The sequence below is a fragment of the Mytilus edulis genome, chromosome 9 (assembly GCF_963676685.1).
Source record: "Mytilus edulis chromosome 9, xbMytEdul2.2, whole genome shotgun sequence".
NCBI classification, from domain to species: Eukaryota; Metazoa; Mollusca; class Bivalvia; order Mytilida; family Mytilidae; genus Mytilus; species Mytilus edulis.
In genome coordinates this window covers 55,032,737-55,138,384 of record NC_092352.1, presented here as the reverse complement: position 1 = coordinate 55,138,384, position 105,648 = coordinate 55,032,737, and the positions used below count along the sequence as shown (strand labels likewise).

Genomic DNA, 105,648 nt, shown 5'->3' with positions numbered 1-105,648 from the left:
TGTCCGGACAATAACTTTAGTTTAAGTGAATGGATCTCTATGAAATTTAATAAAAAGGTTCAATACCCCAAAAGGAAAGTTGGGATTGATTTTGGGGATGATAGTCCCTACCGTTTTGGAATTAGGGGCCCCGAAAGGGCCCAAAACAAGCATTTTTCTACTTCCAGGATATCAACTTGTGTATAAACATTTCAATTGCTCTGAAATTGTACCACGATGTTTAATTCCACAGGTAGAAGGTTTGGATTGATTTTGGGGTTATGGTCCCAAATGTGTAGGAATTTGGGGCCAAAAGTTTTTTTTAGTTTTCAGTCAATAACTTGTGTTTAAGTGTATAAATCTCTCTGAAATTATACCACAAGTTTCCATACTACAAAGGGATGGTTATTGGTTGGGGGGAGGGGGTGTTATGGTTCAAATCATCAAGCAATTGGAGATTTAAAAGGAAGAAAACAAGGGTTTTTATGGTTAAAGAACAATTTAGAAACTTTAAAAGCAGTGAAGGGGATGTAATCCAATTAAAACTCAAAGAACACTGTTATATATATGTTTGATTACTTGATTACCTCCCTTACACTGCTTGAAAATTATGCATTAAGAAATGATATTTGTCTTGAGATGTGTAGCTGTAAATTTATTTTTAGATGTTACTGTTTATTTTTATTAATCTTAACCATGACTGTATGTCGTTTTATATTTTAATGTTTTATGATGTATTTAAATGAGTAGTTATTGTTGCCAACTCCACTCGAAATTTGAATTGAGATTATTTTTTAAATAAGGAAACGGGGGAGGTGAAAAAAAAATGTGGATGGGCATTGGTGGATCCAGGGGGGGAGGGTCCGGGGGTTGGAACCCCCCTTTTTTTTGGCCGATCAATGCATTTGAATGGGGACATATAGTTGGAACACCCCTTTTTAAAATGGCTGGATCCGCCACTGATGGGGGGTGGGGGTAGGGATGTAAATTTTTTCTTATTTCAGATTTCAGAAATTAAAAAGAATTTTTCTACAAATATTTTTTTAGAGGGGATCAATATTCAACAGCAAAGTGTATTGCTCAATAGCAAAAGAAATATTTTTAAGTTCATTAGACCACATTCATTCTGTGTCAGAAACCTATGATGTGTCAACTACTTTATCATAATCGAAATTCAGAGCTGTATCAAGCTTGAATGTTGTGTCCATACTTGGCCCAACTGTTCAGGGTTCCGACCACTGGGGTCGTATAAAGCTGCGCCCTGTGGAGCACCTGGTTCTTAAACTATAAGCAATATGTCAACTACAAAATGTACATTTATTGTATGGAAGAATTGTAATCTGCATTTGTCTGTCTGGCAAGTATCATCTGACCTTGACCTAGTTTTGGTGGTCCCTTGGTCAATGTTAGTTTTCTTGGTTTAGTCTATTTCATAGAAACTAAGCAATATTGAATCTCAGTATTGAATACATGTAGGTCAATCATATTTAGTGTATTGAATAATTGTAAGGTGTACATGTATTTCTTTTTTGTTTATCTGACCTTGACCTCATCCTCTTGGACCATGTTCAGTTTATGGGATAGTTGTAGCATGAAAGCTTTATACTTAGGACTATCAGCACAATATCAATGGTTAGTAAAGCAGGCGAGATATTTCAGTGTGTGCAGGTGCGGATCCAGGGGTTTGGGGTTTGGGGGTTGGGTTGGACCCCCCCTTTTTTTTTTACGATCAATGCATTTGAATGGGGACATGTAGTTGGACCCCCCCCCCCTTTTTTTAAAATGGCTGGATCCGCCCCTGGTGTGCACTCTAGTTTTTGTATATAGATGCTGAAATTTTGTTACGTCAAGTGACCTCATTTTCATGGTTTTAATATTGATCAATGTTAAGTTTTTGTGTTATGGTCTGTTTGATTTTCAGATACTGATTTTAACGTTAGTCACACAAGAAACTCCTGATTCAACAACATCACTGATTTATATTTCAGTTCATATACAAAATGAACTACACGTGTAAATTCAGATACAACCGATTTAGAGTTGTCTCGCTTTGTTCCTTTTGATACTCTGGATTTGGCAAAACTTTCAGGAATTTTGGTCCTCAATGCTCTTCAACTTCGTACTTTATTTGGCCTTTTTAACTTTTTTGGATTCGAGCGTCACTGATGAGTCTTTAAATTTGTAGACCAAACGCTCGTCTGGCGTATATAAAAAAGTTTAGTACTAGTATCTTATCTAAGTAGTTTATTGGATCGCAATACAGTATACCTACAAAAGTTTGCACTCAGTGGCGGATCCAAAAGGGGGGGTCCATGTGTTGGAACCCCCCTTTTTTGACGATCAATGCATTTGAATGGGGACATGTAGTTGTGCCCCCTCTTTTTAAATGGCTGGATCCGCCCCTGGCACTATAATGTTATGTGCAACGATGCCTTTTATATTCTATGTTTCACTCGCCGTAAAGCTGTTGAAACCTGGTGGAAATTGATATGAAAAATGTATATATAATATTTTTAACGAAATATTTCAGTAAAATAAAAATATTTTGTCTAAGCATTACTATTGGAAACAATGTTTTGCTCATGTCGCAAATCAGAAGCCTCGGGCTTTTCTTGGTCTTCGATTTGTATGTTGTTTTTTTGTAGTTCATTGTCGAGCCTGCAACTTTTGTTGCAGAAAGCTCGACATAGGGATAGTGATCCGGCGGCGGCGGCGGCGTTAGCTCACTTCTTAAAAGCTTTATATTTTAGAAGGTGGAAGACCTGGATGCTTCATACTTTGTATATAGATGCTTCATGTTACGAAGTTTCTGTCAGTCACATGTCCAATGTCCTTGACCTCATTTTCATGGTTCAGTGACCACTTGAAAAAAAAGTTCATTTTTTTTGTTATGTTGAATTCTCACTTATTATAAGTAATAGGAAAACTATATTTGATATGTGCGTACCTTGCAAGGTCCTCGTGTCTGTCAGACAGTTTTCACTTGACCTCGACCTCATTTCATGGATCAGTGAACAAGGTTAAGTTTTGGTGGTCAAGTCCATATCTCAGATACTATAAGCAATAGGGCTAGTATATTCGGTGTATGGAAGGACTGTAAGGTGTACATGTCCAACTGGCAGGTGTCAACTGACCTTGACCTCATTTTCATGGTTCAGTGGTTATAGTTAAATTTTTGTGTTTTGGTCTGTTTTTCTCATATTATATGCAATAGGTCTACTATATTTGTTGTATGGAATGATTGTTAAGTGTACATGTCTAGCGGGCAGATGTCATGTGACCTTGACCTCATTTTCATGGTTCAGTGGTCAAAGTTAAGTTTTTGAGTTTTGGTCTTTTTATCTAATGCTATATGCCATAGGTCAACTATATTTGGTGTATGGAAATATTTTATGATCTTTATGTCAGTCGCGCAGGTTTTATTTAACCGTGACCTCATTTTCACGGTTCGTTGCACAGTGTTAAGTTTTTGTGTTTTGGTCTATTTTTCTTAAACTATAAGTAATGTGTCAACTATATATGTTGTATAGAAGCATTGTTAGCTGTACCTGTCTGCCTGGCATGGTTCATCTGACCTGGACCTCTTTTTCAAGGTTCATTGGTCTTTGTTTAGTTATCTTGGTTAATGTTAAGTTTATGTGACAGTTGTAATAAAGCTTAGCTTTATACTTAGGACTATAAACATAATATCAATGATTAGTATAGAAGGCGAGACATTTCAGTGTGTGCACTCTTGTTTATATGTTTCTGAGTTTAGTGTACTACCATTTTCGATGAACTAGTACACACTTTTGATAGTGGCCAGCTGAAGCCCGCTTCCGGGTGCGGGATTTCTTTGCTCTGTTGAAGACAAATTGGTGGCCTTGGACGGTTTTCTGCTCTTTGTTAGGGTTGTCGTCTCTTTCACATAGTCCCCATGTTCACTGTCAATGTTCGTAATTGAGGATAATGAAATCAGATATCTATATTTTAATTAGATTGCTTAAAAACCCAAAACGTTCAAAACTTAGCCTGTGAAAACTTTTGATTGTGCAAAATTACTATCTTTTTTATGCATATACAGAATTATACTTTGTACATTAAGAACTTTTGCAGCAAGTATTTGTTGGGAAGGAGGTAGGTGTCCTGATGAAAGGTAAAATGTTTACCCTGTCAAACGCCTTTTCTAATGGCGGGTTTAACCCCGAAAGATCAGCGTTTTAGATCTTACTCTTTTATATCTATTGTTCATCTGTTCCACTCTTGAATAGTGTTGACATTATCAATCAGTTAAGTGTGACGACCTGCTTTTATAAACTTGCTTTGAATGCCAATTTCTCGATATTCTTGGAGAATGGTAAACTCGCAACTAGAAGCTGTAATGACCCTGGCTACTATACGTGTGCTGGAAACCCCTCCACGGATATGTTCAAGACCAGATGTTCAAAAACAAACAATTCAATTTATCACAATAACATAATTTGACGAATTGGAAGTTTAGAGTAAGTGACAAAACGTATCATTGATATATAATTGCAATGTTAAGACACTCGCTACCAGACAGGTAGAGACTGACAATCCACTAGCAGCAGCCTTGTGTACAACACAATCTACTAAGTAAGCTTAAAAATAAAAGATTGGAAAGCAAGAAAACAAATTAAATGTTGGAGAGAACAAAACAACCAGTGTCTGAACAGAAAAGCAAAAACGTTAAGCGGTCAGGGCAAACCAAAGATTTGAAAAGCTCCTCAACATTCCGGAATCAGAATAATGTGTTATGGCTGAGGCTTGTCAGTACAAAGCAGGGTTCATATTCATATCACATTTACGTTTTCTCGTCCTAAATATGCATTTAATTTGCCACTGGACATCTACCATTCATCCATCACCATCATTAAATGAAAAACCCAGTTTTGTGACCTGATTGTATCAATTTTATTAAGTCTTGTTTATAATACCGTATATTGTTTGTGTATTAGCAATTTGAATTCACATGGAACATATGGAAAGTTTATATTAGAGATTTACAGCACCACGTTAGTTATAGTGCAACTATACGCAGATGTACTGATCTTAGTCTGGTGAATATGACTTGTTATGCACTCGCTGTGAGAACAGAAGTAGGGACCCGGGTACTCACCTTATCCGTCCTCCTGTCACATATTTGCATTCGAATCGTATCTGCTCCTAAACCGATTCTCCGCATTTTATACTAGGTGACGTTCTTTTACTTCTTTTGGATTATTTTGGGGGTTATATAACTCACAGGCACTTGTCTCAGAAATATTCCCTCCCCTCTATATACCTTAATATAACACTTGAGGTATATAGGAACTTTTTTCTGAGACAAGTGCCTACTGTGGGTTAACTTTACTTAGGCATTACAGATCATTATAATGACTTTCCTACACAAACACTATATATAGTATATGTGACATTTGTATTTGCTTTCCCTTATAAACCCCTATTACGGTCTTAACCATGTATTTTTCTGTCTTCGTTTTATTTTTGAGGTTTTCAAATCACAGTGTAACTGTTTATCATTCCTGTATGTTGTTTATATAGTATCTCCAATATATAAGTTGTAATTGGGCTATGAACTATAGCCATTAGGAACTGCGAGTAACCCTTGATTGGCAAGTTGTATCTTTTGTCTGTTTGTTAATTGTTTTCAATCTATGACCAATCGAATGGTCTTCTCCGTTTCAAATATATGTACAATTTTCTTGCGTTTTGTTGTTACACCGCTGTCCCATGTAGGTTAATGGTATGGATGAGCGCTCACAACCCCGTTACGTTCTACATATTCCACAACTTCACAATCAAGGAGTTTGTAATCCATTGGTTGTTGTTGGTTGCTGTCCGCCATCTTTGTTTAATTTTTGTTGTAATCTTAATCAGGCCGTTTTTTGTGTTGTTTTTTTCACATTATCTATTCATAGCTTACTATGTGGTATGGGTTTTGTCACTGTTCGATTATTCGGCTACATTGATTTGTCTTTTGTTTTTTATGCTGTTTTTCTTTTCTTTTCTTTTTTCTAAAATATTGTTGATTTAAATATATGGCTTGCTATGCGGTATGGGCTTTGTCCCTGTTGACGGTCATTCGGTCAAATAGAAAAGAAAAATTGTTCACAACTTTTTTCTTTCGTCTTTATTGTTTGTTAAGTCTTTGGCAGTACGACCAAATCTCTTTGTTCTTATAAAGGTCAACGAACCGCAACTGTTCATTGAACTGTCAGTTGATAACAATTACTTGTGTAGACAAATTATAATTAAAAACAGTCAATATAACCTAATAATTGCCCAATTTGCATTTTATTTTTCACATTAAAATCTATCAAGCTGTTTGCTGGTTATACAGGATTTGTGAACTCTAAACATTAAGTATGGAATTCGTTTACATTTGTCTTTTCGGGGCTTTTTATAGCTGACTAATTTGGTTTTGGTTTTACTCATTGTTGAGGGCCGTACGGTGTCCTCATAGTCTGGTCTCTTGTGGAAAGTTGTCTCATCCGCAATCATACTAAATCTTCTTATTCTTATGCATGATTTATACTGGGAAGAGAACGATTTCATCGAGCCGCAACTCCTCTGAAACCATGCAAAGTCGGAAATATTTGAAAGAAGACGTATAAATGATAGTAGTGAGAGGTTTGTACTTCTTAAATTGTCTTTGAAACAATCTTTTTTTCTCACAGAAAACGCCATTTTTTTTTAGAAAATATCTAAATTCGGAGATACCGTTTTCGATCCGTGCTCAGTCTACGTACTGCCCGCAAAATTTTAAAAACTCTTTGTTTCAACACTTGCAGTGTATCGCGATTTAGCGGGCATCTTCTTGTAATATTCAATATGAAACAGCTGGTTAGTTATGAACAGTAAAAAAGCACTATCAATTTTAGATGTGAGAAATATGTCAGAGAGATAGCAACCAAAGCAGACGACATAAATAACCAAAAATACATGAAAAGTCTGTGCGTTTTATATAGGTCACTATCACTAGTATTTGTTCAGGTATAGGACATAAACCTCTATTACGACATCTTTTAAGTTTTATAACTATAAAATATCACTTAGATTGAGGCTACGCAGATTGACTGATTGGTGTTTGCTTAATTTTCAGTGGCGAATATTTCATGCATTTTCAAGACTAGCACATATTCTTAATACAGTAGTTAGGTTCTTGGGAATAGGGTTATACCAGGATAAAAGGCACAAATTGTGCATTGCAAAAGGACGTTTAATAAACCCCTCAGAGATATATTTTCAGGGTTCTTTATCATACCGTGTGGCATTCACCCTTTATCAGGCATCGTTTTTAACGTTCCCTTTTTGACAGAGCGTTGGTATGTACTTATACATCCCTCATAGCACAATGGACGCACAACTTATGCAATATATCATGTGTTTTTTCTGCTAACGGGAGTGGTCCAGGGATGACCGTATATCTATATCCTAGTAATTTACACTGAAATGTTAATACTTATTCATCAGAAAACATTCTATCATAACAGAGTATTATGTTACCATTATACGGAAATGAATCAATCGTAAATTGGCAATAAATTGATACTGCTTTTTTGACTAACTTTTAAGCCACTGTATTGTTATTTAAGAATGTCCATATGTTACATGTGAAATTACTAATTCACACAATGTATATATGATATACATAAACTTTATTTCATCGGTTCACAACAATAATTCGTCATAATTGATTCACTGTTATTGAATAGCATATGTGTTTACATCTGAGTCACTTACTTCTTACTTACTTGATTTAATTTCTAGCGAATTTGTAGGGAGCGAAGTATTCGAAGGAAGTATTATAAAAGATATGCGAAAGATACCAGAGGGACATTCAAACTCAGAAGTCGAAAATAAACTGTCAACGACATGGCTACAAAAGAAAAAAAGGTCAACAGATAAGCAATAGTACACAAAACACAACATAGAAAATTTAAAGACTGAGCAACACGAACCCGGACCACCAAAAGCTGAGGCTGATCTCAGGTGCTCCGGATGGGGAAGCAAATCATGCTCCGACCATATGTGACACCCGTAGTGTTCTGAAAATGAATATTTCGTCCGAAACAAACCCCCTGCTCCTTCAAGAATTCAAAATGGTCGTCCCCGTACAGAAAGTAGATTTTCTTAACAGTAAGAACTAAAGTCTCGTTTTGTTTTAAAGAAAAGAAGAAATAATGTTATTCAAGGTTGATTTACCAGTGTAGCTTTTTTTTCTATTTTATTTTATTTTTTCATTTTCTAATTGTTTCTATAAACCTATTTCAAGTGTGGTTTTCTACTGGATGATTGTGTGTGATTGCTTTGCTATCAGAAAGGGGGCAATACCTTTTTGTGTTAACCTGTTATGGCCCTTAAGTTTTCAAGGTGTTGTTAACTGTTATCTGAGATCAATTTAAGCTGTTAACTGTTTTCAACCCTGTTTGTTAACTGTTATCAGCATTTAAGAAATTTTTGTTAACTGTTTTTGCCAAAGTCAAGGTGTTGTTAACATGTTAACGGACCCCCTATTGCCCCCCTCATCAGAGATCTATACTAATACGACGGTTGCCACATGTGGTGCGGGATCTGCTTACTCTTCCGAAGCACCTGAGATCACTAGTGTTTTTGATGGTGTTCGTGTTGCTTAGTCTTTAGTTTTCTATGTTGTGTCTTGTGTTCTATAATTTGTCTGTTTTTCATTGTCTTTTATAGTCATGCATTGGCATTGTCAGTTTATTTTCGATCTATGAGTTTGAATGTTCCTCTGGGCATCTTTCGCCCCTCTCCTGCATTAACCAGTGGTATAACACCAAGTCCTCATTCAGAATATGTATGGTACATTTGCCACTTGTTGTTGAGCAACATTAGTTCGTATGTAAAACATGTTATTACTTAGATGATGAATTCCATTTTTTCTTTAACTGCAAAATTAAGAAAAATAAAAAAGAAATCTTTCTGAAATCATATCGAAAAATAGGTCAATTTTTATACACTTAACTTAGCTGATAAACTCGTGATTATACTAAACCCATCAACACCAAATGATATAAAAACAGTTTTATGCCCCATTTATGGGCATTATGTTTTCTGGTCTGTGCTTCCGTCCGTTCGTACGTCCGTCTGTCCCGCTTCAGGTTAAAGCTTTTGGTCGAGGTAGTTTTTAATGAAGTTGAAGTCCAATCAACTTGAAACTTAGTACGCATGTTCCTTGTGATATAATCTTTCTAATTTTAATGCCAAATTAGAGATTTTCCCCATTTCACGGTCCACTGAACATAGAAATTGATAGTGCGGATGAGGCATCCGTGTACTGGGGACACATTCTTGTTTCTTTTATTAAAGAGTCATTAGAACCAAGGAAGGGAGACCAATATCTGTTTTAACATGTATTTTACTATTGTCGAGGTTTTCTTATGTTTGTTTTGTTTATGTATTTGCTGTAACCAAAATTGTTTTCTGTTTGTTTCGCAAACAAAGTACAACTAGTATTTCGTAAAATCATTTCAAGGACTTGCCCTACATATACCAATTTAGAATAAACTTACGAATTCCATGGGCAGTGACAATTCAAAGGGTTATAGGATCTTAAAGACTATCGAACACCTTCCGAAGTATCATTTGTGTAGCTTATATTGTTCTCCGCTAAGGAGCATTAATATTTTAATGTCATAATTTTACAATTTTGAGAATTACAAGCCAAAAACTAAATAGCTACCAAAAATTGTACCCAATAGATGATTTTCAAATACAAATTATTTTGTTTAGTTCTAGATGTCCTTTTGGCAAAGCAAACATCAATCAATCATCCTCTATACTTACTGTTGAAAATTTCTTGTTACTATGTGTGGGAATAGGAATATCTTTGTAAGATATAGCTCTTTGTATTGCGTTTGACTGCTGTTCGACTTCCGAGTTTCGTTTTAAATTGTGATGCGTAAATAAAATTACGTATACGTGCCCTGCATACAATATATACGTGTTGTCATTGATCTCTTTATTGGAGGTGTCAAAGAATTCAACATCGACACAGATTATGACGACCCTTTCAAAAAGCAACCGTCTATTTTGCTACTAACAGTACACAATTTTCTAACGGCTGACGTTAACCTCGTCATCTTTCATTCAGATTGATAACTAAAATTAACGAGCTTCAAGTTGATCTCAGACGGGATTGACTGCTCTGACAAGTAGCATCTTTGCGGTTTTGGATGCTACAACTTATGTCATGATTTAATGGCTTCTCAAAATTTTGGTCTAGATTGTCGTAACTTGCAGTTTTGGTTATGATTCTTTTTATTTTGACGACATTTCTGCTGATGGTCTACTGAGTCATCATTTATGGGGCCCTTCATGGGGGGGTCCTAGTAATCACATAATCAACATTTTTTTGTCAATATAATCACATAATCATTAAATATTTGCTTATCTTTAGTAATCAAATAATCATAAACTAAATACAGTCCTAGGTAATCAAATAATCATGAAATATTTGGCTTAATAATCAAATAATCATTAAAAAAACGGCCAAGTAATCACATAATCAAAAACCCCATGAGGGCCCTCATTTATAAAACCTCCGCTGTAGTCCGTATTTCGGTCAGCGCATGTTAACTATGAATAGTCGGCTTAGTACATACAGTATTACGTGTAATTAGTCTAAATCTATTGTTGCGATTCCAGCCAACCAAGCAAAGATGATGGAGAGTTTTGCAAATATATCTTGATTTTTTTCGTTAACATGTACAATTTCACTCACGGTAACATATATATTTTTTTGGTAATAGACAGATCGGGAATTTTTCAAACAATGCTGGAATGGTTTATATGCGTTCTTTTCTGAATGGATGGTCAATGAGAAATCGTGTTCAATATAACAACCAAAGTAAAATCATAACAAAATCTTTAAAATGATAGTTGTTAAAAGTATTCTAAAATCTATCTTTTATGAGTGTAATGATGTCAATGTGTCCTCAAAAATATCATGCTTTAAAAAGGTACTAAATTTTACACTTGAAGATAAAAGTTTATTTGCATTTTTCAAGTAATGAATATATAGAAATATTTCAACTTCAAAATATATATTAGGAAAAGGCTTTTGTTTAAGTGTCATGGAAGTACCCTCAAGAGGTGTACTGCTACGAGCTGTCTTTTCTTTATCTTCATGTGAGTTACTTTCAAAATAATACTTTCCGGAGGTTATTATGGTATATTTGTAGCAAATTAGTTGAAATAGTCCCTACTATGGTCTTGAATGTGTAAAAGTACAAATGAAAAAGAAATTATAAACTGCAAATATATTCGCACGGTCCACTTTAGGCGAAATAACAATCTTTACATTTTTTATAATTAATCTTTTTCACCTTATAATAATGCAATATAACGAATTGTATATGACAAAATCAGATTGGATTATACTTTGTCAACCAATTACTTTTTAATTTAGACTCAATAAATATATCATTTTCTCATAATATTTATATATATCAGGACCGCAATGCCACAAAGCTTTACTAGAACGAGGTTTTTCCAGCAGGGGATATCTGCTAGAACAAAAGTGAGGCGTCAACATGCATATTAAACCCGTGAGACCTCCCGCCATGACCGTCGTACAATGTATGAAGTAAATTAATTGATGAACATTTATACATGTTGCAATTTAAATTAAAATTGTTTGCATTTAAACTTAATAACAATAGTATTTGTGATATAGTAAATGATCTGGATTTACCACACGTAACTGTTCTCGATGACTTGGGTATTTTCCTATTGTTACTTCAGTTTATTATGATATTAGAAATATAATCAACTGAAAGTAAAGGACGAAGGGGAGCGATAAAAATCCAATCACACTACTTACCGTCCGTTCATTTTGGGTCTGAAATCAAAACTTCATTTAGCCTGGGGTCCTGGCTAATCTTGTCAGCTAGATGTCGGGCCGGGATACCAGGCTAAACTTCATTCGACATTCGGCAATCCTCGGTAGAATCCGCTACTATAGATGAGGGTACGGAATCGGCCGAGTTGAGATGAATGCCCAATCTATAGAAAATTGCTCTCCCTTCACACAATAATTTCAAAATGAAATGTTCTATATTTCTCAAAAATTAAATTAAAAAAAAATGATATTAGATGCATTTACTCTTTTGAAATCATTACAGAAATAATGTTTTATTCCTGGAAAACAATCTTATACAAAAACAATGAAATTGATTTTAAAACACAATTTTAACGCGTTGTAATTATTGACACTTTGAACAAAATAACCTTATTTAAATTGGTTTAAATATACCACCCCACCGGCCGCAATAATATCCATATCGTAACAGCTCGACAAACATTGTAATAATACAAAAAGATTTATTTGGAGTGTTTATGTTTAAATATTCGTATAGGAAATATATCTTTTTTGTTGAAATTATTTATTGAATGTTGATCTTTAAAAAAACATGTTTATGTTATGTTCTTTTTACGACATTACAATGTTTTGGTCAGCATATACAAAAGACATGATAAATACCGGTAGTATTACGTTTACATGTGCGTGACATCAAAACAATATGTATGGTATAAACGTCGGCCGTCGCGTGACAAACTCAAAACGTCCCCCAAACGGCTAACATTGATACTATAGTAGTAATATTTTTGCGATGAGTAGACCAAGGCTTCAAAGAAATACGAGAAACAAAAGTTAAATAATTAACTTGCTGAACTCTGACAATTAAAGATAGGAACGGAAAATGTATCAATGCGAAACATTATACAGTAATCTGTAGAACAGGTTGAGCAACACGGGCCACACTACATTTGTGACCTCGCTTGACCCGGAAGCAGAAGTACACAGGGACAAAACGGTATGAGTAAAATAATCATAAGGTACTCTACTTTAAAATTCGTATCCAAGAATATCTCAACCAGACTTCAAACTACGATGGTCGCCGTCTTCTTTTTTTTATTACAATTAATTATGAGAAGAAAAGCCGTTTTGACAAATATTTCAGTGATAACGTTTTAGATGTATGGTCATGAACTTGTCACTGGTGTATCACCATCACAGTAGCATGTACCTCAATATGAAAATAAGGATGTTGGTTCATGGAAATCACGATGTAGACGTATAGTAGACTTGTTTATGTTATAACCTTTTGGAAATCAATTAAAATTTAGGAATGTATCTTCCTCATGCAAATCAATTATTTGTTGTCCTGGTTTGGCTATGCGATTGGTCATTTTAGTTTGGACTCTGGCATCACCGAAGAGACAAGCACATCTGTTGCGCAGTAACATGCGTACATGCAATGTTATGTACCAGTCTTTCACTGCATATGGTGCTTATTTTAAGTGAATTCAAGTCACGGTGCAAATCTACATGCAAATAAATTTGAATTCATATTTGAAATATCATAAATTCTTCAAACAATTTTTAAATGCCATATGTTATGTTTAAGTTATTTATTATGAAAAGATAGGTGGAGATGAGTTCAGTTAATAAGAGCAAATATTCTAAAAAGAATCCTTTTAACACATTAATTTAATTCATCTATAAAAGGACCAGATTTTGATAGTAAATATTAGAATGTTTGATATTCTTACCTATGTTTGTATGTAATTTTAACTTTTGATCGGTGTAAACAAACAGTGTTAATAGTTGTGTAACCACCATCAAATGAAATACGATCAAAACCATCATGATTATTATTAAATCAATTAAATTTAATTCCGACCCCTCCCGAAACTTTCAAAGGCGACCGAATTGACAACAACGCGTTCCTGGTATGCATACATTTGAAAAAGCCGCCCTAATTTTATTCCCAAAACTGTTATCAAATTAGGTATTATAAAGAAATACTCGGACTTTGTACGGAGCTACTTTCTTATAATTAAATACTATTTAATTAACAAGAAAGACACAAAGGATTAGCACGTACTTTCATAATGTGCGTAAAGTATAGTACAAAGACGTATTGTATGTATTTAATTGACTTCAAATTAGGCTGATTTTCCGTAGTGACTTACAAATTTATGTTGCTGAACAACCGACATCTCTTCATGTCGTGAAACAGTGACATAGATCAACGTGAAGTACCAACAACTTACAAGATAAATTCATCTATTAAACAAACTTTAAAATGCATCTAAGTGCAAATATATTTATTTTTCTTTTAGTGTGTCCAATCTACAAACTACTAAAGAATAAACATTTAAACGAGCGCTACATGTTTTCAGACGCCACTTTCCTTTGACTTAGAAGCCTCAGGTGCACATTGTGCATTTTCAGAAAGGAGTATGTAATTTTATTCGAATTAATAAGATTGTTATAAGAGAGTTATAGAAAATGTGTTGTTATTGTTATTAATGTCTACAAAAAACTCCACAGAGCTTATGTTTATAATGTCTCCCCCCCTTTTTTATAAAGTAATTTACACCGTTTGGAATTGTATAAACTATATATGATCGATCGACTTGATAGGCTGCTGTATGCGGTAAATATAACATGCATAAACAAGGATGATATAAACTACAAAATGTATATGTAAAGGTTTTCATACCATTTTAATCGGCGGTTTTGTAAGGTTTTTTTTTTATCTACAACACCAGTCGGCATTTAATCATCAAATTAAGCTACAGTCACATTTTTAAACTTCAAGGTCATACATTATTAGGTTGATGTTTAGACGAGTTGTATATACATAATGTACACAGCCATGTATCACCATCATTGCTGGTGATCCGATGGATAAATCTGTTGTAGAGTTGTCACTGACTCCGACGTACTTATTAATATAATTATTTTCTGTGACTGTATCTTACATTAATTTGTAGGATCCTTTACTATAGATAATTTAGCTGATCTGTAACAATAACATCTCCATGCCTTATATATCATGTACTGTAGTACGCCGCTAGATTAAAACTGACGAGGAAAGGTAACACACGGCCGCCGAAAGCTTTATTATATTGTGAAACCCAGGTGGTAGTGTCGTCTAACGGGACGGCTTCAGTGCAGCCGATTTGGTGTCACGATATCTCAGTAGCATGGGTTCGAATCCCGGCGAGGGAAGAACAAAAAATTTGCGAAAGCAAATTTACAGATCTAACATTGTTGAGTTAATGTTTAGACGAGTTGTATATACATAACGTACACAGCCATGTATCACCATCATTGCTGGTGATCCGATGGATGAATCTGTTGTAGAGTTGTCACTGACTCAGACGTACTTTTTAATATAATTATTTTCTGTGACTGTATCTTGCATTAATTTGTAGGATCCTTTACTATAGATAATTTAGCTGATCTGTAACAATAACATCTCCATGCCTTATATATCATGAACTGCAGTACGCCGCTAGATTAAAACTGACGAGGAAAGGTAACACACGGCCACCGAAAGCTTTATTATATTGTGAAGCCCAGGTGGTCGTGTGGTCTAGCGGGACGGCTACAGTGCAGGCGATTTGGTGTCACGATATCTCAGTAGCATGGGTTCGAATCCCGGCGAGGGAAGATAATAAATTTGCGAAAGCAAATTTACAGATCTAACATTGTTAGGTTGATGTTTAGACGAGTTGTATATAAACAAGTCTAAATTGAAAACTACAATGTACGTTCAAACCTATGATTGCGTTGGATAAAAACCGCAATTTTTTATAGGTGTGCATGTAAAAGACATTTCGTCGTAGAAGGGTCTAAATACAGAACAAGCAACTTTTTTCCAAAAGACCAAAAAAGTGAGAAAGTATATTTAAACAAAACGCAGTTGACTAACAGGTCAAACAACTGATGTTCTTTAACCCTGCTGACTGCCATTGGCGATATTTATATCAATTGGAACCAGGTACTTGATAAGACCTGTTCTGCCTCTATATTTTTAATCGAACATATTCGCTTCAGCTATCTATGTTGTCCTATGCTTCAATGATTGCTTTTATTTCACCAACGATAAAAAGTCAACATTATATGACGTCAAACGGCAAATGGTTCATAGTAATCTCTAGTTTCGAAAATTCAACATTATACACTAAAATTAAATGAATTAAGTATGTGTCTTGGTCATACTAAAGGCCGGAATTCGACTGCAACTACATGCATAAAGAAGCAGACACGTTTGGGGAGAAAAAAAACTAATTGACATTGCAAGAGACTACTTAAAAACCCTTCGGATATACATTTAACGGAGTGGATTTCCGGACGAATAGTGCTAGGACTATTTATCCGGTCATTGAACTGCGCATGTCATTTATATGCTGACGGACGTAAATGTAACGTATTATCTTCAGCAGCAGCAGGGGGTCGCGTGTAATCCGATCACTGATGCGATCATGACTGAAAACTCATTAATATTTTTGATAAATTTGCCAGTTTTCATAATTTGAAACGTTGATACGATAGAATGAACTTCTCACTTCTGAGAAAGATCTAATTTTATGAGTGAGACTTAAAAATTATTAAAATCTCAAGAAAAAGGGAAACTTAAAAGTAATTAAGCGGAGAACTAAACTTTTACCAAATTCGACAAGCAGTATAACTGTATAATTGGAGGACAATATTATCGAAGCAGGAGTAGTGTAGAAGGACTTTACAAAAGCATGTCTTACTGATTATATTCTGAAAATTAATCTTTTGAAGTGGCCGGATATAGGGGTTACAAAAAGAGGAGATATGGGATATATAGTTTGTAAAAAATGGGGATATGACATATAGGGGACAACAAAAGTTGGATCTGAGGAGAAAAAGAAGGATTTGGGAAGAGCACCCCGTTGTCACCCATACCCCTCACCTAATGAATTTTTTTAGAACAATAAATGCATTAAAGAAACTCCACTTTGTATTTCGTAATAATATTTTTATAGTGTTGTTTATTTTTTTGGAGACAAATTATAGAAAAATCTACCACCTCTCACTAAACATGTGTATAATTCTATGTTAAGGAGGTCTATAATTCTGTTTGACAGCTTCAGACATATCAATGTTGTACCTTTCCACAAGAGACCACAATGACACAGAAATAGACTTAGTTACTTTTTTTGAAATCCTATTAAAAATCATTGAAAAATCAATAAATTTGTTAAAACAGCCGTACGTAAACTTCTACGTAAAGTTTGTAACAAAGTCGAATTTCAACTATGCAAGGAGAGAACCGATTTTGCTTAGGTGTGAAACGGTTAGTACCACATGACCGTTACATAATCTAAAAACACTTTCATCAACAGGACCACGTGATTCCAAAGCCTTTTCCAGTAGCAAATGGCTATGAACAGATAAAAAAACAGGTAAAGAGTTGCCGAGGTTACCGAAGAAAAAAAATCGGAAACGATCTGACAATTCCATGGCAAAAATCAAAAGACAACTAAAAGACAAACAAAGTCTACAAAACATAACATAGAAAACTAAAGATTTCGCAAAATATGAATATAAAAAAGAAGATGTGGTATGATTGCCAAGGAACCACACCAAAACATGAGGGTTATATCTGTTGATCCTAAGAAACCAGACCCTACTCTACGTGAGCCACCTTTCCTGTTGCTTAGGAAAGCACAACATCAGTGGTTAGTCATAATCGGTATGCCAAATTATTTGAAATGATGACGTGATTGTGGTTACGACATTGGAACATTTTGTCGTCACAAATATTCCATAACGGTCAACCAACTCGTGAGGACGTCCGTCAATTTTTCGAATTTCCTTGGAGTTCTGTATTTTTGCTATTTTACTTTTTGGAACTCTTGGTCCGAAAGCTTACTTGTAAGCATCAACCCTCCATGACAGAAAATTAAAGCTCCTGAAAATCGTATTGTCTGGAAGATGCATACGTCATATCCAGGTGCTGCATAGAAATGTACAGTTCACCACTTATCTCTTTTATCGTAAAATACTTTGGAATATTTATTTTACAAAAAATATGTAGTTATAAAATTTCAAGAAATGCTCGTTTCGATGAAACAATTTTTGCGGCGAATTTTTTTATAAAGACTGCTTTTAATTGACTGTTCTCAGCTCTGTTTATATTATATATATAAACCATTGCATTCACACCACTTAGTTTGTATACCATTTTTATGTATTCTATTTTTCTCTCTCCCATTATTCATTATATTTCAACATCTTACTATTCTATATTCTTATTTTTGGCTTTATATTCTCTTTTCTGTATACCCTATCCAAACCCTTATTTAGGCTTGACAATAAAATGTGATGGGAATGTTTGCTACATAAGAATAACATCAACAATACTATCATTTTGCTTTGCAGCGAACTGGTAGTGCTTCAACCTTACGTCAGCTTTCCGTTTTTTAAATGATCATCGGAAAAAAATGTAAATGAGCAATTTCACACTTAGAAAACAATATCTCCAGTATTATTAACTTCTTGCACCGAAATGTCATGCAATTGCAATAAATTTTCCAAACTGAATTTGAAATTAATTCAAACAAGCACAGACTATACACAAATTGGCTGTGATTAAGTCAGACTTACTGAAGTATACAAAGGGATTCCAAGATAAATGTCTGAATGAGTCACACATTTATGTTATATACGACCATATCAACCTTAAAGTACGTTCAAATTATTCAAAATATCATAAATTTATGTTTTTTACCAATATGGATTGATATATAGTGTTAGACTAATAAGATATTTTCTAGAAGCTCGTTATTTAAGAATGTACATGCATGGTTACTCATCGCAATAAGTTTTCCTATTGTGTCTAGAAAGGCGAAGAAACTTGTTCAAACGAAGAAATAAACTTGATTGAATTAGAGATTTTTAGTCCTTGAGCTCAGCAATCAAAAGCCAATAGTTAAACAAGCAAAAGATGCATAAATAAACAAAGAAACCGCAATAGGTTAGCATATGTCGCATCGGACGGAGCAACCTTAGTTTTGGAAAAATATAAAATTTGTTAAGTCAAATACAAAGGTAAACTTCAGGCCCCAAAAGAAAAAAAGAAGATAAAACAATGAAAAGATTAATAACAGTCCACCTAAAACTACTACATATATAGAAAAAATACGTTGATAAAAAATATGAGATGATATAAAATTAAGAATATGTCAACAAAAGCGACAACAACTCGATCAAAGAGCAGACAACAGCCGATGACCACCAATGGGTTTTCAACGCAGCGAGAAAATCCCTTATCAAAATTGCGTACTAGTTCAGTGAAAATGGACGTCACACTGAACTCCAAAACATATAAATGAACTGAAATTAAAAAAACATACAAGACTAACAAAGGCCAGAGACTCGTGACTTGGGACAGGCGCACAAATGAGACAGAGTTAAACATGTTATTCATATTTTATTGGGTTTGAACTACTAGTAGCTGTTAGAAACTGTGAGTACTCTAGTTGTTGTCTTTTTTGTTGTTGTGGGGATGTATAAGTTCGGTCTGATTTTTAGATATACTTCTGATTTGGTTCGATCTGATGAGTTTAACCCCTTTTCTACTGTTTTTTTCTATGTTGTACTGTCATATCATTGTCCCAGGTTAAGGGAAAGGTTGCCGCCTAGTTTAATCCAGTCACATTCTGTATGTGCCAGTCCAAAGTCAGGAGCCTGTAAATGAATGGTCGTTGTAGTTTGTTGCTGTTAAATTTTTGTTTTACGTTTATTGTTTTGTATAAGGGGTTCTTCGTGTGTCGTATGCCACTGTCCCAGGTTAGTAGAGGGATTTGCTTCATAAAACTAGTTCAACACCGTAACAGTCTGTATGCAGCCATTTTTTCCTGTTTTCATATCATACAGCACATTACATTTGCTGTTAACGTTCTTCAATTTATTATAGAAATTGAAGAACATCAACTATTATTGTAAGAGACAAAGTTAAAGAAATATGTTTACGGTATTATTGTTTGATAGAACTTTTGCCTAGCTTGAAATATTTCAATCGCATTCAAGACATCAACAACATTCTTTAAGTTGGTTCTATAAAAAAAAAGTCTGATGGGAAGTTTGGATTGTAATTTTAACTGCCACTGTAAACACTAGTATTTTAATAAGGGCTAGGTAGAGTTGTAGCTTTTTAAAGTAGTGGCATTATCAATTTAAATTGCGGCCACATGCTTATGTACGTTCATGTACACTTTAAATAAAACATTTATGGATAGATTTAACTACTGGTCAAAGAAGGGCAGATGATCATATTGCTATAACAAAGTCAAGTTTTGGGGTAGATGATAAATGGGTCAAACGAAATATGCAGAAATATTGGCTAGCTATGGACCACATATCATAATATCAAGATTATTTGATGTATACAATTGATATAAATCAAAACATCGTGTTATTCCTGATTAATTTTTCGAATTACTTTATTAAGGTGTTGAGGACCTTTGGTGACCCCATAGTTTAAGTGTCTTTAAAAAGTACATAGTGATCAGTGGTCGTTACATACAAACGTTCACGTAAATTGTCCCAGTCAATGGATGAATTTAATGTGTCAATCAATGGCCACAGCCACACTGTTTTGAATTTCATTCTATTCAACTATAAAAAGTCACAACAGACACACACGGTAAAAAACTTGGAATTATTAGATAACCAACACTTGCATATTTGTCGAAAGAGTAATATTATTTCTTTTTCAGTGCAATGTAAATTCTTTCTTTGATATGGATTAGGGTGGTTGATTTATTTTTTCATAAGGATTTGTCCTCTTTAGATATCTTTTAATATAACATTAGGTACTGATCGAAATTTTGATAAAATTCTTAATTTATAATTTTTTATAAATTCATAATAGTGAAAATATTTTTACAAAACCCTTTTTGTATTTTCACGGCTTTATTAGTCTCGAGTAACATGCTCTTTTGTCGCTTTTGTTGGTTGATATATATCTTCATATTTTGTTAAGTTGAAAAATTGTCTTTGAAATCTAATCTTCAAAATATGTAATGACTAAATTTGAAATGTTTAAGATTTATTTCTTTATTATACATTTTCACAATAAAAGTTTAATTATTAATCGTCATGTTTTGAGACATAAACACTTTCTGCAGAATTATCAAAAACGCATTCATCCTATATTAATCCGATATCCATGCACAAAAAGAGAATTGAGGTTTGATTAATTTGCATAAAAGTTACATTACGAAGTTCAACATACGCTGAATATTTAAACGAAATTTGAAAAAAAAAATCAAGATATGTAAATCGTGCTTAGCAAATACCGGAAAACAGAAAACCAAAAGTACATAACACAAATAACCAAGGAAACAAGAAATATTGTTCCAGCAACAGACACGAATATTATATAACATTTTATCTGATGTTATAATTATATCAGTTATCAGTAATGTACCATTTAGATAATATATAATTTGAATGAAAGTTGACACTTTAAAAACTATTTATTTATGTTATAAAAAAAATAAGACAAAATTAAAGACTGAAACAATTTTATCTATTCAGGTCAGGCTTTTATACATGGTGTTTTGTTTTAGTATTTTGTTTTTAAAAGACTTCCGAACGTTGTGTATATTCTGGTCTCGAACGAACTTAGCACGCACATATTAGATGCTTCCAGAATGCATGTTGTGACCACTTTGCAATGCTGTCCGTAAAGTTATTTTTAGACAATAAATATTGGTTCTTCTGCAGTTTAGGACCGTTTGTCAGACATTCATATTGAAATTGGTGGCATACGTTCACACTAAAATCGGTGTCATACTTTTACACTGAAATCGGTATCATACGTTCACCCTGAAATCGCATCCTGGAACGTTCACACTTAAAAACCGGTTTCATACGTTCATTTGAATTTGGTGTCACTCATACGTTCACAATGAAATTGGTGTCATACGTTCACACTAAAAAAATGTATCATACGTTCACACTACTATCGGTGTCATACGTTCGCACTGAAATCGGCGGTGTCATACGTTCACACTGAAATCAGCGGTGTCATTCATTCACAATGAAATCGTTGTCATGCGTTCACACTGAAATCGGTATCGAACATTCACACTGAAATCGGTATCATACTTTCTTGTACACAAAGTAACAATCCGCTGGAAGACATGTTAGACTATCTGGACACATTGTTCTGCATCCCATTCGATCCGTCTTTGCATTTACTATTTATTGTTGAATGCTTGGCGAATAACCAGCAAATACCCATTTTGTAATCTTCAGTTTGACCCGAATCCGTTCATTGAGGTGCAACCAGAATCCAAGGTGAACTTTGCATGATGCACAAGTACTTATGACACATTTAATATTTTCGATAGTCTTAAATTATAAACCTGACTTTGATTGAAAATAAATGTGTACAATATGCCGAATACAATCTAAATAATTTCATTTAACCATTTTTATCCAAGATTGAGCAGGTTTTACACTAACTGTTGTTTTGCATGTTGACTACTAGATTTCTTATTTTTTATACGAATATTATCTAAATGTATAATAATGTTACATATAATCAACATTTAAATTTATAATAATGTTACATATCATCAACATATATGTTACGTCAGATTAAAAATACCACAAAAGACCTTGGCATTGTATTTTTTTGGGGTGATAATCTAAACATGTAGATGTAACCATAAAGAGATGCGTTTTGATTGCCAACGAGACAACTTTCCACCAGAGAACGAATGACGTAGATTTAAGCAATTATAGGTCACCGTATGGCCTTAACCAAAGAGGAAAACCCATACTGCAAGGTCATTTTGGGATATAATTTGTCATTGACATTTACATCTCCAATTAGAAGTCATTCGTAGTCAACATATATGGTGTTTGTATTGCTTACATTCTATTTAATTATGACGAAGTACGACTGTAGACCGAATATCTGTAATTTAATACTTGATTCGTTAGCATCTTCAACAAAAAATGAAAATAAATTATAAAAAACGAATCTTGGTTTTTCCTTGAAGTACGGTTTTCTTACCATGTGCTTGATAAATTTAAAAACAAAACGTAGATCTTCTGTAAATATGACATTCAGTGTCAAATAGATCATACTTAATTAAAGTAGTTTAAAAATTTTAACGAAAACAAAAAACTGATAAATTTTTAAAATACTTAAAATTTGATTGATTGTGTAATAAAATTGTCGTAAATCACTTATCTGTGATCGTAAAAATTGCGTAAATTGTTAACAATACGTCTCATAAAGTATTGTTTTGTTAGAAAACTATACAGTAATGTAATATGCTTGCACGTGTCGGACTAGTACAGATATAACAAAAAAATATAAAGATTTTTTTTTAGAAAAAGAAAAATAACACATAATTAAAAACAATTCTTCAGAGAACAATTGAAGGTCTTTCCACCTCGATTATTAGAATGAAATTTAAAAAACGATGTTAGAAAATGTCACTCCGTGTTGATGTAATGTGGTAAATCAAACTGATATAAAAAAAATAAGATTAATAGGTTTATGCAGAAGACTTTAATTGTTTAATAATGAACCATAAAGAATTTTTAGCAAAGGTCTAAATCCAGAACGTCCAATTGATCTTTGTCCTTGACCTCAATTTTGAGGTCATTTGTCAGTGATCTCAAATCAAAAGATCCCAGGTCAATCAATCATATGGTTGTGGAGAAATACTGATTTCAAATACATAAGGGGAGAAAACTCCTATGAAAGTTAATAAAAACTTTTCGTCTTAAATAGTTTGAAGTTGCGCCTTATTGTAAACAGTTATTTGGCAAAGACATTATATCATTTACTGTCATAGTTTCTTTGGAACATCGATAACAAGCAAAATTTCAAATTTATTACATGACCTTGACCTTTGACCTTGGTCTCAATTTCAAGGTCATAGTTCAGTGAACTCAAATCAAAAGACCCCAGGTCAATCACGTGTATGGTTGTGGATAAATACTGATTTCAAATACAAAAGGGGAGAAAACTCCTATAAGGGTAACTCTTCAACTGAAATAAGTTGAAGTTGCGCCTTTTTGTAAACAGTTATTTGGCAAAGACATTATATCATTTACTGTCACAGTTTCTTTGGAACAACGATAACAAGCAAAATTCCAAATGTATTACATGACCTTGACCTTTGACCTTCGTAAATTTTCAAAGGGAAATAACTCCCATAAGATGTCTTCTGATCACTCAAGTCAAAATTAATTTTTTCACCAAATCATTCTTAAGAGTAGACGAACAATTTGGTGAAAAAATAATCAGAAGAAAAACAAAAGGTCTTTCCCCGAAAAGTAGAAAAACCTAATAATTCGTTATTTGAATGAGCTTTTCATGAATTATTTACACTAGAGGCGCTCAAATTCTAAATCTGATGGCCAAGCACATCTCCTTATTTCTATCTACCGACTTTAAACAGGGACGAAAGATACCAGAGGGACAGTCAAACTCATAAATCGAAAATAAACTAACAACGCCTGGCTTGATGTGAAAGAAGACAAACAGACAAACAAAAGAACACATGACACAGCATAGAAAACTAAAGAATAAGCAACACGAACCCCACCAAAAACTAGGTATTGGCGTAACTTGCATGTATGCACAGATGCTCAAGCATCCACATCATTTTGATAAAAAAAAAAAAAAAAATATCAGCAGTTCAACTCGGAAGTATCCAAATGTAACAAGGCTAAGGATATGAGGATAAAGTCCAGTCATTTTCGAAGCAGTTTGCCTGGTCCTTCATTTAGGATCATTAAGTTTATGTAAACAAGATAGTTCAATCGCAGAATAGTGTTTCAAGTTGATTTTTGTTTAAAAAAAAAAAAAAAAGTATACATCATCGGCTAAGGCAAGCGGAGAGGATGATGATGAGCAGACCCGTGAATCTGTTTCATCTGAAATAGAACCTAGTGGAGTGATGACTTCTCGTCTGACTATAGCAACACCATATCCTGATATCGTTTCTTGTGACATCGTAAACGACGTGATAAAAAAATCAACGTGATAATTCCTAGGCTTATGAATTCCCGTTTCTATCTAGATTCAAATACTAATCTTATTTTCAATTAAAGAATAAATTTCCAATGTTCCCTGCCATGCACATTACATGTCATATTTTATCTATCAAAGGGCAAGGAACAAGGGAATAACTAAAAAAGCACTTGTTTATTTTTTATCTTTTTTATTTTCAATATCTTCACAGCAAATGAAATGGGATTTCCATTACAATTTATATTTTAAAGGGTCATAACTGGTTAAACATATTTGATTGCGACTTATTTTCGAAAGTGCCAAAGACATTGCTGATGATATAAGTTTCACTTAATCTGGCAAGAAGTGTACACATGAAAATGCTAACAAGACCGTACGGTCGGACGCCCGGTATTTGTATGTCTCCTTCAACGCGTTTAGCTAGCTAAGTAATCAAAAATCAAAAACCAAAGGTTGCAGACTCAAATTCCTGGAAAAAAGGAGTCACTTCAGTTCCTATATTCCGAAGTTCCTTAATTATACAGAAGTGCCGCTGTTATGGGGTCCGTTTTTGATATGTCAAATATAAGATTGGGTCGGAAACTTTTACATCAAATATTTATGAATTGAATGATGGTAGTTTCGATGAAACAATAAAATTCGGTTGAAAATATAAATATATGAATTGGTGGGTATTTTGAATTTAAACAAAAATTTAACTAGTGTCGGATTCTGGGATTCTGGGGAAGTACATGTGCTAATATAAAAAATAATTTTCTGCATAAAAAGGTCCAAAAAAAAATTCGCCTCGCTCCGCTCCGCTCGGCGAAACATCCACATCATTTCAACCCTAGCTACGCCTCTGCTAGGGGTGATCTCAGGTGCTCCAGAAGGGTAAGCAGATCCTGCTCCACATGTGGCATCCGACGTGTTGCTTATGGTATAACAAATCCAGTGAATAGTCTAATTCGGTGGTCACATTTATGAAACGGAAGGGGAGTGTAGTTACGACGTAAGGAACATATCCGACGATATTCTTTGTGAAACGGTTATTCTTTGTTAAACGGTTAAAGTATTATGCAACACTTTTCATCTCATGTAAAGAAAAGGACAGATACAAGCAAAAAAACAAATTCCACAATGTGTGGTACCCGAATTGCGTTTTTGTATATCACAAATACAGAATGCAAGAAGTTTGTGCCATAAAGTTAAGTTTATTTGAAACTTAGACAATTGTTTATTTACTTTAAAGTAAATGCAATGATTTCATAGATTGAGTATAAACTTTCTGTGACTGTAGAATTTGTACATATAACATTTGATTTAGAAGACATGCAACCTCACGGATTTGAATTTTTGTTAGTGTTGGTTTTTTTTTTTGGTTTTTTTTTAGTTTAGTGTGACGTCCATTTTCACTGAACAAGTACACAATTTTATTTAGGGGCCAGCTGAGGACCATCTACGGGTGCAGGAATTTCTCGCTGCGTTGAGGACCTATATGTGGCATTCAGCTGTTGTCTACTCTTTGGTAAAGTTGTTGTCTCTTTGACATATTCCCTATTCCCATTCTCAATTTTAATCTCACAGATTTGGGATTTTGTTTTTCTCATAAAAAAAATGTTTTATTGCATTTTTCTTTGCTCTTACGACAAATTATTCGAACTAAAGTATTATTTCTAAAGTTATTTAAGGGCGTTTTGTGGTTGTTGGTTTTTTTTTAGACAAACATTCGGATTTTACATGGGTACTAAGTGTGCTTCACGTCTCTTGTATTTGTATGAAACATGCTTTATATAAATAAACTCGCCATAGATATCAGGATTGAAATTCGTAATTATACGCCAGACGTGCGTTTCGTCTACAAAAGACTCATCAGTGATTCTCGAATCCAAAATTTTTTTAAAAGACTAGATGAACAAAAAGATACCAATCCAATCCATTTAATTTAAAAATATGCAAACATCATAATCATTCATTGAAATGAAATGTCAAGAATATTTATATCACATCTATACTACTAAATAAATAATACCACAAATAGCATGTAAATTTTGTACCTTTGCTTACAACTCGAATGTAAGCATGGATGTGAACTGATTGATTTTTTAGTCTTAAATGCATGATTGTTGTATAAGTTGTTAATGGCTCTGAACTTGTTGCCAGTACTTGAGAGTACTGCATTTAGTCTTTTTTGTTGTGGGGATGTATAAATACCCTGCCACTTCTGTTCTGTGTGTCCTTTTCGTCTGATTTTTATAATTTGTTTCTTTGTTGAACTGTAATAATTTTGATTTAATACTAAGTATTCTTGTATTTATGTTGAAAAATTTAATATGAAAATGTTAATTGGCTAGCTTTGGTGACTACATCTTCCGTGGATTTTTTATTAACAGAAAGTGCAACTTTACTGATAGCACCTTGGAACTGAATAGTAAGCATGACGTAAAGATCAAATCGCCAGTCTGTTTATAATTTGAAGGGTTAAGAATACCATTAAAAACCAACCAACCAACCAACAAACGAAACAACCAACAAACGAAACAACCAACCAACCAACCAAACAAACAAACAAACAAAAAAACAACAGACGAACATTTTTTTTGGAAAGTCACAATTTCTACAGAGTAGAATGGATTGGCAAGGCCCCAAATTATTGTAAATATACCTAATAACATTGTTCAGATGTGCCTATTGGATATTTGTATTCATATTTTTGAATAATCGTACAGTCTTTAATACACATTTGCATTATGGCTTCTGATCTCTTACATTTATTTTTAACAGCACAAACTGTCAAAATAGGCTCATTTTGCGATTCTGTGATATGTACGACCAAGAATTAATGGTGCAATTGTCATTTAGTATTGATTTTTGTTATCAGTAAATTAAAAGCAATCTAAATAGTATTGGCATGTAAGTATGCACATGCATGGGACAACAAACTGCCGATACCTGTATTTTGGCATTGCACAAGGTCATGATTTTCTCTGTTTATGACGTCTTTACACTAAAACCATTAAATATTGGATGTGTACTGATTGATATTTTAAATGCATGATCTTTTTTATAAGTTGTTATTGGCTTTGAACTCTCAGATCTGTACTTGGTGTCTTTTCGTTGCTGGGATGTACAACTTGAGTACCCAGCCACGTCCACTCTGTTCTTTTGTTTACAAAACCTATTAAAGGAGCTGGTATTTAGTAAAACCTTCTATATAACTGTTAAAACATTAGGTAATTTACTTTGAAATAAATAATTAGGGATATGGAAGTCAGTAACTGCATCGTTATAAATTGCGTTAAATTTGCGATAAATGAGAAGATATGAAATGCACTGTATATGTTTTGAAAAAAGGCGATACAAAACATATAATGGTAAATCATTAGGGGGATAAACTATTACTGTCACGAACTTTGGATTTATATTTGTAAAATTATCAATATATAAGGTATGTAACTTATAGATCTACTAAAGTGAATTTGCTCCGAATGACCCTAAATCTGTCTCAGAATAACCTTTAAGTGTCAGGCAACGATCACTTTTCGATTATGACGTCAAATGATTTAAATAATGACGCAAAATTTTATTCGAAACTTGTTTGACTTCAAGCTGGGACTATTATACTAACATAGTAATTCATGTCCCAGCTTTAAGTAAATTAAATGTAAACAAATTTGCATACACGTGAAAATATGTCAATCAAATATCGTAAAATGATTTTGTTGTATTCAGAGGCTAAGTGTCTTACTGAACACAAATACCAATTATCCATACAAGAAATCAAATAAAATGTAATGCCTTTATTTAAAGAAATGCAAGTTCAGTTAGAAATGCCATCAGCTGTAGAACCAAATATAATAATTTATCGATGTAAAATTCATCTGAAGTGCACAAATATGTTTTGGTTCAATTTAAAAGTCTGTAGATAGGGTCTAAAACAATGAATGTCTTTGTAATTAAATACTAAATAGTTTTGTCTCTTGTTGCATATTTTAAAACTGATTGATTGATCTGTATTTGTGGTCGTTACTAACTGTTGAATGACATGCATTTTTTGTTAATTAATTTGAAGTTGTCAATTTGCAAATATTTTGTGAATTCCATTTATATCATCACACAAGTACAGACTTCTCCATAAAAAAGCAAAATTATTAAACCAGACAGTATTTATTATTAGAATACGTCAACCTTTGAGAACTAATACTAATTTTAAGTTTTACGTGGTTTTTAGACGGACTCCTTGACATGTTTTAAAAGTATGTGGTTTGTCTGTTCATAGCATATATTAATTTTTTTCAGAGTAGAAACATAAATTCGTATTTAAATATTAAATAAACGAATTTGTAACCCGGGCCTCGCAAAAACTTTTTTTGTAAATCTGTCTGTTGGTTACATCCATCAGACTATCTTTTCCAAATAGCAGTAAACATTTCTCGCGCATTATCTCAAACATTATCAATGCAATAGTTAAGAAATAATTAATGCAAGCTATACTTTATTGTAGTTTTAACATGGGTAGGCATTATATTCGTGATTATTTTTGCCCGAGTGACAGTGAAGGCTAAAATAACACGAATATAATGCCTACCCATGTTAAAACTACAATAAATTATAGCTTGCATCAACTATTTCGATTCTGATTAGGACAATTAAGGTAATTTCTATGTCTGATGTGTATAAGTAAGCTCTTCCATGAACCTCCCTTTTTTGTTTGTATACAAGCAAACGACTGGCAATCTGGTTTTTCAAAGGAGTTTTGAACAGCCAGCACGAAAGGGTGTCGTATCTAGGTCAAATATGTCAATTTCGAGTCAATATACGCATGTACAAACAAATTTTATTGGATTTAGAGCATGGGTTTTTTCACTTTAGCGAAAGAAGCACGTCATATTAGAATTGCTCTAATTGTCACCGACAGTGCCAAATTTCTGACGCTGTTAGTTTGATTTAAAATCTGTATATACATAACAGGTAAATTAGCTATATCCCACATTGTTGACCTTTTCAGACAAATTGTGATCCAAATATCTTTACGATTGGTCGTTGTTTGGTTAACGACTAGTGGCAAATATTTCATACATAATCATAAGTACAAATTGATAGAGATACAAAAAAAAGTTCAGCTGCCACGAATAATGAAAAGCAAGAACAAATTATATTTAGAGTAGAGAACGAATTTTTGCCTTGCAACAGTTCAACTGACGAGCCCTCACAGTGTTGTTACGAGGGTATTTTCTAGAATAGAGAGCACTGTATCCTCCCGTTACGTCGCATCGGATTCAACTCCACCTTCGGACTGAACGTTCCTGCGTGTGTCTACTTATTATCAAGCTCAGCCAAATAGACTTCCCTCCTAGCACGGGGGAGTTTATCTAAACACCATAGAAAATCACTTTATTTTTTATGAAACGAAAGTGATAGCCTCTAAATGTTGTCTACAATATAGTAACATTTTAATGACACAATGATGCAAATACACAGGCTCTTGTCTCAGAAAAAAAATTTCCTATATTAAGGTATATAGGAAATTTTTTTCTGAGACAAGTGCCTGTGTGCAAATATGTAAAAAAAAAACACGCGTAAATATATCCCTTTTATACAATTGCAATTGATACGAACTAAATGCACAAATAAATTAAAAACAAAATATGCTGCCGTGACAAAATAAAAACAAAATATGCTGCCGTGACAAATTAAAATAAATTGCAATTTTAAATATATCTTAAAAATAATTTGTACAATCACCTTTCCCACTATATTATGAATTGAATATAAAATACCTAAAAAAATGAAGATCTTCAAATCTCGGGCATTAAGTTGCTACGAGTAATTTTTTAATATTAATACTCTACTTTTGTTGTCTAGTTTTAAATCCGAAATCCAAACATATGAACTTGCAGGCGGATCATATCGCATTAGCTATATTACAATTTTGTTTTATTTACTTTTCTATTGTAAATGTATCTAGACTTTAAACATCAAGTTGTTATAATATTTATCTATCTATTAAACGGCTCGAATATACTTTGATTTTGAAGATTGGTGTATTGGGTCTGTGAAATCATATGTTTACAAATATTTATTTTACAATCACGTTATTTATATCTTGTAAAAAAAATTTAAAAATTTGGAAAATTGTATATGTACATGATATAGGTATTTCTTAAGTGGAAGACCATTTTCATAGCCGTATATTAAAATGTTTAACTGTTTACAAAGTTGACGATGGAATTTGGAGAATCCTTGACGGTGTTCTTTATAATATTTGCATTAGTACTATAGTTTTTGAACTCACAGTTACATAATCGATGTATATGGAATACTTTGAATTTTTTAACGATAAAAAAAAAATTCGTGCCAGTTTTATATCGGTTTAAGTGGAATATACTTGGGATTCATGATTATATTACAAGTGCAATGGCTTATAGGTCTAAAATATTGACACTGGAACTTTGGGTGATCATTGATAGCTGATTGAAACAAAGCAATGACTATTTGGAAGACTTAGTACTGTGAGTAAAACACACCATTATATATTGCGTATTTTTGTCAAAAGTTAGTCCTTATGTGTTGCTAGTATTAAAATGTATGATTAACCAGGAAATCCCATTGGATTACAGGTTTTATATACTTTGATGATTTACTGAAAAATGATAATTTATTATCAGTTTAGTTTAAGTAATGGCAATAAAAATAGAATCGTTACCATCCCCAAGAACTCTCAAACCAAACATATGAAAGTATAGAATATTTCCCATTCATTTGTTTCCATTGCAAGCCAATTTTGTTAATGCTCCTTGACCTTCAAATTTTCTATTTAAAATGGAACCTAAAGATACAGATGGTATATGTTTTTCTAAAATATTTTTTTATCTCATATACGAGTACCAGAAACTTTTTTAACAGCCAAATACTGAGAACAAGTATTGTCATTGGCGAGTTTAAAATTTGACAAAATGTGGGATATGTTGCCTACTTTAGACTTTCATGTGGTATTTGTCAATTTTTGAGGATTCCGATTTAACTGAATCGATCTCTTTTTAGTTATTTACCGGATGCGATAGTGTATTTCTAATAATATATTTCCGAAGTCCCGTTCCTGTTTTAAAAATCATGGAAAAGGAGCGATATGGTCTGTTTCTCATTTCAACTTATCCGTTGTCAGCCCAACAGTATAATTTGTTTATTTTTTAATGTAATGTCAGTCAAGAAATATCGTACGATTACTTCACAAGTAATTTGAAACCCCTAAAAAATCAAAATAAAACGCTAGTACTTAAAACAGTGTATGCGTACCATTCCGTCTTGCATTGTGTGGGATTGGGTGGAGTTCGAATATTTTACTATATTGACTCAAAATAGACTTTCAATTTAGTATAAGAGAGATGGTGAAAGGTCAAGTTTCATTTGCTTTGAATTTAGAGAAAAGTAATCCTTCAGCACATATACAATAAATTTAACTGCAATCCGTATCACGAAGAAAAATTTAAACTATGTGCATAGCTGATATTTTATTCAACTTGCAGATTTTATTTCATAATAAAAAATAAACTTATACAATTTCGTTTAGTTTTTAAAGGCATTAATATGAAAAGAGTAAAATGGTATGTTCTAAAGTTACTAAAGAAAGTTTGTGTTTACAATAAATACATGTCAGTTGTCAATCGTTATTAAGTATATTGATGTCGAAGTCATACATGTATTTATATTTTCACCAACTCACTCATGCAAAGTGAGCCGTAGATGAAGCTAGCTATTCTTTTTAGTTCCGTATTGGTCTTATGGCCCTAACATTCTACGTGTTGATATATCCCTGACATTAATAAAATCTGGTTCAAGGTTCCTGATGAGGTTTAATCCCAAAAATACTTTCGAACGCACGAAATTTATAAATTTAATTTCGGGTCCACAATTAACAATGATGAACAGCTTCGGTTGTTTGAGCAGCTACAGATTCGGCCATGTAATAAGCGACGGCAACAAAACATTCATTTACGAGCTGGTATATCTCTTACTTTTACTTATCAAAAGACTTTATCAAATTGTTTAAACAATTGATAACTTTTTTAATGTAAAAGTTAAGCATATTACCAAATATGAACACTGGAAATATGAAAAATAAAAAGTATTTTTTAAGACATATAATAGACAGAAAGACCATAACCGATCATAGAAAACAATATTTATCATAAACCAAAAACCAAAATCAAGCAAAATTAACACTAACGGTCAAAAACAATCGACGAAGCGAAGGCGAGACAAATCAAACGAACAATAATATAAATAGGAAAACTGCTAACAACGAAATGTTTGAATATATATTTATACACTATAAAACTGAGACAATCCAAGACAAACGAAATTCATCGTAGACTCACAAACAGTCAAAAATGAAGACAAACGAAATAATATATAAACCATAACTTTAATTTAACATGATACTTTTTGATTGCCGGAATCTTGTGACGTCATGTTGATGTGATATTAGATTCAGTTTCCATTTTTATGGATTTTTGGATAATTTTCTCAACATTTGGTTTGTTTCTTTTGTAGTCAACTTCTCTTTATTTAATTAAGTGTTTTCTTTTTTTTTTCCTTTTTTCTTTTTTTTTTTACGTTGTCACCGGCTTGTTGAAGTCCGAAAGTTCTAAAACCGTTTGATTTCTGGTATGGTTATCGATTTGACAAGGAAACAAATTGTAAAAAAAACTAAACTGGCTTTCTAGCTTCAGTTTAGAAAAGGTGTCTTACAAAACCTTAATTTTTAAGTTGAAACTTATTTTTCTCAGTTCAGCATTATTTCACCTTTATCTAGTACATCCAGAAGTCATATAAAAGTATGCAAAAGTTGCAATAGAGTTTCCAAAAAAATAAAAGCAATTTTTTCAACCTATGTTCCGACTTCCATGCACTTGTAAACCCTCCCCAGTGGTCTTCAGTTTGGAGGTAAATACAGTTATGACAAGCATTTATGATTTATTAAAGTACATACTCCATCCATTCTGTGTATCGTAAAATATAAAGATTTGAATCTTTCTTGTATATATTTTCAAAAGAACATACCTCGGCCCTAAAGTGTTGAAAACTATCTTAAAGGTATTTTTATTTGGGTATTATATAATATGAACTTCTATGTAAGCGTGTGATAGAATACAATTAATCATGACTCGACATTTCTGTTTATCCCTAATAAAAACATTAAACAGTAGTTATTTTAATCTTGATTTAAAGTGCTTATCAAATTAAAACAAACATTCCTATAACCCTGATTATACAACGGAATGATAAAGGAAAAATGATATGTATGTACTATGTACACATATATTATAATTCAACGTGAAAATGATCTTATGTAGAGTCTATTAGATGTTCAATCTGTCAATCACTCGTATATATATAAATAGATTCAAGGTGAAATAAATAATAGCCTCAATTGAGGATACTTCTAAAAAAAGAGAGGGATATTGTATGTTTTCAAACCTCAGCAGAAAGCTCATAAAGAGCAGCAATATTTCTTAGTTCAGAACCCGTCTGTAGTTACTTAGAAATGAATGTATTTTTTACTATCTTAGCGAGCAAATGGGGTAGAGCTTATTACACGTGAATAATATTTGTGTAATTTGAAAACGATTTATATGACAAAAAGATGGATAAAAATGCATTATCTATAGTTATGCATGTTATTGCAAAACTAACTAAATTTTATTTAACTGGGTGACCTTTTGTGTAATATTTTACCAAATAATTATAATTAAGACTATTGTATTAAAATTTCGCAACGATATATAGCAATGCGTACAGCTATAAATTCCAGTTTGGTATATACCAATTTAAGGTGCTAACTTCCCGTCAGATATATATAGCAATATGTCCAGCGTTAAATTCCAGTTTAATATATAGCAATGTGTAGCGCAAAATACCAGTTCCACTTATAGGAGTTTGAAGAGTTAATTTCCAGTTGGATATTTAGCAATGTCAAGCGCTTAATTCCAGTTTGATTACTGCAAAATTGTTTCAAAATTTCAGCTGAAGTCTATACCTCCTCTCGCTGTGTTGAAGACCCGTTGATGATCTTCGGTTGTTTTCTGTTCTTTAATCGGGTTGTTGTCTCTTTGCCATATTCCCCATTGTCATTCTCAATATATAGTATATTATTTAGACTCTTTAATATTAATAGTTTAAGTAATTTCAACCCTTTTCTGACTTCCTCCTTTTGAAAATAGAACAAGTACTTATATCCAATGAAAACACTCTAATGTGAAACAAAACAGGACAGAGGTAACACATAATATAAGAGGGTTATTAAAATCATCATCTATCTATCTATAGTGCGTAAATGTTTTTATTTCCTATTTCAGTTTACATCATGATTACTTCTCTCTCTATATATATATATCTATACTTATAAATATAATTATTTTCTGTGACTGTATATTACATTAATTTGTAGGATCCTTTACTATAGATAATTTAGCTGATCTGTAACAATAACATCTTCATGCCTATATATCATGTACTGTAGTACGCCGCTAGATTAAAACTGACGAAGAAAGGTAACACACGGCCAGCGAAAGCTCTTTTTAAGAGAGCCGAGGTGGTCGTGTGGTCTAGCGGGACGGCTGCAGTGCAGGCGATTTGGTGTCACGATATCACAGTAGCATGGGTTCGAATCCCGGCGAGGGAAGAACCAAAAATTTGCGAAAGCAAATTTACAGATCTAACATTGTTGGGTTGATGTTTAGACGAGTTGTATATACATTATGTACACAGCCATGTATCACCATCATTGATGGCGATCCGATGGATACATCTGTTGTAGAGTTGTCACTGACTCAGACGTACTTATAAATATAATTATTTTCTGTGACTGTATATTACATAAATTTGTAGGATCCTTTACTATAGATAATTTAGCTGATCTGTAACAATAACATCTTCATGCCTTATATATCATGTACTGTAGTACGCCGCTAGATTAAAACTGACGAAGAAAGGTAACACACGGCCAGCGAAAGCTCTTTTTAAGAGAGCCCAGGTGGTCGTGTGGTCTAGCGGGACGGCTGCAGTGCAGGCGATTTGGTGTCACGATATCACAGTAGCATGGGTTCGAATCCCGGCGAGTTATATATATATATGCCCCATATTATGTTCTATTTGCAAGAACATTTGGTGCAAGTAATATCTGATTTTATTTTACGACAATTAATTACCTCACAGACAGCAGACGTTCATCAGATATTATAATTGCACTCATTCTTATTAATATCTAAAAAAAATAAAATTTATTGCAGCAATTTCTATCAGAAATTACAAAATTAGTCTAATGAATAACATTTGAAGTTATGAATAAGAGTTTGAATAAAAGACAGATCGAATGCAGCGGAAATAAAATAAAATATATGTAAATCTGTTCTTATAAATGTAAAACAGTCATGAAAATTGATTTGTAAAATATACGTGGGAGGTATTTGATTAAGGGTGTTTCTTTTAGTTCTAAATTGAAACAGGTATCTTCATTTGTATGTTAAAAATCATTACACTGTCGCTTTATTAGTATTATTTAATATTTGCTGTTGTATTTTAGTTTTTCGTATCCATACAAAAGTCAATCTTTATTTCAATGCAACTTGTAACTCGGAAAATTCAATCCATTTCCGGTTCCGACTTCCGCACACGCGAAGCATAATTTTGCAGCTATCGTAGAGTTGCGGAATATTACCCTAAAAAATATAACAGTCAATTTTACATAGGAACCGAAACAGTTGAAGACCTAAATGACCTAAAATAATAGCCAAATCGGTTTAAGGTCACGCTTGCTTGAGAATTGAAACTTATCTATAAACGGACAAATTTTAAATAAATAGCATAGACAAGTAAATGTTGGTGTGAGAAGCCCCGGGATGCATATGGTAATAACAACTGCTCCATTAATGACAGTGGTCGTGTTACTCGCGACATGTAAACTTCGATGATATAGTAAGACGATGACAATTAGAACATCTCAATGGTCAACAAACTACAACAGTATTACACAACGGTCAATCACTAACAGGTTACTCTTCTCATCATTTTAACACAAATATAAAATAATACTTAAAAATTTAGTTTTACAGCATTATTCCAGTAATTTTATATTTTGATGTCAACGACCATAACTGCATAGACCCTATTATGATAACATGGAGACAATTAATATATAAATAATACATAAAAAAATCACATAAATGATCAAAAACATTGAACAGCACATCTAACCCTCGAGATCTGACCACACCCAACCATCAAAAGCCAGACTCCTCCGAAAAATAATAAACTCAAACAAAATAGACCAACAATTGAATTTCAACAAACTTCAAATCCGTAACCAAGAACAAAATGTATAAAGTAGTATGTCGAAATTATATAAAAAATTTAATGTAAGATGATGTTTTATGTGAATTAAATGCAGTTTCTGTATAAATCAATGTATATGTGAGATTTCCTGTTCGCGATAAATTTGTCTGATTTAAGAGGGGGTGTTCAATGTTACTGTTTTCAATCCTTTTAACATGATTTATTCGACCTCTAACCTTTTATGCGTTATTTCGTGCATATGTATGTCTCACAGCATTAGTAACCACCGCAAAACATTTAGTATGCTAATCTCGTTGTTATTTGCCTCCCCGTATAAACTAAACCCTCTGCCATGACCCTAACAATCTTACCGTCCGCCTTCTCATTTTAAAATAATTTCAATGAAAGTGCTATGTCACGTGGTAATGGTGTCTTCCGGTGCATATGTTTGTGCATCAATATTGTGTTGACCAGATGTAGGTTCATATAAGTAAACACTATTTATTTATATGAGCATGTTATAAGAGAAAAGAATGTTTTAAGTATAAACTGTTCCTTTTTTTAATTATTTTATCGTGTGCAATCAAAACATGAATGACAATTCACAATTTTCGGCTTCATTAATTTTCATCACATAGTGCCTAAAGCTTGCACAGAAAACTTTGATATTAAATTATCTCTACCGATTTATCTAAAAGATGACGCCTGGTAACATTTGTTTTGCAACTTGCATTTTATACTTATACACTTTCTGTAAATAATCACATCGTAATTACCCTAAAGACTAACATATCGTGATTGAAGGCGTTTAAAAATTTCAAGAGTTTTAAAAATTTGGCGGCATAAATGGGTAGTAAAAATACGAAAACAACCACATATACATAATACCTTTAATTTCTGGGAAAGTTTGTGGGAAAGTATAATATGTCCGTTTTAACATATTCAAAAAAGATTGCAGTTTATACATAATTGTGAATCGGTAATAGTCTTCAGTCTATACTTATGGAAATATATGATATCAAACATACAGCAGACGACACTCCAACACTACAACACTATGTTAGGTAAGTGTGACCTAATTTCTTGATATACAATAAATCATATAGAATTTAAGCTAAGAAAATGACTGAAAATAGAGTCGAGGGAAAGTCCTTTAAAATTCAAAATAATGATAACTGTTTGAGTGTTTAACATCAAGTGGCAAATAATCAATGCATATTTAGAACGAGATCAAACAATTAACAAAATAGGTTCTGTTAAAAGTTGCGAACGGCATAGAAGAAGGGGAATCCGGAAAGTCAACGGGCGAGAAGGGAATGTTGCATAGTGACAGAAAAGTTGCCTACAGAAATAGCTAGATTACCTTCGTGTCCGTCAAAGCATTGGCGCATCTATTCCCAACTTACAAAGCCAATAACAGTGTACCAGTACAAGGCATTTGATTGATTGTTCCTTCTGCAGTTTTCTGCTCTTTGGTCGGGTTGTTGTCTCTTTGACACATTCCCCATTTCCATTTTCAATTTTATTCCAATTGATTTTGGATATATGCATGACTGCGTCTTTATACATCATGCACAGCCAAACGAGCTACTGTAACATCTTAGCACGCGTCTTATATCGGTCGGAGATAGTGTGAGTTACTGTATTTGTGTGTCCAGTCACTTTTAACAACACAAAGCAATTTAACGTTAAACCACAAAATTCTTTACGACCACACTATTCCTAAAAAAGATTTCAACACAATGCTTCATTTACTTCTTGCTATTCTACCAGATTACAACTGCCAGCTGTTCCGCATACCCCACATTTGTAAGTTTGAATCTGAAAAATGATAAGCATGAACGATTAGCAGATTATGAGTCTTCTTTTTAGAGAACACTTTGCCGCAAAAGTATCTTCGAGTGGTTTCAATGTAAAACATACATCTGTATATGCCAACAATGTTCCAGTTACTGTTATTTTGTTCATTTGTTAAATTAAACCAGTTTTGCATTGTACTTCATGTATATATTGAAAAGATACGTATGCTCTTTTTTGACCGGGCCGGATTAAGTGGTGTTACATATTACAAAGTCTATCCAAATTATTTATGCGAATAATCCTGCTCAAGTTGGTGCTAGTAATCGTCTTGAGGTGAAGAGTATTTTTGCTCCGTGTCGAAGGCCTCACTGTGACTTTTAGATGAAGAAAGCGCTGTTCCTTTGCTTTTACTGTTACTGTTGCTACTATTTGTAGCTTCAAATGAGTAGGAATTTATACGTGTAACGCCATGAAACGGGTTATACTAGAGATTTTTGGAATCATATATTTAGAAAATTTAAAAAAATAAGCATTAATGCCGTTTTAACAAACAATCTGTTCATGGAGTGAGAAAAAACAGTTTAAAAATTAATAGCATATAAAGATATGTTTAATTATCACAAGTTTCTTCTGCCTTTTTATACTAGAATTCGAACTCCCAAAGGTTAATTGCAATTGGATTATAGAAAAACAGCAGCCTTAATTTCTACCATTCGACAGTAAAGTCGTTACTGCAGGAGCAACATATTGGTTGTGTGTGATGTTAAATTCACAGCCACTTCCGATAATAATCGCAATCTGAGACGAGATGTACTGTCGTCTTAAATGAGCTAAAGAAACTTTCATCAAACATAACTCACGAGCGAATTTCGGGGTTGATAGGGGGTATATACAGTTACCTCAACTTAGTAGTGAGAATAGTGATTAGGGGGACCTTTGGCTTTGAGCAATGGAATTATGTAGCCATGTACGGTAGAATTGGAATGTTTAAACCAATGACTCGTGTAGGGAAAATATCTTGCTCCCCGTACGTTTGAGAAACAACTCTACTAGACTAGGGGTGTGTTACATTATGTCCCCCAATCGTTTTCCAGGAACAGTTTAATTTTCTCGACCTCGAGTCATCGTGGACCACACTTAAAAAAAACTTACTTATGGACTGCATTATAAATTTGATTCCGTCCTTAAGATTCATAAAATATTTGAAATTGGACTTTTAGCAAACGGCACATACATCTTTAATGTACAGCCTCAACTGGCTCGGTGCCGTTGTAAGTGGACTATCGCACCTTTTTGCTGCCATCCAGCAAATGCTACGCTTATGTAATACAGTGAAGAATGTTAATTTCGACTGTTCTATCAAATCCTTGTTGATTTCGTTTACCCTTGTATTTGGATTTTCAAACTCCTTGTCTCGAGAGTTTACCTGAAGAAAATAATTCTAGAAATAGTGCATTGGTATAGTTATAGTAGGTTTTATTACAATTAATACAACTGCTGCCAAGCAATGCATACACATTAACCCTCTTATTTCAAGATGGGGATATATGCTATCTATTATATGTCGACAATAGTGATAAAAGGAGTAATGAAAACAAATAATTTGAAATGAAAGTCAGGAACGTAATATCAAAACAAAGATTAACGTAAAACATAAATAGAAGTTTGAAGTATGACTTTAATATCCTTTTCAAATATAAATATGATTTTAGAAGCTCTGATAACATTTTGAATTAATGGAATGACAAAGATGATTTGGGTGAAATTGCGTCAATTTTCAATTAAATTCCAATAAAACTTTAAAAAGTTAAAACCCAATAAATCTTCCAAAATTTCAAGAATGTCTTATTTAATCCCGTGTAGGAAGGTACAACAAAACTTTCGCCTTGATTGAAGTTCGCTAAAGTCTAATATAGCTACCCCATAGGAAGGATTTACTAACAATTTGTACTCGAGAACTGTGAACTTTACGTATCTCTTATTTTAACAATTGTTGATTTCGCTGACTTCTTTAGAGAACGTCTCGTTTTGTAATAAATCACCTTTGCCGGATAGTTCAACGTTCGGGCCTAATCCAAAAATACACAAGTTATTACATAGGCTTCCTACTTTTAAGTAGTTTAACTCGACATACACAGAGCAACCCAGCATGTCCGAATGAAGATGGGACTTACCTGGCTTATCGGATGACCCCCTGGAAGGATTCTTTGTCTACCAAATTACCGACAGTCCTAAGTGATTTGTTTGAAATTATATGGTAAACATACTTTTATGTCAAATAACTGCAATAAAACTTTGTTATATTAACACAGATTATTAGTAAATACTCTTGTTATCATCGCACAAAGTTACACCAAGTTGTAAATTATACGGGAAAACTATTTCATATTTTTATTTTCTCTCTTGAATTCCTTTTAACAAGTTTACCTACATGTATTAAACGAGGAAATATCTTAACTCGTCATAAAAGATAAGTCAATGTATTTGACACTTGTGTCATTATGACTAGTGATTTTTCCAATTTCAGATATCATTTCTTCAAATATTTTGCACTTAACATATTTGAGATAGTCCCGCTGTGATATATCATTTATCGTAGGTATTTCATGTTCCCATTTCCATTTACATACATGATAAATGCAATTTCAATAACATTTTACAGTTTTACATTTAACTTTATATATGAAGCAATTGTAGCTTAATCCAATATATTCCGTTTGAAATTGAAGAATCAAGGGCCTCGGTGTCCGAATGATCTCTTAGTAGTTCACGTACTGTATTACATCACTCGAGCCCAGTACGTGGTAAGCACGCTCATATCCAATCTTTATTGACTGATTGTCAGTTTTCCTGTCGGAGGTTCGTCGTTATCTTTGGGTCCTCCACCAATAAAAAATGACCGCTATGAAATAGCAAATAGTGCTGTAAAAGTGGCGTTAAAACACAGAAATTCAACTAATCGGAGGCTGAAAACAATGCCGTGCTTTCTAGGTGTCAAATAAACTTAAATCTTAATCATGGCATGATAGTTCCTTCATATAAACAACAATCCTCTATATTTTAATCCTTATTTGGCAAACGTACACATATAATGCTGATTTACCTGTTGATCTGTAATGCAACACTTGATATGTTATTGGTACATGTCAAAAGAAGACTGTTTACATATTGATGTCTTTTTGGTTGAGTATGTTGATGAATTGCTTCTCCTCTGACATACTCCATATCTCTTTCTTTTGATTATAGGACGTTGATTATGGGCATCAATCTGTAAAGCTGTCGTTCATATTTGCTTAATTTCTTTAAATTTGAAGTAACAGGAGTTTGCCCATTTCCTATTCCCGTGAATTTTTTGAAACATACAAGTCAAATCAAACAATAATAACCGGATGGGATCGCATGAACTCCTAGCGAAGCTAGACAGAGTACGAAAACGTTTTCCAGTTTTCTATGCGTACATCTCCCGCTATGAAAACACCCTCATTAAAATATATTGCAATAGTGACATCTCTGGTAAAGATCTATGACCATCAAAATAGAGTCATTTTCATAACTGCGTGGACAACCGCAATACTTATGTTGGTAATAATACTGAATCATTTACCTTTAACTTGTTTGTCATCGGCTATCGATAACAGTGTTTTTACGCTCACCTAGTCTGTTTGTCGGAGTGGGGATTTAAATAGAATAAAAGAGTAAACTACATGCAGGTGCACGAGAAGAATAAGAAGATAGTTTATGTATTCAACATTTTAATCAACACACAAGGTTTAGTCCTCTGCTATTTATTCGTATTATTTGATTTAGGCGTTTAGAAACTTTGGCGACCCACATTTAAAATGTCTATAACACGTACGATATGACAATGGGTGTTACAGACACACGTTCACTAATTCTGAACCAGTCAATTGATAACCTGAGCGCGTAAAGAAATAGTCTTGTCCACGCTGTTATGAAAATGATTCTGTAACGATTTTGAGATGAGACATCATTGAAATTTATTCGAATAACCATGACTATTCAACGATTATTTTGTTTTAAGACAATTTTATAATTTTGTCAGATTTATTCTTAAAACTTCAAGATGTGCTGTTAAATTGCACCAGGTATGCACTTTATGTTAGAAATGTTTATTTCAAAACAGGTGGACACGATGCTAGTTTTAACAGCTTTAATTAATATTGTGTTAAACATGCATCTCCCTTATTGAAAAGTTGCTAAATTTAGATCGAATCAGGGCTGCTGCACGCATGAATAACAAGAGGTGATCTAATTGTGCAAGTGTTGTTTTAATATTCGTGCTGCAAATGCCAAACACAACATAACGGTTTCTGTATAGTACATGAGCATACATGCAAGTTTTAACACTTTTGTGAGAATTTGAAAATGCTTTAGAAAAACCAACATTCATTATTCAGAAGTTGGATTAAAATAATGTATTGTCATTTCAACCGAAAGTACAAATAAAAAATGGTTTGAATCCATGTGCTCAGAAGAAACTAGGTCGTATTTGAGAAAAAGTAAAGCATGCTTTTGTCGCGTACACATTAATTGCTTTTTCAAACCTGTTTGTTTATTTCTATAACCTATCAATAATTAATAGATGTTAAGAAACGCCATTGTCAACAAGAAGAATAAGACAAAAAGACAACAATACCCAAACACTACACAGGAAACTAAAGATTGTGCAACACGAATCTTACCAAAATTGAGTATAAGTTAAAAGATCAAAATGTTTGGCAAATGCTATGCTTTCTTTGTTAAAAGGTAAAAAACACCTTCTCAAATGTATCAGTGTGTTAACCTTTTTCATTTATATTCAACTTAATGTCCAATAGTCTAATTTTCTGACTTCGCCAGAAACAGTAACTTATCTAAAAAAATAATCCTTTCGGTTCTCAATGCTATTCAAATTCGTAATAGAGTTGGACTTAACACTTTTTTTCATTCGAGCATCATTGATGAGTATTTTATTTGTAGACGAAAATGTCTGGCGCACAAAATTATAAGCCTGGTAACTTTGATGATTTTTTTTAACTCTAATGTTGAATATGCATTATTATTTGCCAACCAATGTTACAACCAAATCTAAAGTTACCTATTCCGTTCCGAAGAAATGTGCTTGTCTGACGCAGTTTTAAGCATCATTGGCTTCCAAATATGCGGCTTTGCGTGTTCCTGATGAAGGTAAATCAAGAACGCTTCGAACGCATGAAATACTATAACGTGTTGTTTTCATATTTTAACGGATTTTGATTCTTCTTCTTTAATTTTATGACAATTAACTAGTATATATCTAATTTACTGCAGTTTTATATTACTGTAAGATATATGAACCTATCCGACGATTTTGAAGTCAAATTTCAGATAAATCCCTATTCGAGATGATACCAAATTCAATAGTCTAGCATAGAATCAAATTTAAATTGACGTGAAAACGGAAATAACTACATTTATTGAATGTCAATTCTTTCGTTTCAAACGCCAACTCCTGCCATAAAAGTACATTACAATTTGACCGTAAAAAAAAAGTTAAACAATATGTTTTGAACTGTTGTGCAACATTTAAAAAAACATCATTTACAAATCTTACGTCACATTCACAAATGACAAAAAATCATACTTAAAAATTGAATGAACGAGCATTATTTGAAATCCAAAATACGCCACGCATTAACATATAAAATGCAGTTCCAGTCTCGAAAATGCTCCCCAATTTGGTTGTTGATTATTAAACTCATCCGTAGTTTTGATTAGTGAAAACCTTTATTCAAATTTGAAGATCTGATGAAAAATGTAAGTGCTGTCCGTGCTACAAGAATGTATTGTGCAGAAAAAAACTGGTCCCCAATTTCACTTATTTTTTATTCATTATCAAACGATCTCATAATTGGTTTTATCGAGTAGAAAGCGCCATTCTAAAAGGGACGGGAAAAAAGTGCCACACACATTGCGACACGAAATAATATCGGTTATCTTTACAAGTACCTCTCCATAATAAAAATGGCCCCTAGTTATGATTTTGTTTTATCATCGAACTCATCTGCTATTAAATTAGTCGAAACCTTCGTCCAAATTAACAGAAATAACACCATTTAATCAATTAAAAAATGAAGGCACAAGGATTTCTAAAAAAATATGTGACGACGAGCTAACAGGTCAAAATGCGCAACATGGTTGCTAGGGGCAATATAGATGATCTAAATTTAAATTAAAAACCATGCACCAGTTAACAAGAAACGGCACAAGTTGCCATGAAAAAGTAAAATACCAAAAATACTGAACTCCGAGGAAAATTCAAAACGGAAAGTCTCGAATTAATCAAATGACAAAATCAAAAGCTCAAACACATCAAACGAATGGACAACAAATGTGTCATATTCCTAACTTGGTACAGGCATTTTCTTATGAAGGTAATGGTGGATTAAAACTGGTTTTATAGCTAGAAAAACCTCTAACTTGTTTGACAGTCGCATCAAGTTCCATTAAATTGACAATGATGTGTGAACAAAACAAACAGATATAATAGCTAAAAATGTCAAAAATAGGGGTTCAGCAGTCAATACCTTAAATACAGTGTTTCCACTGCTCAGCTGGTTCCATCATCAGGTGGATCCCCTCTCCTCGACTGTTTCGGCGCTGTTCACGACAATCTCCAGGGGTGCGCCGACTGAGTTGATCAGACTCCGCCAGGAACCAGCTAGCTCTTCCACTGCTCTTCTCTCTTCCTCCATACCAAACCAGAAGCTTCCTCCGCCTGTCTCCCAACTTTTCCAACCAAGCTTCTTCTTACTGGCCATATGAACCTCAAGGCTCTCCAAAATGTTTGAGAAACAAAGCCTCTACAGCCTACCTTCACTGGAAAATACCATGTCCTCCAATTCTTCTCGTTGATGTGTGTTACCAATTTCACAATGTCTGGTCGGAGGGTTGTCGTTGAAATCTCTCTTAGGAAGGTGGTCTTTCCCCCAACGTCAGCTTGTATCTTCCAGTCTGATGTTGCTAGAATACCACAGGCTTTGCTGGATGTTTTTCTTGATGACTCTGCACCTCCTTTGATGAAGTTATGAACTTTGGCCCCTTCTCAGTCTTAATCTCCTTACTCCTCTGTGTGTCCAAGACTGCTGCTATTTCCCGAATGACTTGGTCATGGTGCCATTTGTATCTACCATCCTTCAGAGCTGTCCTGCAAGACGACAAAACATGTTCTAGGTTTGCTGGCTTACCGCACAACTTACAACTAGAGTCTTCAATCAGTTTCCACATCGTAAGGTTTGTGGGTGTATGTATCACGTTGTATACTGATCTTAGTAAGAAGCGTATCTTCTGGCCGTCCATTCTCCACATCTCATGCCAACAGATCTTTCTTGGTCTTGCCATTTCATAAATTGTGTTATAATCTTAATCATAAAAAAACCAAACATATATGAAAAAAGAAGCAAAAAAAAGGCATATAGACAAAGCACATTAGCAAACATGAAAGAAAAAAAAAGAATACCAAACTTTTTAAATAGCACAGTAACATAATGACGGGATGTGTAAGTACAGAGCCACGTCATATGTATCAAAGAAACACAATAAGGCAAATAGACGAAGCACATCACCAAAATAAACCAGACTAAAAAGTAAAAGTAATATGCCTAAAGACAAATAAAAGAATAATATGATAAGCTTAATCCCACTATCTGCATTAACGAACTTGATTTTCACGCTCATTGGGTTTAATAAAAGATCGAAGAATCAACAAACAGGATGTAACTGTCAGTCAAATATGAAAATCGGTAATTCGGTAAAACTCATTATTATGTGTACAGTTCCAGTACAAAAATCAATTCATTTCTTGGAAAAAACGCTGGTACTATCCCTATAAGAGAATTCGGATTTAACACGTAGCGCCGTGATTGGTTTTAACTGACGAATTCCTGAGATTATATTTATATATTTATATACCTTAGTCTACTTTTTGAGAAAACGTGCAGGTAAAAATAATAAAAGCAAACACAGAAGATTTAGTATCACGATTCCCAAATAATTATCCATCTTTGTTGTAACTAGACATTGTTAACAAAGTCATTGAACAATCATAATTATAAGAACGAAAACTCCCGAAGACCAACTATTAAATAAAATAACATTGGAAACCGTATTCGAATTAAATCTAGCCAACAGTCATAATAAAATGCAATTGGACGTAACGGTTTTAGATTTGGAATAATTACAACAATTAAAAAATCTTAATCCTGATTCCATTTAGTTTTCAAGCAGTGTGAAAAGGAATATTTAAAGCAAATTTCAGATGATGTCTTATTTCCCGATAAAATGCAACATCTATGGAGATTTTATTTCTTCCCAGACAGGCGTGACATCGCCACCAAATAATTGATTGTTGGTATTTAGCGCCAATTTCAATACTCATGGCTATATATATATATATGCGGCTAGAACTCATTGGTTGTCCTTCCATGTGAAAACTGGCAATTCTAACCAATTAAGACAAACCACGGGTTCCAACTTATGACCACAGTGTTGACAGGATAGTGATACTGCAGGTGTAATACTAAAAGAACTAAATGAGGCAATCAATATTAAATGAAATCATTACACCAAAAGAAAAGAAAAATCTTCAATAAATATGTAATAACAACACTTCTTCTGCTCAGGCAGTTGAAAACTTCCTAATGTTGGGCATCCATTTGGTTTTGTGGGATGTAGAAATACGCAGTCACGTCCAGTCCGAATTGCATGTTAAATCTGATGCACTGCTATCTGCAAGTTAGAGAACTTTAACAATTTGAATTGGTCTCGGGATAAATTTTACACCCAAGATCCGTTTCTCAAACATTTATACAGGTTTCATAGTTGGTCTGTTACAAAGCATATTTGCTGTCCTTACCAAAATAATGGCAACAGTAGTACTATACCGCTGTTCAAAAGTCATAAATCGATTGAAAGAAACCCAATCCGGGTTACAACACACCCTTTTTTTTCAGTGGACGTCAACATTTTCTGCGCTTCCTTTCAGTCTGCCACTAACTTGCAGATACCAGAACCCAAGATGTTTCAACAAATGTAACATGAAATAGTTGCCACTGGATGTAGAGCAAATAGCAATCAATCCAGCTTTTCGCGCGTTTTATAGAAAATGCGCATTTAAACAGAGTAGCTAATCGGTAAAACTTAATCAAAACTAAAAGTAAGTCGATAAATGTTTTTTTTTTCAATTTTTCCAGTGATGGACATAATTCGAAAGTGGTCTGCTACTTATAGGGGAAAACATTACAGTCCCTTTATTTCTTGATATAGAACAATTACCATTACTGACCTATTTCTTCTAATGAAAAGTAATATCCAAGAATATTTCTTTCCATTCGGAAATGATATTATAAGGGAACTTGCATTGCGGGAAAAACACCTTGTCCGTATCCGTTTGCAGTTCATACGCTTCCCGAACTTTTTTTCTCTTGTTTTGTATAACAAACTTTGAACATCGATAACCTATATATAGCTATTATTACCTCTTATTTACCGATGCACTTTTTTCTAAAGTTGTTACATTGATGAATACTTCAGAGATCAAAGTTGACGGATAATTACCCACTATCATAGAATAATTCCGAGAGAAAAAATAGGCGACAAATGTCTGCGTCTTTTAAGTTTTTGTTATTTTAAACTCGATTAAGAAGACTTTGTCATTAAGGAGAAATGTTCTTTTTTCAGAAGTGTTTTAAGTCTTTTGATGTTGATTTGCTAAATCATTTTGATACCATTTATAGCATCTGATGTGTTACGTAAATTCTAATAATGTTTAAATTGTTGGAAATCGGGTAGGATAGGTTTGACTTCCGGGTGACTTCAATCTTTACTTTGAAGGTTTGTCCAATTGCTATTAAATTCACGTTTTCTTCATTGTCTCATTACAATGTGGAATGTATCCATATAAATCGCATTGAATTATTAGATTATTAATTAGTTTTAATTTGATTTTTGTATACATAAACATTAAGTCAATATCGGAGATTCTTTCATTTAACATTATTCCATTCATTCATTAAACAGGGTCGAATTCATTGATGAAAGCATTAGTGTTGACGTCATTTCGGTCACGAACATTTTGTCGGCTCCTTGATGGTTGTATTGCTAAAAATATTATTTTAATGCATTTGTAAATTAATTGATTGGCGTTTCTTCTTACAGAGCCAATGTTTTGATTTTTTTTTAACTATTCATGTATCATCCGCTTTCATTTTTAAACATTCCGTCATCCCATTCCTCAGTTTTCATCGGATATACGAGTACGCGAGGGAGTAAAACTAACAATGACGCAAAAAAATTGGAAACGTCATCTAATGAATTCCATGAATGGCAGTGTTTGAATTGTGTAATGTTTGGCTTTGCTGTTGTCGTTGCTAATATCCATAACAGAGTAAACAACATGATAATCGGATTAAAATAGATATTATGTCCATTATGAGAAAACATGCAATATTGACTAACTTTAGGGCTAGTCTAGTATTTAATTGTGCATTAAGAACCATTATATTAGGTTTAATCAGTACCGTCGCCCAATTCCAAGAAAATTCTGTATGACAAATTGTTTATTCCGTTTAATATTATTACTTGACCTTTAAGCAGAAACAGCAAATACACCTAAAGCAGTTAATATCATATGGTATTATCACAAAAGTGGGCTGTGAAAGTAACATGATCGCGATGGTTCGATACAAAATGGTTCTATCTGAAGCAAAATGGCGTCTTTTCGTTATTGTTTAATTCATTAGAAAAGATAACGACACCAATTTACACCAGGCAGTTTATACTGATGAAGGATATTTGTTATCGGAAATGTCTATTGAATTTTGTATTTGATATTTGATTTTTACTTAATTTTGGTGATGTTCTGCACTTTTGAGACGAATATATGAAATTGAGAATGGAAATGGGTCATATGTCAAATCGACAACAGAAGAAAACAGCCCAGTGGGTCTTCAACACAGGAATAAAATCCCGCACTCGAGTCAGGCGTCAGCTGGTCCCTAAACAAACATATGTACTAGTTAAGTGAAGTCCAATCAATTTGGAACTTAGTACACATGTTCCCTATGATATGATCTTTCTAATTGTAATGTCAAATTAGAGTTTATACCCCTATTTCACGGTCCAGTGAACATAAAAAAATTATAGTGCGAGTGTAGCATCCGTGTACTATGGACACCTCTTGTTTATCATAAATTACATTGTCACCATGTCTTGGGGTTGAAACCTTTTTTTTTTCTTTACAATCAATGCATTTGAATGGGAGCATATATTTGGAACCCCCTTTTTTAAATGGCTGGATCCGCCCCTGGAATCTGTCCCGTTCTTCCTATTGTGCATTATTTTATTGAAAGTTCTGTTCAATCACCGGAACTGTTTTTTAGTTTAGTCATTGAGGTTGTGGTCTGCCTGTCTGAAGTGTTGATCCGCTCAGATGTATAAAAACAGAGGCAAAGTCTCCTTTGCGATATGACTCTTAAATATTCATTTAGAAATTTTTGGGAAACTGGTTTGACCTCAGATAGATTTGCCTTTTATTTTATGCCTTTCCTGTTCATATAGTGTACTTCAAATGTTTTTGGTTCTTTTACATCATTGGCTGTCAAATATTCGCTCTAACCCCACATAGTAGTAATAGGTCACTAGCACACTATAGTCGACGTTGGCCTAAATTGTTAGTTACACATTCGCTGTATAAGTTTGTACTGACAGTCCATTTTCAATATCAGAAGTAAAGAACTGTATAAAAAATGAAATCAGGGAAAAGCGCTGGACCTGACTAATATCTAATGAAATTATAAAATGTAGTAGCATTGTAACAGTTACAGCCATAGTTAAACTTTTTAATCTTATTTTATCATCTGGTGTTTACCCTACCAGCTGGAGGAAAGCTTTTATTGTTTTAATCCATAAGTCAGGAGATAAAGAAGACATATGTAACTATAGAGGTATTTCTATTTTAAACTGTCTAGCAAAATTATATAGCTCTATTTTAAATAAAAGACTAATAAAACATTATGAAAATAAGTTCTCCAGTCATCAATTTGGATTCCGTTCAAACCATAGAACGTCTGATAGCATATTTATTTTAAAAACTCTTGTCACCAAATACTTGAAAAAAAAATAAGACAAAGCTGTTTGCTTGTTTTGTAGATTTGCGTGGTGCTTTTGACTCTGTTTGGCAAAATGACCTGTTGTATAAATTGACAAATGATGGTGTTGGTGTAAAATTTTATACTACTTTGAAAAAATATGTATAGCTTATCCCAGTCTGCACTGAAGATTGGTAATGAACACTCTTTGTTTTTTCCAATTATTAGAGGTGTAAGACAAGGGGACAGTTTAAGTCCTACTTTGTTTAATTACTATATTAATGATTTACATTCAAATTTTGATGAAACTTGTAACCCTTCAGTTCTTGACACTTCAAGCATCCAAACTCTCAGTTACGCAGATGATTTAGTGTTACTGTCGGAGACACAGCAGGGCCTTCAAAATGCGTTAGACAAACTAAATAAATATTGTATTAAATGGCAGTTGAGTGTAAATACAAACGAGACTAAAATTCTAGTTTTTCAGAATATTTATAAACAAGAAAATATATGTCCAATTTCAATTTTGTCCCCACTAATTTTTCATGTAAAATATTTGATACTCTTGTAAGACCTATTTTGACATACAACTCTGAAATTTGGTTTATGGATAATTTTCAGTCAACTTTTAGGGCATCTAATAGAGCTGCTGTAAATAATACTTTTTTTGTGACACTCTTGCATTAGCAGAAAAATATCCTTTTTAGAAGGTTCATTCCAAATTTTGTAAAGCAGTATTAGGATTGAAAAAGACAGCCACTAACATAGGTGCTTAGATCAGAGCTAGGTAGATTTACTTTAGACTCTTATAGAAAAACTCAAACAAAACAAAAAACAAAATGTATTTTTATAGAATAAATTGTAATGAAATCCCCTGGTTAAAGAATCTCTACAAACAAACATAAATTTACATTCCGCAGGAATTTATTCTTGGTACTCACTTGCAGATAAAAAAATTAAAGATATGAAAATAAACCAGAAAATTACTCTAAAATTAATGTACCTTTTAAACAATCAAAAAATGTGTTAAAATGTAATATTAAAAAATGTGTTTCAGAGGAATATGAAAAAAATACTTTAAATAAACTTTCAAAATTGGATTCCTCATCCAAACTTTGTCTTTATGGGAAATTAAAAACTAATTGTCGGTCTGAGGAATATTTAAATTGCAATAATTTTATACATAGGCAGTTACTCTCAAAATTTAGACTAAGTGATCATTCACTAGGCATTGAATTGGGAAGGTACAGAAACATTCCAAGAGCACAAAGATTATGTAAAAAATGTGGAGTCCTAGATGACGAATTTCATTTCTTGTTGTATTGTGACATTAACATATCATTGCGTTCTAATTTTTTTGCTTATCTAAAAGACTATGTACCATTATTTCAACATCTTGATGCATTTAATAAACTAAAACACATTTCAAACCCCATCCCTGAACTTGTTTGTCATATTGAAGTCTTCATTAAGCATTCTTTAGAACTGAGGGGGTCAGACCCATGTCAGACAAGCTCATGATTGTGTTTTATACATCAATTTATAATTTGAACTCTTAAAATATGTTCTATTGTATTATATTGTATTTCATTGTATTGTATTGCATTGTATTTAAAATGTATAATTGTTTGTTTGTATTGCTTGACCCTTATATGGGTGTAATTTTGCAATAAAGATGTGAATGGGGAATAAACCAAAGAGACAACAACCCGACCAGATGTATGGACCAAAACGTGTTTTTATATAGGAAAGAAATCAAATGGGGTTTTCCATTTGTATAAACTAACTTTGTTTAGTTGAAGAAGTACAGTATGTGTATTATCTATGTGTATTGTTCATCGTCATCTTTGATCTTTTGTTTTCCTTTGATGTATATGTACACAGAGAATTCCAAGACTAGCGCTGGTTCCGGGATTTCGTGTTAACTTATGGTATTTAATTGTTCCAAATATGACACGATTACAAATAAATACAATTGATTGTAATTTAATGTTCTTAAAAGATAGCCAATATTGTCTAAGTATTAAAGCGATATTTATTTGACCGACAAACTAATTAATCTCTATTATAAAAGTCTCACTCAAGAGACTGTGTCTGATAAAATGCACTTAAATGAGGTCAAATGAAAGTCCAACTAGTTCGCAACACAATATTGAGTATTAAGACCAGACAAAAACAAATAGTGTAAAAGTAAAGTAAAGAATGCCGTAAAATTTCATCCGGAATGTTATCATATTAGGAAATTAGAAATATTGATTTTCTACGAACTGTTGTCACTGATTCCGTTTTATCTGTACCAAAACACCCGTTTTCAAAACGACAAAATGGTAATGTACAACCTCAACCTCTCTATAACATCTTTTTTTGTTAGATAAGTTCTTTACAACAACATGTAAAAAAGCCATGTCATTGTATAGTTGCATATCCAGTCCAGTCCAAATTGCCAGTTCTGCGCCAACTTTACAGAACTTTAAGATTCGTTATAATAATAATTTTTAAAATATTTGTCATCCTCAACATTAGGCAGACCATCTCTTTAATAAAGTGTTTGAGCCATATTTGTGTTGCAGTCTCAATGAATAAGAAATGACGAACCTTTGGGTAACAATTAGTACTGCTTTTTAACGTGTTACATCATAGGCGGATCCAGCCCACCCCCATCTTTTGAGGTGATCTGTTTCGGTTCCTATCCAACCTTCTCTTAGTTTGTATTTTAACGGTCTATCCAATTTGTAAAGCTTCAATCAACTGTATTTTTAATTTGATTTAGACCTGAAAATGGATGAAATATGTATCACTGGACCTGAAGCATATCATAATCAATTTAACTTTACCTGAGAAATTTAAATTAGAAGAACAGGTTTCAGAAAATTCGTATGATTTTCTTATATAAAATTTCTAATTATTTCGCTCATAGTTAAACTAATTGTGCAGCTTACATGTATGGTTTATATGTTTTGGCTTTTTTTATATTTCTCCTGGTTATTTGGCTCATCATACACTTTATACACTTTGTCCGGAATCTATCCTTACATTGTTAAATCTGAAAAACAATTATTACCCTAACGCCAACTGCGCTCTATGCATTTGAGTTACCCTGCAACAAGGTTATCTTTATAATTATATTTTTAAAATATATGTGTTATAACAGTCTCAGTTAAAAATCTTATAAAGATATTCTCTTTTCTCCCTCTGGATAAAAAGGGGGAAATCCTCCAACTTCAAAATATCCGGGTGAGAGATCCCAAAAGAACTGTCATGTAATTGTGTATAGCCTTAGTAGTATTCCGATCTACGGAAATCATTACAATTGCATATTCATACAAGATACAATGATATGCATTACAAATTGGCAAATCATTGTTTATTATTTGTACTACAGGTTTAATTGACCTAAAACAAGGGCATAGTATTAGCACTGTTCATATTTTTCACAAGTACAAATTTTAGATTATACCAGGGCTGCTATTTTAAAACATTTAAAAAAAACTGTGACCGGCTTCAAAATGAGGGCACAGTTTCATCGCAGTTATAATTTTGTCTAGTACACTTTAATAGTATTAGAAAACAAAAGAAATTATGATTTTGTTGGACCATATTTTGAAGGATATTGTTTTTAAATGGGACATAGTATACAAATATAAATACACGTGGTTCAAACGAAAATATGGATATATATACAATGTACACTATATAAATAAGTGTTGGTATTTCATGTATTATTTTATTGGTAATATAATACATTCAATCATACGATAAAATGAGTTTCATCTGTTTTGATTTTAAATCGAAGCTGTGACAGACAGCTATAAAATACGTTGTATGTTATTTGATTACTAATAATAAATCTTTTGTCATAATAATTGACTAATTGTTATATCTGTAAACAAGGTTAAAAGGCAAAAATCATTTGTCGAACGGCGAACCGGCGCTTATATTACAGAGATAACATAACGCCTCTTTATAGTAACAGCTATTTATAGAGACTTGGGAATATACCTAATAATCTATTTTGTCGTAGTAGTTGAACATACTGTGTGAGTGGGTCTGGAGTGAGAAGCCACACCTGACCTCCCTCGTAGTAGGAAGCTCTTGTTAACATATGACTGGATTAATTAAACTTAATTATGTGGTTAGATCAGTTTAAACTTCGGTTTAATATAAGTATTAAATCAGTGATGGATTACACCGTAGGATTTATAGATGCCCGTCTAATCAGCTGATGTGTAAGTCGCTATTTTAAAATATTTTCTCATATACACGATCTTTTTTAATATTGTTTTTTTAATTTCATATCTATTGTGTTTCCGGAATGCATATTTACGTCTGATTTATTGAGCAATAATAGTTCATTTAAATATTTCATTTTGATACTTTTATTTTTCACATTTCGTAGTAAGTAAAAAATTCAAAACAAATAATTTCAGATATTTTTATAGATTTTTCGCTTATCAGTTACTTTCACTTGTTTTCATTATTATCAAAAGTTCAATCATTTGTTTTATCTATTTATGTTTTGATGTTTATATTCATGCGGTGATAGTAAATTAGATAGTTTTATTGAAACTAATAAAATAACATTGTTTGACAATGATAAGTGGTATATTTCGTAATATGATTGAAGTACAATAATACTAAATTTTGGAATATGATTATGATTTCAATTCGAGCACGAATCGTGTTCCTGGTATGATCCAGTGCGACAAGCTCTAGACAAAATACTGAGGATAAATAAATAATGAATGAATGTATACGGACGGAATGCTTTGCTTTATATTGAAGTGATATGCAAGTTTGTCGTGCTCAGCACTACCCCTCTCGTCATTCAAAGTATCAGATGATAGGAAGTAAGTCTCTGACAGATCTGAAAAGAGCTCAAATGTTTTAACTCAACCCTGTCAATATTCTGGTCAAATATAAAGTCATTCTGGCCAGTAGTATCTGAGAAAAGTGTGATGGACATATTAGTTTTATAACTGACGAAAGGAAAACACAATAGCAGGAGTAAAACTAAAGACTTCTCTACAGAATTGGTGCCTGTGACATGGATTTTATCCCTTCTTTTACTTACTAACTGAAACGTATACATCATTATTAATGAACCATTGGTATTTAATTATAATGGGGTTCGTGTATTCAATGTCTTTGATTGTACGTATTTATAGAGATCTAGTGCAATAAGAGTAATACTGTCGAACGAGAAGGTAACGAGACCACTTAAGTGACAAATATATGTCTTTTCCCTAAACTTTGCTACATTTGTGGTTTGCTGCAATCGTGCAGTAGTTTAGTAGTTTGTCGGTGTTTACATATCCAAAAAGACACGATCCCTATAACTGTAATAGCAATCAATATAATAACCAAAAATACTATAAGTTACCCTTGATAAATGATTAAATGGTTGATTTAAAAAAAAATCTTATTTATTCAGACTTTGTTTTTGTAATTATCATATAATATTTGTTTTTTTTAGTTAAAGTTGATTCGTTTTGTCTTTTTGTTGTTAAGTACAGGGAATTCGTTATGAATGATACTACAATCTTAAAAAATCCCACATTTTACATATTTTGAAGGAGGATATTTGGGGGGGGGGTTAATCATTGGAATAAAATGATACAAATGTTCCTGTTATCTAGGTATTGAAATGTATCATTAAATGAGCAATGTCATCAACTTATATTCTTTTAATAGAAAAAATTCGTGACTTTGATATACAAATACTATTTGGCACTGAAATTTCTAGTTATCCATCATTCAGTACACACATATCCAATAACTTGTAGACAGGAGTTCAGAAACAAGATTCGTTCGTCCCTGTCAAAGGAACCACGGACTAGTTCCTAACTGAGGACATGTATTATAAAATTTTGCGAATATTGCAGTGGTCCATGGGTTTGCGCTAAAGGATTGTACTATCAAATTTTAGGACGTCCCTGCGTTGATTTTTAGAGAAATCAACGAAAAGGAGATTAAAAACGTGTATCCAATTCCAGTAAAAGTTGTCTTTACCTAACAGGCATAAAGATGTTTAATCACAGTTGATGTAATTGAGCACTCATATTCAAGTATACACTCTCGAGACGTGTCGGTCTCTGGTAATATGAAATTAAATGCATATAGAATTGCATGCATATAAAATATGCACGATATGCACTTTTTTTTACTGACGTTACACGTATAGAACATGCTTTTCCTTATTTGTTAATGTTCATAAAAAACTTTGTTAAAGAGGGGAATCCGAGAAAATTCACGTTTTCACAAGTATATCGAAAAGTTGAATTTGAAACAAACAAAATAATTTAATCTATTATTCTGCTTACATTCAAATACCAATTAGTATTTTAACTACTTGTTCAGTAATACGAGGAATCCTTAAGACGGAAACATTCTTCATACAACAATACAAATAAGGCATGCAGAATATTTAATCAAAAATGCTATAGAATGACATAGTGTAATGTTATCCAAACTCCATTAAATCGTGGGTTTCTCCGTTCAAAATTGAAAGCAATTAGCTAAACTTTACTACGTATATACCTCGATGAAAAAGGAAACCAAAAATGAAATATTGTATTTCGTACCTAAAAGTATTGCTCGGAGTACTATTTCATAGTTAAGTAAGGGCTAAAACAAGAAATACTACCCTTATGAAATTTTACCTTTCATATCTTAATAGTTTGTATAGGGATATATACAGTGACACCACTCCGATTGGATTACATCTCGGCATTTAACAGAGGTATGCACCTCTGGTATAAAATTCGGGTAGGAATTTAAGTAATTTATCGATTATGTGAAAAGTAAATATTATATGACACAAGAATATGCACTTTGAAGTAATAAATTTAAAAACAATATCATGCAAGAGTTTTTAAATATTTTGCCACAATGCAATCTAGTCGAGTATGACTTATCTTAAACGTAACATGTTGTCCAATTGCATTGATTAATTAAGATCAAGATTAGATTATCTTGTTGTGCAGACGTCTAAAAAAATGTGCAGTTGGATCGTTTAATGAAAAAAATCGATGATTACGAAGATAACTGGTTTATGTACATTGAAATAGCAAATTTGATTTGATGATCGTATATTGTATACTTGCTATCAACATAGACATGCATCAAATGTAATGGAATCTTGAATTAAAAAAAAACCAATAAATTGTAAAATACGAAAACATAGCCGGGAGGGGAATGTAGAGTATGGTCTGTTTTTAATGTAAACTGGACTCCTGCTTTGTTCACTTATCGCTACACTAGCGAAGCTTTAGGTGGAATGGTGGACTAATTAATTTTTAATGAAGCATTTCTTAACAACAGAAGAACAATAAATTTGACAATTCATATTTAAGAAACAAAAGTCTTAATCAATAGTTGACGATATTTTATAAGATTGCCTATCACCAGGTTATGTTAGTTGATGCTTGTGCTCTATATATTTTAAATTTTATATTATAAGTTAAAAGGACAATAAACTTATAGTGTTTATACTTACTATAAAATCATAATCTTTCTTCAACCTTATTAAAAAAAAAACGTTTTTACATTTTAACTTCGAAGAGCTACCAAGAAGTATAAAATGTTGGCATGGCAAGATATTGTTAGCTTTTCATCATAATATTTGTTTGAAAGTAACTCATTTACTAAGACAGATTTAAAATTTAAGTTTGGGAAACTCTTTAAAAATAACGGTTTTTATCAATAATATGATCTTGTTGAAATCAGGAGTCGAATCACGTGGCAGAATGTCTTATCACGCTTGCGCGCTTACAAGTATGGTGATGCTTGTTTCATCTCTCGCAATACAAAGAGTTTTAGTGACAAGGACCGATTATTAATTTATTTTCAAAAATGTGTTTAATAATGGAATTTATCAAAATTTCAAAGGCAGATAGCGCTGGATGAAAATCTCAAGTAAGTTATTTTTCATACCCGATTGAAATTATATATATTAACTTTAAAGTCAGTTTATTTTAACGTATTAAATACATGCTTAAACGATTCAAACAATTCTTTTCTTATCTTAATAAAGTTTGTAAGAAGCTGTACAGGATTCCTTCAGTTACCACCACGCTGGTAAACATTATACTTCGTACCTGGTTTCTGAATTTAAGTTTGTAAATTGAAAAGCACCATTAGAAGAGAATGTCAGATCCTAGCTAAAATTTGAAGATAATAGCAGATTAAGATTGTTTTAGTTGGGTAAATTCGGTAAGATCGCAGCGTGGGGATATGAAATGTCTGCCAAAATGATTTGTAGTTTACATAAAGTATAAACTTGCTAAGACATTGTTTTTCTTGGATGTAGAAAGAACTGAGAGAATTAACTATATTATAAATGTTGTTATTCTGTTTATTTATGTGTATTTTGTATGCAATCCGACTAGACAGAGTACAATGTATATTGCGGTCTTCGATCTGTTTGATATTAACGTCGGGTTTGGAATTCAAATTGTTTATTTATTACAAATAAAACTATATATTTTGGTTTCTGCAAAAAAATCATGGAGAGACATTTATTGTCGAAATGCACATCTGGTGTAGAAAATTTATAATAATTTTGACGTGTGCAAAAGTATTAACTTTTTTTTAAATTTAATTTTCTGATGCTATATGGTGATGCAAATCTATATCTCATGTGTTTCATTACGACAAATATAGTAGAAAAAGAAGCTTAGCTAATGCCACAAAAATTGAAAGTCGAAGAATCAACAGGTACAATAATGGTCTCAAGAAAAGGACAAAACTTTAGCCCGTTAAAGTGAGATGTAATTTTTGTGACTTTTACATTTAATGAGCGCTAATATCGTTATTGAACAGTAGTCTACGGAAGCCTTTACAGGTGTAACACTTCATAATTATCTATTTAAATCAACGATTATGTAACGCATTTTTGTGGTTAAAAATTTAAAGAACCCGTTTGATTTTCTATTAGTAGTCTTGTATTTACATTAACTCCACTATTTTGTTTATTTTTGAACCTCTCATTTTGAATGCATTCCGTCGTCGAAGTTAAATATATTCCTTGTACGCTCTTTCTATTGATTTTATAAAAAAAAAAAAGTTTATATAGAAAAGATTATAAACATTAACATTGAAAAGATGTACTCATCTTGATAACAAATATATGCACATCTTCATATCTTTTCATTGCTGTGAAAGCTCTAAAGGGGTACATAACCTGTCATAACCAGTCCCGTGAAGGATGTTTTAGAGGTGTACAGATTTTAGGCAGTAGCGGAAAATTCTCAAACTCAGATTTATGAATGTATTACAGAAACGAATACAATAAATTGTGCATTTTACCAACTAGGTATAAAACAATTTATTTTATTTAAACAAAAACTGTGCTTGTACGAAATTATTTCCATATTAGTATCTTTTTTAAGCCTTGGTTCCAAAATGAGTTGGTTAGTCACCGGGATAAGGTTTATCAAAATCTGTAATTTGCTGATGATAGAGAATCGAGATCACCACCTGAAATCATTATCTTAGTGGGTAACAAATGCACATTCTTAACAAAACATAAGAAGCAGCAGTTTTAAAATACTGATAAGTGCTATAATCTGGTTTAATTAAACTCTTTTCAAAGAGATAACAAAGATAATTACAAAATATTCGGCTTGGGAAAAAAAACGCCAACGATATGTGTCTGGATTATCGCAAAAAATCTACTGCAATGCATTCTATTCAGACATCTAAATGAGACTCAAATGAATATCCTACAAGTAGATACTTTCATACATGTATAACTTAATTACTTACCATCAATATTGATTAATTTTTTTTAATTTGGAACCGTGTGGTAGCCTGACTTCTGAGTTGTCAATTTCATTAGATCCATGCATTCTAAGTTGAATTCTAGAAATCTATTTCAGCATTGCAGTTAGAGATCGATAATTTATTGCTGTGGACTCTCTTTATGACTCTATAGACTTAGAACTGTCGTGAATCATGAACCAAAAATGCGCATTTGAAATTTGTATCAAGGAATCGTTGAAAGATGGCATCCAGCATTTCATAAATGGTCGGGCGAGAAGGACAGATAAATTTAAGAACCTGTTTCAGTCATATTCTAAGCCTAAATATACCAAGACAAGATGTATAAATGTATTGTTTATTTTGTTTCATGTTTTCTTGTTCCAGTGAGAGCAGCTAGCTCTGTTCTATTTTTCGTCTTTTCATATCAATATTAGCTTATAAAATACACATATGCATAAATAGACGGTATTTAAATGGTAATTAAGAAAGGATTAAATTGAACGTTCCATTTTCTCTTCCTTTTTTCCAAAATGCAATGGGTGGTCGACATATTGATAACTATGCAACGGAATTATTTCGAGGCCATTTCGGTTCAAAAATATCGAACTACTGTCCCAGACACTCAAATAATTATGTACGTTTATAATATAAGTACACCGTGTTATTTTCTGCTAACATGTGTAAAACAGATCATTTCTAGTGCCTACCCAGATAATACAGAAACACATACAGAGATTAATCACCCCGATTTGTTTCCGGGTCAACGTTAAATATTTCCGGGTCATTTGAACTGTCATTATGTATCTGCAATTATGATAATTGCTTTTACACCTATGTAAAGAAAACCACTGAAGGGTTCCTAAATATCATATGTTTGTAAATAGCTTTCAATCATGGCGATATGTTCTAAAACAATATTAAATTTAATCGATTTAATACAAAAAATATGTGGATATATTTAAGTATGCATAATATTATTGAAATATCAATATCACTGATGAATTTGATAAAAAAAAAATTAAGTTCAATCAAGATAAAATTCAGCATTGATGCATAGCCACTCAGTGCAACTTCCAATCAAATTTATCCTTAGTATGTCGTGAAAGCTCGTCTGATTTGCTTTGTTTTTGTTTTATTTACTGCGTTGCTGAGTGGGTGTTCATTATGAAATGCGGTAGTTGTGTGTAGTAATGTGGCTTTTTGCATTGCAAATGAACATGTCACTGTCGATTAACCATACAGAAAATGAACATTTACGATATGGATAGATTACATCTTAAACATATAATAGTTTAGCTATAATGAAAATGATTTATAAAAATTGAAATTTTACAGATTAAAAATGGACAATCATTTTCATATTTTATCTTACAACTATAATTCAAAGTACTATAATTTTTTACAATTTTGATTTAAATTTAAATATTCTTAGATCGATGCTTTCTATCTGTTGTATTTCTTGTCATTTGTTGTGTGCCAAGGTCCGTTCAGATGTGTCAATTCTTTTTTTAACTGCTTTGTCAGTTTGTTCTTATGCTTTTGTTGCGACACCAATGTTTCTAGTTAGAGGAGAATTGAGCGCTTACAAATCACAAGACCTGAAGCACCACATTCTTTGCGCATGTTCCAATTCTGGAACCTGTAATCCATTGGTTGTCGTTGTTTGCTCTCTGTCATATATATTGTCTGTTCATTTTTAATAATCAGGCCTGGGTCAAATTGATTCGCATTTTACCATATTGGTTGAGATTTATTATGGTTAAAGGCCGTACCTGTAATTGTTCACATCATATCACATCTCCTTATTTTAATATTTTTTTTAGATCCTTAATCTTAGAAAGTGTGAGCTACGCTATCAAATTCTCAATCATCGTGAAGATATACAAGTAAACTTTTTCATACTTTTTGGCAACTACAATATACTGTCTACTGTCATTGCCAAGACGTCTGAAACAGTTTCTTTTTCTAAGATTCTTCACGAAGTGTTGTCAAACTCGAGGCTTTTGAGGTCAAGTGGTAGAAACCTTTCCTTTCCTGTCACTCTAAGTGTTCTTGGCTTCACTATTTTATGCGTACTAGTATATCGAATTTATATTGCGTCAGAAAAATAAATTACAATCATGACTATTTGCACTTTCTGTTTATCCTATGACCTCATTCAGTTAACCCCTATTAGTACTTAATTTATTATATACACTTTTTTAACAAATGACGTATATTCATTTTGGTGTATTCGATATATGATACATACACTTGCGTGACTTGTACCAGTTTGGCAAGATCAGGTCCCTTAACATTCTTTTAACGAGCTCTAAATAAGTTATGAACGTGTATAAATCATAAATGAAATATAAAACAGAGGTTTTTTTATTCGCTTTATATTTGTTACATTAAATTACTCATGTTTGGAGGTTTCTATATGGCAAAAATATATCTTAATTGAACGTTTGTTTTATTTACGAGATGACTATGTCTGATTCAGAATGATATACTTATAATTTATTTTCAAAATATCGGGTACAAAATTGTTGTTTTAAAATACAGACTGTAGAATATATTATGGACAGTTACTAGGTAGGACATTCCGGACTTTAAAATCCCAATTTAGGATAGTCCATACATGTATTTCCAACTTTTAGACAGATAAGATCAGATCTAGTTACCTAATACTCATATAAGATTGTCATAAAAGAGGTAAGTCCTGCTTTTATGGCTTTAAAAAAATGAAATAAACACACTAAAACTTAACTGCTATATTAATCGAAGTATCTTTATATTTTGTTGTTACAAACGTATACAAATTAAACACAATTAAGCCTGGTGATGATTTGTAATGATCGTAATTGAATAGTTGCTGTAAATAAGTGGTGAAAGTGAACACATATATCCTGCTCTATACATGCTCAAATAACATCTTCATTTTGTGGACTAATTGTTTAACATACATTGACATTTTGTATAAGATTCCCCAAAGTGCTTCCTATCCTTTAACGGATTCTGGTACGTGCCAATTTTATTTCATTTTCAAATTTTACTACTTAGTGATAAGACGAGACTGTTTGATACCTTGGCAATCCATTTCTTCCATTCTTGTGCAATTGATTGCAATTTCGTATTTTTTAACCACATAACACTGCAAACAATGCTACATACATTTCAAGCTGCCAGGTCAACCTAAATGTTTAATTTTCAAAAAAGAACATATTTTCTATTCATATCTTCCATCCCTCAACCAAGTAAACTTTTCTATTTTTTTTTTCTTTAAAAAAATATGTTGACTAAAATTAGCAAGAAATGATGAAAGATAAATTCTATCTTATCGTATACTTTAAACTCCTCCATACTTTTGTTTTATTTCTTCCTTTGAAAAAAGGTTACTAAGATAAAAATAAAGGTGTATAGTTAAATTTGTGATAATTCTATCCTATAATTTAAACTTCAACTCCCCCATATTTTTCTCATTTCTTCCTTTTGAAAAAAGGTGACTGAAAATTAAAACGAAGGAGTACTGGTATACTTAAATTTATTGTATTTCTAATCTGGCATATAATTAGACTCCCCCTTTAACCACTGGTTCAGGTGCGTCTTTCTTTTATCACAAGGTTAAGTATTAACAATAGTAACCCCTGCGTTGTGTTAAGTATTGACCGTTAGTCTCGTGAAGAGTTTTATCACGATATTTGTATTGTTATTTGCCTTTGTGACAATCGACAAACGACCTCGGCCAATCAGAAGACGTGTTACATCTAAAATTAAATTATTTGCCTTTGTGACAATTGCAATGATCATATCATATAGTCAGATAACTGTATGTTGAGTGTTTTATTAAGTACGATCGTCTATAAAAGAAAATTACAAGTCGTTAGGAGTAATGGTAGTGTTGATATAAAACCGCTAGCACCAATTAAGCATTAGCAAATTTATTGCTTCATCAATGTATAATTCTTATTATATATGTATAAGTTCGGTCGGTAGGGGGTGTTTAACGTCCAAACGCAGCAACTTAATGCGCTAAGTCAGACGGATATGTAAAAGGATTTTCCCGTTGTCCTCATAAACTTTAATGGCTAGTCGTTTGTCTGCAATTCTAAACTGATGTAGTAATGTGCTTCTATACTCAATTATATTTAGTATTTTGAAAGATTGCAATGTTATATATTTGTCTAGGTTAAAATGACCTTGACCTCATTTTTATAGTTCATAGGTTAATGATTAGTTTTCCTGATTGAGTTTGTTTTGCATGTATCATTTGACCTTGACCTCATTTGCATGGTTCATTGACAACTGTTAAGTTTTCCTGGTTAAATCAGTTTCTAAAATAATATATATATATATTTGATGCACAGAATGATTCTTATATAGACATGTCCGTTGGTTTTTACCATCTGGCCTTGACCTCATTTTCATGATTCATTGATTAATGATAACTTTCCATGATTTGGTTTATTTCCTTTATCTTATAAGACAAAGGTCTACTATATATTGCATATAAAGGAATGGTTGTCAGGTGTACATGTCATCCCTGACCCTATTGTCATGGATCATCGATACTGTTAAGCTTATATGATAATTCTAGTAAACATTTATCTTTAATATTTTCAACATTAAATCAATCATAGTCCATAAAACAGGTGAGGCATTTCAGCTTGCGCACTCTTGTTTTATCATAATGAGAAGTTTTGGAAATGTTTAGTTTTAATATCAAATCAGTTTTTACGTCGTTGGCATTCACATGCTGGTTTTGTAATCATAACTGAAAAAATACTCGAAATGTTCAAAAAACAAACAACTTGCAGGTTTGCGTTTTAGGTATTTATAATATGGTCTAAAATATAGTGAACTGGTTAGTGTGCCACATAAGATCTTAAGCTTTAACTGACCACTAACAATGTAGTAAGCAACACAATAGTAATGAAGGATGGTTTTTAAAGAAGATTCAATATTTCCCGTGTCATATTAAAACAGTAACTGCATTAAACTTCAACTCTCATGTATATTTTTTCTCCACATTTAACTTTGAAGAATGCATTAATACTAAACCGCATCAGGTCCGAATGGGGCCGTTAAATCTAGCGTCCAATGTTGAGATATCGCGAGATATACATAACTTTTTTCGAAATTCCTTTTGATTTATCATAGTAAAAGTTTTCGTCGACCTGCAAACAAATGAGATGTTTTTTTCCCATCTTCTTATAATTGATCATATAATTAGCATTTTTGTTTGCTGATTCATAAGTAATTTGATTATATAATATAAAAATTGATTATTTTCCACTTTGATCTGTTCCTTTTATTGTTTCATATGATTTTATTATAGCTTTACATACAACCTGACAATAATTGAACACATATTTGACATGCCTACTAACGGTAATTAATTCATCTATGTTATTACCTTCATATTACGTACCGTCTTTACAGTTTATTGTATTTTTTAAGTGTACAAGTCTGTATGACGACGGCGGATTAGACCAAAGACTTGGATGTCTCCACAAAAACGATGTATTGTGTACTTTTGCAATGCTATTCACTGGATAATATAGCTTATTATGTGGTATGGCTTTCGCTAATTGTTGAAGGCCATACGATGACCTATAGTTGTTAAATTTGTATCATTTGGTATCTGGTGGAGAGTTGTCTCATTTGCAATCATACCAATTATTCCTATTTCTAAATAAACATCCAATGGCGAATATTTCGAGTATTCTAAACAGCTTACGGTATTTGCAATAATGACCATATCAATGATAAATAAAACTGGACTTGTAATACCCTCGTTGAGGAAAATTCTAGAAGCATTGACACCAAGCAGGTGATTGTAAAAAAATACTCATTATAGATACATCATTTTTGGGGCCTTTTATAGCTTGCTGTTTTGTGTGAGACAAGGCTCCGTGTTGAATGCCGTACATTTTGACCTATTCTGGTTTACTTTTTACAAATTATGAACCAGTTGGGGAATTGCCTCATTGGCACTCTCATACCACATCTTCTTAATATCTATTAAAATAGTATACGCCAGACATATAACTGTTGTGGTATTGAAGTATATTAGTATATGATCATCTTTGTTAGTTTTCTCAATTTTCTATTTCTTTTGATCTCCTATGATGTCTTTACTTATAATGCTACAATGTAATTTGAATGTCTGTAAATTCGTCATGTTGAGTAACCTTGGTATACTGCACTAGTTTCGAACTTAACCTTGCTAAACCATTTTTGCTGACTAATAGGTCATACCATCTGTCTTGATAATTGCGGAAAGTTCTGTTTTTGAGCTAATCCCGATTCCACTGATGCGAGAAATAAATATCTATATTTTTCAAGTGATGTGTATCTTATTAAAGACCATGTATTGTACTGGATCTTGTATACATTAAAAGTAAAGTAACAAAAGGTTCCCATTGGTATATTTCGCCCCTTTCTTACATTTCGGACTACAGTATCAATACAGACTCCGTATATGCTTTCTCCAAAAATAGGACCGTCATTGAAAACAAAGCAACAAATAGAAAATGCTTGTACCAAGTCAGGAATGGCAGTTGTCTTTCCATCCGTTTGATGTGTTTGAGTTTTTTTTTTTTTTTTTTTGCCATTTGACAGAGGACTTTAAGATTTAAATTTAACATGGAGTTCTGTATTTTTGCTGGGGTCCGCTTGACAATCCGACAAGTCGAATGAAACTGACAACTTCATAGCAAAAAACACCCGAAAGACGACAGAAAGATCAAACAAATTTACAAAACACAACATTAACCGGAGCAACTCGAAACCCACCAAAATTTGGATATGACCTCTGTTTTTGCAGAAGTGTCTTACTTACGTTTGGTGAACACATTTTATAAACAGCATTTGTTTTATGATATTATTTTTAATGAATACATTGTTTTCATTATTTTAATGTACATGTATTTTAAATCTCAATATATAGTCATTGAAGGCAGTTGTTAAGGAATCGTTGAAGTAATTAAACAATGAAGGCGATCCGCCGACAATTACAAATGAATGACTAAAGATGTTATACTTTCCCGGTATAAAAATAATCCCGCCAAACCCTAGTACTGGAAGGGAGGGCTTAAACTCTTTATTTGGGAACGTCTAGGCTAACAAGCAGCTGTGCCGATCCAGTTGTAAAATATAGGATACCGAATTATGTTGCGTAAGACACTTATATAAATAATCTTTCAACTAATAAATTAAAATCTACAGTCAATGTGGTAGAATATGATAATACACAAAAAAGTTTGGGTTAAACCAGAAATTAAGAAAGTGGAGTTTCCAAAAGCTAGACATATCAATTAAATTCTGACATTCATGTTAATAAAACAGGTTGCGCAAAATGCAGGTTTCAATAGCTTCGATTAGATTGATACAAGATGCATTTGATATTTTTTTCTTTTTAACTGAGATCCTTATTCACATGTGTCTGCGAACGCGATGCCAATAAGATAGCACTTCTAAGCACTTTCATGAAAGAAAACTTATCGCACATTCATAAAATAAGTTTTTAGTTCATGTTGAGAATTATTACGATAGAATAGTATGTATGTAGTATACTGCGGCCAAATGATATTTCCTTCATGAAACATTGTGATTAAGTAGTAAACAGGAACTACGTGAACCTGTGCAAAACAATTGACCTTTTGTGTAAATGTAGAGCACTAGGGTAAAATTTTACAATTGACTGCTCTGCTCTTCATTAGATAACCTACGTATGCTGTATGACGTAATATCAACCACGATTGCGCATTTCCTATAGTAGCAGGGAACAAATTTATAACTGAACTATAAAAAAATATTACACGATATATTGTTTTCACGCAATCGAACTGGTCAATATTGATGACATTGATGTTTAATAAATAACTGCGCATAGTTCAATGATTTTAACTTCACTGGGGATGAATTGGTGGTTAAAAATATTGATAATATTATTTCTCAAATACAAGAACCTATGATGGGATGGGGTATATATTTATCCAGGGGATGTTGGTTGGGTTCGTGTTGTTCAGTTTTAGTTTTATATGTCTTGTTTTGTAAACTTGTTCGTCTTCGTTTCATTTTATAGTTTATTGCCAATGTGTTGTCAGCTTTTCGACGAGTTTAAATGCCACTTTTTGAGTCGTCTGCCTGCGCCTTTAATGTAATAGCTTAAATCAAAGTCGGGATTCCGGAAAATATTTTGATTCACAAGACAGCATATTGCAATAAATCATAGACATATTGCAGCTTCTGCAATGTAATGCATCTTCCTACAAAAGGGATCATCCCTTACAAATTTAGTTTATCCATTCATAAAATGCAACATGGTGATGCATATTTATATTAACTGTCAAATTGTTCGATTGTTTAATTATGCATGTATGATTGAAATAGTTTGCAAAACATGTGTACAAATTGCTTAGTAAGCAGTGACATGAATAAAACAATTGTAATTATAAACCACAGGTGTTGATAACGCAAAAAACGAAAAGGATCAAATCTTTTGTCATCTATAGCAGACGACATCAAGTTTGAGTAACCTCGCAAATATGTGATATCCATCTGTTGACAGCCATAATTAAGATATACAATTTCTTGTATTTGTATGTATGCATACAGTCTATTGATAAATCAATACTTAATAATCGAAAAAAGCACTTTAAAAATGTTAAGTCAAAATAAGTCAAATTTCAAATTTTTAAAAGAAGTATTTTGTCATTTTTAAGGTGTGTGAAAATCGAAAATTGGATGAACAACGCAATAAGACTAATAGTTAAAAAAATGTTTTATTTTATGAATGTAATGGATGCAATACTAGTTCAAATTGCCAAAAGCCGAATGAACATTGTCAAATGCAATTTATCAGTCGCGGATCCAGAGGGGGAGCCCGGTCCGGGGGTTCGAATCTCCATTTTTGGAGACGATCAATGCATTTGAATGGGGAATTTTGGTTGAAACCACCACTTTCCCTTTTTGAAAATGGCTGGATCCGCCGCTTCTTACACTTATTAAAAAAAACCTAAATATTGAGCGATTGTCTGTCTTAATCGTCAAATGATATGTTCAAATTTATAAAAAAAAAAAAGGTATTCAATAGTTACTCATGGTTAGGAAAAGTATTTTTAGCCTTACAAAAAAATAACTTTATATGATTTTATTTTACACTGCATACGAATCGATTCGTTCTTGAAGGAAAACGATATTGTCTGGAAACAAATCTTTCCAGGTCTCCTTATATATGTATAGGTTGTATGACCTTGATCTTTGACTTAATGACCCGAAAACCGTTGAGGTCTTTGGCGACAAATTATGAATCTTTTATTAGAGCTTGGATCCCTGGTATACTGTATCGTATGCTTTTGTATTCTGAACGTATCATACATTACCATGAAATATAGTAAAATTGTTAACAGACCCCCACCTTTTTTTTTTATCATGGTGTAAAATGTGAGTGCATCAAATATGCATTCGGTATATGCAAATGATTCCACTTTGGTCAATGTTCGGTTGATTGTTTTCAATATATACCTCATTTCAATCAGCAGGATAAATATCTTTAATCTTTAAAGTGTTGATTTTTTCAAGGACAGTTTATCGCCATAATAGCAGATGACTGTATCAGCGTTTTATCAATAACATTAATGGTACATTTTTTTCTGGAACAGATGCGCAATTCTGTGCAGTTCACGGCAAAACTGTTTGAAAATCCAAAACCTAATATCAACGATGAAAAGCTGATAAAACCAGAAAAGACCTGAAGTATAGCCAAACCCGAACACTTAGTTTGCAAGAAGGAGATAATTTCCTCAACTTCAAATTATTTCCAAAATGCAAATGTCAAACAATATTCGCATGTTTATGCCAGTGCCGAAGTAGTGGCTACTGTGCTAAAAACTCGATTAAAAATACCCTCGGGGACTTGCAGTCTACCAACAAACTTTAAGGTTTCGAACACTTGCATTCCAACATTGATAACATGTAAAATATATACATCCTTCGAAATTACTAAGTAAGACGGGAGATATTCCGAATTAGTAAGGTCGTTCATAATTATATATAAACAGTAATATCAACAACATCAAATTGTTAACGAAGTTAGCACTGCAGACACTATATATCAACTATCTGTCATCAACACCAAATAGGTTTGTTTCTAAATTAGGTATTTTTACTACGATAGAATATCTGATTCGACATCAGCACAAAATTCAGTGGAAAATGTATGCGTTTTCTCAATTATATTATACGACGTCTAGAACAATAACCAATTAGCTGATTAGCGACCTTGAGTTTCAATGGTGAAAGAAAAACTATTACCAAAGCCAATAACGGAGAAAATCCGTTGTTAAATTATTCACAATTATCGTTGTGGGGTGTATTTCCCTACCTTTTGATGCCCATTATTGGTCATCAATTAGAGTTCGGATATTTTTTTCGTCAAGTTTATTCCCACCAACACAGAAAGAAAATTCGAGTGATTATGACCCATTTGGAGTTAAATGATACTGTTCATTAAGTTGTCAAATTCGGCACGCAATCAGACTAGCAGTAATTGATTTTATCCCTTTATTTTTGATGTTTTCTTACCGTGAAAAAATCGTCATAAATCAAATCTTTGACATTAATTTAAGAGAAATATATTAAATATTTCGATACATTATGTTATCTGATACCTTCTTGTTAAAAGAATGAATACTGAGGAACGTTTTAATTATTTATGTTTTTGAACCTCACACTGTTAATATCAAGCGTGTTCTACTCATGATGATTAAGGCAATAATTAATATAATTTATAAGTTTGTTTCCTTTATTAACTCATGTCGGATGATGTTTCATAAAGTACCGTTTTACATATTTCAACACAAGTTTTCTTGTTCTTGGTTTCTTGTTTGGGTTTCCTACCGTGGTAACCCCCCCTTTTTTCAGTTTCTGAAACATCAACAAAATTTGGTTATACTTAGCTCTTTTCTCCGATTTTATATACATATAGAGATGGATTAAACTTGATCAAATTAGAGAATTGACCCTTATTTACGGAAGTTACATGCCCCAGTTACTCGTCCACTTAATTTTGATATATTGCTACATTTTGTACATGTTATGCCCTATTTAAAATAATCACTTGTACTAATTGATAAAGCCTTAAATCTGAGCACTACGCCGCCAGCTAAATGCTATAGCTAACTACAAAGGTATATATTGATTATTGTGTGTCCTATATTTGCGGGGGTTACTGTACAAGGTTACTACGATACTATATATTGGCACTATCGTCTTGTGGTTTGTCCAACATAAATAATCTTTAATTGCTAATAGTAATGATGAAGGTCAAAAAGCCAATGTGGTTATGGTTTGACAGCGATTCCGTTATCACTTTTGTGTTGTTATCTTGTGTCTTAGCATATGTAATTGCAGTATCAGACTTCAAACTTCCGTACTCTAACATTTAGTAATTGTAGCAATGCATTTACCAATACATTTTACTAGAAATCTTTTTGTCTTTAGAAAAACGTCAATGTTTTTTGTTTTAAATATAATGATATAACTAGACGTCAATAAGCTTCTGTAACAGTATAGAAACCAAAAGAGTTCTACATTTCTGTCAGATAGCGCATATAACTTTGCAGCTTTCCAAATTTGGACGATCATCAATGAAATTTAAAGCACTGAACTTGTTCAACTTGGTTTTCCAATACTTGAAACAATGTATGACATTTCCGTAGAGCTTTATTTCAAAGGCTTTATCTTTAGCATTCATGTAATTTTGTTTCTGATTTCTCTCGCAATCAAAGACAGTAACCGAGAAATTGAATGATTTTCCAAAAATATAATAGAATTAAAAAAAACTTTAAAATGACGATCAAATGTATACGTTTCTTTTATAGATATCAACAGAAATCCTCGTACTAGTATACTAGTCGGTTAGACATCAAAGCATACGTTTTTATTGCACATGAAGAAAATATTTACTTTTCATATAAATAAATTTGCCGCAAAATGACGTTATTGCTTTAATTGAATCAGTATTATGCACTAAATAACAGTATTCTGGTGACCTTGTTTTTATGTACTTATATTAAACTACTTTTACTACTTCTTGCACCCATTTTTTTTTCGGATTTGCCATGTGTGTTTCTTTACTCCAAAGTTTATCAATAATTAAACAATCTGTACTTTTCTTTTCTTTCGTCTCGAAGTTTGTATATGTTATCATGAAGTGCTACTGTCTTGTCGTGAAGATCTTCAGGCCGGTCTGAAGTTCACTTTTGTTATTGTTTACAATCGTTCAGTACCCATGGCGTCGTAGCCATATGAAATATTGTAAAAGAGGCTGGATAGATTCCAATATGTAGTATTTCACTACATTTGTTTACTGATAAACTCGACCCAGACATATCTAGTCTTTATAGCCTCTTGTGTGAGATCGTTCCTCGTTTAATGTTGATTGGCGTTTGATATTTTATTCCTGATTTCAATAATTGCGTTTTATATTCAACCCAGTTTTTTGTAAAAAAATGTGACCTTCACTAGTCTAGGCAGTCTGTTATTACCGATTGATCTAACTTTGATTGGTAATCAGGGAAAGCAAATCAGGTGTACACTGAAATCTTTATCAAAATGATTGTGTTTCTGATAACAAAATAGTATATCGTTATTATATCTCAACAACAACGAATGATTTTCTATATCCTGCTTTCATGTTGGGCAAGCTGTAATGCTTTTCGCGCAACAGTTTATTTGGGGTCCACTTTGCGGTCCGCGCTGAAACTATGTCGATTTTTTTGAAAAAGTAGAGACAATAATTTTGGTTTTAACAACTAAAATTTCCAGTGTCGGGTGTAAATTGCAGGATATTAATGCATTTAAAGGACTCATATTGATGAATTTAACTAGTTTGAGTAACTGGTGGTGGGGACCTATTTTGCATCTGCACATTTCAGATTTTTACCAAACGTATCAACAGGCTGGCCTGGTCCACTGAATAAAATAATTTCGATAGCAATACGAGCAAAATCCAGATAACTATTGTTTATATGTAAATATAACTCTACGCTTTGATTTATATCGAAAGCTTTTCTCCATAGTTTGCTGGCTGTATTGTCAAACGTTCATTTGCGCTACAGGGTCAAAGTTGCTTTGAAACCCACATGAAAACCGGTTAAAATGAATTAACATCAACGAATCTGTTCTTTCATATCCGAAACATTCATAAAGTATTATGACTTACTTTTTTTACACCGTTTTAATATAAAGAATGATACGGCATCGTTTAGAATGTTTACTCTTGACCAATCACATCAAGCTATTTTGAAGTCACGGGATGTAACTCAATATATGAATACATGTTTGGTATTCCCTTTAATTTCCGGACTGACGAGTTCTGGTTTACTGATTCAATTCTACTGTTTAGCTCTACTGTATACGCGAATTGCATAACTTGACTTAGTTTATTTTTTCAAATTTGGTGTTTTGATTTCATAATTCATGAACAGCTCCAGGTGTTTTGCGCAATACCATGATTTAGGTGCTTTTATTGTTGCACACAACCTCTGTCAAACAAACTTTAAAATACACTGTCTACGGTTAGAAAAACCTAATTAATACACAAAGACAATTGGTTATAAATCGTTAACAAATGAAAGAAACAAGTTAAATGTTAATTTATGTTATAAAGATGTCAATATTAAGCTCATCGAATGTCCAATAAAATGTTGATTTAGAAGTGAAATTATTTCATTGGTGAAACTGACAGTTTGTTAATAAGATTTTGTAAAGGTTATAATTCACAGGTGTTATGTTATAAGTCATCTTATTGGGGCTTGTGTACTTATATTTTAGGGAAGATAATTATACGTTTTGAGCTGGGAATAATGTGCTTCGTCAAAATATTTAATATAAGGTATAGCTCAGAAAATGAATATTAAATGGAGACAAAAATTTAAGTAAGCTACTAAATGGTATAATTATGTGTATAATTTTCGTGTTATTATCATATATCTTCAAACGAAGGAAATGTATTACGTATATCATCTGTCTTTTAAAGTTAGAATTGTGAGTGTGTTTAAATGATATATGCAGTCGTTACGTCCCCAGCTAAGATGGTGTTATTAATTTTTATCTTTTCGGCTGAACATCTTATATGATCGTATATTATTGATCTGACTATAGATCCCAAGTGTATTGGATCTATTGTTATAGTAATTAGCAAAATTACTGAGCTGCGGTCCTGACTTCACCTGTGACATTAATATTGGAGGTTCTCCTGATTACGGCAGACGATAGATGAGATCGATAGCAGACTGCAGTTAATACTTTCGGAGATTTATCTCTGAAAAAAATATCATATATACTTACAATATATATATCATGCGATTTACATACGCTAACTTTAAACAGCGTTTAAATAGCACAAGATGCACTGTGGGAGTACGTATTCGATATTTGAAGTAACTTCGCAATGGAAAGTGCTTTTGACAAAACTTTTAATATTGGATTTATTTTTATAGATGATCAGCAATGTGAAGGACAAGATGCACGAAGCATTGCTTCATTGAAGGTATGCATATTTTTGTTTATTCTATATTTTGTTCGAAGCATTTATTTCTTAATTTTTTGAGTAATTGAAAAATGCAAGCCCTTGATACTATATAATTTCGTGTTTTTGCGAAATAAGTTATGCAGTCTGATCGCATTTTTATGTTTAGTGTATTTAGTTTAAAAGCATTTAAACTTCATGTATTGATGACACCTTACCATTTTGAGTAATTGAGACATGCATGTTGTAATCGTTTACTTTTACAAAATTATGACTTGGATGGAGAGCTGTCTCATTGGCACTCATACCACATCTTCTTATATCTGTATATGCCACTGCAACTTTAGTTTCATATTTTCACGAAATACAACATGTACCACTTCATCCATAACATGAGACAAGTAAAGATTCAGTTTTTCATATCTAGCTCTATACCTATTATAGTGAAAGCTTATTTGAAAAGTTTCTCTCACCTATTTTTTTTTTTTTTTTATATAATTTTGCTAGATATATTGTCATGGTTGTAATGCGAGTAAAACATCATTTAGATATATCAAGTTTCGAACAAAAATTTCGTGTTTTAATAACTTTTCACAAAAAGATAAAAAAGATAGAATGATTCAGTGAAGTCGGAGAGTACAAATGTATATGCTGTTGACCTCAACCTATTCATAAGCAAAACGAAGAAAATTAGTAATTTGTAAAACGATAAACTTACTTATTCGTCTTTCGTTAAAATCCTATTAAATTAAATGGTCATCGCGTTATATAATTTTTGTCTGGGAGTTGTTTCGCATTTCATTTTATATAATTAATATTTTTTTTTATTATTTAAAAAGGCAGATGTGTGATTAATTGAATGTTTCGTTTATCATTTTGGCTATGTCTCAAGTGTTAGATTAGTTAATTTATACATGTAAAAAAAATTGTTTCAATTTGATTGTAATCTCAAGTAACCATATGCCCTACTTTATTTTATGACTACAAATTTCATATGAAAAATAAATTAAGTATAAAACTTTAACACCTTTGCGAAAGGACCAGATACAAGCATGCACATTAAACCGTACATTAAAAACGAACACTTCAAATTCTAATAGTACCAATTAGTTAAATTATATGTTTTGCTGCAGAGTTTACCTACCGTAATGCAACTCTTCTTGTTAGTGGACCGAGTAGATCAATGAACTCGTCTCCCTTTGGACTTTCGTTCTATTTTGGGAACATTTCCGGAGTGGAAATCCGCATGGCAAATTGAATTTTGGAAATACTTGAGGCATAACTAAGACATTAATTTTTTTTTATTTAAAAGATAGAGATAACAAACTTTTTTCAGTTACACCAGAAACAAATGAACATCGTAAAGAGATAACAAGGATCTGACACAGTGACATACTAATGAAAATGAAACCTCATGGTAATTGACACGTGTTATCAATGTTCTGCTTCCGACATTCTTTTTCAAATGAAAAGTTATCACAGAATCGCAGCTTATTTCTAAATTCAGCATTTAATTTACTATTTCGATCAGTGTGGATGACAGACTACAGCAATGTGCGTTTGATAGATATTGAAAATGTTTACTCTGTGGGCTAAACAAAGTCTCAAAATCCCACGATGTTCTACAGATTGTTTCTGTTAACCGCTATTTTAGCAAAAAAAAACACGATGGTCTGTGACTTTCTGATTTCTTGCACGTTGCGCTTACCATTTTGCATACAAAAGTTTTTTTCGAACATATTTATTAGAGTCATGGTCATTAGAATGCAGCAACATGGTACTGAACATGCATGAAATATTTGTCACTGGCATAAATCGTGCAGCAGTCGGTCAATCTTTTTAAAACATTTTCATAGTTAAATTTGAATGGTGAAATGGTTTCATATACATCTTTTGTGTTTGGGGGCGAACTACAAGTCATCTTCTAATTTAGTCATAGCTAGATAAATATATTTTTATGTAACCATCTGACATGTTTATACTCTAATCATTTTCTTGTTTATTATGTTTTACTGTTATTCCACAATTCGATGAACTACAACAATAAAAGATAAGACATTGACTGAAATTAAAATCTTTCACTTTTGAGCCCCAACGTGATCCCTCAGTCCATTCGTTTGTCGACTCGTTACTTATTCTGATTTAGGAATGATTTGATATTTGACCTAAAACTAATGTTTAGGTGTACTAGAGCAAGCTATTTCTTATGTACAGGACAGTCTCTATCTATTTGTCGATTCCTTAAATATGAATTATTGATTTTTTTCGGTACACATTATTAGTGTCTTGTTGATATTTTGAAAGGTTCCTAATTATACCGACTTTTCATTAACCAAAAATCTCATTTCTCAGTGGTTACAATTATCATTCAAAGTATCATCAAACAGCTGCTCTGAAAATCGCTGACTTAACATTATGAAGTTCAAGGCCAAAAGTCAAACCATTTCTTAATACATAAGCTGTGATACCAGTAACGAACAATTTAATGAAAAGTCGATTTAACCTGATTTTATAGTTAGAATAACCTCTCACTTACGTTAAATATTCCAAACTACATGTGTACCAAGTCAGGAATATGACAGTTCAGTTGTTATCCATTCGTTTGATGTGTTTGATATTTTGATATAGGACAAGGTTACTGATTTTCCAAAAAAATACTTTGATAATGATTGATATAATAACCTCTATTGTCATATAAACAAATTAAAAAACAATTTTGTGAAAAAAACAAAAAGTAAAAATCACAAAAATACTGCACTCCGAAGAAAATTCAAAAAGGAAAGTTCCTTATCAAATGGTTATATCAAAATATCAAACACATCAAACGAATGGATAACAACTGAACTGTCATATTCCTGACTTGGTACAGGCCTTTTCTTATGTAGAAAAGTGGATTTAACCTGATTTTATAGTTAGAATAACCTCTCACTTACGTTAAATATTCCAAACTACATGTATATAATATTATTTTTTTCAGGTTCACAATGATACGAGATTTTAATTGTAAAAAGTACATAATAACCGTTGTGAAACTTGTCATTTTAATTGGTATGTCAGATCGAATTGCTGCACGAAACCTCCCTTCAAAACAAGCACAGACCGGCCAAGAATTCTACACTGATATAAACACTGTTGATTTTACTTATGACACCAACAAAGTACTTCCGGAGGGATCGGAGGTAAAAGCCTATCTTCTAGTCAACGAAACGATCAAGTGAGTTCAAATTGTGGGTTAATTGTAGTATTAATCTTATGATTTATGTGTATTTAAACAAAATATTGAGGTTGTATCTTTTTATTCTTCAAAAATTGCGGGAAATTAAATGTCTTTGGTCTTTCAGTATATATCCCCCCTGCATGCCGTAATTGTATTTAATTGTTTCAATGAACTTTACAAGGTGAATTTTCCGAATAGTTGTATTTTGATACTATTCATGTTTTCTGTTTTCTAAATATCTGCTGTCGGTGCAAAGAATGAAATGTTTTAAATTTGTCAATTCGAAGATGACCTTATAGACAGCGTCCTTTATATTTTCATTCTAAAACGATATATGATATATATTATTAAAAAATAAAAAAAAAAACATTTTTACGATGTACTGTAAGCACTAGCATTGTATACATTGAAAACTCTCCTTCATAATATTTAGGGGAAAATCTGCCTATCTTGTGCAGCATATATATATATATACTATATCCATTCTGTCAATTGCGGTTGCCGTTACTTGCTGTCTGCCTTATTTGATTTTCGGTTGTTGTTTGGATGCCGATGGATTTTTTCAAAATTGGCTTTTTGTTTCGTATTTAAAACTGTAACTTCGGTCGTCCATAAATGTAAATTTTATTGAAGCAAGTGCCTCTCGAAAAAAAACTAGATAGCATTCTGTATTTGAGCTTTTCTACAACTTGAAATTTAAAAAAAAAATGGGATATTGACAAACCTTATGATAGTTTAAAAATGGAACTTCTGTTGCACTCATTGACTGGTTGATGTTTCTTCAATCTGGTTTCCTTTATGAACAAAGGTGTAAAGGAATGTCATTGAATGACATTCTGAATTCGAGCACGTGACATAACAAGGGTAACAATTCACCTTAAAGAGGTCTTGGATTGAATCGTAATTTCAGAAATAGATTCATGTAAATAAACATCTAAGCACTTATGTATGTGCTGTTAAATTATGATCAGCGAGTACAGAGCGATTCAAAGATGCATGAAATAAGACGTGCAATCCAACTGAATAATTAGTCTTTATACGTTACGTAATTAGTTCTTACGTTACGTAATTGACCCAAAATTAATGAAATAAAAAAACGAATATAAACACATGTATAATCTTGCTTTAATGTGGTGGAGTTGTACATAGCAGGTTGATGGCTTTAATGTGGTGGAGTTGTACATAGCAGGTTGATGGCTTTAATGTGATGGAGTTGTACATAGCAGGTTGATGGCTTTAATGTGGCGGAGTTGTACATAGCACATTGATTCAGTTATACCTTCCATATCATTGAAAATGATAGTTTGTTTCATGAATTTGTAATTAACAAAACCTGGTAGCCCGACATACGGGAAATAGTATGATCTTTTAACATTAGAAGATTTGTTGCTTAACGTCCAGTGGCAAATATTTAGAATCAACAATACGAGGTAGCTCGACATTCGGGAAATGATATGACCTTGAAACGTTTGGAGAAAAATGATTGATTGATTTGAAGATTTGTTGCGTAACGTCCAGTGGCAAATATGTCATGTGTGTTCAGGAGGATGGGACATAGAAAGGAATATTGGAAGTAAAAGTTATATTTTGATGTGGTCCTGTAAATTCAGTTTGTTTTTGAAATCTTATTTTGTCTTATCTGGCCAAGAAGTACAAATCTTATTTTTTCTTATCTGGCCAAGAAGTACAAATCTTATTTTGTCTTATCTGGCCAAGAAGTACAAATCTTATTTTGTCTTATCTGGCCAAGAAGTATACAAATCTTATTTTGTCTTATCTGGCCAAGAAGTACAAATCTTATTTTGTCTTATCTGGCCAAGAAGTACAAATCTTATTTTGTCTTATCTGGCCAAGAAGTACAAATCTTATTTTGTCTTATCTGGCCTGGAAGTACAAAATGTAGCTACCAATTAGTTTCATTTGATCTTTACTTTTAAATAAAAAATGTATATCCAATGTACATGATAATATTCAATACATTATGCTGTTAAAGAGACATACAAATAAATTAAGACAAAAACGTGTAAGCATTATTGTAAAATGTTTCATCGAATGCCATCTCTTATCAAAATTGAAAACAAACATTTTTTATGAACTTCTTGGAGTAGATTAAGCTTTTAGTAAATGCATTTCTTATATATCATTACTCAAAATTAATATATAACCCCTATGAAAATTCTGTGGTATGCAGTACTTATTACTGTTGAAGAGACATAAACTTCTAGGAACACAATTGTATGTATTATCGTAAAATGCATCGAATGCCATCTTTTTAAATAAATTGAAAACAATTTATGAATTTCTTAGAATAGATTTTGGTTTTAGTTAAGAATGTATGTCTTTGATATTTTTGGATAAACACTCTAAATGTGCTAAAATCTATCAAAATTCCGGTTTTAAGGTGTCTTTAGGTATTTATGTTTAGAAATAAGCAGTAGTAAACGATTTAAATCTGTTTGAAACCCGCTGTGAAGCAATATAAGAAAAATGGCCGTAACAATTTTTAAATGGGGATGGCTGGTTTTCAGCATTAAATGGTGCATAGTGCACAATTTTCACTTTAATTTTTATGTACAATGCGTGTTATAAAATTAGAAGATGTGGTATGATTGCCAATGAAACAATTATCTAACAGAAAAAACAACTGGATCGGATTTAAGCAAGTGATAGAAAACCATACAATCTATGCTGTTTTGTACCATAGTTCAATAAAGGCTTAACTTGTCGAATCAGACTATGAGAAAATTGTGAATGGACTTATCCACTTAAGTAAATTTACTCTAGTGTATATAGTTGATATACTGGTATTGTTGTGCTTTTTAAAAATAAATAAACACTCATTTATTCCATAAAAGGATTAAAACATTAAAATCATTCATTTCGTGTCTTTTTAAATAAGATTGACCAACACCGAGATATTTGTTTTTATTTGGAATTGTTTGTTTTATATTGAGAAATGTGTTATATTTTATAGTATTGTAGATTTAAAATGTAATTAGCCCAGGGAGACATGATATTGCAGATTCGTTATTATTGCTGTTCACAATTGTCACCTCCTGTATATCAAAATGTTGTTTATGAAATAATTATTTTATACAAATTAGCCAATTGGAATTTGTATTAAGTCATCATATATTTAGGGCACATCTCAAAGGTCTAAAATTATTTTTTACATTTACCAGAGAACCTGCAGAAAAAACGGTAACAACTGACGTTTTAATAGTTTCGTTTTCATTAAAATAAGCCTTATAAAGTTTATAAATATTGTTCTTTGCTTCTATTAAGGTTGATATACATGCGAATATTGCATCTTCGCTGAATAAGTTGTATGTAGGGACCAGCTCGCCGACGCCGAGTGCGTGATTTTCTCGCTACTTTGAATAGCCATATGTGGCCTTTGGCTGTATTCTGCACTTTGGTCGGGTTGTTGGTGTCTTTGACATATTCTCCGTTTTCAATTTCAATTTTAGTAAATGCTATGATAGTGTTTAAGGAAGAAGACTCATATGAATGGCGAAACGAAATGAATTACGACTTCCATCGTTTGTTTTTATTACATATAATAAATCTTATACTAACAACATATATCATTACAAAGCAAAAAATCCAAATGGATTTATTCATTTAATCAGATTTCGTTGATTTTTTTTTTTTACGACATTGGACCCTTGTTATGCAATATTTGTCAGCCGCAGAAATGCTACACTGCGTTTTCATCAAAACAATATATTATAACCTTGCAGTAATTTGTCATAACTGCCATAACAACTATTGATTTCTTGTTTAATCTGCCACTGTTTAGGTCTAGAGCAATGATTCTGAGGATTTATCATAGTCAATTTCAGACAGTAACATACATCAAATTTCTGCCGCTGAAATGAATTGTTATCTCTTGCTTTTGATCTCAAATCGTTAACATTTCTACTGTACAAGGTCATTTTAACCAGCAAAGTACATTTATTTGGCGTTAGACTTAAGCTAGACTTACAGGACGAGACTGAATAGTATTTTATTTTAATCTGATAGAAAAATGAAAATGTAAACGAACTATTTAACAAACCAGTGGATGTTATCATATGAGAGAATGGTCAATAATGGCCGTCATATCGAATATGCATGCATGAACTATTTGCCACTGGACGTTAAGCAACCATATGCAATCAAGCAACAATAAGTGTCAACACAACTTATACATAAAGTTTGAGGAAGTTGAAAAAAGATTATCTACATAAAGATAGATTCCATACAATATTGGAACATGAAAAATAAAAAGGACGATATCAAATAGAACAAAAAAAAACAAAGACAAGCCTGAACGGATTTGATTGCCATCGAGAACAATTACATGTACTTAAATTGCAACGACAAAGCTGCTATTGCAAGAAAGGTAAAACTCACATTGCAAGTACCACATGTAACATATAAATTTGCAAATTTTAAAGATTTCATACAAGATGTTGTCAGCGATATAGCGAATCGTCTGGTCGGAATGAGGACGATTCTGGAAAAGTTCCTAATCTGTAACTATTGCCCTTATCGATATATAGACATTATCTGAGTTTCACTGAGTTTCAAAATCGCACGTCTAATTTTCGAGTTTGACATTTTGCAAATAGGCTAAATAAATGTCTTTACTTGTTCTCGTCATAAATATTTACTGATTACCAATTATTTGATGTTTAACAGCATTTAATCAATCAGTCATAGACCTAAGATTAAGGTAAAACTTCATATAGAGGTGCTCCTAATTAAAGGAGACTCATACTAAGAAGTAGAAGGTTATACGCTGATACCCATTCACTGACTTTTCGTCATCGGACGGTTTTTTTTAGAGTTGGTGGAACAAGTTCAATATTACGTGAGCTGAAACCGCAATTATTGTTTATAGACATCACTTTGTTTACTTAATTGGCTTCACAGGTGAATCGAGTTTCATCTCTCTGCAAATCCTTTCATCATTTTTATTGCAGTTAATTACCAAATCTCTTTGCATTTAATTATTCGTCCATTAAGCTGATCATTGCTCACAGCAGTAAGTCCAAACTTCAAAAGTGCTGTTATAACGGCTTTCATTTATCACTCTTTTTAAACGTTTGTAAGATTTCGGTTTCCTTGCTACAAACTATCAGCCTTGACCTAAGTTTTCATAGGATTTGGTGAAAAAATATGTGTTGCTTGAAACATTTATTAGTGCTGTTTTGTCATGTATAATTGACGTTTTTTTGTTCCTAATTTTTATAATGGTCTGGGTTTTGTTATTTTATATTTTGTTTTACCTATTGCGTATCTGTATCAAAATGAATTTAACATTTAATCCAAAATCTCAACTTACAATAAATAAGATCCATGAATCGCCTATCATACGCCGCTTGTATCCCGGGTATTAATAGTTTGATCTACGTCAAGTGGCAAATATTTCTTGAATACACAAAATGAGAAAAAGAAATCAAGTAGGTGAATTTTGAAAAGTGGTTTAACCGGAATGAAGGGCGGAATTAGAAACTCAAACGTCGGGTGATGTGATCTAGGAGGTAATCTGATTTATTTCAATCACAATTCTGAAATAGACATCTCAGCTGCTAAGCTGCCACTCATATTTGTCATGAAGCCTACGAGGTCGAATTCTATATGGGCGAAGATGGAACAAAGATTACTCAAAAATGAAAAATAAAACATATTATATGTTTTGTAGTTATCATAATTAATTGTAAAAACAAAATTAAGAATGGAAATGTGTCAAAAAGACAACAACCCGACCAAAAAGCAGAAAACAGCCGAAGGCCACCAATGGGTCAATACAACAAGAAAATCCCGCACCCGGAGGTATGCTTAAGCCGATCCCTAAACAGAAATGTGTAAAAATTGCATTTAAAAACAAATAATTTAGTTAATATGGCCTCGTTTTAGGGCACACGACCGATTCTTTACACACTGTTTAATTATCTGTTCAAATTACTCTAGCTGCCGTAAAACTATCACTTTTAATAACACGTCGTACATTTTCTTACCGTTTTGTCTGCGCACCTAAGACAGGTAAAGCGAATAAAAACGATAATTAGATATGGTAATGATTATTAGATACATCTCGCTTCGGATTTATAACACGTTAGATAAGAAGGACTCAAGATTTATACTCCTTTCAGGTGCATATTGAGGTATCATATTTTTCATAATGCTTTTTCACTACTATTTGATGATAGCATAGAAAAAAGTATATACTTTACAAGGTTGTAAGGATGTGGTTTAATTGATTTACATGGTTGTTATAATTTGTAAACACAAGTTTATATTAATAAAGAATATGTATTGAAGAGGAAGTAAAATATAGTATTTTGAAAAAGATCTTTCTTAGGGGATTGATAAACACTCACAAATTTAACGCCACCACATATACATGTGTTTTGTTTTCCTTTACAATTGAAGTCGTTTATATATGACTGAAATATTTTATAAAGTACAGTCACTAACATTAGAAGTTAGGACTGCATGACATCAAAAAGCCTGTCATATGTTAAGTGAAAAGAAAATGTCGGTTGATGAGAACAAAAGCGTCTACTTCCAAATAACACTTCGAAATTTGTTTTCCTGGTTTAGCTTCTATCTCGCGAGATAACGGTCCCTGTGATTTGTCATGATTTAGTTATTTGAATCAAGTGTAAAAGAGAAAATGTTAATTGAATAATTTAATTAATTTCCTCAAGATTGGCACTTACGAGGAAAACTAAAAAATGTTTCCTAAGAATAAAGTTTATTAACTTTTAGCTAATTTACATATGAGAATCAAGGAAGTTATTCTAAAAGGTCACGATTAAAAGGTCACGATATTGAAACATGAGGTATGCAGTGGTATAATGATAAATAGGTATTTAATGTTTTACATAAGACGTCAAAACAAGAGGTTTAGTAATAAACGAGTATTAATGATCTACGATTTAGAAATAAATATTGAAAAGTAAATTTTTATTTATTAAAGCTCATATTTTGTTCGTTTTTTTAAAAAATAGTCTAGATATTTTTTTTTGCTTTTTACCATATCAAAGCTAGTTTACAATAAAGCTCCTGTATTTATCAAACATGAGGAATGTTACTTATAACCGATGTCATATTTTGATTATGACTATACCTTTGTGTCTAATATAGCTCTGAGTCTTCCGGACTGACACTTTTCATAAGTTTTTATTTAAAGAGCTAGGTTATTTCCCCCTGAAATTATTTCACTCTAATGTCATTAAAATTTAAAACGTCTTCCTTTATTTATTTCAAGGTTCTAAAAACTTTATGACGCAATTTTTAATCGGTGACTAGATTATAATCATTTAAGGAATGACTGTAATATTTTTTCTGTCTATGAAGAAATAACATAAAACATTTGATGCACACTGAATAACGCGCGTAGCGGGTTATTTAACAGTGTGCACCACATTTTTTATGTTATTTCGAATAGACAGAAAAAATATTACAGTCATTTCCTATAATTTAATTCTAAATTCCATTTTAAACCGTAGAAAACCATGAAAAAACGTTGATGACGTCACGGTCACATGACTAAATAATGTCTATGGGCTCATAACAAAATAACGTCAGCCAATCAGAAGACGCGTTACATCCAAAATAAAATTATTTAAAGATGACTCAAGACAATGATAAAAAGATAGGTAGAATGGCAAATAAATGTAAAGGTGTGAAAGATACAAGAGGGACAATCAAACTCAGTCATAGATTGAAAATAAACTGACAACGCCATGTCTAAAATGAAAGAGACAAACAGACAAATAATAGTACACATGACACAACATAGAAAACTAAAGACTAAGCAACACGAACCCCAATAAAAACTTGGTGTGATCTCAGGTGCTCCGGAAGGGTAAGCAGATCCTGCTCCACATGTTTTAAAATTGTTTAATACAACATTTTAAACTCCCTCGTCAGTTGTTACCTTACTCTGATTATGATGTGTTCTGCAAGTGCTTCATCACAGATAAAGGTGGCCTTTTTGGGGGCTTGTTGTGGATAACGCTATATCTGTTCACTGGTTTAGATAAATAGTTAACATAACAAATTGTTTTGCACAATAATAAGCATAAGGGGCCAAGCAATTACAAAACAAATACATACATACACTATTAAGACAACCGTATGTTGAACAATTTCAGGGGTGGGGCGTAGAATGCGTACCAATTTATACGATGGATCAAGGCCGTCTTGAAATGATGGCACGTAAATGTGGTTTTTATATAATAACTATATAATAACTATATAACTATAACTATGATAAATTACTAAAATTGGGCGGAATTTTGTTCGCCCTTTTTTACAACATGATGCGAATCCAGCTTCCTATCTTGCTATCTATTGGTTTTGGTCAACATATTTTCTTGTACTACAGCTACCGAACAGGCTACATCGCTGATATTATCCAGATCTATTATTTCATTAATTTCTTTTACGGTTATTGAAAGGTTGCGAGATTACGCACTTTCCAATTTTCTCTTGCACTCAAAGTTCAAGCACACCGTAAATAAGAATACGTATGTATAGTATTACATCAAAATTGTAAAAGTGCGGAATTTATTATACCTCGGCCATTCATCCGCACACCTTTTGTCTCAAAATAAATTTTCAAAAGGTTAATTTTAAGGACTGATTTATTTTATTTTATAGTAATGAAAGTGTGCATGAACTTTATGTTACAGTCGCGGGACACATTTCCGTGTTAAAAAATCAAGTGTTCTGTGGTGAAACAAGCACCATTGTGGTTACCATGGTTAAGATGTAAAATTAAAAAAAGCATAATATCCCAAAAAGAGAACAGTTTAAGGCGTTATTTGCCTCCTGGAATTGCAACACAAGATATTAATGAATATTTGCAAAGTTTAGACATCTTAATTTAACGTTGCTTTCGATTTAGCGACTATTGGCATCTTCTTTTTCTAATTTTTGTCAGATGTTGCCGTAAGAATTTTTTTTCTAATGTGAAATGTGATAGAGTTTAAATTAAACACATCGATGTTGACCTTGACATTATGTGACATTGATATTGAAAATCTGTGTTCTTGACCTTGAAATTATGTGAGGACAAGTATTCTTTTTATAGTATATTTACGCAATTAGTAAGAACTCAAGATTTGATGGAATGCATTTCTTAAGTAATTTACACATTCCAAGGATAGATTTAGAGTTTAAAAAAAGAATCTTTGCATATGCATTTGTGAAATCATTGCACCTTTCAACAACTCTATAATTCTCTTATAATAAACGTTTATTTCACATTGATTGAAAAGATGTTAAGAAAATGAAAAAGGCTATCAAAGAATCAACAGACTTTGCATTAGACATAACAAAGTTAATCGCTGGATTAAATACAACCCTGAAATAGAAACGTTCTGGTATTGTCTAAGACAAACTGACAGAAAGTGAATTTAGATGAAATGCTGCAACGACTCTGAATAATTCAGCGCACATCTTATAAACCATGTGTAAAATGGTTTAAACTTCGATTACAGACATAACACTGACACAAAAAGGGGCAAAAATAAAATGACATGTCGATTTTTCTTTAATAACGCATAGAACCTGAATTACCGAAAATATAAGACATTAAAACAGACCCTACCAACCACGAAAATATTCGACTAACCACGAAAACACCCGACTCCTCTGAGAAAATAAACAAGCAAACAAAGTCAAACAACAAAAAACAAGACATGGTCGAGATTTCTCGATTTGGTACATAAGCACAATAAATGGCTTTTAATAAATAAAAAAAATGTGTTTTGATTGCCAAAACAGTTTAAAAAAAAAATCTGAAGGCCTGATTTATTCACAAAGAACACTGATCGAAAAACAAAATAATATACAGCAACGAACGACAATTACTGAATCACAGGCTCCTGGCTTGAGAGAGGTACATACACAATATGGCGGGATTAAACTTGTTTGAAGGCATCAAACCATTCATCCTACCTGGGACAGTGGTGTGGTGTAACAGTACAACATTAAAACTACTAGTATAATACAATGTAGAAAATCATCTAACAAAAATACAGACCGGAAGTGGCAGGGTATTTATACATCCCAACAACAAACCCGACACTTAATACAGATCTGAGAGTACTTACTGTTACTGACATCTAGTTCAGAGCCAATATTAACTAATAATAAGTTTTTGTTTTCAGTGTTCACTGGTGATACAATGGAGAGATTGAGATGTCATATTTTTCTATGTATTATACATTTGTAATTTATTTCCAGGGTACTATTTCTGATCGAGGAAGACAGTCCAGTATCGTTGAAAATCACCCCATGTGCGTCTGCTGTTGAATCAAGTGTTTTATATAAAAGTATATCTGATAGTAAGGATTATGAAGGTAAATACTGATATAGTTATAAAACCTCGGAGGGGGTGGTTTGTTTTGGGTAGCTTCCCTTTTTTTATTTTCATGTAAGGATTTCAGCTGGTTTGTCGAGTAAAAAGTATAGTCAGATAGTGTTCAGTTGGGTTCCCCAGGTTTTCGAATAAAAACACTCGAAACAACCACCATGTGCCAATGTCATTAAGGTCATCAAAATGCGGACAGTGACTCAAATATGTCAATGACCGTTTACAAATGTAAACAGTCATAATTAACTTCTTTCTTGTCAATCAAAGTAGTAAACTGTTTGACCACACATGCTGGTAGCCACAATACTCTCCTACCTTTTCAATTATGTTATTACTATCTCTAATTGGGGTTATTGTTGAACCTTGTGAAAAGGTCTTTTGTGTATTAATATCGTAAAATGAATGGATCTGTATTTTATCTACCCTATTATTTTTGTGGGTTTTTTTTTCACAAGAAGGTGAATAAATATGGTTGTATACACTGTTTAAATTAATAAAGCATTAATTGAAATTATCGGGTTCCTTCACATACAGTGGCAAATTTTACATGCATATCCAGGTCGAAAAATCTTAATGTGACCTAATCACGAACCAAGTCTCTTGCGAGAAGAATGCTGCTGTCGTGTTGGAATCTTAGCTTAAACAGCAACAATCTATAGACATGTCAACCAAGTAGCACATACAATATTTATTTTGGGTTGACTTTTTTTATTACTACTCCTGTGTCACAAAATTTGAGGGAAGCAGTATATTCAAAATGTTAGGCTTTTAATTTGAACCAACCAATGGCTGTCTAGAACAACTGACCTCCCGCAACACTCAAGGCAAGCATGGGACCACCGAGGTGGTTTTATTTTCGACGACTAATTCAGATATAATACACAACTAACCAACTAGCAAACCTGCTAAATTATTCAATTGAAAAATTATATCTTCTGCATTATTTTTTTCACAAGCTGAGAAATTATAAGAACTACACTAATTCTGATAGAGAAAAGCTGTCAGACATATTCATAACCATATTTTCGTATAAACCCTCACGTGCAGCTATATTATAACCTTTTTCTTGTTTATAAGAAAACTAAATAGTAATGTATTAAATCTACTTGGTTCGAAACTGATCATATGTTGTTCAAACGTGTTTAAGAAAAACGGTAATCAATCAAAATTACCTCAGAATTGAAGTTAACATACATAAATATGACATCATGGCTATCAATGCTCTTTAAACATGGTATACTTTGGAATGAAGTAGAAATATATATAAATCTGATACACGAAATGCTTTACAGAGCATTATATATGTCTTCATGGCTATCAATGCTCTTTAAACATGGTATACTTTGGAATGAAGTAGAAATATATACAAATCTGATACACGAAATGCTTTACAGAGCATTATATATGTCTTCATGGCTATCAATGCTCTTTAAACATGGTATACTTTGGAATGAAGTAGAAATACATATATAAATCTGATACACGAAATGCTTTACAGAGCATTACATTTGTCTTCATATAATTTTTAGAAATTAGGGAAATTTTAAATAAATATGAGCTTTTATTTATATTGATGGAGTTAAAGTTATTTATGAAAGAGAAGCGACAGATACCATAGGGACATTCAAACACGTGGCAACGCCATCGCAAATAAAAAAAACAAACGAAAAAAGACCATAAATATTTAGTGGCTGTTTGTCTCAAACAGCCACTAAATATTTGATAAATATTCATTACTTATGATTTTCGATATCGCCTCGATCGATCTCGGAACCTTGCGATCCGTTTTAGTGCTTAATATATCAGTTTCCAGATGATTTTCGAGTTCATATTGTACATGTCCTGTTAAATCTACAATATGAATGCATTGTTTACACTAAAACTGCAGTTTCCTCATTGACATCCACGTTGCAGCGATGCCAACAGTGCATCATCAGAGTTCGTCACCTAAAAAAACTTCTGCAACCAATTACAATGAGCAGACAAAACATATATATTTTCAATAATCGAAATAGCGTATGGCAAGCTTTATCCCAGACCGTCATTATGTATGCAGATATTTTTTTTTATGTTATCGTAGTGTTAGGTCTATGTATTGTTCTTATTTCTGGAATTCCACTTGGATGGTGTTTTTAATAATAATTTTCTTTGAAGTTTGGAAACCACTAATTACAACTGTGTAATTTTAGACAAGTAAATGACAACGTTTTACAGAACTATGAATTATAACGCTGTGTTATTTTTATGCATAGAGTATAATGAGTTTTCGACATGTTGAATTGTGCCAAGACTGCAAGAAAGGTCACTTAGGTACAAAATCAATCACATGGTCTTGGAAATCTCGTTAGCGTAAAAGAACAATGAACCTCTCGTACTGCAAGAAGGGATAAATATTATGCATAAAAAGTTATATTTATCTATTTTTTATTACCAAAATTAATCACAATTTTACGTTTTATTCAATGTCATTCGTTCTGTAATCTCTGCAGCTTCTTGCTTTTAAAACAGCAGTATCTTTATTCATTTTTGCTAAGATGTTTTCAATGTCAAATATTTTATTTTACCCAAAAGAAACGATTTTTTCCAAAGAAATGTAATACATGTAAGCAATAAATCATGAAATAAAAGATCGTCAAGGTACCATGCATGCAAAGTAGTTAACAGCAACTTAAATTTGATCGTAGTTTCCTTGCAATTTGTTTCTAAATTTGAATTGAATAAAAAACACAAGGTGAAACATCATGCTGTCAAAAATGGTAATGATGCTTAACACACGCACATGCACACACACACATATATATATATTAGCATCAAATATACTATTATCATATCCTTTGCGCATTATAAGTTTAATTGATTAGAACTGACGTTTATAAATATGCAAAATTTATCCCATTTCAGATGATCCATTATTTGAAGAGCAAGTAAAACCAACAAATCCAGCAGGAATACAGTTGGATTCGTATGTGGGTTCAGAGGCTCATACTTTTCAAAGAAGCGTTAATTCCACTGGAGTTTATACAGTGTTCTTAAGGCCAATTGAAAGTGACACTTATGTAAAATTCTTCCTTCGATTAAAAAAGCTTGCAAGGGATAGTACATTTTATCCATCTTTACCTAGAAATTCCGCAATTCGTGCAGATAGCATACGGCGGAAGAGTTTCACAGTTTCTTGGAACCGTAGTCAGGACGAGACCCCTTATGGGAATATTATAACGTATTGTGTATCTGTGAGTGCTAAAAAGAGTTCTGATACCTATTGTTCACTCATGTCTAATATGTTTGGAGATAAATTGCCGGTAGCATCCAAGAGTAGAGGATTCTTTTTTCCGTGGGAGGACGAAGTTCCAAAAAAATTCCAGAGTAAAGCAAGGCCAGTGAAAAAAGTGAAACCAAGAGATATTCACTATACCTGTGTAGATACAAATACAAAATATATTTATACCCAGGCTAGACCTGGGAAAACTTATTTCGTAAATGTGTATGCGATTAATAAGCGGACTAATATGAGTAGTGCATATAAAAAATTAGAAGTAAAGACAAAAAAACGGAAGCAACGGGACAGAATTCGAAAATTGAGAGATGGAAAACTTCAAGAGTTAGAGTTTAAAAAATCAAAATTAAGATTTGATTTTAAATATGACCTTAAAAATACCAGTGATCTATTTCTTGCCGTCCATTCTTGTACTGGTAAAGTGACGTTAAAAGTAACACGTGGTTCCATACGTGGTGAGTCAGTTTTTGTGAAAAAAGTGAAACGTTCTTCCAATTTTACACTTGAAAATTTGAAGGCGGATACTTATTTCATAGATATAGTTAGCCGAAAAAGAGATGCTCCAAAGACTGCTAGATTAGTGGTATCTAGAAAACAGTCAAAACTTAGGTACCCTATCTTGCCTCAGAAATCGGAAGTGTTTCTGGTTGACAATAGTACTACAAGTAATTCATTAACTATAGGTTGGCGAGTAACGAAATCAAGACGGAAATTTTGTATATATCAAAAAGAAATTTCAGTCCGACGGAAACGGCGGCGGAATTATAATCAGTGTAGTAATAAGAACCAATCTCCAGTTATTGATAGTAAAAAAGTGAAATGTATGAAAATTAGACATCAAACACCTAACATGGTGCTAAATCATCAAATCAGAAACTTAAAAAGTAACACTCTTTACCAATTTGATGTTGTAATACAACTCGGTAAAGGTTATTCATTACTGTATAACAGTTTACAAACAGCAACAAAACAACATTTATGAAATAATTGTACATAGGTAATATCCGGTTCTCCGGAGGAAAAATGTCACGAGAGCTTCTCTAAGTTCTCAAACTTGTGCATGATGAAGATTACTCCAAAAAATGCACATGCCGTCTGCACTTTTTTTTTTAAATCGGTATCAAACGTGTTGTTATTAGTCTATGAGGGTATTTGGTGCCATCCCAAGTGTTAATCCATTGCTGTTAAGGGGAGGGGTGCCTTTAAATGAGATAATTAAATGTAACATATTAAGTAAAATTAAAAATGGAAATGGGGAATGTGTGAAAGAGACAACAAACCCGAACAAAGTGCAGAAAACAACCAAAGACCACCTACGGGTCTTCAACATAGCGAGAAAATCCCGCAACCGGAGGTGTGCTTCAGCTGGCCAATAAACAAAACATATTTTGAAATCGACAGTTAGTAAGAAATAGTTATGCAATCGACTGCAAGTTGTACTTTATATACTTAATGTATGCATCACAACTGTCGACAGGGCGGCTATTTTGGCTGTTTAATGGTGTAACAATGTTTACACATAAAATGGATGATAAAAAGGGTAATTGCCGAAAAAATCATATCCCTCTTTTACCATTGGCTGTGTCAAGCAATGCATGGCCTTTTTAAAAGCATTCCCTCTCAATATTGGCAGTACATAATGTTGAACTTGCCCATGTCCTAGATATTATGCGAACTACATAAATTAAATAAAAATTTATAAACAACTCCATGTTCACCTCTACCCTATGATGATACACCAGGTACATATTTATTCAAATAAAATTTCTTGGTTTTTTTTAAGTTAACTTGTAATTGCCGATCAATTGCGTCAGGTTTTTTTTAAATAGTAAATTTTATATGTTATAGTTTAAACAGCCCCAAAAAATAGGGGACATCTAAACTCATAGACTCCAAACTGCATCCTTGATTGACACTTGGGACTAAAAATAGACTATAATTGTTTAAGTACAAGAACGAGAACTCGATATGTTTGTCTGTGATTTCTGGGGCGTCTTTTGTGATAGCCCGGACTGCCTTTGTTGAACACTTCAAATGCCATTCCGAATATGTGTGATTAGTCAAAAAATAATTTGCAATTACATGTCTTGTTTAGTATTGTATGCCATTGTCTTATTTTAAAATGTTGGTGCAGAAAATTTGTTTAGTTTTAACCAGTTACACTCGTAGTACCCAATTTCTGTAAAACCACGTGGTCTGAGACCATGTAGTACGATCTTATGATATCAGTCAATCAACCGAATATCAATCAACCAATATATTTAAATACCGAAGCAGAACATATCAATCAGTCCGTCTGTCAGTCATTTTCCCTGTCGGTCTCGGTAAAGGACTTGTCCATGTTCTAGAAAGTATAGACATTTTGAATATTTTAAGTACAAATTCTCAGTCACAACTTATTTTTGCATTAATTAGGAAGAAAAAAGGGAAAGCGAAGTTTCAAAGAAAACTGTTGATTCAAATATACTAAGAACTTATATTATAAACCTCAAATTATAAAAACAAAAAACGGATTTTCTGCACCAGTGTTTTTTTATGTACATGTCTTTCATGTTTTGTTGTCTTATCAATTGATGTTAATGTTCATAATTGTTTGTGTTCAAAAACGATGTGTCAAGATTTAAAGTCTTTCATGCATTTTCATTCATGATTTATTCATATTGATATATTAAGTGTCCATATTTTTATGAAAATTTAAAAGGTAAATGATTTCAATAGGTTTCTGCGTCATTTTCAAACTAGTTATTTTTTTAAAACAAATTCGCATCTTTGAAACTTGACACAATTGAAAAGTTTTCATCAGCTGTGCGTGGTCCTACTATTCAACCTACAAAATAACGATTGTGAACTGCCATTCATTTAAAAATCGTATTCATATGCGTCATTTTATATCATTAAATTCAAAGGGTCCAGTGTAAATAAATGATTTTATTGTTAAACTAATAAAATATCAGATTGTGCAATTTATTTCGTAATTTATTTTTCACCCTGTTTCTTTTAATATAGGCCAGAAATCCTTTTTATTGGCCTAAGTAATTTATTTTCATTATTATATATATGTAAGTGAAACAAACATTATTTTCTTGTAAATGCCTAAAAACTCTTTTATTCGTATTTGAGAATTAAAGTTGAGAAGCCGTTCCAAAACTATTGCAATGCCAGATTTCTTGATATACGAACCAATGGTTCCGCCCTTCGATCTGCATAAAAAAATCCCCTCCCTTTGTTTTGCTATAGAATCGAATATCCTCATCATTTATTTTTTGCTTCAGAAAGTTACTTTTTGTCTCCGGACAAAAAATGTAGGCGGCTGTATATTTATAACACCATAAGCCCTTCCTGTATTATGATGCAACAGTTTGGTGGTGTAATAAGCATTTAAAGCATTATGAAGACTTACTTCAAACCCACTATATTCTATTTAAATAATAGAAGGTGCTGCTACAAAACCTTGAAACTTCCAATCCCGTGGTATTATAATGACGAAAACTAATGGACATGTCTCATTTCCGATTTTTATCTTGTAGTAATGTAAGTGTTATTTATATGAAAGGCTCCAATTTAGTCTTCCTTGCATTGATTATTCACAAATGTCTGTAAGCCGTCTAATGAATTACTATGTCCACTAAAGAGTTATGGTCAATATGTATGAGTCATTCATAACAAGACAATTTATCAGCCCCAATAATATATTCATCTTTTATATAAGATGAAAATTGGTCATGATTAATTTTGATGATTCTTACAGTTACGATTTCCAATAGGTATAGTTTCTTTTCTTGAATTAATCATGTGAAAAGACAGCTAATAACTAACGGTGGTCGACCTTCAGCGAACTTTTGCAAAACAGACTCGTAAATTTATGTAATAATTAGTCGGGAAGATATTATTGATATTTACTTGTTAGGGCATAATTTGTTTGAATGAAATTTGTAGCGCTGTCTACTTCCCGCTGATAGCAAACTTTAACTGAAATATCGTTTACGACTATAATAATACATGTTCAGTTATATTTCAAAATTTCGTTTTTTAAATAACTGAAAGTTATTTGATGTATACATTTATTAAATTCCTCACTTTTACTACCGCAACACACAATTTAACCCGGTCAGGATTCTATTTTAACACAATTTCTTGCTTACTCACTTCCATGTTGCATGACTGCATCTTTTGTTAGCGAATTATTATTATTTTTTTTCGAACAAATCAAGTTTACCTATTTTAAAATCCATGGTCAAGTGAGCTGAAAATTTTAATAATAACTACCCTTTGTCACGTGATTATACCTCCGTGCCTAGTACCATTGAATGATGATAGGCTTTGTTCTCCTGTCCATACTTTTTGAAAATTTAAAATTATTTGTTAAATTATTATTGTAAATCTTATATTGCAAGTCACTGACAGTATCGCATAATCTAAATGCATTTTTTAAATTTTAAAATGCATTTTGAAATGTTTTTTATTTCATTATTGTTCAGGTGACCATATATTTAATACAACACCTTTAAAGTTGACTTTTAACTAATTTGATATCTTTGTAGGGGGTCGTTCAGAATGATAAGAATACTTTGATCTAAATTTTTAATTCCAAATGCAATGAAAGTGAGATGGGTTGGGTTTTTTTTTTGTTATATTCATGAAAACTTTAAAAAAGATTATAGCATTTATAACTACTAGTCAATTTGAAATAACGTATTTGGAAAAAAAAGTTGTGTTTTAATACTTTGCTTTATGATTGTAAAAGCTATTATGAAATACCCCATGACAAACCAGTTGTTGTTTTATTGTTACCATATATCATATATATAATTGACTCTCTGTCCAAACCTGGCTATGTAAAGATTGACGTAGACTATAGCCATGGACATATACCATTGTTGAATCATGGCATTATGTAAATGTTTCAGCATTGTTTTCATAATCTTATCCAAAGATGTATTTATTATTAAATGTTGAGCTTAAATATCAAATATGACTTTTTGTATAAATTTTGAGGCAACCATCCTGTTATATATTTTGATATGTTGTTATGTATTAAACTTTATTTATTTCAGTATTTTGAGATTAAAAAGCATTGATCATTGGTAATAAAATAAGAAATACAATACGATTTACTGTTTTCAAAACAAAAACATATAGTTATTTAACAAAAGTTAAAATAACAAAAATACCAAACTAAAATCCAAGGAAAATTCAAAACTGAAAGTCCCTTGTCAAATTGGAAAACCAAAAGCTCAACACATCAAACGAATGGAAACCAACTGTTATATTTCTGACTTGGAACATGCATTCCTTATGTAAATAATGATAGATTAAGCCTGGGGTTTCTAGCTAGCTAAACCTCTCACTTGTATGACAGTCGCCTAAAATTCTATTTTATTGACAATGCGTGAACAAAATAAACAGACATAATAGGTAAAAATGTTAAAAATATGGATACAAAAGACTCATAAATGATAATGGCTGAAATTCAGCCGCGTAAAATACAGAATATTCTGAAGTTTATTGAAAACAAAGATGCACAATCATTTTCATTACGCAACTGTGTAAAGGTGATGTTTTAGTTTGGAACATATATTTTCTTTTAGAAACTATTTCCCTGTCTTCATTTAAGATTTAGATTTTCCAACTTTCATAAGCTATCCTTAAAAATAGTAACAAATAATTAAAAAGAGTATGAGAGGATAAAGAATAGTATGTCTTAATGGTATGTGTGACAATATCTGTTTGTTTCCTTGGTTTGTCTCTGTATAATTGAATTACCAGATTTGAACATCGATAATCTACTGTCACCTTGATTTGGTACGTTAATCGAATCACGATATTTGAACATCGATAATCTACTGTCATCTTGTTTGGTACGTTAATCGGATTGCGATATTTGAACATTGATAATCTACTGTCATCTTGTTTGGTCCGTTAATCGAATTACGATATTTGAACATCAATAATCTACTGTCACCTTGTTTGGTACGTTAATCGAATTACGATATTTGAACATTGATAATCTACTGTCATCCCGTTTGGTACGTTAATCGTATTACGATATCTGAACATCGATAATCTAATGTCACCTTGATTTTGTTCGTTTATAATTTTGTAACTCCGTTTGAACAACTTGTGCCTTATATAACTTACAATGCAAGACAAATCAGTCATTGTACGTATAAATTATATGTTAGACAAATCAGTCATCCAATTTCAGTATCCAGATGTTACACTTCAAGTTGTTTTTTTCTATACCAAAAGTCTGAGACAGATTGCAGAATACGCAATAGAGATATCTGATGTCTACAAAGTCTTCAAATAGTTTGAATATCTCAATACAATATTGTGTTGAAGGAACGTTAAAGGCTACATCAACAGTTTTCATCGTAAGTCACAGGAAGAATGTCAAATGTATGTAAACTTATCTACATTTTCAGTCATAAACTAGATCAGAATATACCTTCAGACAAACCAACAATTTTACGAAAAGTGCAGAAGTTGCACAGATTGCACAAGATAGCACAAACGCATTGACTTATGGTACTATTTTGAAGGAAACAAAGGAATAATTTATAAAGACAAATATTTTACTTAAATGGGAGCGAAAGATACCAAAGGCTAAAAATCAAAAGGACGAACAGACATAATAGAAAAGAAATAATTCATGCATCGCATTCGTCATTTCTTCAATTTAAACCAATCATTGTTTAAAATGAACAAATATTCCGCTGAAAAAAGGAATATGTATTATGAAAGCTTAACGACTTTTCTTACAGCTTTTCAGTTGTTTTGCTGACGAAAAATGATTTGTGATTATTATGTGCCACTATTTTTTGTCTGTATTGCATAACTAAAGCCGCTTTTGATTGATTCATTCATGGACTGATTTCGTGATGTCTCAACAACACCAACCCCTACTTTCCACATGCGTTCCGACAGTCTTGCTGATATAAATTGAATCGAGAATGCCAATCCGTTTCGTTCGTATAATTTCATTTATTTGTGTATGCAAAAAAATAAAATAACAAAAATAGTGAGCTCATAGGAACATTCAAATAGGTAATCCTTATCAAATGGCCAAATCGAAAGCTCAATCACATCAAACCAATGGAAAACAAACCATATTCATGATTTGGTAGAGGCATTTCCTATGTAAATAAAGGCAACAGTAGTATACCGCTGTTCAAAACTCATAAATCCATGGACAAAAAACAAAATCGGGATAACAAACTAAAACCGAGGGAAACGCATTAAATATAAGAGGAGAACAACGACATAACACTAAAATGTAACACACATAGACAAAATCCCACGAGAATAACAAATATAACATATATATATAACATCAAAACCAAATACATGAATTTGGGATAGACAAGTACCGTGACACGTCTTATCGCAATGTGAATTTACACTCAAAAATAAGAGAAAGCAAACGACACAACGTTATAATGTAATACACACAGAAACGAACTATAATATAACAATGACCATATTCCTGACTTGGTACAGGGCATTTTTAAAGGAAAAAATGGTGGGTTGAACCTGGTTTTGTGGCATGCCAAACCTCGCACTTTTATGGCCATGTGAAATATAACATCAAAATGACAACACAGGACTACAATATAAATAAATTGGAGAACACAATTGACAAAGAATCACACGAACAACAGCCAACAAAAGGCAACAAGTTCAAAATTTTAATACGCCAGAAGTGTATTTTGTCCACACAAGACCAATGTGTGACGCACAGATACAAAAGTTTGAAAGCCGAAACGAGTACAAAGTTGAACAGCATCGAGGACCAAAAGATCAAAAAGGTTGTGCCAAAAACGGCAAGGGTTTTCTGTTAAGTTACCAGAAAATCCCTATAATTTTGAGTAATTTATACTTTTGCAAACAGTAAATTTAATAAAATGAATATTCAAAAAAAGTACATGATAAAGCTGAAGTATTAACTAATTACAGGAAACAACTGAAATACATTTACATAACCAGACATTTGAAACACAAAAGAAGACACATCCGAATACGTTTAAACCTCTACGCCAAGTGACGTCATAAACAAATAATGGATCAAACCTGGTTTTAAAGCTAGCTAAACCTCTCATTTGCTTTACTGTCGCTCAAATTTCTATTAGGCCGACAACAATGTGTGTACAAATCCAACGGATATAATAGGTAAAGGTCATAATTAGGGATACAACGGTCCACATTGAGTTATAATCTTAATCAATATAAACAAACAAATTTGCCAAAAATAATACAGACAAAAAAGGCATATAGACAAAGCACATTAAATGAAATACAAGAATACAAAAAAATACCATAGCACAATAACACTTTAGCACAAGTTATGAGCCATATAACCAAAAATTGACGAAACATTAAAGGTAAATACTTTTCAAAGACAAATAAAAGAATTCTATACACGTTTTTAAGATGATAATAACGTCAGTACCTAACATCTATACTTCAGGACCATCATGTATTATTTTTGAAGTTGATGTGTAATATTTATGAACAAAGTATTGAATAGAAAATAAAAGAATATGGAGAATATGTACATGGGACAAAATCGCACACAAAACATAGAAAAAAAATTAAAAATATTAATGAACAGGGCTTTTATTCCTGATCTTCACCTTACAGTTGATGTAGGGTCTTCAAAAATGAACGAATCATTCAAACCCTACACCAAGGTATCTTCTTATATGTTTTTTTAGAAGGACGCGACTTTCTTTGACATAGCCCTGGTAATATACCTTCTGCTCACTGGTAACGTTTTATAAAGCGGCAAGATCTAGAATACCGAATAAGTTGAGAAATGCATATCCCATATGCAGGTGAAGTTGTAATATTGCTACTTAGGTAAGGAAGATTGACAATTTCAAAATGAAAATCGTCTGGCTTGTCATTGATTTAGATACTGAGATTAATGCTTATGTCTAGTTGTGGGGGGGGGGGGGGTCCTAGTTCGAGGTTAAGTCTTTAAACGAGGAGGAGGAGGAAGCCGTTTATGTTGTTTTTATAATTTCTAGTTTTTGGAATATGCAAATTGAATCCAATCAGAAAAGTTTGGACTGTTAATGGAAAAAACATCATCAATATATCTGAATGAAAATAAAATGAAATGGCTTCTTTGGTTTTTAACAAGTGTCTACTGGAACATATTTGATTGTTTTTTGTGGTGATTGAGATTATATTAAGTCTGTTTGTTTTGTTCGCACATCGTTGTCAATATGATGGAATTTTATGTGACTGTCATACAAGTGAGAGGGTTAGCCAGCTTTGAAACCAGGTTAAATCCACTATTTTCTAAATAAAAAAATGTCTTATCAAGTCAGGAATATGACATTTGTTTTCCATTAGTTCGATGTGTTTGAGCTTTTGATATTGCCATTGGTGAGGGGTTGTCCTTTTTGAATTTTCAGTACAGTAGCTTTGTGAATTTACTTTTGATTTTAATTGTTAAATACCCCTTATGTCCCCAAAAGTATATCACTGATATTGAACAGACATATCATTTGCGAAAAATACCAGTGAGAGAATGTAAATTTTCACGAGCCGTATTTTTTTCGCAAATACCCCTCAAGAACATGCTATATCTGTTTAATTTCACCGAATGTTAACGTTGAAAAACGCATTGATGATCGTGACGTTACAAGCGTCCAGTCGGATAGAGTATTTTTTGGCAAATATCACGACAGAGAGGGTAAAAAAGGCATATCTTTTTTTACAAATACCTCGGCGGCGTTAAAGATGAACAATATTCATTAGATAACAGAAAATTGGTGAAAATACACTGGCTATCAACCTAGGATACTTACATAAGGTATTATTAATCAGGATATAGACTGAGTGTGACATCTTGGCAGAACATTGGTCCAATGATATAATGAAGCCATGTAGTCAAAAACATCCAGTTACATTTCATGGATTCGAATCCTTGTCATATTAGACAAGTTTACCAAAGGAACATTTATTTGTTCTTGACTTCCCTCCTCACAACATAAACTAACCTTGAGTTGTTAGATATAATTGTTCGGTTTTTTCTTCTTCTTTTCTTATGATTGAATGTGCTAAGAATTTATGACATATGACCAAGATAACCATATCAGTAGGGTTACATGGGCTTATTTGTCTATTATGTATGAGAGCATAGAGTCACACCGGATAATATAAAATGCAGTTTGAATGGTTTTAAACAATTTATTTTTTGGGGCTCTTTAAAATTTGCGGTGTGAGCCAAGGCTTCGTGTTAAAGACCGTACTTTGACCTATTATGGTTTACTTTTACAAGTTATGACTTGGATAGAGAATTGTCTCATTGGCACTCATACCACATCTTCTTATATCTATTAGTTGAATCTATTTGATGTTTCAGATTCTGTATAATAGTTATTATCATGTCAAAGTCCCAATCAAAGAAATACTTTGAATCAGATGATAATGTTAAAAGAGGGACGAAAGATACCAAAGGGACAGTCAAACTCATAAATCTAAAACAAACTGACAACGCCATGGCTAAAAATGAAAAAGACAAACAGAAAAACAATAGTACACATGACACAACATAGAAAACTAAAGAATAAACAACACGAACCCCACCAAAAACTAGGGGTGATCTCAGGTGCTCCGGAAGGGTAAGCAGATCCTGCTCCACATGTGGCACCCGTCGTGTTGCTTATGTGATTACAAATCCGGTAAATAGTCTAATTCGGTAGGTCACATTCATGAAAGGGAAGGGGATTGTAGTTACGACGTAAGGAACATATCCGATATCATTTGTGAAACGGTTATTCCATAACGGTCAACCAACTCGTGATGGCGTCCGTAAAATTTACGAAGGGATGATTTCAACTTCACCATTTGGAACTCTTGGTTTAATAGCTTCCTTGAGAGCAGTAACCCTCTATCAAGAAAATCATGATAGGAAATGTAAGCACGGGAATATCGTATCAATTGGGAGATATATACTCCAAAGCTGTTTAATGACGGTATGGATCAAAGCCCTGTGTAAAAAGCCGTACTTTGACCCGTGTCTGTTAAAAGTTGACTAGATACTTCCACAAGCGTTAGCCTTTCAAAAAGGCTATTCGACTCTTAGCTGATGAAAATGGAAAGTGCTCTCGCTTTGTAGATTAATTCGTTTACTAGAATAGCCACGTGCATCAATCAACAAATTTTACCACACACGTGAGGTCACACGCTATGACGTAGTATCATTTAACGTTTTTGTTTACTCCAGAAGATTCGACTATTTATAGATAAAGGTTACCTGTGTAAAATCTAATTGCTAAAATAGAGAGGACAAATCCGATACTCTACGGGATTGAAGGACATTTACTTGGTTTGGATTGTCCTAACCAATCAATAAACTTTGATTATTCACGTCTCGTAATATCTTCCAATCAGGTAGCAAGAAAAATTCACGCACTAACTGTCCATCGTTCAATTCTTAATCTCGACTCCTAGGAGTCGAGAATTAGTTTACTGGCGGAAGCAGCTGTATTGTTTGTCTCATTACCTTCTTAGCCAAACTTGTCTTAGGCCACACCAATTTAATTCCTTGTTCGACGGACCCGCCAGCACATTTTTTTTTCAAAACAGAATTTTTTTATTTTTTTTTTATATTCCCGCTTCCCGCATCCGGAAATGTAATCATGTCCATTTCCCGCACCGTTTTTTGTAAATGATATAAAAAGATATCAACATTTGTTTTTAAAATCACAGTCTAAACCTGTATATAACAATTTTAAACCTATAAGCACCCCACCACACTGTGTAAATATCTGTGAGAATTTTTGTTTCAGCATTTATCTAAAGTGGGGGTGTTCCGATATAAATATATATAACAGCGGAAATACCTGTAAAAAACAAAACGTTGGTTTCTTTTCCCCTTATTCATATTCCCTATCAAAAAATATAAAGTACTAAGAACTTCTGAAGGGTTTGCCTTCAACTGCAATTATATTGTATGCTGGCGAAACAAAACTATCCATAGCCGCTGCATGTTTATGCACCTGTCCTGATTGATTCAGGGGCCTGTCGTTCAACAGTTGTCGTTTGTTGATGCGGTTCATTGGTATTTTCCCGTTTGCCGGTTTGGATATATAAATTACATCGTTGGTTTTCCTGTTCGAATTAAGAACACTGATAATTTTAGGGTCCTTTATAGCTTGCTGTTTAATGACGGTAACCGTATGGATCAAAGCCCTGTGTAAAAAGCCGTACTTTGACCTGTGTCTGTCATTATCAGGTTGGGAGCAACCCTCCCCCAGACAAGAGGTCATTTTACTGATGTAGAAATGAAAATAGAAATACCAAGAATTTGTATAGTGCTACTAAAAAACCTTTGAAAACTTAGAATTTTTTACTCAAAAAGAGGAGAAATGAATCATATTTTTAACCACTTTTCTCAAAGAGGGTTCCATTTATTTTGAATAATATTGAACTTTTAAAGTAAATATATATGTTTACATGGTAAAAGTCCAGGAATATTTCAAAATACTTGGACACGTTTTGACCATTTAATACCAGATAGATATGTAGTTCATTTGGGAAAATATGAGCCCTTTTGTACTAAAAAGTGATTATTTTTTACAAAAACATATATATTGTAACTTATATCAGGGACTTTCTATACTTACCTACTTAGTATAGAAAGTCCCTGTTTATATTGAGCCCTCATAAAAGGCATATTTATAAAATTAAGGGGTTGTTCCCAAACTGGTTATGACTTGGATGGAGAATTGTCTCATTGTCAGCCACACATACATAGACCAGATTTAATTATTCAGTTATTTCTTGGTGAACAGGGAAAAATTACTTCATAAATTAAAGAAATGTCAAAGTACAAGTGATAAATCAAGTTTTAATAAATGTCAAAACCTACTATTTTATGTTTACAAAAAAAAAAAAAATCGCTCGCCTTAACTTTTCAAGCTTCGCCTCAAAAATTTGCAAATTAAATATTTTTTTATTAAAATTTTCAAATCGCTCGCTCGCCCCAAATTTTGGAGTCCAAAAATCCGTAGAACAAGAAATTAAATTGCTGTGGCCTTACAGGACAACTTTTGGAATTTTGAATATTCAATGCTCTTCAACTTTGTTCTTGTTTGGCTTTATAAATATTTTGATATGAGCGTCACTGATGAGTCTTGTTTAGACAAAACGCGCGTCTGGCGTACTTAATTATAATCCTGGTACCTTTGATAACTATTGCCAATAAAAGTCATGATTATTCTGCATTACAATCTCCAGACGATCGTTAGTGCAATATATTAACAATGGGAATAAAATACTGTCATTTTGTTCAATCAGTTTCATCCATAATGAATTGGAATTCCAATATTGACGAAATTTCCGCTGTTTTATCGGAAACCAAGAAGCAGAAAATATCGTATCCTTGAAGGCTTTTCAC

The 105,648-nt window shown here is 32.6% G+C and overlaps 1 protein-coding gene across 3 annotated transcripts; it reads left to right on the top strand.

Moving 5' to 3' along the window:
* The first annotated feature begins 30,967 nt into the window (after nt 1-30,967).
* LOC139489780 (protein NDNF-like) lies at nt 30,968-97,339 on the top strand. 3 transcript variants are annotated; one of them, XM_071276602.1, is made up of 5 exons: nt 30,968-31,336; nt 75,334-75,383; nt 78,340-78,576; nt 88,831-88,946; nt 91,862-97,339. In XM_071276602.1, exons 3-5 carry the CDS (start codon nt 78,347-78,349, stop codon nt 93,214-93,216), a joined length of 1,701 nt encoding a protein of 566 aa, XP_071132703.1. In that variant the 5' UTR covers nt 30,968-31,336; nt 75,334-75,383; nt 78,340-78,346; the 3' UTR covers nt 93,217-97,339. The 3 variants fall into 3 exon arrangements, with proteins under 3 accessions (XP_071132703.1, XP_071132701.1, XP_071132702.1); XM_071276600.1 differs by lacking the exon at nt 30,968-31,336 and adding an exon at nt 54,944-55,308; XM_071276601.1 differs by lacking the exon at nt 30,968-31,336 and adding an exon at nt 58,797-58,996.
* The last annotated feature ends 8,309 nt before the right edge of the window (nt 97,340-105,648 follow it).

What these genes read in the sequence shown, in the direction of transcription:
- LOC139489780 (XM_071276602.1), top strand. Translation starts at nt 78,347, where the DNA reads ATGATACGAGATTTTAATTGTAAAAAGTACATAATAACCGTTGTGAAA. An exon ending in CTAGTCAACGAAACGATCAA is followed by an intron (nt 78,577 to 88,830) that starts GTGAGTTCAAAT and finishes ATTTATTTCCAG; the next exon opens with GGTACTATTTCTGATCGAGG. An exon ending in TGATAGTAAGGATTATGAAG is followed by an intron (nt 88,947 to 91,861) that starts GTAAATACTGAT and finishes ATCCCATTTCAG; the next exon opens with ATGATCCATTATTTGAAGAG.